Below are 144,179 nucleotides of genomic sequence, written 5' to 3' on the forward strand. Positions count from 1 at the left end.
TAAACATATTAGACTGTAGACGTATTCAGAGGGGTTTTGCAAACAAAACCAAACAAAACCCCTTTCACATTGTGAAAAGTAATTAAACAAATTCACCAAAAGAATATGGAAAAAAATAACAAAAAAGTAAGCTTTTACCTAATTGCAATTTTCAAATACCCTATAAAATTTGACGCTCCTTACATCAAATCCGTAAGCAACTGTTGAAAATGATAAGATCTGATAATAATGTACACCAAAAAAAGATATGATTTTTCAACATATTTAAGGAATGACTGTAATATTTTTTTCTATCTATGAAGAAATAACATAAAAAAATGTGGTGCACACTGAATAACCTGCGTAGCGGGATATTAAAAAGTGTGCACCATATGTTTGGTGGTATTTCGAATAGGCAGAACAAATATAACAGTAAGCACATATAATTTAATTCTAAATTCATCTTTAAAGAGTAAATCATTAAACACGTTGATAACGTCAACGTGACAAAATAATGTTCATGAGATGATACAAAAAAAAAATCAGCTAATCAGAAGACCTGTTACATCCAAAATTAAATCATTTAATAATCAGTAAATTTGGAAATAATAAATTTAAATCACTTGAGCAAAGTTATTTTTTTTACAATAAAGATAATACTCGTATCTACCTCTATACCATATTCCCCCTCTAAACACCCTTACCATTATCTGTCTCTCTAAACAACAATTTTCTCGTCTCTACTCCCTTGCCATTATCTGCCCCTCTTTATCCCACTCAACCTCGCCGGCCTCTTGTAATAAAGCACAGAAACCACAAAACCACCATATTAGCAAATCATTAAAACAGCTTCCTTCAATTCCTCTCTTCTCGCGAATGAGACCTCGGACTTTAGTTACAGCATAAAAATTAAGTCCAGGGACGTATAATGCCAGTGCACACATGACGCAACTTTCCCCAACTTTCTCTGCATTTTTGCCAAACACAAAACATGGTACGAAATAGGCAATGACACAAGTCCTGCAATCTTCAAAACAGCCAAAAAGTCCTTGTTTCCATTCACCCATATTTATTTCTCTTTCGCTAACTAACAGTAAAATTGGAATGATGACGTCGCCACGACTGACCAGCTCTTTTATATGGCCAAACAGGTAAAGGTCAGTGTTTCAAATGAGCAAACACTGGCTGGAATCGATGTCATATAGGCCAAACCAGTTGGTTTTTGATTTATTTAGTAATCATCAGGTATAGAAATAAGTACTTATATCAATATGATTTTATAATTCTGCATTTTTACCGTTGATCAGACTTTAACAACCTATTTTATTTCTCCAAATGTATTTTGGTCTTAATAAATGCTATTTCATTTCAATGGGGGTGAAACATTTTGGACAACAAAGAAGAATTATGATTGGAATGGCCTAGTTTGCTAATGCTTCATGACTAAAACCATGCAAATATTTATAAGCTCAATACGCTCAACAATGCCGTATTTGTCGTCTACTAATACTTTATAAAAACGATTATGAAATTTGTTTGAAAAAGGATCAATGAAGGTTAAATATTATCATATAGGATAGAAAATAACAATAGAAGGGTTTAAATTTACGCAATTAAGCACTAAATTTAATTTAGTGGGTCAAAAATCTAACACTTTGCATTGTTGAATTAGTCTGGACGTGATGATGTATTTAGACAATTGACGTATGTATATACAGTTGTAATTTCTAAGAGTATCATGAGTACATAATGACGTGACATGTCCATTAGCACGACAAGAAACACAACAACTAAACAGCACAAAGATAAGAACATACATAAATTACCGATAAAAGAGTACTCGCAGTTACTGATAAATAGCACAAATTTAAGCCAATTTAAAATAATAAATTAATCAAATCGTTTTCAGGGTGCCATTTTAACTCATCTGAATCAATTCAGATGGTTAATACAATTTTGTTTTATATAAATTACATATGCAAGTCTTTGCTACAGCAAATACCCCCCAAAAAGAAGCCCCATTTCCCCCATATATTTCGCATTTAAGAACACACTTTGTCGATCTGTTTTTTCTGTGTTTAGTTTGAAAATAGTTTCAAATGGAAAGTTTTACAGTACATTTAAAGAAATATGAATACTGACCTGTATCGGTATATCGAGTAAGCATCTGAAGATATACAAGTCTGAAACCTCGATACTGAGTAATATTCTGTAATTCGTAAAGCTTATTTAATACTAAATACCTTTCATTATTTTTTTGTTTAGTTTATTCCCTGGCCATTAATTGTCCCTCTTGATCCCATCCAACTTCTTGTGCCTCTTGTACCAATGCACAAATTCCACAACACCACCACATTATAAGATCATTGAAGCAGCTTCCCTCTATTCCCTTCTTTTCTCTTATAATTCCTCTGATTTTCGTGACAGCGTAGAAATTAAGGATAGGTACGAACAGAGCCAAGCCACACATAAGGCAGCTCTCCCCAACTCTCTCGGCATTTTTACCGAAAACATAACAGGGCACAAAATATGCGATAATGCTTGTTTTCAAATCATCGAAGCACCCAAACAAACCATGTTGCCACTCTCCCATTTTGTTCTGACTATAAGAAACGCTAAAGCACAATCTACACTGATACACGTACAGCTGTCTTATACGATGAAAATGGGGATGACGCCGTGTGTAAAACTATGTTAGACAATTGAACAAGCCTGGTCATTGGCTGATTATAAGTCAAGCTTAATTACATGACGTCGCCACGACTGACCAGCTCTTTTATATGGCCAAACAGGTAAAGGTCAGTGTTTCAAATGAGCACACACTGGCTGGAATCGATGTCATATAGGCCAAACCAGTTGGTTCTTGATTTATTTAGTAATCATCAGGTATAGAAATAAGTACTTATAATCAATATGATTTTATAATTCTGCATTTTTACCGTTGATCAGACTTTTATAACCTATTTTATTTCTCCAAATGTATTTTGGTCTTAATAAATGCTATTTCATTTCAATGGGGGTGAAACATTTTGGACAACAAAGTAGAATTATGATTGGAATGGCCTAGTTTGCTAATGCTACATGACTAAAACCATGCAAATATTTATAAGCTCAATACGTACAACAATGCCGTATTTGTCGTCTACTTATACTTTATAAAAACGATTATGAACTTTTTTTGAAAAAGGATCACTATATAACAATGAAGGATAAATATTAATCATGTAGGATAGAAAAATAACAATAGAAAGGTTTAAATTTACGAAATTAAGGACTAAATTTAATTTAGTGGGTCAAAAATCTAACACTTTGCATTGTTGAATTAATCTGGACGTGATGATGTATTTAGGCAAGTGACTTATGTATATACAGTTGTAATTTCTAAGAGTATCATGAGTACATAATGACGTGACATGTCCATTAGCACGACAAGAAACACAACAACTAAACAGCACAAAGATAAGAACATACATAAATTACCGATAAAAGAGTACTCGCAGTTACTGATAAATAGAACAAATTTAAGCCAATTTAAAATAATAAATTAATCAAATCGTTTTCAGGGTGCCATTTTAACTCATCTGAATCAATTCAGATGGTTAATACAATTTTATTTTATATAAATTACATATGCAAGTCTTTGCTACAGCGAATACCCCCCAAAAAGAAGCCCCATTTTCACCATATATTTCCCATTTGAGAACATCCTTTGTCGATCTGTTTTTTCTGTGTTTAGTTTGAAAATAGTTTCAAATGGAAAGTTTTACAGTACATTTAAAGAAATATGAATACTGACCTGTATCGGTATATCGAGTAAGCATCTAAAGATATACAAGTCTGAAACCTCGATACTGAGTAATATTCTGTAATTCGTAAAGCTTATTTAATACTAAATACCTTTCATAATTTTTTTGTTTAGTTTATTCCCTGGCCATTAATTGTCCCTCTTGATCCCATCCAACTTCTTGTGCCTCTTGTACCAATGCACAAATTCCACAACACCACCACATTATAAGATCATTGAAGCAGCTTCCCTCTATTCCCTTCTTTTCTCTTATAATTCCTCTGATTTTCGTGACAGCGTAGAAATTCAGGATAGGTACGAACAGAGCCAAGCCACACATAAGGCAGCTCTCCCCAACTCTCTCGGCATTTTTACCGAAAACATAACAGGGCACAAAATATGCGATAATACATGTTTTCAAATCATCGAAGCACCCAAACAAACCATGTTGCCACTCTCCCATTTTGTTCTGACTATAAGAAACGCTAAAGCACAATCTACACTGATACACGTACAGCTGTCTTATACGATGAAAATGGGGATGACGCCGTGTGTATAACTATGTTAGACAATTGAACAAACCCGGTCATTGGCTGATTATAAGTCAAGCTTAATTACATGTACATGTATATGTCAAATTTTAACTACATAATAGATCAACCATATTAAAACATCCGGTATAACCGGAGATGAAAGATTATTCTACCACATCATAATTGTAAATGGCATTTAAGGCTATTTTGAATAAACGTACACGACGAGTATAAGTTAGGGGAACAGCAAGCCAACTACACAAAGAACCAAGAAATCTAGAGATCAACGTCAGATAGTAGTCTATACAATATGATATACAAAGCCATGAGTCTTTAAAACAACAGATATGCCATCAAGACCAACCTCTCCTGACTCAAGATGAATATAAGTACATATATCTTTTGGTAACCTCTTAGTTCAAAGTGCTCTTGGCAGCTTGTAAGTGCAAAGTATTTTTGGTAACTTTTTTTCTCACGGTTAGGTTTATCTGCTGGCTGTACTTGATAGTCCCATATTAGACTCGATAGTCCCATGGTAAATATATATTACTATACGATTGAACACAATTTTATTAAAATAAAAAAAAACCTTTCCGAACCTAGTTTATAAATGTCGTTGGAAGTCTGGACATTTGTTTAAGTTAAAAAGAAAATGTTTGGTGCTTAAATAACACCAATAGACTAGAATAACGGTGAAGATAAATAACGAATAGAGAAAAATATGAATAAAGAAAATTATTTTAGATCGGTAGTTTGGGAAGTTCAACTATGTATTTGCAACCTTAATCTATGCAAAATAACATTATATTTATAAACGAACAAGAAATTTCCAAACAAAATGTATTATTTGAATTAATGTTAAAGAATAACACTGGCTATTTGTGGAATACTTGGAGATTGCTATTTGTACCAATATCGACTCAATGGTGGTAAAAACAAATGAAGTAAAACGATAATTCCGTTCCTGTATGTAACATTTTTTTTTCTAAAAACAATATTTATCGGATATGTTCGTATAAAACATGTAGTTGAGTGTTCCGTTTTCCAATTCGATAAAAAATATTGTTTATGTATTATGATTATGTTATATCTTTATCAATTGTGAGTTATTTTACTATCTCTTTATGATTGCTTTTTGGGGCATCGGATTACACCATTTTAAAAGCTGATTATAACAGTTTCTTTAAAGTTTGAAAAGATAACTTCTAAATCAATGATATTCGATATCCCCTGCCTACCCCTTCACCCCCCTCAAATTTTTTTTTACCTTCAACTACTTGATTAAATGATAGTTACAGATTGAGATATTTTCATGCGAACATTTGTATATATTATAGAAGTGAACAATCGGAGTAGGACACCGGCGAGAAGGTGAAGAAAACACATTTTGGATCCACCAGCTCCATAAAAAATTATACTTGGTCTTGATAAAAAAGAAGAGAACATACACAGGAAAAATAAAGAAGGGTTACATGTACCTATATATCTTCGTCCTTTATATCTTTGTAATATTGCCCAATGGATGTTGCAAACTTGAACAACAAATTTCTTAATCTTGAACTTTGTCCAAATTGTGAATTTATTTATCAGGCAGCAACATTAAATGTACACTGGGCCAAACCCGATTTCAACTGGATAGGTACACTATTTTCTGTGCTGTATTTTGTAATTAATTTGATTGTATAGCTCAAATTTTGGGCACCATGATTGGTTAAATTTTTTTTCTCTTTCTTACACCATTTCAATAATACATAAAATAAGTACTTTCTCTCAGTCAATACGTTATATAAGAACCTGTTAATAATATTTAACCGTGGACCTCATCCTTGGTCAATATAATATGAATAGGTCCAGAAAAAAAAGTATTAATCTCGTCAATTGATAAATATTGAATATATTTATGTTGACTTTTAATTGGCTGTTGTCCTTGACAACCCTGGGATAACGGTCCCGTGTGCAAGATATTTATATCCCAATAATCGCAATCGAGACGAAAACAGTCGGACCAAAAACCTTGGAAGCGAAAAATGATAATAAGGTTTAGCACAAATAAATGTATGTGTCATTTAGTCTTCGACTGCAAGTTGTATTTATTGCAATTATAAAATATCTTTTTATTTTAATATTTGTACTAGAGTTGACTGTAACAGTGTCCGCCAGGTGAAGAGCCAGCCGACAATTGTTTTTTTCTTTTCTTTACAAAATACCTTTTCAGCTGAATGCGCTCATACAGATAATAGAATTGTTTAAATACTTTGACCGATTTAAAAATAATCATACAACGAAATGGGATGTGGGGTTAATGCAAACATCACAGAAACCAAGTGACACAATATGCTTTTTTGTGTAATTGAACTGAATTCAATTGCTACTAGGGCCCGTATCCATAAAACCACTCAGGTTAAGAAATCCAATCGTATTAGTACAAAATTATCGTTTGACATGTAGATGAATCCGTCCATTCGAAACAAATCTTAACTTCAGTAGTTTTATGCATACGGGCCCAGACTGGTTTTCATTGGCTTCCTATAACATTTTCTACAAAGTATGTTGTTTTTATAGTAGCTAGATCAACGAGTTCAAATTGTCAGTCTTTAATCTCACATATACATATATATGTATTGTATGTTCTTGTTTTACATAAGGATTTCAGATAATCTTTGTATTTTTTTTTTAACTTCGTCGGAAAGACGCATACTAAAACAATAAATGGCCAAGAACTTGGGGATTATAACTAAAGAAACCATATAAAAGATATATAAATTATATTTCATAATAGCAAATCAACCTAAGATCAACGTTGGCTGAGGTAGTTAGAGCTTTAATTTCTAAACAAGTTTTATATCTGTCAACGAAGAATTTAAGAAAGTTTCAAAATGCCATAGCCAATCAATGAAGTTATATTCATATCAACTGCAATGCACATTTTCCCATTACTAATCATAATATGAAATGTTTTCAATTCTAAGAATTAGACAAAATGCCATAACCAATTAGACGGTATTTATAATGAATGTCTGAAATTGATTTATAGGCATTTACACGGAGCCGTTGTCGGTGCAATGTAAGATGTTATTGATGAGAGTCCTTCATTTTTATATTCTTTATTTTTTTATGTCTTAATTTTTCTCTATATTTTTTTATATCCTCCCCTATTTATTCTATATATTATAGCCATCCCTTATTCTCTTTTTCATTTTTGGCCTATTCTCTCAACTTTTCTTTCATGCCATTTATTCAAAATTCTGTACTTTTTGCCCTTCATTCTCGATTCTGTAAATCCCACAAAGACCCTCATGTAACACTAGACCCATTTTCTTTTCAATTAAATGTCTTTATAGATGTTAGGAAATATTAATATAGTTTGTATTATAACGAAAACGACTTAAAATTAAAACTGTTGTTAAAGTCAACAACAAAAATATCTTGTGGACATGAATGGAGTGCACGTATGTATCAAATGTCCATGAAATATCTACGAAATACTTAATAAATTTACTTTTCATCCTACTCCCTGTCCATTACTTGACCATGAAATGTCCATGAAATACTTAATAGATTTACCTTTCATCCTACTCCCTGGCCATTACTTGACCATCCTGCAGCGATCCAACCTCTTGGGCCTCTTGTATTATAGCACATAAACCACAGAACATATAGATCAACAGATCGTTACAACAGCTTCCTTCGATACCCTTCTGCTCTCTTATAAGTCCTCGGATTTTTGTCATAGCAAAAATGTTAAGACCGGGTACATACAAAGCCAAGGCACACATGACGCAACTTTCGCCAACCTTTTCGGCATTTTTACCAAAAACGTAACAAGGCACAAAATATGCTATTATGCAGGTTTTCATATCATCAAAACATCCAAAAAGACCATGTTGGAATTCGCCCATGATTAATTTTCGCTAGTCTTAGGGTTCTGAACTGATCTTGTAAAGCCTTCAAAACTAAGTGCACCTTGATAAAAAATTAAATCATATTGGTTTGTCTAAAACAAACATCAGAATTTGCATTGGATGTTGTCATTGGCGTATCGATGGAAGCTTAAATCTGATTCGCCAGAAGAAGCTATTCATGTTAAACAACCGGATCCAAACCATTATAATAGACATGTCATGGACAAATCACTGTACGTAATTTAATTAGGAATAATTAGCGATTTCCACAAGATAGAGAACCGTCATTTTAAATTAAGGTAGACTGTCGTGTTACAATCGAAAAGCAAATATTTCCCAGGTTTACACTTATCTCTTATATTTCTGAATGTTATGATTTCTTTTTTGATATTCTTTTTAATAAAGTCATGTCTTTTCTGGTAATAGAGAACCCTCATGTTAACTTAAGGTAGACTGTCGTGTTACAATCGAAAAGCAAATATTTCCCAGGTTTACACTTATCTCTTATATTTCTGAATGTTAATATTTCTTTTTTTATATCCTTTTTAATAAAGTCATGTCTTTTCTGGTTATAGAGAAACTTTCTCCTCGGTGTATATTCCACACGTCACCAATGAAAAACATTCAAACCAATCAATATTGCTTTCATATTGTAAAATAAGGTACAATTACAAAAACAAACTACCAGCAGAGAGGAGCCCTTTTCTGTCTTATTCCCCCACAATATTATTTGCCACTATATAGGCATTACCTACAAACTTGGCTATAAATCAATCAATCAATCAATCAATCAATCTTTTATTTCGTATTTGATTATTCCCCAAAATCAATCGAATTCTGATACACCACGAACATGTACAGTCACGTGCTCTTGTAGAATGTCGATTTCTATCCGGCGAAGCTTATATAACATCGTCAAGGAGAAAGTTTCTCTATAACCAGAAAAGACATGACTTTATTAAAAAGAATATAAAAAAACCAATGTGTTTCTTGAATGTGTAGAACACATCAACGAGGCAGCGACCAAACAAACAAATTGATAGACTTTTAAAATTGAGAAAGGAAATGGGGAATATGTCAAAGAGACAACAACCCGACCAAAGAGCAGATAACAGCCGAAGTCCACCTATGGGTCTTCAACGCAGCAAGAAAATCTCGCACAAGAGGCAGTTCTCAGCCGGTCCCCCAAATATCAAATAATAGAAGTCGACCTTATGCAATTCGACGTCAAACCGAGTACTACAACGTTACGATAAAGTTTCACAAGTTTTCATACAGGTAGTTTCTGACGTTATAAAATAAAACATGTCGCTTTCTGACAAAACTACGTTTTTTCAAAAAAATATTGTGGGGACATTTCTGATCGGATTTTAATGTACTAGGTACCAATAGAAGCAGAATTGCCACAGTTATATTTGTTTATTTGGATAGATTTTTGTTGTATAACGTTTTCAATTTTTGGTAATATAACCAGTCATTGTTTTTGTTCAAAAATTTCTTATGTATTTCAACGAAATTAAATTGTAAAAACTGTAACGTTTATACATGTTCATAACATGAGAAACAAAAGTTATGGTCGACAAAACTATGACAAATTAAACTAGTATACTTTAGACGATTCTGCGTCTTTTAACTCTGTACTGGTGAAAATCCAACATGATAATATATATGCCTTCCCTTTTTTTAGTGGGGTTTTATATGAAATTTGTAAAAAAAAAAAGATATACGGGGAAACCTTACAATTTTAATCTGATTAAATCGAGCCTTTAGCTAACGTATTCCATACATATAGGACAAAACTAGTATATTATTTCTGATAAGTTTAGTAAAAAATGACGATATAAATATCTTTCACGGAAACCGCTTTATCCGGTCCGACATGAACATTTTCAAATTATCTGATAAAAAAATTCTTCCTGAATCCAGTCCTTTTCTAAATAACATATTTCTCAACCTTAGTATCAGTTTTGGCTAACAGGAATACATTGTTTTGCTAAGGTATGTATTTCCTAATACGTTCTTCATATTGAACTATTTTTACGTTCACGATCTATTTTTACATTTTATACAAAGTGAAAGTAACACCAGTCTTAACATGCTTAAAAAAATAATTAATTTTGGCATGTTGAAAAAGAAATTTAGAAAGTCGGACGTAAACACTGTATCACAACTGGTTAAAATGTTGACAATTCTGCCAAATGCAATAGGTCAGAAGTTTATAATGAAAATGACGATGACGAACACAGCTTAAAGTGGTACAGATGGGGTAATTTCTTCACTAATTATTTCAAACCACCCAGAGGTATAGGAAAATTCAATCACTTCCGATTTACCAGAGTCGTATTTGCGAGAGAAACTCTTGATCAACCGGAGAAAAGACTGGCTTTGCTTAAGGAAAGCACAAACGTACCGGAGTTGCTCACTACACTTCCAGAAGTTATTCAGCCAGCAGGGCTGACAGAGAAGAGAATGCGTTATCTGTACAATGAAGTCCGTCCTTTTTTCCAGTATAATTTCCGTGACGAATTTTGTCCTCGTGCTTCAGAGGAGTAACATTTCACATGTACTGGTTACAGTTGGATTGAAAACTAGAGAATCATTTATGTTCTCATTGTAACAATCTTATAAAATAAATTAAATATTGTATACAAATGCATGCTTTCGTGGCTCTCTCTATAACGAGAAAAGGACCGATAAAGAATAAAATTAATGCACGATAATGCTAATTTCACGACGTTGTCGTGAGATTCTGAAGTTAAATATATGTAGCCTTCACAACTTTGAAATAGCGAAACTTTTAAAAGAAGAAAGCCAGAGTAAAACGGTTTTTGCATTCAAATTGTATGACTATAAGCAAAATTAATATGAACAAAACTCAAATTGAGATTTTTTTTGCATAAGGTCGATTTCTATCCGACGCGGCTCATATGATGAAAACCACTCATGACTAAAAGTTGCAATTTATTGATGTATAAGATTTTCATACATCTTGTGAGTATAAGCCAGAGGTGGATCTAGAGGGGCCCCAGGGGCCCAGGCCTCCCCTTTTCTGAAAAAAAAAATGATTGATTATATAGGGAATCACTAAAGCATAACTGGACCTCCTCTTAGGCAGTCAGTGGGCCCCCACTTATGAAAATTTCTGGATCCGCCACTGTAAGCCACCAGCCACCGATTAACACATATGTGTTTGTGGGATATTCCCCTTATAATTGACCTGATCTCCAACTTTAACATTTAAACTAAGCAAAAGTCAATATAATATGACCGATATTTTAAGGTCAAATGACCTCCATTGAAATGATTCTTTCCAACGATAAAACAAATACATAACAAATGCCTTTTGATTTATCATAAGTGGTTCCTTTTAACTGGCCTTATCATAAACTTTAACATGTTAGCTAAGTTTCGAAGTCAATAGAGCACGACTGATGGGGTTTGGTCAAATGATCTGCATTGCAATGATGCGTGCCAATAATAGAATAAATGCATGCTAAATATCATTGACCTACCGTTTGTTCTTATCACAAACTTTAATAATTGTTGAAACTGACGACGCCAGAAAACAGCACACCCCAAATTTGTCCCCACTTCATCGCCATGCAGAGGCGATACAAAAACAATTACTTGTAATTAAGTTTTGCTATTAAAATCTATACACATATTTGACTCAAATTCGCATATTTGATTTATAAGAGACTAAAATGTATACCCAAGTTATAAAAAAATCCAAAATAAACAATTTACAAGGCATGGGCTCGATATTATATGCCATCGTTTCGTGTGTATTTTAGTGTTGACTCCTTTTAATTTACTATTGAGTTGACTCCGGAGACTGCCGACGATCATATTAATAGCGATATAAACATAAATAAAGATATAAATGGATAGCGAATTCGTGCAATTGGATTTTTCTAGACCTGTTTAAAATTATATATCTCGTAGATAGTATACTTAAAATTTATATTCAGTTTGGTTATCTTTAAATTGTTAATCATTATCCAATCAGACAAAAAGTACGACATGATTAATAGAAGTGGACAGCCATTGAACAACTCGAAGTCGTGAGTGCGAACACGCGAAATCGCGAAAATGAAATGATTTCTCATGATATCGCATTTCGCGTTTTTGCCCATAAATATTTAAATTCACAACGTAAACTCGTTAAAAGTTATCTGGCTTTCATGCTATGTGAATTTTGGCTATCTTCTGTGTCTACTTATAATGTTGCAGTCAGAAATATACTTGTAAAATTTCAGTCGCCGATATTGGAATGGACGGTTTTCATGGTCGATTTACAGGCCTTACCATTATATGTCTACAAAGACACGCAGTAAATAAGTCAGTAGAGAGAATTCAAGATTCAATATTCAAAATTCTTATTTGCTAACATTACTTGTCTTGCAATGTCTCGCATATCTCAAGATTTAAATGGTTGTACGAGTCTTGTGCATGTAATCGAACATTGGCCAAAATTGAGAGGTAAGAGGACACTTACCTTAACAAAAGGTGACAGATCATCAATTATTTTTAATGGTTAAAGCAAATCATTTTACCACTTGAAATAAATCAAATATTTCATATAGGAGGATCTTGATGGTTGAGTCGTAATCATGGTAATTATCTATATTATTTATTCATGTTACTTGTTATGTCCATTATTTTTTATTTTTTTTTTATTTTTAAGCATTCCATTATTTTATTTCTTTTAGACTACATTTTTATGGATGCCACCCCCCCCCCCCCCCCCCCCCTTTCCCCCAGCTATTCTATATTTTTACCATTTATTCTCTAACCTGTTGACCTCATCATAACCTCTGAATAGGTCATGTCAATATCATGTCCTCGTGAATGTCTTACAGTGTTAGTATGTTCTATATTTAAAATGCTATCTAATAATATAACTCCTGCTCAGAATATAGTATCATCAAAATATTTGTTTTATAGAAATAAATTCATAATCCAACCTTAATTGTCACTAAACCTTAAATGGCACAAATTAAACGTCTAAGAAGATTTAGTTATAATTTCCTGGTTAAAACGTCTCCCAACCAAAGATGGGACTTTTTTTTAAATATAAAAACATTAAAATTCTTTTCAATATAATTTCGTCGTGTGAAAGTTTAGGTCACAATGTTTTAAAGTTATATGACCGCTATAGATTTATTTTTTCCAAATTTGCGGCTTTGATATTATTTCAATAAAGTTGCCGAGTACCTTTCTGAAATTAGTTGTGCGTATGCAATTATTTCGGGAATTTCCCACTATAAGAATCGCATGAAATTGTTTTATGAAATAGCCTGTATCAATATGTTTCGTAAAAAATAAACTATATTTCAATAATTGATGGAATAAGAATTTTTAAAACTAACAAAAATTGGAATCGCATCCTTCTGAAATTCAAATTGTTTCATGTTAAGCTATTTCGTACGAAATTTGGGCCACATTGTACCGATTCGCTGCGCTCGAATATCCGTTTCATGATCTATTAATGGATCCAAAAATGTTGAGTCATCCAGAAGTGTATGAATACACGAAGATCTATCATGAACGACAACTACTGATTTACAGATCTCTAGCCTGCATAGGTAACAGAATGATCGTGGTAAGGGTCAAGCAAGCGTAGGCAATTATCAGTCAAAATCTGGAACAGTGGTACGATGTACCAAATAAATATAACAAAAAAACTACAATCAAGTGAAAAAAAAATATACAAATGGACGCAAATCGGTATTAAGCGCAAAAACAAGTAGCGAATTATGAGTGTAAGTTTTTACGGGATATAAGACCATGATAATTAATATATGAACATTTATTTTAATACATTTTTAGTTGAACCCTTAAAATATTATACATTTTTTTAAATCTTAGTGAAAATTCAAATTTTCGCCTTCCAAAACCAATTTTAAGTATCTGGTTTGTATATTAGAAAACTGTGGGCGGGTACGTGTTTAATAGATACTTCCATTCAATTCGTTTTAAGCCGCCATTGTTAGCATGCTTTAAAGATAAGATACTTATATACAATTACAACAGTAATCTATTATAATCTCCAAAAATAACTGTATCTCTTAATATATAATTGTATATTCTTTCCTGTTTTATAAGTACGGCCAAATCCCTTATTAAGAGTGGCGGAAGGCACTTTAGCGCATTGACATTTAGTGTTCATAGTCTGAAAAAAATATAACGATTTACCTATTACATGAATATATACTTTTTTTTATTCTTAGCAGCTATAATATCACTCTTAAGACTTCAAAGAATTAATAAATAAAACACGTACAAATTGCAAATTTGCGGAATTGCCTTCCAGGCGTTTCAAACACTAACTAGATAACGACATTGACCGTTTTAACAATATTTTTGCTTCCAAGAGATTTTAACACTTATTAGGCAACAGGTTTCTCACCAAGGCTTTAAGGACACTAACTAGAAATCAATTTTGCCTTCAACCCTTTTAGACATGAACAAGACAGCGGTATTACAGCCAAGACTCTTAAACACTATCATCACCGCAATCATGCTACATCTTCTTATTTTATATTTACAATTATATACTGAACTTACTACTGTTATTCTCTGACCATGAGTTGTCCTTCTTTATCCCACTCGGTCTCTTGGGCCTCTTGTACCAAAGCACAAATACCACAGAACCACCAAAGAAGAAGATCGTTACAACAGCTCCCTTCGATACCTCTTTTTTCTCTAATCAATCCACGGACTTTTGTTACAGCATAGAGATTAAGACCAGGCACAAACAAAGCCAATGCACACATAATGCAACTTTCTCCAACCTTTTCGGCATTTTTACCATAAACATAACAGGGTACGAAATATGAAATGATGCAAGTTTTGATGTCATCAAAACATCCAAAAAGTCCATGTTGCCATTCACCCATTGTTAAATCCGAAACAACTAGCCACACAAAGATGCTATGTCCAGTACTGATTTGGGAATGAGAAAGCTGAAGAGAAATTAAAACTCATTTTACCATACATAAGATTATTTTGATTGGCTGAACCATTTTTCAATTTTACTTCTATTAGTTCATTTCTGTTTGTGAATAAATTTGAACAAAACCACGATTTTCAACAATCGAGCTAATTTTATGTAACAAAGAAAAGTTTGTTTAATTGTTGGCTTAATTTGTGTGTGTGATCAATTCTATGTATACCTATAAATCAGAAAGCTAATTATATCTTAATAAGTATGGCTATGCTAGCAATGAACAATGTAATGTATATAAGGTCACCTACATTTTCTGCTGTTTATATTTGAAATAAGAACACATTTTTTTCTTCAAAATAAATAATGTGAAAGAATTTATGGTTTGAATTTTACATATCATAATTTGAAAGAACCATCATCGTTAGCAGTTTAATAGTTTTATTTTGTCATGATTTTATCCTGATGGGAAAATGTACGTATATGTTTTTGTACAAATAGATTTGGCTAAGATAAGCACATTTCTTGACAAAATATGTCACTTTTGTTTTAATATACATGTTTCATCCGAAAACGAGAACGCTTCACACAAATGTATACACAATATATAAACAAATGAATAATAAGTATGTAACAATTCTGCTTCTAGTAATACCGAGTTGTTTGAAACTAAACCAACCATTTTAGTCAACAATCAGGGTTCATAGCGACCATTATTGGGTATTCAGCCTGTTTGATTTAACTATTCATAATTCTGGTTCTGAACACACATCAATGAAATCAGTACCACACATGGCCTGACCCGAGCTTGACTACGGAACCTTAAATGCTTAATGTATGATTAAAATTTTAACCGTTTTAATGTCAGCCAGAATGGCCATCAACCGGATGGCGTGTGCATGGTAGTCTTGTGAGTCATTCCCAATTTTGAAATGATTACTTTAGTAGAATAAGTGGGTGTAAATCTGAATACCAAAATATTAAAAATGTTAGAGAATCTTGATTATATTCTTCGTTCTACATAGCAAGATCGTCTACTTCTTTTTAATATTCTTCTTTATTGAATTTCGTTCAATATACATTGTTATTTGTTCTTATATTGTAGTTACAGCACTGTCCCAGGTTAGGGGAATGGTTGGCCGCCCGCAAACATGCTTATTCCAGTCATATTCTATTTATGCCTATCCTTAATCAAGAGCAGTATATTTAACATTGCCATAAAGCGCGGAGGTTTTGCTAGCCACAAAAACATGTTCAACCCACCATTTTCCTTAAAATGTCCTGTACCAAGTCAGGAATATGGCAGTTGTTATCTTATAGTTCGTTTCTATGAATGTTGTATCGGATTTTTTTTGTTGTTGTTGCACCTCTGTTGCACCTCTGTGTTCTGTCATTTCGTTGTTTTGCTCTTGTATTTGATGTGTTTCCCTCGGTTTTAGTTTGTAACCTGGTGTTGTTTTCCTCAATCGATTTATGACTTTTGAAAAGCGATATACTACTGTTGCCTTTATTTATTCAGTTTGTAGGTGTTTTGCTGTATATCATATTTGTTATCGTTTGTTTTGTACAAAATTGTGGGCATTGCTTTTCTCGTTTGAATTGTTTTACATTTGTCATTTCGGCACATTTTATAGCTGACTATGCGTGATGAGTTTTGCTCATTGATGAAGGCCGTAATATGACCGATAGTCGAAAACTTCAACAGTTTCTGATCTCTGTTGTTTCATTAGCAATCATACCGATTCTATCTCATTTTATATAAATATTAAGGCAAGCATAGGTTGTCATATGTTAAAAGAAATCTTACACCATTATAAAGAAAACCAATTTTTAATAATCAGCTGGAATTCCAATAGGTACTATTTTGCGCCTCGTAGACTTATTATTGCGTACAAGTGAAACAACATAAACATACAAACTTCAAAATCAGTAACAAACATACGAAGATAGCAATTACGTCTCCCATACAGTGACAACAGTGTTATCTTCCAAAAAAAAAAACCCAAAAGATCTGCTTCTCGTACGATATCTAGAATACCAGCTTTTTATAGATTGATTCAACTTGCATTTTATAAAGTAATATTTTCTCGACCAAAGACATAAATATAAATTTCAGCTTCAAACGAGGAAAAGTGTTGTGTAAAGTATGTACAAAATCTGTGTAGCAATTTACGTAGACAATTTTAGCATGTATTCACATTTATTCACATGTATTAGTACATTTCCTTTTTCACAATACAGTTTCAATACCTAAGCATTATATGTGTTCCATGACGAACTTCACGAGCTTCTTGGGCTAAGGCACATGGTGCACAGAATAATGTCAATATACAGTCGTCACTTCCGGTTCCATCTATATTCAATTGTTTGCGTATAAGATTGCGGACTTTACCGAACGCATACAAATTAAAAAACGGTATCAAGAGTAATATTCCACAAAATATGCAGTTACGTTTCACTGTTTCGGCTGTTTTCCCAAATATGTAACACGGACAGAAAAGTGTCAAAGCACAAATCTTCATATCCTCAAAACATCCAAACAGTTCATAGTTCCACGCCACCATTTCAAATTAATCAAGTTGATAATTTTGTCACAGAGATGTTAGTAAGTGAACTTTGAACAAGTATATCACAAGAATATATATTTACTCTGAAGACTTTTTATGAAACATGATTGCACTATTAAACGATACATGACATGACCAGAATAAATCATATATTGTCTTTATTATTAACCTTTGTTATACACTGGAAAATCACAAATTTATAGATCGTTACAATTGAAAACAAAAATAAAGTAATTACGAACTATGCATGCGTTTCATTGGGTTTGAAACAAATCTTTGAAGAATCCGTAATTTGACGAAAGTAAGCCAAGTAAAGACATATAAAATATATTCAACTGCAATGAAGACTGAATTATATAACGCCAAGATTGCCGAAGCATAACAAGTCTGGATGAATTCAACAGCGACAAAAGTTCATATATGTCTGACAGGGACAAACTGTAACAACAAAAAGACAGCAGGACAAGAGGTGGCCATAGAATTAGTCAGATCTGAACAACAAAGGAAGTCTATAATAACTCATTTTTCCCGCACTCTATAACAGACTGGAACTTTTGCCAGACACAGTACTGTAGAAGCTGCACCAAGACTTGCAGAGTTCAAGGAAAAAAGACCTTGGCTTGATAACCCTAAGTAGTTTCTAATATTTTTTTGAAAATTTAACATCAACGCATGGGTCAGGGAATCATTACCAATTAAAAAAAAGTCAAATCACAAAAATACTGAACTCCGAGGAAAATTTCAAACGGAAAGTCCCTAATCAAAATTAATGATCAAATCAAATGATAAAACACATCAAACGAATGAACAACAACTGTCATATTTCTGACTTGGTTCAGGCATTTTCAAATGTAGAAAATGGTGGATTGAACCTGGTTTTATAGCGCTAAACATCTCACTTGTATGACAGTCGCATCATAATATCAAAATATGGTTACAGCAGTCCTTACATGCCAGTAAATGCTGTCTACAACACTTATGAATATGAATAATTTTTTTTTATAACTTGAATGAAATGCATTGTTACACATTTATGCAATTCAAAATTGGTCGATCTGTTTCAGAAATAATTTGTTCTAACTAAAACCAGTGAGTAATGCTTACTAAGACAGCTCCAAAGTATCATCGTCTTCGCGTGTACGCTTTCAAATATATTTGTACTAGATGAAGGCAACAGAAGTATACCGCTGTTCGAAATTCATAAATCGATTGAGACAAAAACAAATCCGGGTAACCAAATACTGTTTGTCAACAATCAGATGCAAACGTTGGCTCTTGACAATAACGTTTACTTTTATTTAAAAAAAAACCATGTAAACGTTGATTTTCCTCTATAATTAAAGCTTATACTGTATATTAAATGACGAAAGATGCGTAAATAAACGAACGACCCAATGTTCAATATCTTCACATATTCCTTCACAATATTGTATGTGTTCACTTAATTGTTGATATTAGCATAAGAATTTAATATCGGGGCATAACGTGTCCTTCGTGTCTTACTTCACGTGCTTCTTGGGCTAAAGCGCATGGCCAACAGCACATTGCTTGTATACAGTCGTCACTTCCGGTTCCATCTATTCGTAGATGCTTTCGTATGAGAAAACGGACTTTTGCAAAAGCATATATATTTACAAACGGAATAAAAATTAACAATCCGCAAAGGATGCAGTTTTTATCTACTCTGTGTGCAGTTTTTCCAAATAAGTAGCATGGACAGAAAATTGTAAGAGCACATATATGTCCATCTTCACAACAGGAGTAAAGGTCATGTGTCCATTCGACCATTTCGTCAAATAGCAGTGCAAATAGTTATCAAAGGTACGAGGATTATAATTTAGTACGCCAGACGCGCGTTTCGTCTGCACAAGACTCATCAGTGACGCTCATATCAAAATATTTATAAAGCCAAACAAGTACGAAGTTGAAGAGCATTGAGGATCCAAAATCGCAAAAGCTTAATATGAAAGTCAATCCAAACAGTAATTACATTATTCTAATATTGATTGACCATTCAAGCAAATGCAAGACAATTGAAGAGATAGGTAATTTAAAACAATAGAAAGTAGAAAATATAATATGTACGTTTCTGTAAATACAATAGAATACATATAGTTTTTGATATAACAAAAACACTAAACTTAAAATATGAATACATATCATGGATCAAGGATTTGAATAGTTATTATATATTTCCTTGTAATTATAAACTAAATTACATTTTTACTCTGAAAAGTATTATGACAAACTAGATCACAAATAAAAACTTTGTTTTCAAAGATACTCAAGGTGAAATGATAAGTTGTTTATGACCAACGAATCGAAAAATAATTACACATTATTTGAATTCTTCACGACCATCTTGTTTTGTATGCACTCCAATTTAAATTACTTGGAACATAAGGACTTTAGGTGCGAAACGTACATGAAATTATATTTTCATACAATTTACATTATTTCTTATAAATTAGACCATTTTTAAACTTAAAACGTTCAACATTAATCTCAGTAATGTAGGTGTTAATTTTGATTATTGAAAAAATTACCCTGGTCAATTGAAAATAAACCTTCTTCCAGTATGCGATCATCATCAACTGGTTGACTATCCTGTCACATTACCGGTATTGAACTGAGCATATCAAAATGTTTGAACTTTATAAACACCAACTTAGTGCAATTTATAAACAAGTGCAGTTCAGTTTAATGACGGAGCTGAGCTTTGAAAGATTCATTACTCTGAGCAGAAATAGTACAGTGACGCAAAGGTGTCTCACTCACTGATCGTCCTATAATACAATTTACAGTAGTTTTGTTTGATGCAATTCTGAATACTTTTTCGTTGTTATTTCTAAAAGCCGTGCATTTGATGTCGATTTGGAATTCTAAGACTTGTTCTGACGCTTATACATCATTAATAAGCGGCGTTACCCATTCATGTAGGGTAGTCCATTTGAGATGTTCAAGCATGTTACTTATTGATGGAGTGTTGTGACGACTGTTTATAACAAACCTTGCCACCTTTTTTAGAACAATCTCTGTGGATGTCATTTAATTGGTATTGGACCCATACTGCGCTAATATATTCCAATTTACAGTCGACAAGGGACATGTTTGCTTTTTTTTCGTTTACATTCCTTTGCGTAAAACATAATGGTATCATAATCATGACAACATAGAGCGTTTATGTGTTTTTATCCTATTTTATATATAATGAAGTGAAATATTCAAGATTATGGCCATATAATGTGTAATTGTACTTAGATTGAGTCGCTTCTTGGGATTGGCAAGTACATTACATTTATTAGGATAGAACTTCGTGCACAATGTTGACTACCATTTAGTATGTTTATGAAGGCCCCTTGGCTGGTTTACTACATGTGCATCTGATAAGATTGCGACACAAGTAATAGAGCCATCATCAAACAGTCACCGGTTAATTGAATCATTGGGGTGTGTCGTTAACATAAAACAAAACTAGGCAAGATCATAAAAAAGATTTTCGTGGTACACCGGACTCTACAGGTATGGAAGTTGGTGTTTCACCCTCCAACCTCTTGACTGTTTAGCATCGCTAAGGAAGTTGTGAATTCATTAATTTGTTTCACTCGTTATCACGTCATGTTGCAGTTATATCGGCTATAATCAAATTTAATAAATATATATACCGTAAAGAAGACCCTTATAAGTATCTGATTGTTTCCCGGTCTAAATTGTGAGTTACAACATTGATGAATTATATCAGTCGTGATCCACATGATAATGCTATTTGAAGCCCATGTTTAAGTTGAAACAAAGCTGTGTGTTTATGTATCCTGTACCAATTATCCATGCTATATAGGTTATAGAAACTAATCTATAATTTCAGGGATCGTATTTCGACCTTTTCTTGTACACTGAACAGATGTTTCCTTATTTTCAAATACTTATAAGCTTGTTTGATATAAGCATCAGCATATAGTTGTGAGAATTGTTGCTCTACTGATTTAATACAAATTTACGACTCACAAGGATTATTTCAAATGTCCCATCTGCCTTATTTAGATGTTGGTTTTAATAGTTTGTTAATGTCGTTTTCTTTTATATTGATGTCCAAGATGTTTCATAGTTTCAATAATGTTACACTGTTTTTGATTTTTTTTCGTTTGTTGTGTTGGTTTTGTCTGAAATTGTCCGTATAATCACTTTTTCTGTTGGGTATCAATGTAAAGTTCCGTTTGATTTTAATTGAGGGGTAGTATTCTGTCGAAGTATTCTCAGTAAACTTTCTTGATTTCTCTATGTAATAAACGCTTAATGCCTTATATTTGTCTTCATTCCTTCATTTGAATTTACAGATTTTTAAATCTTGTATACCATCAATCCCTGTTTCATGTAAGACGTTTGATGTCAGTTGTGATCTAAGGGTACCATAATTTTTTCTAGCTGTCTTTTTATAGGTTAACAGTAAAATAAAAATAAAATACTGAACAATTCAAAACTGAAAGTCCCTAATCAAATTGCAAAATCAAAAGCTCAAACACACCAAACGATAGAAAACAACTGTCATATTCCTGGATAACAACTGTTATATATCTGGTTTGGTACATGCATTTCTTTCATGTGTAGATAATGGGGGATTAAACCTGGTTTTATAGCTGGTACTATGATGACCGATTATGTCAAATTCGAGTTTAGAGTAATCTTATTTCAACCAATATATTTTATCGATTTAAGTTCTAATAAATCATAACACTTGATGGATATTACTTTTCTCATTTTCCAAAAGTTAAGTTGAAAAAATCTCATACAATTTTTGTAAAATGTTTTACTAATTTTCAGTGGAATTAAAAGATTATCATAATTGTGTCGTCACTGAAACTGTGCAAGATGTATGTTCTTTACCAAACATTAAATTTATATTATTATTATAAGGAACAGCTCTGCATAGTCTTTGGTAAGTCTTTAGTTTTTTATGTTGTGGCTTGCCACGTTGTCAATTGATTTTTCGATCCCTTTTGGTATCTTTCCCCCCTCCTAAATGTAAAGGAATCAACGAAATGTCTGTACCAAGTCAGGAATATGACAGTTATTTTCTATTCGTTTGATGTGTTTGTTATTCTACTTGTTTAACTTTTACTTTGTCCATAATTGTACTAATAGATTCATTTTCTAAACACTTCAATGGGAACAAACTGTGCCCCTCTACTCGCCGACTTGTTTCTTTATTATTATGAGGCTGACTTCATGCAGGAACTTCTTAGGAAGAAAGACAAGAAGTTAGCAATATCCTTTAACTCTACTTTCCGCTATATAGATGATGTTCTTTCACTAAACAATTCAAAATTTGGTGACTATGTGGAACGCATCTATCCAATCGAACTAGAGATAAAGGATACTACAAATACAATTAAGTCGGCTTCATATCTTGACTTACATCTAGAAATTGACAATAAGGGTCGGTTGAAAACAAAACTTTACGACAAAAGAGATGATTTCAGCTTTCCAATTGTGAACTTTCCATTTCTAAGTAGCAACATTCCAGCAGCACCTGCATACGGGGTATATATCTCCCAATTGATACGATATTCCCGTGCTTGCATTTCCTATCATGATTTTCTTGATAGAGGTTTGCTGCTCACAAGGAAGCTATTAAACCAAGAGTTCCAAATAGTGAAGTTGAAATCATCCCTTCGTAAATTTTACGGACGCCATCACGAGTTGGTTGACCGTTATGGAATAACCGTTTCACAAATGATATCGGATATGTTCCTTACGTCGTAACTACAATCCCCTTCCCTTTCATGAATATGACCTACCGAATTAGACTATTTACCGGATTTGTAATCACATAAGCAACACGACGGGTGCCACATGTGGAGCAGGATCTGCTTACCCTTCCGGAGCACCTGAGATCACCCCTAGTTTTTGGTGGGGTTCGTGTTGTTTATTCTTTAGTTTTCTATGTTGTGTCGTGTGTACTATTGTTTTTCTGTTTGTCTTTTTCATTTTTAGCCATGGAGTTGTCAGTTTGTTTTAGATTTATGAGTTTGACTGTCCCTTTGGTATCTTTCGTCCCTCTTTTCTTGCTGCAGCTTTTTTTTTAAATTTGTTTATTAATACACATGCAATTTATTTTGTAAAATTAAAATGAATTATACTAGTATTTTATTAAAAAAAAACCATCTTAATATAGGCATGGACAAGATCAATAGAATGCTCACTCACATACATAGGTAGAGAAGATTGAACGAAATAATTGTAACTACAGTTAGCTAGTCAGTGATAATTAAAATTCAAATACACACGCACAATATCTACCCGAAAATGATTGAGGTCATTTCAAAACACTTGTTTGACAAGATCAGTTTAAAAAGAAGGGGACAAGGACCATGACTCACATGGTGCATTATGTCAGCTTTGCTGAAAAGCAAAAACTTTGCACACAGTGCATGCAATTTGCATGCTCATGAATTTAATATACTACGGTTATGTCTATTGTATTTAGCTAACCATCCAAATGATTACACACTTACTTTAAACAGATTAACTAATAAATCTAGTAAAAGATGTAGATGCTGTGAAATATTATTATTAGGATTCTAGACTGAGGTTGCACATATTCGTTCTATTGGTCGGCATGCATTTTAGATTCAATCAATGTTTAGAGGTGCTGAGGAGGGGAAAGTGAAATTGCGATATTACTTTATGAACTTTAAAAAAACATTGCACTATATTCAACAAAGAAAAATAATGATAGTCATTATGTTGAGCTAATCCCTTTTTCTATGGTTGTGGGTACAACAGATAGAGAGTCACACAGTGAACTTCTTCCTACAATTGTGGATTTTAGATACCTTGACAAATATGAAAATACACCGATACAAATAACACCACTGTTAAAGACAGGATCTTATGAATGTTTCACTCTCTCTGCGCTCACAAACACAGACATAGAAGATAGATAAAATAGTAAAGCTAACTGGCCAGATATTATGTGGCTTCAATTATTGAACGTTTTGCAATCCTGTAAACTCCTGTATGTGAACATGCACGAGCATATCGTATCAATTTAGATTTGTAAACACCATACGACGGAGCAGAGGGTATGTTACCGCTGAGATTGATATTTGGAATGTTGAAATTGTTCCGTTTGTCTTAGATTTTAGTGCGAAGTCGTCCATATGTGTCCATATTGAGAAAAGATTAGGTATGAAGCAGTCCTTCTTGTATCAGTAGTATTCTTAATTTCAAGTTCACTGGGATATATGAGATACAAGTACTGACTGAAATATGGATTATTCAGTGATAGGACATCATCAATAGTTCTCAGAGTAAAATTAAAAAATTTTGCTATGTGCTTTTTCTTGTCTTTTAGAAGGTTCTGGATGAATTCTGCTTTATACGAGTACAAAAACAGGTCGGTCGGAAGGGATGTACAATTATTACCCATTTGAATATCGACTGCCTGTTGAAATATCAATCCTCCATATTAAACAAATATATTGCCGATTGAAAAGTCCAGCATTTTTGTAATATCATTGCCACTGTACTGTATATTCTGATAGAATCGGTGTGGTTCTTCACAAAATAAGAATGATTATAAACCCAAAACAAGAAATCAATATCTAAGATTCCAATATTTTATAGATATAGCCAAGTCAGGAAGATAGCCATTGTTATATTATTGTTCGTTTCTGTGTGTGTTGCATTTTAACGTTGAGTCGTTTGTGTTTTCTCTTATTTTTGAGAAATTGAGATAAGACGTGGCACGGTACTTGTCTATCCCAAATTCATGTATTTGGTTTTCATGTTATATTTGTTATTCTCGTGGTGTTTTGTCTGATGCTTGGTCCGTTTCTGTGTGTGTTACGTTTCGGTGTTATGTCGTTGTTCTCCTCTTATATTTAATGCGTTTCCCTCGGTTTTAGTTTGTTACCCCGATTTTGTTTTTTGTCCATGGATTTATGAGTTTTGAACAGCGGTATACTACTGTTGCCTTTATTTATAGGAAAATGTTCTATTTAAGGAGATGGTGAAGTCGATCTTTCAATTGAGCATGGGGAATAGTAGTGTAAAGCGTAGAAAATCAAAGGTCTGCAATGTTGCTGCAATATTGCAGAGATTGTGATCCAAGATTTAGCAATAGATCTTTAGAATTTTTGTGAATCCACATGTGATTGAGAGGGCCACTGGTTGAATATATAACCTCACAATAGTTTTGAAGGCCATCTTTTACTGTAGAAAGAATAGTGATCAGTACTTTAAAAAGATGTTTATTCGAACATCTTGATGATCCAACTATGTTTAGTTAATTATACGGAATTTTGTGAAGTTTTGGTATTCAGTATTAAGATGATAGATTTGTGATTTTGTAAAATTTCGTCCTATATAGGTAGTATTACCAGTTGTGTTGTTTTTTCCAAACTATAATAATTTTTACATACGAAGACAGTATTATTGGGGGCTTTATCTGCTGGAACAAAGACATTTTGTCATGCAAAGGAGATAAAGCATCCACAACATGCGGGTTTTTGGATGGGTGAGATACCCTTGTGCTCATAGTACATCGTAGTTTCTGAATGCGCTTTTGAATGCATGATTGAATGGCATTTATCCAATTTAGACAAAGTGTCTAGGTCTGGTTCATCTGGATCGTGCTTTAGTCACTTTCTAGCATAGTCCTCAACTGCATCCATCAGTTACCAAAAGTTCTATTTCTAGTTGATGGGCTGCGGAACTCTATGTTTTGGTCATTTGGCTAACACCCTCTTAGTTGTTTATTGGTTACGATTTCAAGGTGACTAGTAGAAACATGACAAACTGGACTATAATTGTATTTTGACAATGCCCATTAGCAACCAAGAGGTTTAGATTTCACATCTTTGAGGTTAAAGACCTCTAAAACCCTCTTGTGGTTGAAAATATTGTATCAATAGACGACTTGGGGAAAGTATATAAAATAACAGATGTAGCTTTATTTTTTAACATATCAGGTATAGTTCTTTGTACAGATTTTTGGTATATTTTAGGTCTAGATTTTTGGCAATAATTAGATACAGATTTTTGCTGGAAATTATTGCTAATATTGATATCATCTAAACATTTATTGGCGTATTTTACTTTACGTTTTCTCTCATATTTGCAAGCAATTGTTACGGTCTACGGTTAGTAATGTCCGTGATTACTGCAACTTATCTATTCAAAACAGTATTAGAATCAATAGCGGAAGTATTTTTGGCCTCTTGAAATAGTAAATAAAATTTAGATAATGGAATTGAGTTTTATTTAGTTCTAATATGGTGATATTATAAGTTATTTACGTTCATATCCGTAGATATGGATATTTTAACACCCTGAAGTACCCCAGTACACCATGAGGCGTAGCCGAAGGGTGTACAGGGTACTGAAGGGTGTTAAAATATCCATATCTACGGATATGAACGTAGATAACGAATTTATCCCCGGTCTTAGTCCGAATCGGGCGAGTTTTATGGAAATTCGGGTACAAATTGTAACGCGAAAAGAACGTTTTTTTCATTATCTAAAAAAGTTTTATTGAAATTTGGAAATTTTACATATTTTTTACGGGGTGTAGAGTACTACCTATGGTAGAACCCTACAGGTAGTCAAATATAAGACGTTTTTAATACGGAGACAGAGAAACTGGATTGAGTCAAATTTGGCGCTCAATGTTGTGAGCGTTACGCCATAGATGGTGTGACGTCAACGTAGGTAATTTGCATAGCTAGGTCAGTAGTCCAATTCCTTGAAAATGTGGCAGTTAAGTGATGCATTTAATGAATTGAGTGTAAATGATCGGCATAATAGGACAAAATCATTAATGAATTAAATATTTAATTACAAACATCATGGATAATCTACAGAATTCAATATTTCACAAGGAGCAATCATGGAACTAAGGAAAACTTGCGTGAAGTTCCCCGGGATAATGGTTAGCAACGTCCGGGGATATGGGATAGCAACACCCAGGGGCTATGGGTTTTGTAAAGAGGTGCGTTAACCAATCAAAATCCTAGATATATACTAAGCCGGGGATAATAACCTCTTTTAACCTTTGGTCTAAATTCAGTTGAAGCTGATAAATCTATACAAAAAGTTAACCTAATTAACATTTTTCTGTATAAGGAAGAAGGAAATATGTGCTTTCACATGAAGTGAGAAATGAACTGAATATGTGTCTTCATAGCTTGATGTATTGTGTGTGTGAATAAAAATAAACAAATCATTGTAATTTATTGCCTCATTTACTTCCTTCAACTGCTCAAATATTTTGGCACAAATGTAATTGTAAAATATAACATTATTTGACTATACATGTACATGAAGAAATGATAATTATGATTATTAACAACATGAACTATAGGTAATGTTTATAGCATACATGAAAATACAGTTAATACAAATCTTAAAAGTAACAGAATATGATAATTACTAATAATGTCCTTAGACACAGGGTAGTTAATCTAAAACTCAAAATAAAATTTTAATTTTGTGGATGAAGAGGTGTATTCTAACTTTTGGATAGCATTGATAAACACATGCTTTCACATCTAATGCTATAAACAAGGAATTATTTGAATCTGGAATAATTTGAATTATGGAAAATTGATAAGAAATGCATTAGAAAACTGGCCCAAGCAATACATGCATGCTAAGGGGAGTTTATTAGTTCATACTGAAATATCAGTGAAAGTACAATTAACCTTAGCCATGGCTTATACTCTTTATTTACTTGGGTTAGTTTTCATAGTAAGAATACTAACTCTGGTATGGTACCTGTGGCTTAATTATATGTTTAAGTCTTACAAATATTGAATAATTATTTTGTACTTTCTAATAGAGTTATAGTAGAGGTATTACAACATACAAACAATTTGAATAAAGGAAGATTGAGGTGAACAATATAAAACACTGACCTAACATGACTAGGATACCAAAAACAGATCTACAGGTCATTCATTTTATGGCTTTACTCATAGATAATTGTACACAAAAACAAACTGCAAGTGCTAAATCATCCAGTTACCAAAGGTTTTACTTGGCAAAAGATTCTGACTTAATACATGTATAGGCAGATGTACTGGGGTCATAAACTATTATCATGATATCAACCACATCCTTATTATTTGAATCTAAGAAAGAAAAATCAAAGAGAAAAATCATGATAAAATAAAATTAAAAAGTGCAATTATGTTTATTAGTTGAAGATTTGAAGCTGTCGTCTTAATATATGGTTGTTCAAATGGCAATAAAGAGATAATGAAGGTGAAAATGAGAAATGTAGAACTGAAACAGAAACAGAAAGTCTATCCTGAAGAAGATTCACAACACTTACAAATAAATCACAAACAATATGAAAGAGTTATCTTTGTAAAAATCTTTTAAAATTCACTTCATTACTAAAGAGTTCTCCTCAGAAATTTCTTACATCATCCTGGTAAACAGGAAATTGTGAAAAACCATCTTGTTTCCAGAAATCATAGCGTCATATCCATACTTCTATGAAAACTTATTTCAGACAGCATCATATCCTAGCAATATAGCATCACATTACCATGATGCTAGATTGACCTTGGGATAACACTGTTATAATTATTTTAAAGAGAAGAAATAAATTAGAATATATTATTGTTGAATTTGAAATCATATAAAACATAAAATATACTATTCTTAACAGATAAACAACTGTTATGTAAATAAAAAAACATATTTCATCATTTTGTAATATAGCACCTTTTTATCACTTATTTTCACTATGGATACTACTGAAAATTCTGGAAAAAATATATATTCTATCAGGACTAGTCTTAAAAAAATACCCCACCTATAAAAGGGAGATAAAAAGTTTCATTTACTTTTCTTTTTATAACTATCTAATGTAATTGCTACACAAATATCAAAAAGAAGAGATACAAGGTATAAGTCAATAAGACAAAATCACAAATAAAACAAATAACTGAAGCATGTGTAGTCTTATATTTTAAAATTGGAAACTCACACAATTATAAGGAGTTTAAGGAGGTAGACCTAGGTCAAGGGAAATAACTCTTAAAATCATCAGTACGTTTTTGTCAACCATTTCCAAAAATATATTCTAAGCTTCTAGGTTACATAGATTATTTTCAATCTGTTTCAGGTAAATGCTTAAAATACATTGATGAACTTGACTTTTACAAACGCTTAACTGATTTAAAGAGTTATCTCCCTGAACCAAGGTCTACCCCCTTAAGACCAATTAATACAAATGCTAATTTATCTCAATGAACAAGACTTTTTTAAACTAAAAAGATACTTTTCTTCTAATTTCTCACTACAAAAGGCTTATAACATAAATGTGTAGGTTTATGAAATCTTTTGATAGGATTATTCAAATTTAAATATTTTGCTATTATCTTTATAATGCTTTAGCTTATGACTGAACATAGATTTAGAATATTTAATTTAAACATTGCTAAGTTATCAAATCAAATCAAAATCTAAAACAGGAGTAAACTAGAGGCTCTCAAGAGCCTGTATCGCTCACCTGATTCTACTTGGGTTTTTGAAATCATATGAAAAAATATAAAATTTGGCTAAAAGTGACAACACAACCTCATTGATAAGGAAAGGAACATGTTTAATTTCATTCAAAAGTCCCCCACTGGCGGCCATCTTGGATGGCGGATCGGCTACAAAGTAACAACACTTGGTCAGCACCCCATAAGGAACATTCATGCCATGTTTGGTTTTATTCCATTCAGTGGTTCTCTAAAAGAAGTCATTTGTATGCATTTCCCATAGGGTCCTATGTTAAACTAAGTCCCCTGCTGGTGGCCATCTTGGATGATGGATCTGCTACAAAGTAACAACACTTGGTCAGCACCTCATAAGGAACATTCATGCAATGTTTAGTTTTATTCCATTCAGTGGTTCTCTAAAAGAAGTCATTTGTATGCATTTCAAATAGGGTCCTATGTTAAACTAAGTCCCTGCTGGCGGCCATCTTGGATAATGGATCGGCTACAAAGTAACAACACTTGGTCAGCACCACATTAGGAACATTTATGCCATGTTTGATTTCATTCCATTCAGTGGTTCTCTAAAAGAAGTCATTTGTATGCATTTCCCATAGGGTCCTATGTTAAACTAAGTCCCATGCTGGCGGCCATCTTGGATGATGGATGGGATACAAAGAAACAACACATGGTCAGCACGGCATAAGGAACATTCATGCAATGTTTGGTTTCATTCCATTCAGTTGTTCTCTAAAAGAAGTCATTTGTATGCATTTCCCATAGGGTCCTATGTTAAACTAAGTCCCCCGCTGGCGTCCATCTTCGATAATGGATCGGCTACAAAGTAACAACATTTGGTAAGCACCACATTAGGAACATTCATGCCATGTTTGATTTCATTCCATTCAGTGGTTCTCTAAAAGAAGTCATTTGTATGCATTTCCCATAGGGTCCTATGTTAAACTAAGTCCCCCGCTGGCGGCCATCTTGGATGATGGATTGGCTACAAAGTAACAACACTTGGTCAGCACTCCATAAGGAACATTCATGCTATGTTTGGTTTCATTCCATTTAGTGGTTCTCTAGAAGAAGTCATTTGTATGCATTTCCCATAGGGTCCTATGTTAAACTAAGTCCCCCGCTGGCGGCCATCTTGGATGATGGATCTGCTACAAAGTAACAACACTTGGTCAGCACCCCATAAGGAACATTCATGCTATGTTTGGTTTCATTCCATTTAGTGGTTCTCTAGAAGAAGTCATTTGTATGCATTTCCCATAGGGTCCTATGTTAAACTAAGTCCCCCGCTGGCGGCCATCTTGGATGATGGATCTGCTACAAAGTAACAACACTTGGTCAGCACCCCATAAGGAACATTCATGCTATGTTTGGTTTTATTCCATTCAGTGGTTCTCTAAAAGAAGTCATTTGTATGCATTTCCCATAGGGTCCTATGTTAAACTAAGTTCCCGGCTGGCGGCCATCTTGGATGATGGATCGGCAACAAAGTAACAACACTTGGTCAGCACCTCATAAGGAACATTCATGCCATGTTTGGTTTCATTCCATTCAGTGGTTCTCTAGAGGAAGTCATTTGTATGCATTTCCCATAGGGTCCTATGTTAAACTAAGTCCCCCGCTGGGGGCCATCTTGGATGATGGATCGGCAACAAAGTAACAACACTTGGTCAGCACCTCATAAGGAACATTCATGCCATGTTTGGTTTCATTCAATTCAGTGGTTCTCTAAAAGAAGTCATTTGCATGCATTTCCCATAGGGTCCTATGTTAAACTAAGTCCCCTGCTGGCGGCCATCTTGGATGATGGATCGGCTACAAAGTAACAACACTTGGTCAGCACCCCATAAGGAACATTCATGCTATGTTTGGTTTTATTCCATTCAGTGGTTCTCTAAAAGAAGTCATTTGTATGCATTTCCCATAGGGTCCTATGTTAAACTAAGTCCCCGGCTAGCAGCCATCTTGGATGATGGATCGGCAACAAAGTAACAACACTTGGTCAGTACCTCATAAGGAACATTCATGCCATGTTTGGTTTCATTCCATTCAGTGGTTCTCTAGAGGAAGTCATTTGTATGCATTTCCCATAGGGTCCTATGTTAAACTAAGTCCCCGGCTAGCAGCCATCTTGGATGATGGATCGGCAACAAAGTAACAACACTTGGTCAGTACCTCATAAGGAACATTCATGCCATGTTTGGTTTCATTCCATTCAGTGGTTCTCTAAAAGAAGTCATTTGTATGCATTTCCCATAGGGTCCTATGTTAAACTAAGTCCCCCGCTGGCGGCCATCTTGGATGATGGATCGGCTACAAAGTAACAACACTTGGTCAGCACCTCATAAGGAACATTCATGCCATGTTTGGTTCCATTCCATTCAGTGGTTCTCTAGAAGAAGTTCAAAATGTAAATTGTTAACGACGACGACGACGACGGACGACGACGGACGACGGACGCCAAGTGGTGAGAAAAGCTCACTTGGCCCTTTGGGCCAGGTGAGCTAATAATTATTAGGTAAAATGTAAATATCTTAACAGAATAAGGGAGACTATGTTCCTTTATTAGCTGTAGATAACATACAAGTCTACCTCTCCTCAAAACACATGGACGCACAGGACAGCATGAGATCTATTCCCCTAATATTATCGATACTCAAAAAAAACATATTTGTTAAAAGACTTCAATTGTAAATGAATTTATGCTAATTTTCAGTTAAATACATTTTGTTCCTTCAACAGTTTTTAAATTTTAAATACAGAAATGACTAGTTGTTTATAACTTTTACCCAGAATGCAATTGCAAGAAAGTGATGGAAATAAAATATGAAATATTGTAAAAATACTTCCTCAAATACACAAAATATTGCACAATATATGAATTTTATACAAAAATTAAAATCAATCAATAATACATATTTTGCCATTTTCATAGATAATGAATAAATGGTATACAAAAAAACAATTTCAATTTTACAATAAGGACTATTTTTAGCTAGCTGTGAACTCTTTACTGTGATTAACTTTATACTTTTAACAACAAAACAATTCCTAAAGGGAAGTCAAGTCAATCAGTTCAGTTCAGTTCAGTTTCTTGTATATTCCTCCATTAATTGTGGAGCACTACCCAAAGGGTACAGTTTTAGCAACTATGTACACCTTAAAACATAAGGAAACAATTAATTATATACAGATAAAATACAGTGTACAGTCAATACAGTTTGTTATTGTTAATTTTTTTTCATTTTTATTCATTAAATAAAATCTCAAAAATATAATTTGATACTATCCCAAGGGAAAATTTAAGCTAAAAAATTGAGAATTGTAAACATTTATGATGATTTGTTTGTTCTTTGGTGATTTAATAGTCACAATGCATATTTGTAATCATAAAACTGATAATATGCTGGGTAAATAGAACTGCATTCTAGTTTTCAATTCAAACCTGATCTGAACCTCCATGTATAATGTGCATTTTCTTAAAAATTACTATCATGAATTTATGATACAGAGATAAGTCTCACTGTTAAGGGATGACCATTTTACTATATTCAATCTTCACATAGGACTGTGGACATGAAAAGAAGGTGGTTGTACTATTAATCTATTATATTCTTTACAAATAATGACATAATGAATGATATAGAATTTAAATAATGAAATAATTGAAAAAAGATATTTGTGTGATTCTCTTAATAATGCTTTAATATATTTATGTGTGATGATCTTAATAATGCTGGATGTATATCACAATGATAAAAAATGGCACATTTAAGTTTAGTTTCTAATATAGCTAGTTATATGGTAATTGAATATCACATAATATGGTCAGTAGTGGAAGATTGACAATAAGTGAATACTTTCTGATTTGAGTATTCTAATTTGTCAAAAGGGAGATAATTCATACTTTTTTAAATACATGATTACAATATATAATTTGTTGAAGAAATTATCATTATTAAAATACAGTCATACACCCCTAAAAGTCATGGAAGTAATCTTAATAAAAGAGGGGCAATGTTTTTATAACAATAGTTAATAAGAAAATAAATAAAAGTTTGCACTAGTCAATATAAGTTTTTAAAACTAATAGATGGTCTGTTTAGGATCTTTTAGATTCAAACAAATATTACAAGCAATAAACACGTTGCTAAACTTTAACTCATATTATGATATGTGATATGAAAACAAAAATTAACATTTTTAATTATATGATTGACCAAAATATGTCATGAGTAATAAGAATGTATGTGTACAAAATTCATAACACAACATCCATCAATTTCATATTTCCTATGGAATTTCTTAAAAATCACGTAATAAATGAAACACTGTAGTAAAATATATATGCTAATGACTAGCTTTTCAATGCTGGAGTAAATTCTGGATTTTTAATAATGCTATTAATGGACAAACATTAATTACAAATGCAAATGAGATACTGGACTTTTTTACTGGTACATTTCCAATTGTTCTATTTTTGCTTAGTTTTTTCTTGCAGGTTTAAACTTCCCAGTTGGATCTTCTATGTAGTACTTGTTCCAAACGTCTTTATGCTGTGAGACACGCCCCCATGGCTTAAATCTTCCATTCCAATGTAGTAACTTGGCCATTCCTATAAACTGTTTTGTGTAACTTGTTCCTGATGTCCAGCCTAAAATAGTACAAATATTAATGACAGTGAAAAAATATATCCAAGTCATCCATTTTGCTAGGAAAAAAGGAAAATGACAATGATTTCAATTTAGTGGACCTCATTGTTTTATGCAAGAGATTTATCATGGTGAAATGTCGTTGATTTAGGTGGGGTTTTCTGAGCAATAGGCATACATTCTAAGGCATAGAGGAAAACTATATAAACCTTCTTTTGTTATGATAGGACATTTTTTTTAGGTACTTTATTTGTTCATCTTTAGTTACATGATATATAGATATAGGAAGATGTGGTATGAGTGCCATTGAGACAACTCTGCACCCAAGTCACAATTTATAACAGTAAACCATTATAGGTCAAGGTACGGTTTTCAACACGGAGCCTTGGCTCACACCAAACAGCAAGCTATAATTTTCTTTTTATTAATTTGAAGAATGTAATTGAATAACTGAATTATGGTTGATGATTTTTTTTCAGAATTTCCCTCTTACCTAGATATCTAACATGCCATCCTGGATCTATGTTGGTATATTTCTTATAAAAGACCCCTCTTACCTAGATATCTAACATGCCACCCTGGATCTATATTGGTATATTTCTTATAAAAGACCCCTTACCCAGATATCTAACATGCCACCCTGGATCTATGTTGGTATATTTCTTATAAAAAAACCTCTTACCAAGATATCTAACATGCCATCCTGGATCTATGTTGGTATATTTCTTATAAAAGACCCCTCTTACCTAGATATCTAACATGCCATCCTGGATCTATGTTGGTATATTTCTTATAAAAGACCCCTCTTACCTAGATATCTGACATGCCATCCAGGATCTATATTGGTATATTTCTTATAAAAGACCCCTCTTACCTAGATATCTAACATGCCATCCAGGATCTATGTTGGTATATTTCTTATAAAAGACCCCTCTTACCAAGATATCTAACATGCCACCCTGGATCTATGTTGGTATATTTCTTATAAAAGACCCCTCTCACCTAGATATCTAACATGCCACCCTAGATCTATTTTGGTTTATTTCTTATAAAAGACCCCTCTTACCTAGATATCTGACATGCCACCCTGGATCTATGTTGGTATATTTCTTATAAAAGACGCCTCTTACCTAGATATCTAACATGCCACCCTGGATCTATGTTGGTATATTTCTTATAAAAGACAATCATCATAGGAGGTTGGGAACCTCCCCCTCCTCTCTCATTCCCATATATTTCCTCTCTGAAAAATAAAACAAAATTCTACAAATAAGTGTTCTCAAATTTCTATTTATTAATTGTTGTTTTTCATCACATTTAGGCTTCTAACTAAAAATTTAATTATTCTATTTAGTTGTAACTGAGAACAACGTAGTGAAAAATGTGATGGATGGATAAATCAAGGGGATAGAAATGAAACCCCCAGTCCTAGAGTGGGTGTATAAAAAACATCATATCAAAGAATGCTTATCATCAATCAAGGTAGGCTTCAGCTACTTCAATATTAACCTACTACATCAACAAAAATGAAAACAAGAAATGGTCTAGAAAGCCTGACTTAGCACAGGGAACAAATACACTGTGATAAACCAGTGTAGGTTGCCACAGCTGCCATAACATTTTTTTATTGACCAAACACAGTAAAATTTTATGAACCTTTTCCATATTATTGTTTTGAAAAAAGTTATAAAATGAAAATTTTAAGCCCATTTATCTTGAAGAAAATCAATAGATACTCACTTTGTATTTAATTCCATCCAATGTTGTAATTGATTTGTGATATTATATTTCCTCCAGAGGTCAAGGTCAGCTATAAATACACCAGTATTAAAGGCACACTCTGTTGGGTCAATCTTCATTTCTTTGATGTTCTTACTTTTAAAGTCAATATAATCTGCATAATTATTCTAAAACAAAAATATCATAAATTATAAAGTATATCTAAATATTGTACAATATATATAGGATGAACTAATAAAAAGAAAACATTTAATGGTATACCACAGGATTTTTCTGATGTATACCATATAGCTGAGAGTTGGAATAAATGGCTAAAAAAAAATTATAAGAGTAACCATCTAATGCAGAGGTCTCTTAAAGATCATTTTAGGAAATTTTCTATTTAATGTTGTTTGTCTGAAAAAGTATGTCTTGTAATTTAGAAAAAAAATATTTGCAAATGTTGCTTGCTTGTAACATTCAAGCTCACAAGGTCACAGACAAACAATAAGCCATGTTGCCTTTCCCCAACTTATTATGATATTGAATGAATCAATAGCTACCTTCAACAATGTAATATTGTCTTTTTTTTTATTTTACTTTTTTTGTAATTCTTACAATTGGATGACTATCTAACAAGTTGTTGATGGAGGATCCCTATTTTCTATTTCAGAAAATGAAGGTCCTTATGCCCCTCAGACGACGAGGACAGATATTATCCCTACAATTCAAACCAATATTTGTTCGTTTATGAATTTTGAAATTATAAGAAAATAAGGTTTAAACTCCCTCTGGTAAAGTTGGCCATAGATGGATTTGGCTATTTTCAGGTCCTTTATGGTTTTTATAGAATCTTTGCTTTTAAATATTTGGTTTTGATTGATTGATTGATTGTTGGTTGCTTAACGTCCAGTGGTATTTGGTTTAGAGCATTCCTGATGAAAGAAAACCTGAAAAGAGCTTCTGAAACATAAAATTTTTAACATGTTGCTTCATTTGTAGTTCAGTTTAACCTCACTATTTACCTTCATTAGAGTAAGCCTCCTAGAAGCACTGCTACATTCACTGGAGAAACCAACAGCATGTCCTGGTGATAGATCCATGTCATATAATTCTTTTATATCACCTGTCAAAACACCAATACTGATTAGATCAGAAATATGCAATTAATAGAAGTAAACAAAGCTGACAATTTTTAAGCAAATTTTACTCTGGTTTCAAGAAATGCAAGCACAGAAATGTGATAACTCAATTTCCCAATTTGTTTTGCAAGGTTCAATATTAATGAAGCAGATACTTATCTGTGTCTAGTTTTTCACATGTTGAAGTAAGGTACCTTTTTGGATCAAGCTGTAAATTTTGAAAATTAAAATAATGTCAATTTGTTTCTTTTTTGATCAATTAAGGTAGCACAATACAAAGATTTTGTCACTCCCAATCAGATCACTTTAAACTGATGTAATTCATTTCATCCTTCTTTATATTTTATAAATGAGGTACCAAAAGAAAGAAGAAAGATTAATCTTGACCTCCAAAACTGTGTCTCAGATTTCCAAAAACATCAAAAGAACAAATTTTATACCCAATTGAATTTAGTGGTCTCTTATGAATTGATGTTGCAAACTTCATTGAAGATTTATGAGAGAATGAAATACAATAGGAAAAATCTGAGGCACAGTTTTGGAGGTCAAACTGTGTTGTGCAAGAATCTATAAAATATTTTGGGATGCTATGAATAATAAAGAAGCTAAATTCATTCAAATATAGACATCACAATATGGCAACTAATTACATAACAATTAATGATGTAATAATTATGTCATAATGAAATTATCACAACTTGAAAGATTAATCCTTCTTTTCTCTTTTGGTACCTCATTTATAAAATTTAAAGAAAGATGAGTGGAATTACATCAGTTTTAAGATGTCTGATTAAGGATGAAAAATCTTTGTATTGTGCTACCTTAAATTCTAAAGCACCAATTTTTTTTTGTTTCATTAGAAATGATGAAAATCATCTTAATTTTTTATATCAATACCTTTTTTGAAAGTAAATTCCTGTAAAATGCTAGATTCGTGTGATACAATTTTTGCTGATTTCCTAGCTAAAGGTAAACCACAAATTTAAACATTCAACAAAGAACAATTTTTATGCAAATTTTGTCAAACCCACAAGTTTAAAATATCCATGAAAACTGGTACCCACAAAAATAAATGAATTCAAGGTAATAGCCAAATAAAATTTGTAAAACCTACCTTGTACTATACTATCATCATCTATGAAGAGTACTCTACCCTTTATATCAGGGAACAGTTTTGGTAGGTAATACCTGGCATAATTCAGCTGAAATTCAGAAAACAAATGTTACTTTCTCTTTGTTTAGGTAGGTAATACCTGGCATATTTTTTTTCGTTCTCCATTTATACTGTATATATATATACCTTACTACCAAATTATTTTTATTTACCTGTGTACATTATTTTATTTAGTGGCATTTTGTTCAAGGAAATGGTTGATTTTCTAAAAAAAAATTTAACATTGCACCCCTTGTTTTATATTTACATTGTGTCATAGATCAAATTTATTCGTTCAGTGAATGTTCACTTGTGTAATGTCTTTTGATTGAATTAAGCCATTCCAATTGATATTTTAGTGTGTTGTTCTATGTTGTGATGTTACACTATTGGTTCAGTTAAGGGTGAATGTAAAACCTATACGTTTAAATCCGCTGCATTTGTATGCACCTGTCCTTAGTCAGAAACCTGATGTTCAGTAGTTGTTAAAATAAAATTGAGAAAGGAAATGAGGAAAGTGTCAAAGCGACAACAACCCTACCATAGAGCAGACAACAGCCGAAGGCCACCAATGGGTCTTCATGTAGCGAGAAACTCGCGCACCCGTAGGCGTCCTTCAGCTGGCCCCTTAAAAAATATGTATACTAGTACAGGGATAATGGACGTCATACTAAACTCTGAATCATACACAAGAAACTAAATTAAAAATCATACAAGACTAACAAAGGCCAGAGGCTCCTGACTTGGGACAGGCGCAAAATTGCGGCGTGGTTAAACATGTTTATGAGATCTCAACCCTCCCCCTATACCTCTAGCCAATGTAGAAAAGTTCACGCATAACAATATGCACATAAAAATTCAGTTCAAGAGAAGTCAGAGTCCGATGTCAGATGATGTAACAAAAGAAAATAAATAAAATGACAACAATATTTAAATAACTAGAGGCTCTAAAGAGCCTGTGTCGCTCACCTTGGTCTATGTGCATATTAAACAAAGGACACAGATGGATTCATGACAAAATTGTGTTTTGCTGATAGTGATGTGTTTGTAGATCTTACTTTACTGAACATTCTTGGTACTTAGAATTTTCTCTATCTGTAATAAACTTGGACCATTAGATACAGTGAAAAATATTTTGTAAAAATTTACAAAAATTTAACAAATTAGTGAAAATTGTTAAAATTTGAATAAAATGGGCAACAACTCCTTAAGGGGTCAACTGACGATTTTGGTCATGTTGACTTATTTCTAGATCTTACTTAGCTGAACATTATTGCTGTTTACAAGTTATCTCTATCTATAACAATATTCAAGATAATAACCAAAAACAGCAAAATTTCCTTAAAATTACTAATTCAGGGGCAGCAACCCAACAACAGGTTATCCGATTTATCTGAAAATTTCAGGGCAGATAGATCGTGACCTGTTACACAATTTTACCCCTTGTCAGATTTGCTCTAAATGCTTTGGTTTTTGAGTTATAAGCCCAAAACTGCATTTTACCCCTATGTTCTATTTTTAGCCATGGCGGCCATCTTGGATGATTGGCCGGGTCACCGGACACATTTTTTAAACAAGATACCCCAATGATGATTTTGGCCAAGTTTGGTGTAATTTGGCCAAGTAGTTTCAGAGGAGAAGATGTAAAAGATTACTAAGATTTACGAAAAATGGTTAAAAATTGACTATTAAGGGCAATAACTCCTAAAGGGGTCAACTGACCATTTCGGTCATGTTGACTTATTTGTAAATCTTTTTTTGCTGAACATTATTGCTGTTTACAGTTTATCTCTATCTATAATAATATTCAAGATAATAACCAAAAACAGCAAAATTTCATTAAAATTACTTATTCTGGGGCAGCAACCCAAAACCGGGTTGTCCAATTCATCTGAAAATTTCAGGGCAGGTAGATCTTGACCTGATAAACAAATTTACCTCATGTCAGATTTACTCTAAATGCTTTGGTTTTTGAGTTTTAAGCCAAAAACTGCATTTTACCCAAGGTTCTATTTTTAGCCATGGCGGCCATCTTGATTGGATGGCTGGGTCACTGGACACATTTTTCAAACTACATACCCCAAAGATGGTTGTGGCCAAGTTTGGATTGATTTGGTTAAGTAGTTTCAGAGGAGAAGATTTTTGTAAAAGATTACTAAGATTTACGAAAAATGGTTAAAAATTGACTATAAAGGGCAATAACTCCTAAAGGGGTCAACTGACCATTTCGGTCATGTTGACTTATTTGTAAATATTACTTTGCTGAACATTATTGCTGTAAACAGTTTATCTCTATCTATAAAAATATTCAAGATAATAACCAAAAACAGCAAAATTTCCTTAAAATTACTAATTCAGGGGCAGCAACCCAACAACAGGTTATCCGATTTATCTGAAAATTTCAGGGCAGATAGATCTTGACCTGTTACACAAGTTTACCCCCTGTCAGATTTGCTCTTAATGCTTTGGTTTTTGAGTTATAAGCCAAAAACTGCATTTTACCCCTATGTTCTATTTTTAGCCATGCGGCCATCTTGATTGGATGGCTGGGTCACTGGACACATTTTTCAAACTACATACCCCAAAGATGGTTGTGGCCAAGTTTGGATTGATTTGGTCAAGTAGTTTCAGAGGAGAAGATTTTTGTAAAAGATTACTAAGATTTACGAAAAATGGTTAAAAATTGACTATAAAGGGCAATAACTCCTAAAGGGGTCAACTGACCATTTCGGTCATGTTGACTTATTTTTAAATATTACTTTGCTGAACATTATTGCTGTTAACAGTTTATCTCTATCTATAATAATATTCAAGATAATAACCAAAAACAGCAAAATTTCCTTAAAATTACTAATTCAGGGGCAGCAACCCAACAACAGGTTATCCGATTTATCTGAAAATTTCAGGGCAGATAGATCTTGACCTGTTACACAAGTTTACCCCCTGTCAGATTTGCTCTAAATGCTTTGGTTTTTGAGTTATAAGCCAAAAACTGCATTTTACCCCTATGTTCTATTTTTAGCCATGCGGCCATCTTGGATGGTTGGCCGGGTCACCGGACACATTTTTTAAACTAGATACCCAAATGATGATTTTGGCCAAGTAGTTTCAGAGGAGAAGATTTTTGTAAAAGTTAACGACGCCGGACGACAGACGACGGACGACGGACGCCAAGTGATGGGAAAAGCTCACTTGGCCCTTTGGGCCAGGTGAGCTAAAAACAGACTACTAGCAGTTAACTGACATGCCAGCTCCAGACTTCAATTAAACTGATTGAAAGATTATGTCTTCATCATATTAATATCAGGCATAATCCCTCCCGTTAGGGGTTTAGTATCATACTATCATAAAATATATGAGAAGAACATAACCTGTGTCATGCCAACAACTATTTTTTAAATAAATGTGTTTAGTTCTGATGCAAAGACCCTATAAGTGAATCAATATTAAAGTCAAAATATGTTTGTTTATGTGGTTCATAAGTGTTTCTTGTTTCACGTTTTTTTATATAGAATAGACCATTGGTTTTCCCGTTTGAATAGTTTTACACTAGTCATTTTTGGGGCCCTTTATAGCCTGCTGTTCGGTGTGAGCCAAGGCTCTGTGTTGAAGATCTTACTTCGACCTATAATGGTTTTTCTTTTAGAAAAAGTGACTTGGTTGGAGAGTTGTCTCATTGGCACTCATACCACATCTTTTTATATCTATATAATTCAGCTGAAATAACTAAACAAATGTTATAAAGAAGAGCATCTTGAAGTATTAGTAGGTTGTGCAAAATGCTTGAATCCAATTGAATTTTAGTGTAACTTCATAAAATTTAGATATACATGTATGTCTGTGGGTTTCACATTGCTGTCACTTCATGAACTTAGACTGACTGAAAATTGTAAATTTACTGTCCAACAGTAGGCAGCTACCGGTATATAGTGTTTCTGCAATTTTCCAAACCAAATTAACTTGATAATATACATTTAAACTTTATCCAAACAAACATTTGATAGTGGCAATCCAAAGTTATATGATATACATAATAATACAGTAAGAGTTGTCTCATTCAGGAGACATTAAGCGATAGAATTTGCTAAAATACAATGAGAGAATTGCTTTCCAGTGATCTAAAATTTAGCTGGGGGTTACAGACATTATTTTTCAAAAAAAAATCAAAACAATACAAAATTGTCCTATCAAATTCATAATAATTATCTGCCCTTGGTTTTAAAAGGATTTTACTCAAAATTTTAATTAGACTTTAAAACACTATACTTTTGGTGCTTTAATCTTTGAATTTTAAGTTTGAGATATTTTTTGTTGTATATTGAATGACACTTCGTGATGACATGATAAGAAAGGTAAGACAACAGCAAATATTCCATGCATAATAAAATCTTACAGGTTTAGCTAGATCCTGACGTCCACCACGAACTTTGATCTTTCCTTTCACCCAATTTTCAGGAAATACTTTGATTTGGTAATGAATATCTTTCAGCTTAGTTGTTTCTATCCATATCCTGTATTAAAGATGCATAATAAAATTATAGTTTAACAGTTTGATCGTTGACAACACATTTTTAACTGTTCATCCATTTCTGACCATACCTTTATAAGTCATGTACATGTGTACTACAAATTTCAACATGATTTTATATGATGTTGATATCTGAACACATGAAGATTTTAATGTCAAACCAGAATGGACAATGGACATATGACAGATGGAAACTTTAGAACATCAATATACTACCAATATCTTTTTTATTTTACATGTACAATACTGTGAATTCATTATTATAATTATTATTCATGGGATACCAATTTTTGTGAGTATGGGTTGATCACAAATCTAAATGTTCTCTGAAGAACGTACACATTTTTAAAGGCTCGTATGCAGATTTTGGGAAAACAACAATATATATATAAAATATCCACAAAAACACATTTTTTTCATAATCCACCAAAATTGGTTCATGAAAATAAATCAATCCACAGTACAAGTGTATGTATCTACAATGTATATATGGTATGAAACATACATGTCTTCTACCTACTGAAATATAAAGCATTATACAAATCATTTAAACCGTTCAATTACTGTTGATGTCTAATAGCATCCCTACAAAAATATATGCTTTCTGCATCAGGCCAGACTAACAAAATTTTAAAGCAATGTTTAATTTTAACAAAGCCACCTTTAGACCTATAATAATTTAATTTTGTGTGACCCAACATGTGCATGATCAATCCTGAACAGTTTTCAAAACAAATTAAACCATCAAATTATTCACCTCAAATGATCTTGACTTTCAGCATCCACTACTAAATGGAAGAAAACATGGTGTTTGGTGTTGCTATAGATACTGTTGATCAGGGCAATCATTCCACCAATGGTATTCTTATCTGATGTTATACACACATGGACAGCATCTTTGTGTAAACTAGAATTACTTTTGTAGTCATCAGCCTCTTGTCGATAAATACCTATAAGTAAATGGTTATTTAAGTGAGATATAACCAGTGTTCTCAACAGGGCCTTTTAGCATCATAGTAATGTGATGCTATATTTCTGGATGTGATGGTATTTGAATTGATTTTCTCATAGATTGTGTTATGGATGTGATGCTATAATTTTTAGTAACATGAAGGTACTTCAAATTTCTGTTTTTACCAGAATGCTATATGAAATATCTGGGGAGAACAATGTATAACTCTGAAAAAAATAATAATGATTTATATATTATCATTTTGTTATTGTACACTTTTCAGTTCAATAAATAGCAATTTCAATGTTAGGACATATAGAGTCTATATGGGTTTATTTTTTTCCAAATGTCAATGCAAAACAAAAACTAAAATGAAGAATAGTAAGATATACAATATACCTGTAATAAAACATACATCCATAGATACATGTAGACTGATATCAATATTTGTTCATCAGTTTAATTTGAACTTTTAACTTTCCAAATGAAATGATTAGTTATTATATATATATATATATATATATACAATTATATCTGACTAGATGTGCCTATAATTGCTTACATTCACTTCATTTGAACTGTGGTGGATAGTTGTCTCATTGGCATTCATACCATATCTCCTTTATTCCTTATTTTTATTATATATTTCAAATCAGTCTAGATCTGTAATAAAAATAAGTGTGGAGAAAATGTATGAAACAATTCTTTGTTATGACAAATTCATACATAAATATTTCTTACCTTTATCAATATTTCTTCTGGATTTCAAATGAGGTAACAGTTCAGGGAACCAAATGACCACCATAAATCCTAACCATACACATACAGTCAATAGGATAACTGAAAAACAAAAATCTACTTAGATTTATTAACAGGCATATCATTCACCACTTAAGAGTACCAAATAACCATGATACTGTAGATTCATTATTATTTGTTGGATACCAATTTTCCTGGACTTTGTAATAATTGAAGTGAACTGTATTGATTGATATGGACAATAGACATGATAGATGGATATTAGATACATAACAATAATTGGTGATATAAACTGTGTACCTGAGTGTACAATATCATGTGTAACTCAACTGTTTGTTAATTTTATCATCTTCTGCAGGGACAAAAAAAGTGCACTGCAAAATCAAGCTAAGTTTAAAATTTTCCCAAACATACAATGCATTTTAATTTTATTTATCTAGGGCATTCTATTCCTTAAAACTTTGCCGGATGGTTTGTCTTCCTCGAGAGTTAATTTTGAGGTGAAAACCCTGCCGTTATAGCCAAGGGTAAGGGTTCCACATGAACTTTATACCGCGGTCACAATAGGCCATGATGGCACTACGATCTCTGAAAAAATGGAAAATTTGACAATCGTGTAGATTGATGTAAGGTGATGGTACCGTCATGGTGAGGTCTTCATGATTGTGATGAGCGAGGCCAACTATGAACATGTTCAAAACAATTGTGGTACAGATGTGGCAAATTTAGGTCTACTAGTATAAGCGTAGCAATAGCACAGTTAGGGCATGGAAAGATCGCAAAGTTCGCTGTACCATCAGAGTGAAAGCATGATTCTAGTCCTAGATATTGCGCTACTATCTCACAGCGCCATTCCGACATTGTAAAACCTCACTACAACCATTACGTTCTCCACCCCACTTGCTACCAACATGGCATCTACTACAACTATACCACATTTATACTACTAGTAAGCTGTTCAAGACCATAAAACGATTCTAGCACGCTCGTCCAGTGTTCTCCTCAGATATTTCATTTAGCATCCTGGTAAACGAGAAATTGAAATACCATCTTGTTTCTTAAAATATACATCAGATCCTAAACAAATCCTTGACTCATCTAAAGAAAATATTTTTCAGAGGCCTTTTTTAATTTTTTTTACTGTACACCTTAAGTTATTCGGGCTTAAGCTTTTACATTTGTAGCGGGGTTGCTTCCCCTCAGTACAGGTAGAACATATAAAGCCAGTCTTAATCAACTGAGCTAGCGAATCGATTCTTTGGCTCAGTGGGTTAACATTGACTGTCTAGCAGGCGACCCGGGTTCGAATCCCGGTGGTGACGATATAAATTTGTAGAGTAGATACGTGCTCTCCAGTTACACATTATTATAAAAATCATAAACATTTATGAATTACAATTAATATATATGGACCATAATTTGCTATTGGGCTCGTTTCCTATAACGATAGAAAAGTGATGAAAATGTGTATTACTGTAAGAAAAGTTGTAACTACATCTAAAGATGCCTTTATTTTTATCAACATACAAGTGTATGCTACTCTTCCCTAGAAAAAAAATTGAAATTAACAAATTTCAAAGATTATACGACCGTATTTTTGTGTCGTTTCTCACGTTACTTTTCGCTTCCGAAGTGCATAACACTGACTGATTTATAGATAATCGTCACCGGCAAATTCGTAACTTTTACTTTCAAATAATAAAGAACATCGACCAATAAGAATAGTCAGAAGAAAATGCTGAGAACTATAAGTATTTCTGTAGCAGGTGTAAGAACACTAGCGTTACTTTGGTTTCCTATTTCGTAACGCAAATTTTAGATGATGTAATCTGCTTTGTTGTAATAGAATTCTTTATAACAATATGCAAATATGAACTCTCGCGAGATGTTCAAACAGGTAAATCAGAGATGATTTACATTCTAGATTTGTTCTTCGTAATAATTAAGTTAGAAAATGACGTTATCGTTATGCGTTACATTTCACACGAAACAGAAGTCCAGTTATTTCCTTTTTTTTTATTAAAATTGTTTTTGTTGTTAAGTTCTAATCATTTCCGGTCATACGTGAAACATGTGACTAACATGTGATCAAGCCCTTACGACCGGATATATGAAATACTAGGTCTAAACATTGTTTTTGTTTCTAACGGGATGTTAGCAAACATAACCTGTAGACTTGTTTCGTCTTGTTTAAAAAAGGAAAATACAATTTTCAAAGAGATTGTGTCGGGGGTCTATTATTTTTCCTATGTGCATAATGTTACATACGGTCTTGTGTGAAAATAAATGCCCAATGACTTGACAAAATCGATTTCAGATTTGACAGACGTTATAACACACTTCGTTTCCGGTTAACGATGTAAAGGGTCCTTGGAAAATTCAATCGACATTACGTCTCTTATCATTGTGCCGATGCTCGTTGGATTGATTTTGCTTCAGCAGTAAATATTACTGGATATTTTAGGTGAATAAAGATAATTTAATAAAAAATTCATGTTAATATACCGTTACACTTGGAATGTACACAGTTGGTATCTTTGTCACAATTTTTAATTTTATTTTTTTTATTCATGTTCTGCAAACACTTTTCAGAAATGCAATAAACTTGTCAAAGGAGAAGTAAACTTTTACCATGCATGACTTGAAAGGAAGTACTTTATTGATTTTAGCCCACTAAAGTAGGTTAAAATGTGGAAACCATGTAGATGGTGTACAGGTCACAAATATCACATGGTGCCTATTTTAAAGATTTTAATTACAAGTTAAAAGTTTATTCCTTTACTGGATTTAAAGAATTTTACATTTCCAATGATTTGGAATAAATTGTATATAACTGGAATTTCAAAACCAAATATAAATACATTTTTTTGGCTAAAACATCAAGATACAACGATTATGGTATCCTGTATCAATGAAGAAAATATGGAAATTTCTGAATAAATTGTACTAATTGTTTTCAAAACAAGCACATATTTTAATAGGAGTTGTATAATACTGTTACATTTAAGATGGATTTTAAGAAAAAGTATACTGTTCAGATTATTTTAAGCAGATTTTGCAATCAAATAAAACTAAAAAAATGCTTTCGGTTTCTTATGGTTTCCTGTCGCGTTTAAAAAAAACTTTAATTTAAGGGGGTACAGAACACCTAAGATAAGATAACTCTTACTCATAGTCCGATTCATTGCTACGTTTTAAAATTAAATCATCTGCAATATGCAAGCTTTTGAAAGATTGGTTTCCTGTCACGTAAACAGTGAATCAAAATGTATTAATTTTTTCTTGAAAAACTCAATTGTTCCATTAATACTATTCTAACACCAACACAGAGGATTGGGAAGATAAGTGGCAAATGAGCTTCAATGCAAAAAAAATGCATTGTAATTAGAATACAACCTAAGAACCGTCCTGTAATACCAACTAATTACAAATTACACGGACACACACTGGACACTGTTGAAGCTAGTAAATACCTAGGAGTTACTATCAGCAATAATCTAACCTGGGACAGACACATCGACAACATAGAGGGAAAAGGAAACAAAACACTAGGCTTCATACGACGTAACCTAAAAGATTGCACTAAACCGGTCAAAGCAGCAGCATATTCAACAATAGTAAGACCTTCAGTTGAGTATGCTAGCACAGTATGGGACCCTACGAAACAGGCTAAAATAAAAGCAATCGAGCAGGTACAGAAAAGAGCAGCTAGATTTGTTAACAACAACTACACAGACCGCACACCTGGCTGTGTAACAAAAATGGTAACATCTTTAAAATGGGAAAGCCTCGAAGACCGCAGGAAACAAAATAGGCTATGCATGCTATTCAAAATCCAACATGATCTGATAGACATAGATAGGCACCAATATCTAACACCAAACGATAGCCGGACCAGAGGTAAAAACCGCTTCTTCCAAGAAAGGGCCACAACAGACGCCTTCGGACAATCATTTTTTCCAAGGACCATTAGAGACTGGAACCAACTGCCAACATCCGCAACATCAGCTGACACAGTTGATGGATTCAGAGCTGCCCTAAAGGCATGCTCTGCTAAAATTTAGACAGTAACATCCTGTACATAGTTTTAATTGTATATATATAGAGAACGTTTTATCCTGTAAATAGCCAAGAGAAAACTTTCTGTGTTGTCCGACATTGCGTTAGTTTTGCGGGACCTCATACATTCAAGATTTGAATTCGGTTCCTTACCTGGAAGAAGAAGAAGAAGAACCCACAGAATAAAAGTTAAAGTTTAGAACTTATAAAAAAGGATACAAAAAGAAACCAAAGGCCGAATACCAAATTATGGTCCATATATCTTTATTTTTATTCCTTAAAAATATATTTTTTTGGCCGGATAGACTTTACATATGGGACGGAACGACGTGGGGCGGGATCGACGTGGGTCGGATCGACTTGGGCCGGATCGACGTGGGGCCGGATCGACCCGAAAGCGAAATTAACTAAGGCAAACAATATCACTGAGATCTGCTTGCTGCAAATTGTATCCCAGTCTAAATAGATTGCAGATTTACCTTTCTTCGTGGAACAGAGTGCCATATTTGTGTAAAACAGTGATTGCAGCACACACTTTTGGATTACACTCTATAGAAAAATATTGACACGTACTAAACTACTGGAGGCTGACATCTTGAAAATGCCCGTATGTAAATAATGAATTAAGGGGAAACTACTCCACCAAGCACGTGTTGTCTAAAATGAACCTTTACATTGAGGGAGCAAAAGTCTTAAATGCTGTAAAGCAAAAGAAATCATCTGTTAAAACTCTAGTTTATTCGAGCCAATATGATGTAATGTCACTTTAAAGTAGCTTCTTTTTCTATATATATAATATTTTGTATGTTCTCTCCTCAAAATTGTATATTGCATTATAACAGAGACATGGGTTGCACTAATGACAGGACGATTGCCCGGATAGTGACAGGACGGTTGACCGGACTAGATATAAATAGTCATAACTATTTTGTTATTGGGTAGATTTGTTTAATATTTGTAGACCTTAAAGATATTAAAATATTTTTTATGAAAATCTAATAAAAAAAGTGAAAAAAATATTTTTGAGTAAATAAAGTTGACCGGACGGTATTCACACTCGCCGTTATACACTATACATATATTCAACTTCTCGACAACATGTGTTAATATCTCTTTTGTTTTACAATATTTGTCCAAGAAATGCAGGAACCTGTGAGATTTATAAATAAATTATACGAAAATATAAACTTTATAGTAAAAAAAAAAGTTTTTTTTGCTGAAAAAGTTGACCGGATGGTATTCACGTTCGCCGATATATGCTTTAAATATATTGAAATGATCAACACAAGTGTTAATATCTTTTTTGTTTTACAATATTCGTCCATGAAATTCAGGAATCTATGAGATTAATAAATATAACATACGAAAATATAAACTTCATGATAAACAAAAATGTTTTTCTGCCAAAAAAATTGACCGGACAGTGTTCACATTCGCCGATGTACGCGTTAATTATATTGATCTTATAAAATAAAAGTGTTAATATCTTATTTGTTTTACAATATTTTTACACAAAACTAAGAAATCTACGAGATCAATAAATACTTGATATGAAAATATAATTTTTATAGTAAATAAGAATGTTTTTCTTCAAAAAAAGTTGACCGGACGGAATTCACATTCGCCGATATATATATCGCCAAAATTGGTGGTCTCACTTTAATTTAATCCATGTCAGCTATCTAGTTTTATCTACAAAAAGTTAATTCAATTACAGGTATTTGATGTCTAAGGTGTGAAAACTTAAATGACATGATTATTGGCTTGATTGGTGATAACGACAGGTGGCAAAATTAGATAGTAATCCAATTAAATAATAAATATTTTAAATATCAGGTCCTTTCGTGTGCTGGTGAACTTACTCAAGTCAACATGTTGGGTTCAAAGTTTTTATTATAAATATAAAGTATATATTTTTGTATAATATATTTATTAATCTCACAGATTCCTTAATTTCATCAAGCATGGAGAGATATTTAACATGTGTCGATCAGCTCAATATATTTAAAGCATCAATATCATCAAATGTGAATTCCGTCCGGTCAACTTATTTTGAGGAAAAACATTTTTTTTTACTATAAAAAATATAAATTCGTATAACATATTTATAAACCTCAAAAATTCCTTAATTTCATTGACAAATATGGAAAAATAAAAGAGATATTAACACTTGTTGTCGATCATTTCAATATATTTAAAGCATATATATATCGGCGAATGTGAATTCCGTCCGGTCAACTTTTTTTGAAGAAAAACATTCTTATTTACTATAAAAATTATATTTTCATATCAAGTATTTATTGATCTCGTAGATTTCTTAGTTTTGTGTAAAAATATTGTAAAACAAATAAGATATTAACACTTTTTTTTTATAAGATCAATATAATTAACGCGTACATCGGCGAATGTGAACACTGTTCGGTCAACTTTTTTTGGCAGAAAAACATTTTTGTTTATCATGAAGTTTATATTTTCGTATGTTATATTTATTAATCTCATAGATTCCTGAATTTCATGGACGAATATTGTAAAACAAAAAAGATATTAACACTTGTGTTGATCATTTCAATATATTTAAAGCATATATCAGCGAACGTGAATACCGTCCGGTCATTTTTTTCAGCAGAAAAAACCTTTTTTTTACTATAAATTTATATTGTCGTATCCAATATTCATTATTCTCACAGATTCCTGAATTTTATGGAAAAATATTGTAAAACAAAAGAGATATTAACACTTGTTGTCGAGGAGTTGAATATATGTATAGCGTATAACGGCGAGTGTGAATACCGTCCGGTCAACTTTATTTACTCAAAAATATTGTTTTTCACTTTTTTTATTAGATTTTCATCCTGTCACTATCCGGGCAATCGTCCTGTCATTAGTGCTTCCCCAGAGACATATATATATGTGTATATATGTCTCTGATTATAACAATGTAAAAATGCACTAACTATGCCATCTCAGTGTCTAAGTCACTTGTTTTCTACTCATGGGAATTACGTAATATATAGCATGTATAAGGATAGTAGATCTTCCCATGGATAGAAAGTGCCTGTGGTAGGAAGGCGTTCCAGAAAAAAAGCCTTGCCAGACGCCATTATTATTTGGACTAATTGAGGAGTGAATACTTAATGCCCAACATGATATAGAAGAAGAGCCATTCCCATATAATAAGGGAGGCACCACATTTTAAAATATAACTTTGAACAAATATCTGATGAGCCATTTAATCATTTGAGTTTGGGATACACTGCTCTAAGGTCATGCAAAAAAGATAATTGCCTAAATTGGTTTCCCCCAAACCCTGTTGGGGCTGTTTTTACAGGTAACAATAACACAACAACTCATGCCTTTGCCAACTAGTGCCCTATCTTTATAAGTCCAAATAATTATGACATCTTTGATACTAATCATTAGTGGATAATAGACCTACTAAAATAGAATTGAGTTTGTTGAGCTATGAAAGAAACGTAGAGGATACAAATGTATATAGAAACAACAAAATTATTACAAATACAGACTTCGAACATCTGTTTAATCAGACTTGTATACATGTATATCATGAAAAATATCAAATGTACAACTTAAACATGACAAAAAAAACGAGCAAAAAAACTTGTACCATAGTTTGTTTAATTTTCCATTGAAAAAGTGTGAGGGTATCTACACATACACCACAGTTCCATATCAACCCTCTGATTGGTTTACCAGAAGATTTAAAATGGTCATGTGGGGTATGTGAGATACCTCACACTTTTAGCCAGAACCTACAATGTAACATTTTCTTTCCTGTAATATTTTTCAACTCTAAATTTTTACTAAAACTATAGTGTTGAGTAGTTGTCTCATTGGCAAATACCCCATATCCTTTCTTTTTCTTAGAAAAAGTACAAAAATGAATTTTAATAACTGTATTATTAATTTTAATAAAATGTGAAACTAGAAGCAAAATATTAAATACTCTAATCCTCGAGAATGGCACACTGGTAATTTCACTACAAAAAAAAATGCATAAATTCCATTATGCATAATTTCACTACTAAAAAGGATGGAATTCCAATGAATATATTCCTTTGAATAAAATACACCACATAATCCTCAAATACTGAAATAATCACAAATATATTTAACTTCCACTATTAAAATTGAACACACATCCAGTGAACAAACTTCCAACGCCTTCTGCTGCACTTTTTGATGTTTCTTGATTTTCCGTGCGATTTTGAATTTCTGTGTTGTCTTCATGTTTAATTTTCTTACACATGCTTTCACTCGGTTCAAGGATGTTTGAGGTATCCTTTAACATCTCACTGGAAGCCCTTTTATATTTTCTAACACTCTCCACTGGCCTATGGCCTGTCCTGTTCATTATTTCTTGTTCTGGGACTCCTGCCTGGACACCTGGTATAATGGTGTGGCACATGTCCTTTTACCAGATTAGTGAAATACCCATCTATTCCAGCTTCTGCACACATGGTTTTCATGATATTAGACAATTTGTTGACCCCTACTGACTGTTCACCAAACTTAATACTTCCTTTATCTAGCGGTCTCCTATAAAAAGCTGTTCCATTTAAATCACGTACAATATTAAAATATTGTTCATATATCTTAAATAGTACTGGATTTTGTAGATAGTGTTTTAAGTTTTTGGCACTCAAGTTCCGCTGATTGAGTCCACCTGAAAAAATGAAGTATAATTGACATTGAGTGACAATTAAATCATACACTGAACAAAACTGAGTTACATGTATTAATGAAATAGATAAGATAAGATATTTTATTTGTTTAAAATCCAAAATAACAGTGAAATATGAAACAGTTTTATATTGCTTGAATTAGGTAAAACGTAATAAGCATACACGCTACGCAAGATATGAATATACCTGCCGTCTTTACAGTGAATTTGCATAAATGAATCGCCTGTTGAAGCGCGGACCTCAACGAAGACACCCGTATTTTCTGAAAATCGTCACTCATGTGACAAAATTACACAAACGAACGAATTGAAATACACAAGAAAGAAAAATACTTAATAATTTAAGAAAAAATAAACTGACCTTTGTACGTTTAGTTGGCTCTGCCCTTGAATAATATATAGCTTCCCGTCTGATCCTTTCCCAGTTCGAACTGATCCACGGACAGATTCCTATGCTCATCTACACCTCTGAGCCCAAATGTTAGATCGTCTTTACTGTTGTCCCATTGGGGAATTACATTCAAAAAGTCAATGTCACTTATCTCCATTTTTGCAGCCATTTCAGACGACTGAAACGCGCAAACTGATAATGCAGCGGGAAAGGCACTTTTCATCACGTGATATCAGTTAATTGTGACGTCTAATGAACTTTGGCACAAGTCATTTACCAAATTAAAAATTTGATTGGGTATGTGTAGATACACCATAGGATGAACTAAATTTCACTCGAAAGCAAAGCTTTCTCGTGAAATTTAGCCCCTCCTATGGTGTATCTACACATACCCAACACTTTTTAATTTGGTAACTATAACATACTTTTACAATATCGTATGGCAATACATGTATTTGGATTGTTGAAGCGTGAGATGAAGTTTTATATATATCATATTTATCTTCGAGGGTTTAAACTAATGCATTCATCACTTCAAAATCAAAGACTTAATGCTGCATTGGGGAAAAACACATGCTTAATTTTTTTTTATCATTAGATCAATTACAAAATGAAAATAACAAATAAATTTAATTTTCAATATAACCAAATAGCCTTATATAGTACACATGAAGTAAATTTTATATTTTTAGAACAAGAAGCAGTTGCTAGCTTTGGTTTGTGAGACATTGAGATATGGCAGCTACCTATCAGATATAGCAGACAAAGTAGACCTACTGAAGACGGAGCATCTACTGAAATATGACAACAGTTTAGCAGAGGCATTACTATTTGATTTCCTGATCGGTAAAAAAGGACTGGTTAGAGCAGGAAGACTTAAGGTAATCTTTGGTAATCTTTATGAGAAATAGTAAAACATCTAGTGTGGTTCTTTATTTCTGTTGGTATTAGTAACTGTCATTTATACAGCACCAATACTAAGTATAAAATTTCCATAGGGACTGTGGCTGGAAAACTTTTATCATAATGATTAACATGATTAAAAGATATGCAGAGGTGGATGAAGGCAGTGAAGGGAGCGGCAAGCCCTAACCACATAATTATTTTAAATAGACTGACAAACATGGGCAAACATGAGAAGACTTACAGAAATATAATTTACCTTTAAAGTTTTTGTAAGTTTAGATAGATTTTTCTAATTTTTTTTCAGTCAAGAATATTTTTATTTTTCTGTTTGAATTATGAATATATTTGACCACAATACTATTATGTTTCAAATACCTAAATGTTTTGTTCCTGTTCTGTAGTACATGTAAAAATAGTTCAGATGATAGGTATTTATGATACATTTCAGCAAACAATGACTAGACACAAGACAGATATACAGAAAGCATACCAGAAGATATGTGAAGAAGCTGGTGTAACTAGTTTGTCTGAAGTCATGGATGAACAAGGTTTGTACATTTAATATCGAAATGAGGCTGTTTTTTCAAACATATACATTTATGTATATAAAAGAAGATGTATGGTTGCCAATGAGACAACACTTGCAACAGACCAAATGAAACAGAAATTACATCTGTAGGTCACTGTACAGCTGTCAACAAAGAGCAAAGCTCATACTGCATAGTAGCTATAAAATGCCTGGAAATCACAAATGTAAACATTTGAATGAGAAAACTAACAGCCTAATTAATGTACAAAAAACATCTGTAGGTCACCCTACAGCTGTCAACAATGAGCAAAGCGCTAGCTCATACTGCATAGTAGCTATAAAATACCCGGAAATCACAAATGTAAACATTTGAACGAGAAAACTAACAGCCTAATTAACATGATTAATGTACAAAAAAAAAACAAATATGTAAAACAGCAACAAATGACGTTGAACATTTGAATTCCAGGCTCCTGACTGAAGACAGGCACTTACGTACAGAATGTTCATCTTGGGAATTGTTAACTTTATTTTCTATTAATGGCTTTGGAATAATCTCAATCACTTTTGCACCTTATGTCAAATGATAATAAAAAACCTGGGACATCAATATGAATAAATGAACCTGTTAGCTATACATCAAATTGAGAATGGAAATGGGGAATGTGTCAAAGAGACAACAACCTGACCATAGAGAAGACAACAGAAGAAGGTCACCAACAGGTCTTCAATGCAGCGAGAAATTCCTGCACCCGGAGGCGTCCTTCAGCTGGCCCCTAAACAAATATATATACTAGTTCAGTGTACTGAACGCCATACTAAACTCCAAATTGTACACAAGAAACTAAAATTAAAAATGATACAAGACTAACAAAGGCAAGAGGCTCCTGACTTGGGACACGCGTAAAAAAAAATCAATTTTAGAATTGATCAGTGATATATTTGTTTATTTTGGAAATTTGGAGTAGAAAGTTTGTTTTTGATAGCCTTAATGCATGAAATGTATTAAGATAATTTGAAATTAAGAAATATTATTTGAATGACCTTTTTATATTGATGATTGTTTACAGACATAGCATTGCCAAGGTATGTAAGAGTAAACCTGATCAAGACAACAGTAGAGGCAGTTATATCAGCACTAGAATCAGAATGGGAATATGTGGTCTCACCAGCAACCAACATGAAAAGGTAGGATTATAGAATCTAAATAAATGTGAATCAAATGAAGTTTATTACATTTTAGTATGTCTATGAATAAAATTGAGAATGGAAATGGGGAATGTGTCAAAGAGACAACAACCCGACCAAATAAAAAACAACAGCAGAGGGTCACCAACAGGTCTTCAATGTAGCGAGAAATTCTCGCACCCGGAGGCGTCCTTCAGCTGGCCCCTAAACAAATATATACTAGTCCAGTGATAATGAACGCCATACTAATTTCCAAATTGTACACAAGAAACTAAAATAAAAATAATACAAGACTAACAAAGGCCAGAGGCTCCTGACTTGGGACAGGCGCAGAAATGCGGCAGGGTTAAACATGTTTGTGAGATCTCAACCCTCCCCTATACCTCTAACCAATGTAGAAAAGTAAACGCATAACAATACGCACATTAAAATTCAGTTCAAGAGAAATCCGAGTCTGATGTCAGAAGATGTAACCAAAGAAAATAAACAAAATGACAATAATACATAAATAACAACAGACTACTAGCAGTTAACTGACATGCCAGCTCCAGACTTCAATTAAACTGACTGAAAGATTATGATTTCATCATATGAACATCAGGCACAATCCTTCCCGTTAGGGGTTTAGTATCATACCATCATAACATATATGAGAAGAACATAACCCGTGTCATGCCAACAACTGTTTTTAGAATAAATGTGTTTAGTTCCGATGCAAAGACCTTATCAGTGACTCAATATTAACGCCAAAATATGCAATCTTTAATGACTTGACAACAGTATCGTAATTATATCCCTTCTTAATAAGTCTATTCAAAGGTTTTGTAAGTTTCTGAGGTGAATACTGACACCTTTGTGCTTTATAAAGAATATTTCCATAAAAAATTGGATGTGAAATACCTGAATGTATTAGAAGTCTGCATGTTGAGCTATATTTACGAATGATGTCTTTATACCGATGATAAAATTTAGTAAATGTTTTGACTAGTTTGTGATATTGAAAACCCTGGTGTAATAATTTTAGTCTTATCTCATTAGAAAATTATATTTCTTAATACTTCAAAATTATAGATTAATGTGTGAATTCATTATAATGATTCATTGAATCCTGGCAAAAATGCTAATTCTAATAAATGTTGTCGCTAAACGTTATGAAGGAAAATAACAACTGAAACTATGCATGCAAGTTTTTATTGTTGAAAAACTGATACTGTCACATTTTCACATCTGACAACAAAAGCATGGCTATGATTTCTGAATTTAGGATATCCATTGGTGGTGGTGGCTGGTGGACATTTAGCATAAATCAAAATAAACATGTGTTTTCAGGTTTAGAAAAGCTATAAAAGAGTTTGAGAAGCACCATTTTACAAGAGATCTCCATTTACCTGATGTTTTGGTCTTTCCACCTGGGACAGATTTTCATGACCATGAACTAATGTTAAAGGGGGAGATAATTCTGCAAGATAAGGTGAGAATTATGAAATAAAGTAATGGACTGATATTATTGGTTGATTTCTAATCTTGAGAAAAGTGAAAACAAAGTATGTAGTAAATGATTTGTTGCATTTTCTGAACTAAAAGGCTTTAGGAAAACCTTGGCCACAGCAAACATTCTAAAATACACTGTAAGTGAACGGTGTCTTAAGTTAATATTGAATCCCTAGACAAATTCATTTTCTGGAACAGGAATGGCTGCCAAGTAAATTATGATCAGACAAATATTAATTAAGGAAAAATTGGAAAAATACTGAGGTTACAAGACAACTAATGCATTATCAAGTGGTCATTAGTTCATAATGTATTTTGACCTGATTTTGAAAAATCCATTAATATTGTAAGTCCATCTTGGATTGCACAATCACAGGCCTCAATCGGTCTAATTCCTAGCCCAAATCTGCAAATTTTGAGACAGAATTGCAATTTATTGGTTAGAGTGTTTATTTATTTCAAGAAAACTTAGTGATTTATTGCATAATCTAAAATGTTTAAACAAAAGATATGCTATAAATACCATTCTTAGTATATTTTGATTCTTGTCAGAGATTTGCTGTGCTTAAAACCTGATGTTTCTTCTATTTTGCTATGGGAAACACATGCATTAATTCAAGAATGAAACTGTTTTAATCCACTAATTAATAATATGCCTGTTATAGCCAGGGATATTGAGTCTTACAACTTTTTTTAATTTTATTTTTTATTCCTGTTTATATTTTCTATGAATAGGCAAGTTGTTTTCCTGCCCACATCTTAAACCCTACTAAAGGAAGTGTTGTTATTGACTGTTGTGCTGCACCTGGCAACAAGACAAGCCATGTGGCTAGTTTAATGAAAAACCATGGGTAAGTAATTATAAATTTCCAGACATGATTCACTGCAAGTTAAAAAAACTAATTCATATTTTTACATCATAATGGTATAAAGATCTTAAAAAATGTAATACAAACCCCTATTAAAATGAGCAATGACCATGAGATTAATGAATTATTATGAAAAACTTGTTGATATTGTTGTGAATGAGATTTTTATTACCTCATTCATTAGGCTCAAAATTTTTGAAATTGAACTCTGCTTGTCAGGTGCACTGGACTCCATTTAATTGTCTAGGTTTGTCAGTTTCAGGGACTAAACTTAAAAGGTCGCCCAGTTGCCCAATACAATCAGATTATTGGCTGGGCAAATATATTTATCTTCCTGATCGCCCAGCTGGTGACAAATAATATTTTGCATTGAATCCCATATCTATCCTTTCCCCCACGATATAAACAAAAAAATGGGCGTATAAATACTGTTACCAAACAAAAACCTAATTGTCTTATTAAAGTGGGAATATAGAACGGTGTATTTCTGGAAACCTGTACCAGGTCATTTCAATAACCAAAACCCAGTCGGACAACTAAGTTTTTGATGCGATGTCATGATTTGACACATGTGTACACCTTCTCTAAACACTCTTCCTTAAAGCTAAGATTAATTCATTATTTTTAAGTGTTTTAGTTGGGCTTTTGAAACTGAATTGCTGCAAAGATACATCATAGTTGTTAAGGGAGTTATTACAAGTCCGTTTTTGACAAAAACCTGTTCCTAGTCTGTGAAATATGTTCCACTAGTTAAACAGGTTATTTTATATACTGAACATTTGTCATCAATGAGTTTAAAGTTATCATTCAAGTGCATTATAAAAATAAGTATAATATATTGATAATATAATAAATGAAAAATGTAAATCATCCAATAAGAATCTTATGGACTTTAGCAAATGTTCAAGTTAATTATAAACATAAAAAATATCAAAATGACATTTTGAGCCAGAAAAGAGTAGGATAAGAAAAATCTTTCAGAAAAAATTAAAGTCAAAGATGAACATGAACATATAAACTAATTTGAAAAGGACAAAATAACTGATTAATGATTCCAAAAGACATGAAGAAACCAAAGACACACTCTTTTGAAACTGTTCCATGACACATGTATGACTAGAAATAGGGCCATGACAGTGAACAGGAACCAAGGAGGAATACCACATAAAACATAGATACAAATTATGATAAATTACCATCGCTTTATCATGTTTATCCTGTAGAACTTTACAGTCATGCCTACAATTGCACATGTATCCCATGCCAGCACACTCAGTACAGCATTTACATGTAGCTTGCTTTATAATTTAAGTGTAACAAGAAAATGTTTGGCTGTGCAATATGTTGCAAAAGTACTTGTTTCAGTGAAAATAGGTTTGAGAAGAACTTATTCATTGATTTTCTTTGAAATATGTACATATTGGTCTTAAACTAATATCACAGGAACTTATTTAAAACTTTTGATTTTAACTGGAACAAAATTCATGGAGCTATGATATATGTTCCGGAACTTATTTCATATTTGGTCAAAAAATTAGTTCCGGAACAAATTTTACAGTGCTGGAACATATTTTCTGTGATATAAGTTCTGGCGGAACATATTTCCTATGAAATTTGTTCCAGCAGAACAAATGTCACGCCGGAACATATTTTTTGTTACATAAACACAACTTGTTCTTCAATGAAAAAACGAAATGCAAAATCTCATAAATAAATATCATAATATCTAGTATGATAACCAATCTTCTATGAAAAGTAATTGAATAATATTTTTAATCAACTCTTTTTAGAGGATGGCTTGGATTTGAAATAATATTTAATGATTTATGGAAACAGCCATATTGTCAACAGGAAGTTCTAATTGAAGGGAAACAATTTTGGGGGGAAATCTTTAAATATTAGTTCTGTCAAATCTTATGGTATATTTCTGATGGCAATAATTCAAATATTATGAAGTTATCATGGTTTTCATGCATTATCTTTTTCAGACTCAAATATTACATAAAGGATTTCATAAAAAGGCTTTATTAGTATATGAAAAGTATATTTAAAGTTTTATTTTATTGATAAAAAAAATAGGTTGGGCCCCAAAATATTTCAGGGCCCAGCTGGCCCTTGGAGAAAAAGAGTTTAAGTTTAGTCCCTGAGTTTCCTACCAAAAGGAGGTGGTTTCCTCCTGGCACTCTGGCTAACTCCGACAATTAAAACTGGCTACCGCAAAATAACTCAAAAATGGTGTTGAAACACCAACAATCAGTCAATCAGATCAGAATATAATCTTTTTACAAAAAAAAAAAGAAGAAATCATACAACTAAATAAACAAACTATACCTTGGTATGAAACTTGTGTTTCTGTTCTTTTGAAGAAATACATATTTACTTTAGAGCTGAATGCTTAAAGCTTTAAAAACTGCATTCTATAGACCACTTTCAAGTTATGTCCTTCACCAGATAAACTCCTCAATTATTGCATTCCTTTGTGACGTCATTTACCAGACAATGTGGATTGCCTGTATCCATGCACTATCAAAGTTGGGCAAGAGTCTTCATAATCATCATTATGCAGGATAAACAAAAAATATTATTATATTTCCGTAGGTACTTAATCATGATTCCTTAATGATAGCAGTGCTAATACTCCATTTTCAGAAAACGAAATCTGTAACAAACATAAACTTTTAGCCACCGCTTTACAAGCAGAGCCAAATACAATGAAAGTCCCAACTATGTATTGGCTTCCGAAGCTACACAAAACCCCTTACAAATATAGATTTATTTCGTCTTCAAGCCATTGTTCAACTACTAAATTGTCTATTCTTCTTACCAGCACACTTGGTACAATTAAAAACCTGATAATAAATTGTTCAAATAAGGCCTTCGAAAATAGTGGAATAAATTACTTTTGGAGTGTCAAGAACTCGTTGGAAGTACTTGATAAATTGCATGCTTATATTGGTGATTTTGAATCTGTTCAAAGTTTTGATTTTTCTACCCTGTATACCACATTGCCTCACATTCTCATTAAGAAAAAATTCACACACCTAATTAAATGGGCATTCAAAAAATCAGAATGTGAATATATATGTTCAAACTCTTTTAGGTCATTATACGACCGCAAATTTTGAAAAAATTTTCGTCGTATATTGCTATCACGTTGGCGTCGGCGTCGTCGTCGTCCGAATACTTTTAGTTTTCGCACTCTAACTTTAGTAAAAGTGAATAGAAATCTATGAAATTTTAACACAAGGTTTATGACCATAAAAGGAAGGTTGGTATTGATTTTGGGAGTTTTGGTCCCAACATTTTAGGAATTAGGGGCCATAAAGGGCCCAAATAAGCATTTTCTTGGTTTTCGCACCATAACTTTAGTTTAAGTTAATAGAAATCTATGAAATTTTGACACAAGGTTTATGACCACAAAAGAAAGATTGGGATTGATTTTGGGAGTTATGGTTTCAATAGTTTAGGAATAAGGGGCCAATAAAGGGCCCAAATAAGCATTTTTCTTGGTTTTTGCACAATAACTTTAGTTTAAGTAAATAGAAATCTATGAAATTTAAACACAATGTTTATGACCACAAAAGGAAGGTTGGTATTGATTTTGGGAGTTTAGGACCCAACAGTTTAGGAATTAGGGGCAAAAAAGGGACCCAAATAAGCATTTTTCTTGGTTTTCGCACCATAACGTTAGTATAAGTAAATACAAATCTATGAAATTTAAACACAAGGCTTATGACCATAAAAGGAAGGTTGGTATTGATTTTGGGAGTTTTGGTCCCAACAGTTTAGGAAAAAGGGGCCCAAAGGGTCCAAAATTAAACTTTGTTTGATTTCATTAAAATTGAATAATTGGGGTTCTTTGATATGCCGAATCTAACTGTATATGTAGATTCTCAACTTTTGGTCCCGTTTTCAAATTGGTCTACATTAAGGTCCAAAGGGTCCAAAATTAAACTTAGTTTGATTTTGACAAAAAATGAATCGGTTGGGTTCTTTGATATGTTGAATCTAAAAATGTACTTAGATTCTTGATTATTGAAGTTTTTTGGTCCAGTTTTCAAATTGGTCTACATTAAGGTCCAAAGGGTCCAAAATTAAACTTTGTTTGATTTCATCAAAAATTGAATCCTTGGGGTTCTTTGATATGCCAAATCTAACTGTGTATGTAGATTCTTCATTTTTGGTCCTGTTTTCAAATTTCAAATTCTACATTAAAGTCCAAAGGGTCCAAAATTAAACTAAGTTTGATTTTAACAAAAATTGAATTCTTGGGCCTCTTTGATATGCTGAATCTAAACATGTACTTAGATTTTTGATTATGGGCCCAGTTTTCAAGTTGGTCCAAATCAGGATCTAAAATTATTATATTAAGTATTGTGCAATAGCAAGTCTTTTCAATTGCACAGTATTGTGCAATGGCAAGAAATATCTAATTGCACAATATTGTGAAATAGCAAATTTTTTTTTAATTAGAGTTATCTTTCTTTGTCCAGAATAGTAAGCAAGAAATATCCTATTGCACAATATTGTGCAATAGCAAGAATTTTTTTTAATTGGAGTTATCTTTCTTTGTCCAGAATCAACTTAAATCTTTGTTATATACAATATACAATGTATATACACTTTTTACTACCAACTGATAAATTTAAATAATCTTTACCATTCAGTGATAACAAGCAGTTTTTTTACATCTTAATATTTTATGATGTATTTAAATGAGTAGTTATTGTTGCAAACTCCATTAGAAATTTGAATTGATATCAGTTTTGAAAAAGGGAAACGGGGATGTGAAAAAAAAGGGGGGGGGTTAAATTTTTCTCATTTCAGATTTCATAAATAAAAAGAAAATTTCTTCAAACATTTTTTTGAGAGGATTAATATTCAACAGCATAGTGAATTGCTCAAAGGCAAAAAAAAACCTTTTAAGTTCATTAGACCACATTCATTCTGTGTCAGAAACCTATGCTGTGTCAACTATTTAATTTTAGATTTAAAAAGTTTGAAGAAGAAATCTTTAATTGATTTGTAAAATCTTGGCATTTGTTTTGTGTAAAAAAAACCCATGTAATGTCAAAAATTTAATCACAATCCAAATTCAGAGCTGTATCATGCTTGAATGTTTTGTCCATACTTGCCCCAACTGTTCAGGGTTCGACCTCTGCGGTCGTATAAAGCTGCGCCCTGCGGAGCACCTGGTTTTTTAGTAGCAATAAACAAAAAAACTATGTTAATTGGACATGCTTTGATACTATATATGCCCTTGAATTTTTACTAGATAACATTTTTGTTCGCTTTGGAGATTCCGTATATCGTCAGATTATCGGAATTCCAATGGGGACTAACTGTGCACCACTTATTGCGGACCTGTTTTTGTATTGTTATGAGTTACAATTTATGACAAAAATAAGCAAAGACCCATCGAAACAACATCTGATAAACAAATTTAATAATACTTTTAGATATTTGGATGATATTTTGGCTCTCAATAATGACGACTTCAGTATGTATATTAATGAAATTTATCCTGTTGAACTTACTTTAAATAAAGCTAATACTAACAATGACCACTGCCCTTTTCTCGATCTTGATATCTATATCACTAATGGAAAGCTGAATACTAAAATTTATGATAAAAGGGATGATTTTTCATTTCCTATCGTTAATTATCCGTTTTTAGATGGTGACGTTCCCTTGTCACCATCTTACTGTGTTTATATATCTCAACATGTACGATTCGCTCGTGTATGTAACAATGTTTTCGATTTTAACGAGAGAAATTTATGTATTACTGAAAAATTATTACACCAGGGTTTTCGATATCACAAACTAGTCAAAACATTTACTAAATTTTATCATCGGTATAAAGACATCATTCGTAAATATAGCTCAACATGCAGACTTCTAATACGTTCAGGTATTTCACATCCAATTTTTTATGGTAATATTCTTTATAAAGCACAAAGGTGTCAGTATTCACCTCAGAAACTTACAAAACCTTTGAATAGACTTATTAAGAAGGGATATAATTACGATACTGTTGTCAAGTCATTAAAGATTGCATATTTTGGCGTTAATATTGAGTCACTGATAAGGTCTTTGCATCGGAACTAAACACATTTATTCTAAAAACAGTTGTTGGCATGACACGGGTTATGTTCTTCTCATATGTTATGATGGTATGATACTAAACCCCTAACGGGAAGGATTGTGCCTGATGTTCATATGATGAAATCATAATCTTTCAGTCAGTTTAATTGAAGTCTGGAGCTGGCATGTCAGTTAACTGCTAGTAGTCTGTTGTTATTTATGTATTATTGTCGTTTTGTTTATTTTCTTTGGTTACATCTTCTGACATCAGACTCGGATTTCTCTTGAACTGAATTTTAATGTGCGTATTGTTATGCGTTTACTTTACTACATTGGTTAGAGGTATAGGGGGAGGGTTGAGATCTCACAAACATGTTTAACCCCGCCGCATTTTTGCGCCTGTCCCAAGTCAGGAGCCTCTGGGCTTTGTTAGTCTTGTTTTATTTTAATTTTAGTTTCTTGTGTACAATTTGGAAATTAGTATGGCGTTCATTATCACTGGACTAGTATATATTTGTTTAGGGGCCAGCTGAAGGACGCCTCCGGGTGCGGGAATTTCTCGCTACATTGAAGACCTGTTGGTGACCCTCTGCTGTTGTTTTTTATTTGGTCGGGTTGTTGTCTCTTTGACACATTCCCCATTTCCATTCTCAATTTTAACTATAAGAATTTGATTTGCTGCATAATTTGTGCAAAAAGACATCATATTTTTCAAAGCACTCACTCAACATTGGAAGGAAGTGATGATGCCTCTAAACATACTAAATGCACGAATGATGTTCAATGAAACCAAAGTTTTTGACAGAAATGCATCAAACTCAAAAGTTGTCTATTCCAAAATTAACATAAATTGTAAATGATATTATAACAGAACCTTGTGGTATAGGTTTAAGCCAATTGAAAAACACAGATTATATTAGAGACCTGCAGTCACTTGATAAAATATTAAAAAGATCAAGGTTAACAATCCATTTTGGTACTTCAGACAAATTTGCATTTTCTAAGCTTTCTCATCAATGGTTTATTTTTACAGAACGATATTTGCATTTGACAAAGATGGAAGAAGAATGGCCACACTCCAGGAACTAACATCACTTGCTGGGGTAACCTGTGTCACCACGAGGTGTCAGGACTTTCTAAGAGTCAATCCTGATGATGAAAAGTACCAAGATGTTGAATACATTCTAGTTGATCCTTCTTGTAGCGGTTCAGGTAAATAACTTTTGATTTAAATGTCTCAATTTAGAAGAAAGAAAAAACCAACATGTTAACATAAGTTATAGGGATATTAATAGCCCCATGCATCATTGATGAGCTTATTTATTTTAGACCTGATCACCATCATTTTGAAGTCTCCTTGTTAGCAGTTTCTTTTTAGGTCCCCACTGTAGCGGAGGGGCCATTAAGTTTTACCCTTGTCCGCCTTTACGTACATCTCAAATTTCAATTCTCCAACTTTAGATTGTCTCAACCAAATATTATGAAACTTATACCTAATGCCTATTACCACAAAATACTGATCAAGTCTGCATTTTGGTGTTGTCACTGTTAACATTTTAGAGTTATGCCCTGTACAAATGGAAAACTTCCTGAATTTTTGGTTTCTGTTCTCTAACTTAAGTTCATGCCTCAACCAAATAATATGAAACTTATACACAATGATTATTACCACAAAACACAGATCAAGTTTAATTTTTGGAGGTGTCACTGTCACTTTTATTGAACTCTAGAGATATGCTCCTTGACAATGGAAAAATTGCTGAATTTTTCGTTCCCGTTTTCTAACTTCAGTTTGTCTCAATTAAATGTTATGAAACTTATACAAATTAGTTATTACCACAAAACTCAGATCAAGTACAAATTTGAGAAACATCACTATTACCGTTTTTTCAATTATGTCCCTTTATAACTTTATACAACAGACAAGCATTGGCATCATCTGTCCCATGGACACATTCCCAATTTATATGTCTATGCTTTTTCAAATTTTTATAAAGGTTTCTAAACCACAGCTAATGAGTTCAACATGTTCAATATTCTGAAAATAATTGAAAATAATGAGCATGGTTTTGGGAGGCTAGGGGTGATGATTAAACTATATCCATTGTTTTCACCATGCAGGCACCATCATTTCTTGCCAGATTCTTTTCAAATTCAGAAAGGTGTCCATTGATTAAACCAATGATGCTGTAAATAATCAGAAATATCTTAATCAGGGCTATATTGCTCAGAGATGACTTGTAATTATCACCAATTTAAATCTTCTTGCCATGTTAGTTTCTTTTCATAAAGCTACTAAAATTGAGAATAGAAATGGGGAATTTGTCAAAGAGACAACAACCTGACCAAAGAGCAGAAAACAACCGAGGTCACCAAGTGGTCTTCAACAGAGTAAAAAAACTAAGCTGGCTCTGTGGGCCATATGTGCTATCTCTATTACTTGGGAGTTTGACATCATTGTTATGGTGATTGTATGTCATCTTTGTTGTCTGTTCCTTCATTTATAAACTACAAAAAAATATAGTGGATTCATTATTCTTTGTTGGATATCAATTATGTTGATTTCATTGGTACAAGTGAACCTCTAATTTAAATGTTCAATGACGTACAAATTTGCTATTGGGTTGTATGCAGACTTTGGCATAACCATGAAATCAAATATCCACTGGAAGATACAAGCTTTCCTCCATCAATCAACGAAAAAATTGGTACCCATGAAAATAAATAAATCCCTATGTATTCCTCTGAAACCATGTGCACTGGGCCAATTTCGACCTAATTTGGACTGAATGATCTTCATGATATTTAATTATATTTTTTTTTTTTTTTAGGAATAGTCAGCAGAATGAATAAGTTCACAGATGATGATGACTCTTCTGCTGCTGATCGTTTAGAGAGCCTTTCAAATTTTCAGGCACTCATTTTGGAACAAGCCATGAAGTTCCCAAATGTTAAAACAATCGTTTATTCAACTTGTTCAATACATTCCCAAGAAAATGAAGAAGTTGTTGAAAACGTTTACGAAAAATACCAAGAAATGTTTGATTTATGTAACATCATGCCCGATTGGCCGATTCGAGGGATAGAAGGCTATGAGCACTCAGATCATTTTCTAAGAATGACACCAGAAGTTTCCCTAACAAATGGATTCTTTGTTGCTTGTTTTAAAAGAAAAGAAAATGTCAAATCTAACGGAGAAGACGATGTGGATTTAAATGAGGAGGACGCTGACATGACATCTAAAGCTATAAAGTCAAAGAAACACAAAAAGTCCAAATTACAAGAAGAGGAATCCGATGAGCAAGATGATGAGGATGATGAAATTGTCAGTTTGAAGAAGAAAAAGAAAAAGAAGAAACATAAGAAAAAAGAAGAAGAATGTGATTCGGATAAAAGCTGCAATGAGCCAATTGTTAGTAAAGAGACAGAAGAACTATCATCTACTAAAAAACATAAAAAATCTAAACATAAGAAAAATAATCATACAGATGAAGATAAAATTGATAATGATACAAACATTGGTGCAGAAGTAGAAAATGACACTCATCTTTGTGAAGATGTTGAAAGTGTGAAAAAAGTTAAAAAGCATAAAAGAAAACATGAGGTAGACAATGAGAACAATACAGCAGATAATGATTGTCATCTTCCATCTAAAAAGCACAAAAAGCACAAACATAAAAATAAAAATGATTCATAAGATTAATATAGTTGTTTATTTCATATTGATGATTTTGCAGGCATAGTTCTGGAACAGGGAAATTTTGAAAGTTTGTGCATATTCTTAATCTAATTATTTCAAGACCTACATGTACAATATGAAGTAGTCTGTAAAAGGGTGCCGATTTGCAATATAGCGGTATAAAATAAGTAGATAAGGTATGATTGTTGATGATACAACTATCCACCAGAGACCAAATGATCAATCTATTAAAATATTGATCTCTGATTTCTTTATATTACTCATATGTAGTATAACAAAATCAGAGGTCAATATTTTAATTAGATTGCCAAATGAAGTAGATTTTAGAAACATACATTTGTTTGCCTGATAACCTTCAGCAATTAGCAAAATCCACACCACATAGCAAGCTTTAAAAGATGCTGACATAACAAAATGAAAGAAAAAATTCAAATCAGAAAACCAATGAATGGCATCAATTATGTACAAAACAATTAGCAATGAAAAACAAATATGATATACCATAAAAAACTATATTAAGGTAGCACTACAGTCAAAATTTTCTGACTCCAATCAACAGTCTTTAAAGATTAATTTCTACAAAACTACTCAATGGATTTTTAAAATCTTTAACCCATTTTAAAGCTAAAATATAACTCTTTCTTAATCTATATATAACTTTATTTTTGGTTTGATTAATTTCAAAATATAGCTCATTAATTACCCAAAAAGTGGTCTTCCAACTTGGATGAAAATGGCACATTCATGTCAAATGATAGTAAAAATTTGTTTTCATCCCTTTAATCAACCATAAACAATCAACAAAACCGTGTTTTAGATTTTTGATAAAAGCCTCCAGTAAGAAGATATATTGATTTAACTGCTGGGTTCCAAACCTCATTTCACCTTTCATCTTTGAAGACCTATAAATTCATTTAGAAACAAATTATCCAAAAACTGGGACAGGGTATTGTAGAAAATACACCCTTTAATCATATATATCAAAGTCAGGCCAAAGGGGTAATCGTTAAGTTTCTATTTTCATTTTTTCCTTACAATTCTCATGAAAAATTGTTCTGAGAAATGACCTAAAAACTGAATTTCCCCCTTAGAACCCCTATAAAGAAAATATAAATACAAAAATTCCACTGGGAACACCCCAGGAGTATCCTTATACCATTACTATAACAATAGAACCACACACTTTGTGTCTTTGATGCTCTAATGCTGTATATTTTGCATTATATAAGAACTGTCCAACACTAACTTGGCATTTGGCGGAAGTTTGACGTCACAGATTTGACCAACATCTGTGATGTAGTAATTAAGTATAGCCAAAGCTCCACCTCTTTCCAGACAGTCTAAGATAAGAGAATAAAATGATTGACCAGCTGCATATAATCAATGTTTAACATCATTATTCTCTATATAACTTTCATTTGAATTTAAAAAAAAGAAATAAACTGTCTGAAATAAGCTAGAACATTAAAAGTGTGCATCAAAAAATATGTTCATAAAAAGATCAAGAGTTAGACCACACTCTTCTTGAAAATCCACTTTCCCACATGTTTTTTTTTAATTTAATGGCACTGACAAATTACACATAAACTGAAAATTAGTTAAAATGCATAAAACTGTATTTAAATTAATAAGACCAAAAAGAAGACATTTATACAGACAGTCAGAGGCTTTCAAAAATACTTTCCCACTCTTTCCCATAGTACCATATTAATTTTATTTAATTTTTTGTAGATTTTTTCCTTTTAGATTTTTTCTTTCTCTTTGTTCACTTCCATGTTATATAAATTATTTTTGTTGCAAAGCAATAAGATAAGACTACAATATTTATCTTGTGGTCAGGGATTAACAGCTGGACACTGGTATCAACAGATGAATGACATATTAGCCCCTCCCAAATGCCTATATATTTAGATTAATTACCATGTGCTTTTATTTACATAAGTTTATTATCAATTTACTCCCTGTTGTGATATGAGAATGACTTTGGGATTTTTACAAACTCTGCAGAATAAGTCTTACTTCAAAATTATGTGATAAAAAAAATATCTGCAAAAAATCATCGTTAGACTGTAGTGCTACCTTAAACCACTGAATGTGTTTAATATTCAAAATACATTGATTTGGATTTTATTTTTTCCGTCCAAATCATTGAAAGGGGGCAATAGGGGGTCCGTTAACATGTTAACAACACCTCGATTTTGACAAAAAACAGTTAACGAAAAATGCAAAAATGCTGATAACAGTTAACACAGTGGGTTGAAAACAGTTAACAGTTTAAATTTATCTCAGATAACAGTTAACAACACCTTAAAAAAGGCCAAAACAGGTTAACATAAAAAGGTTTCCCCCCCTCATTGAATGTAATGAATATTTTAACATGGACCATAATAAGGATCCCAATTTGAACTGATGTGTATCACCACTGTATGACTAATTTAGAAAATGTTGATCTTTTTTGACAAAGAACCAGTTGAAACCATTATGTTACACAAGAATTTTTTATAAGCTAGTTCTGACTGGGTTCATCATTAACCACCAACAAAGGAATTATACAGTAGATAAAGCCTTTAAGTCATTGGAAATATGCAAAAAGTAGGAGTTCTTTTAAGAACTGCTAAATTTTCATCAAAACAGGAAATGTTTGGAAAATGTGCCATGTTAACATTTTCACTGGCTATTATTTAAGAGAGAAGAAGTCTTTCATGTTACTATTTTCATATACATGTAGTTTATATTTTCTATAACATAGTTGCCTCAAATTGATGAACATATAGTCAAGAGTCGGATTTAGGGGCTTTTGAGAAAAGAATTTGGTTGATTATATAAGGAATCACTGAAGCGTGACGGGGGCGGCACCTCTTAGACATCCAGTGGTAGTGTTTTATTTTACAAATGAAACTTGCCCAATGAAACAACATGCCTTGAAGACTGAACCATATTTTGGTTGTCTTTTATCTTTCTTCTTGGCATTTTAGTGTATTTTGCCGCTTGGAACGATGTCCCCAACTTTTTGGTTCAGATACCCTATACGCGTTATTGAAACTATTATAATCTAGCCTACCCATACTAGCTACAATTATTGGTAAAGGTAATGAGAGGGAGAATTATTTTTAAGTTGTGGTCAAGGCAGAGGGTGGCAAGCCGGGATTGGAGCTAACAATTAAACAACTCTTTGAAGTAATGTTAAAAGGTATGAGGCAGTATGCCAACAAGTTCGGCATTAAAGTTCAATGTCCTATATATAACAGTGAAAAAAGCTTGTATACAGTGTATAATCATAAAATTTGAGATTTCTTAAAATCGAACTTCTAAAGAAAATAGGTGTCAAGTGTCGACAGTTTACTTGGAATCCCCAAGACAGCATCAACAAAAATAAGTCTATATGATGTAAAGGAATTCCTTAGCGATTAAGGAACTGAGCTGTATTTTTTAAAAATTAACGATTACTATAGAGATAACTTGGAGCTGGGTCTTCTCTCAATCTACTGGATATCTAAACACGATCCTCCTTCACAGGCACATGTGCCTGTGCTCTCCTTGGAAGAAATGCCGGGTCTGCCAATTTGTATTAATGAGACATGTTTCTGGTAGGCTTATGAAAATATTGATCTTGTTCCTTTTGTCATGTACATATGTTTAAGAAGAAGAATAGTTAAAAGTACACTAGCATTAACATTTGACTTCATGTTCTTAACGTTCCAAATACGACAGCTTTCTCTAGATTCAGTATAGCTACAATCTACAAAACATATACCATTAAATAAATGATATCTTTTCACTGAATTATTCATACTATGGTGCAAATTCCTAATTGTAGTAGAGACGTTTAGTTGAATAATGATTTTATAGAAAAATAGCACATTAGCAATTGGAATCAATCAAAGATTTGCAAAGGATGCAAATCCTTGAATCAATGTAGTACAAATGTATTAATACAAGATAACAAAGGGAGTGGATGGACCTGGTCATCACATAATCCGAATTACAGCCAATTTCAATGAGTGTGTAGGGAAAGGAGGAATCCTAGGTTAGCTTGCTTGGTAGCTGAACCATGAATCATTATAAGGTTTGGTAAACTACCCTTTTTAAGAGTAGACTCATCCGACAGATAACCAATCTATCTGTCTGTAGGATTAGACTACTTCTAAAGGAGGATAGTATACCAACCTTATAATGACTTCGCGGTTCAGCTATAAACAAGCCAGCTAACCAACGATCCTACCTTTCCCTACACTCTCAATGCAATTGGCTGTAACTCAGTTTATCTGTTTTTTTCTCTAACAAAATTCAGTATACGTATAATACATATGTGTCTTTGATAAGATTGTTTATGTCTAATGGTCATGTCATCAGACACCGCATGGAAAAGCATAATGCTGACCTATGTCCGAACGAAACCACCAAGGTAGTCCTGGCTTCACCTTATGCAATTTAATACAAACAACTTTATAATTGCTGCCGCAACGTCCCTAGAGTTAGCTGTCAAAAAATATAGTTCTGTTTCATGCCTCCATCAGATGCTGATCCAGAAATTTTGATAATTGTGGGCCCAATGACTGCCTCAGAGGAGGGCCGCTCCGGTCACGCTTCAGTGATTCCCTATATGATCAACCAAATCCCCCCCTTTTTTCTGTCATACCTACCATAATTACACTTGGTAAAACAATGAATTTATGGATCTTTTGGTTAAACCCGTTGAAGTCCGTCAACTTTTGATTGAATTAGATATAAGAAGTATGAGTGCCAATGAGACGATTCTCCATTCAAGTAAAAATTTGTAAAAGTTAACTACTATAGGTCAAAGCACTGCTTTAAAATATATATCGAGTAAGTTTTAATTATTTTTCAAAATAAAACTATTTTGCCTATTAACTCTTTTTTTTCTCTCTGAGACAAGAGCATGCAGAATAATGTTTCCAGTCAGCCTAGTCAGCTAACAACGGGTCAACAATGATTGAATGGTATATTTTTTCTTACAAATTGTTACCATGTGAGGTTTTGCATTACATGTATTATAATTGATAAATGTAGTATTTGATAAAAAAAAATCATCATTGTTACAGTAAGCTACATATTTTGGGCAAATGAATATAACACAGTTTTCAAGTCAGGGATATAACAGTTGTTGTCCATTCGTTTGTTGTGTTGATTTTGCCATTTTATTAACAGGACTTTCCGTTTTGAATTTTCCTCGGAGTTATGTATTTTTGTGATTTTATATATTGTGCCATTTCGTTGCGGTCAGTTTTGATTGGTAGCGGAAGCCGAAATGCCCGAAGAGAACCACAAACATTCGATAGGAAAACTGACAATCAACCTAGTCAATTAATTGGAGTCGAGCGCACCGGCCACGTGCAGGATTTATATAATTTAGCACTTCAAGTATTTAAGGTTCAGGTGGACCCTTTGGCTAAAATGGCTGCATTTCACCTCAAAATTTACTCTAAGTATACAGACAAACCTGTGCATCTGAAAAAAAATTAAGGAATAGCATACCCTAGATAACTAAAATTCAAATGCATTGTATGATTCAGAAAATTCATTACTTAACTGGATTTTGCACTGCAGTTTTTTCGTCCCTGTAGAACAGTTGAGGTTTGCTTGATTTGGTCCACTCCGGTACACAGTTTAAATAACCAAATATTGTCAGGTATCTTTTGTCCATGTCAAAACAAAACAGCCAGGGTCAGGTCTAGTTAAGGGCGTAGTGGGCGTACGCCCCCCTCTTTTTTCGAAAAGAAAAAAAAACAATACATCGTTATCTATTGAATAAGGCTATTTTTCATATACATTGTGTTGTTCAAAGAAACAAGGGGTGGTGTTCTCGAAGCTATCTTAGGATTAGGACGTGTCCTAAGACCGTCTTATGACAAGTCTTTGTTCTAAGTCGTGTTCTCGAAGCTCTCTTAACTTAGGACATATCACATTTTTCGTCCTAACTTTAGGACACCTAATTAGGTGTCTTAAGATCATCATATCTTCATCCTAACTTTTTGCATGCTTTTTTCTTAATTTTTTACGTGAACATGAAATGAAACGCACCATCGGTTATTAACTCGTATACACTCGGAAATTGTGCATGATTTTAAACTTTTTACTTCGTATTTTACGATACGATGACACTACGAATTCATTATTCTCATTTCAATACAAATTGTTTTCCAGTTTAAATCACGATCCTTTGTGATATTATTTTATAATTACATTTGAAATCATGCATTTTATTAAATACATGTTATTACAAAATTCCGTAAACCATTTTATCATATGATTTCGTCTTTAACTAATTAGAATTTCGCACATAGGATATGTTTAGGACATCTTAACATAAGATGTGTCTGAGATAGCTTCGAGACACAACTTAAGAGTGTTCTAAGTCGATCCTAAAATTGGTCTTATCTATGACTTAGGGCGAATCTTAGGATACTTTCGAGAACACCACCCCAGAACCTAATCTAAATTAGAGAGGTATTTATTAGTCTGGCTTCTTCCGGCATATTTTAAGGCTAAATTGTTGAAACCCAGGAGCTTCTGAGTTTCTCCATAGACCCTCTACCAGGGCAACCGTAATTACGCCTCCCGTTCATAAAATCCTGCCCTTGGACTATAATTGAAATGTTTACTTTAGTAACGCCTTAAATATACCGTAGGACTAGGAATTTCTCGTTATTGGTCTTCTGCTGTTTAAAATTCTTAGTATTTATTGAGTATAGTTTCTAGTCATGCATCAGTGATTATATTTATTGTAAGACTTTGTCATAGGATTTAAGGTCCACCTTGTCATGGCTCAGTGAGTTTTGATAGATTGGTTTTAACTCTCTAGGTTTTACTAGTTTGTGTTATGAAGACTGTGTTCTGTATGATAATTGGTTAATTAAGTCATATGTCTATTTTGGAGGGAAATTCCATTGTTTGGATACATTTATTTTGAACTGAAAAGTGTTATGTTGTTCTATGATATAATTTGTATTCATATTTGGTGGACAGCTTAATTTAATTTATAAAAACATAAGGTAAGTTTTATCAACTTTTAATATATTGATACTGGGATCTCTAGAAACATGCAAATGTTGCTAAGAGTTGTATATATAGCATCAGAGACATAGAGACATATATACACATGTGCATATATGTATCTGTCTCTGATAGCAGAGGCCCCTCATGGGGGGGTCCTAGTAATCACATAATCACCATTTTTTTGCCAATATAACCACATAATCATTAAATATTTGCTTATCTTTAGTAATCAAATAATCATAAACTAAAAATACAGTCCTAGGTAATCAAATAATCATGAAATATTTGGCTTAATAATCAAATAATCATTAAAAAAACGGCCAAGTAATCACATAATCAAAAACCCCATGAGGGCCCTCATAGCATATACATATACATGTAGCAGCCATATTTAAACTATTTCTAAATCTGATTACTTAATTTAATGGAAGTCTTAAATGTTTGCACAGATTTCCTATAATTGTGTTATAGAAGTCTCATGTTGGAACAAGAGAGAAAATGTATTTTTTGAAGTCAGAATGATTGTAAAATTGAAAATGGAAATGGGGAATGTGTCAAAGAGACAACAACCCAACCTCAGAGCAGACAAAAGCCGAAGGCCACCAATGGGTCTTCAAGGCAGCAAGAAACTCCTGCACCTGGAGGAGTCCTTCAGCTTGCCCCAAAACAAATAAGTTAGTACACTGGTTCAGTGACAATGGACGTCATACCAAACTTCGCATTATAAACAAAAAACTAAAATTAACTGGACTTAGTTTTTCTGTCGGGAAACATTACATTCACTCTGTGGTTAAAGTTTTTAAAATTTTAATAACTTTCTTAAACTCTACTGGATTTGAACCAAACTTGGACATGCTTGTTTATGATCATAAGATTGTATCCAGAAGTAAATTTTGTAAAATCAAAATTCAATTTATTCCGTATTTTACACTTAAAATAGACTCTGTTTTTCTGCCAGGAAACAATACATTCACTCTGAGGTTAAAGTTTTTAAAATTTTAATAATTTACTTTCTTATACTATCATGGATTTGCAACACTTCACTTGGACAGAAGCTTCGTTTATGATCAAAAGCTAGTATCTAGAAGGATTTTTTTTCTTCCAGTTAACATTACATACAGTCTGCTGTTAAAGTTTTTAAAACATTTATTAGATTCATAACTATCCTGGATTTTTACCAAACATGGACAGAAGCTTCTCTCAATCAAAATATAGTATCAAGAGGAATATTTTTATAGATACTTTTCTTCATTTTTATTGTCTGATTAACAGCAAAAGTAGGCGAGACGCTTGGTTCAGCTGAACCCTTACACATTTTTGATAAGCACTGTTAAAGTCGCAATGTTGCTCCCATTGACTCAATGTAAAAAAATTTAAAAAAAATCCCTATGTACCTACATGACCTACCTTTTTTGTACAGTTAAGCTGCATTATGCGAGCACCCTAGATTTGTGTTCTACCCAATAAATGCTGAAAATATACGTGCCATTGTTATTATCTAGCTGGCTTCTATGTTAATATACATAACTAATTAAACGTTTTTTAATACTTTTAATTCTGGATTACAAAAAATATGTACAGAAAAAAAACTGTGCTTTTGGCTAAGATGAACAATTGTATGAAATATTTAATCGCCGAAAATCTCTAAAGACAAGTAGTTTAGATTTTCAAAATGGCAAAAGTCGTAGTAATATAATTGTTTGTCGTAAATACGTAGTACAACGTCAGTAGTCTATCAATAAGTTCAACTGTTCATGCTGTTGGCGGCAATTTCAAATTAGAAGACGAAATTTTCGTATCGTTTCAATTTGTAGCCACAGTAAGCTAACTTCTTAAGAGCTTTATATTTTATACTATATGCAATAGGTTTACTATATTTGGTATATGGAATGATTGTAAGGTGTACATGTCTAGCTGGCAGATGTCATCTGACTTCTACCTCATTTTCATGGTTCAGTGGTCAAAATTTAGTTTTTGAGTTTTGGTCTTTTTTTCTTATTCTATATGTAATAGGTCAACTATATTTGATGTATGGAAATATTTTATGATCTATATGTCAGTCTCACAATTTTTATTTGACCTTGACCCCATTTTCACGGTTCATTGTTCATTGTTAATTAAGTTCTTGTGTTTTGGTCTGTTTTTCTTAATCTATGAGCGATAGGTCAACTGTATTTGTTGTATGGAAGAATTGTTATCTATTCATGTCTGTCTGGCATTGTCCATCTGACCTGGACCTCATTTTCATATGGTTCATTGGTATATGTTTAGTTTTCTTCGTTAATGTTAAGTTTATATGACAGTTGTAATAAAGCTTTATATTTAGGACTATCAAATGAATATCAATGATTAATAAAGAAGGCGAGACATTTCAGCGTGTGCACTATTTTTAACCTTTTTCAGCTGGACCAAATCACTCCTTTACTTTAAAATCTATGACCCAATTTTTTTTTACAGTGCCATTTCATCCCCCTACTTGCTATGTGAGGCATAAAACATAGAGAAATAAATTTGGAAGGTAACACACTGTCCACACTAGGGACTATATTCGCGGACAACGAAAATCAAAGGGCAATCAATAACTGGTCTTGGACCATTACACAGCGTTTGGTGTGAACACAGCTTATGTCAGATTTTCCTTGTTAGTAAGACAGATAAGACAAACTGTTTTGAATTTTCATTCCTATTTTAAAACATCCTATTAAACTAAAAGGTCACTCTGATTCAAACAAAACATTCTCTGAAACTGACAAGATGCCTGATTCTTTATTGACAACACATTTTTAGCTCACAGGAGCCCAATGGCCCCATGTGAGCTTATGCAATCACTTGGCGTCCGTCGTCGTCGTCGTCCGTCGTCTGTCGTCGTAATTCAATAATTGAAACATCTTCTCCTCTGAAACTACTGGGCCAAATACCTTCAAACTGTAACTAAATGTTCCTTAGGGTATCTAGTTTATAGATTTTATCCAAAGTTATGATCCATCAACAAACATGGCCGCCATGGCTAAAAATAGAACATAGGGGTCAAATGCAGTTTTTGGCTTATATCTCAAAAGCTAAAGCTTTGAGCAAATCTGACACGGGGTTTAATTGTTCAATAGGTGAAAAACTATCAGCTCTGAAATTTTCTAACGAATCGAACAACCCATTGTTTGGTTACTGCCACTGAATTGGTAGTTCTAACGAAATTTTGCAGTTTTTTGTCGAGCCTGCAACTTTTGTTGCAGAAAGCTCGACATAGGGATAGTGATCCGGCGGCTACGGCGGCTACGGCGGCGGCGGTGTTAGCTCACGGTGGAAGACCTGGATGCTTCATACTTTGTATATAGATGCCTCATGTTACGAAGTCTCCGTCAGTTACATGTCCAATGTCCTTGACCTCATTTTCATGGTTCAGTGACCACTTGAAAAAAAAGTTCAGATTTTTTGTAATGTTGAATTCTCTCTTATTATTAGTAATAGGATAACTATATTTGGTATGTGCGTACCTTGCAAGGTCTTCATGCCCGTCAGACAGTTTTCACTTGACCTCGACCTCATTTCATGGCTCAGTGAATAAGGTTAAGTTTTGGTGGTCAAGTCCATATCTCAGATACTATAAGCAATAGGGCTAGTATATTCGGTGTATGGAAGGACTGTAAGGTGTACATGTCTAGCGGACAGATGTCATCTGACCTTGACCTCATTTTCATGGTTCAGTGGTCAAAGTTAAGTTTTTCAGTTTTGGTCTTTTTATCTGATACTATACGCCATAGGTCAACTATATTTAGTGTATGGAAATATTTTATGATTTATATATTAGTCGCGCAGGTTTTATTTGACCTTGACCTCATTTTCACGGTTCATTGCTCAGTGTTAAGTTTTTGTGTTTTGGTCTATTTTTCTTAAACTATAAGTATTAGGTCAACTATATTTGTTTTATGGAAGCATTGTTAGCTGTACATGTCAGCCTGGCATGGTTCATCTGACCTTGACCTCATTTTCATGGTTCATTGGTCTTTGTTTAGTTATCTTGGTTAATATAACGTTTATGTGACAGTTGTAATAAAGCTTTATACTTAGGACTATCAACATAATATCAATGATTTGTAAAGAAGGCGAGACATTTCAGTGTGTGCACTCTTGTTGTTATTATTTTGAATATCATTATAAATAGATATAAATTGTAAACAGCAATAATGTTCAGCAAAGTAAGATCTACAAAAAAGTTAAAGTGACTGTCTTGAAAGACAATTTTACACAATTTGTTCATCAAGTTTGCTAACATTTAAAAAAATCTTCTCCTCTAAAATACAGGTGAGCCATTCAGGCTCTTGAGAGCCTCTTGTTTACGTTTGGAGGATGTATGTGGCAACAAACAATCAACATTCACATGCGAGCCAACTGTGCACCTCTTTTTGTTAACTTATAGATGCTTATCCTTCTTCAACTTGTTTTAGATGCTTATCCTTCTCTTGAACTGAATTTTAATGTGCGTATTGTTATGCGTTTACTTTTCTACATTGGCTAGAGGTATAGGGGGAGTGTTGAGATCCCATAAACTTGTTTAATCCCACCGCATTTTTGCGCCTGTCCCAAGTCAGGAGACTCTGGTCTTTGTTAGTCTTGTATTAATATTTTTAATTTTAGTTTCATGTGTACAATTTGGAGTTTAGTATGGCGTTCATTATCACTGAACTGGTATATATATTTGTTTGGGGGCCAGCTGAAGGACGCCTCCGGGTGCGGGAATTTCTCGCTGAATTGAAGACCTGTTTGTGACCTTCTGCTGTTGTTTGTTCTATGGTCAGGTTGTTGTCTCTTTGACACACTCCCCATTTCCATTCTCAATTTTATTGTTCCAATTCTCATATAAGGCTTACTTCATACAGGGTCTTCCTAGGAAGAACGAAAACAAGCTAGCATTATCCTTTAACTTCACTTTCCGCCTCAAAGATGATTTCAACTCACAGAATAATTCAAGTTTGGTGACTGTTGAATGCATCTATCTCATTAAACTTGAAATAAAGGATACAACACATTCAGTTCAGTCTGTCACATATCATGACTAACATCTAGAAATTGACAATGAGGGTTTGTTGAGAACAAAACTTTATATCAAAAGAGATCATTTCGGCTTCCCAAATTGTGAAATTTCTGTTTCTATTTAGCAACATTCTTGTAGCGCCAATCAATGCCTGCATATGGAGTATATTATATTGATTATAGTTGATACAATATTCCAAGGCTTGAGTTTCTTATCATGATTTTCTTGATAGAAGGGTAAACTTGCTGCTCACAAGGAAGCTATTAAAACATGTAACAAGAGTTCCAAGTAGTGAAGTTGAAAACATGTTTGGTACCACCTTGAGAGACTTTTCCAATCTTGTAACAAACAGGGAATCATACTTTTAGACAAAACTATCCCTTGGTTAAAGTTTTAACAGATGTCTTGAAGCAAGGTTATATCTAAATTTCGGCTGTTGTCTGCTCTTTGTCGGGTTGATATCTCTTTGATACATGCCCAATTTCCATTCTCAATTTTATTCAATCTAAATTCTTTAACCAATGATTAAACAAAGTGTGAGATTTAGCCATAGGATTAAAAGAAAATAACATTGGATTACATTTTACAAAAAAAATAATAATATGGCAGACATTAATCAACGACAATCATGTTCATTTACCAATTTAAATATTCAACTGAACTTTGCATATATGAATGTTTTGTTTTAGGATGATTTAAGTCCAATCATAAACAAAACTTAAATCTTGTTTTTATTTTTCAGTATGTATAGGCAGAAGTTCAGGACAAGTTATTGTTTGAAGAGGAATCACAGCAGCAAAGAGTTACATTTAAATAGATGGTCTTAGTACAGCACTGAATCATGTGACAATAATTCATAATTGATTGTTATTGCAAAGAGTGGATGTATCTGACTAGCATTTGTATGACATTTATCATATGAAGACTTACAAGGCAAAGAATCAGATGTTACAAACAAATGTGTGTGCATTTAAAGACCTGAATATCTTAATTTTACTTTCTTCTTGTGATTTGAAGAGAATTTGTTTTAGATGCTAACTTCTGATTATGTATGAAATGAAGAATGTTCTCAATACTTTTTATAGATATATAATTGTAACCTTTAATCTATTAAAGAAAAAAACAAAAATGTTAGAAAAAGTTTTTTTTTTTCATGACACTTATTACATAATACTTATATACTGATTCTTGATGGTTGTGCTTAGTGACATTCCACAAAAATAGACCTTTGGATAGATATATATATCCTTTCTTTATCTTTATTTCATAGTTTCTATAATATGTTTTTGTATGACACACTCTTCAACTTTGTACATGTTTGGCTTTATCAATATTTCGATTTGAGCGTCACTGATGAGTCTCATGTAGACGAAACGCGCGTCTGGCGTACTAAATTATAATCCTGGTACTTTTGATAACTATTGTATATGTGTTCATAGATTGATTTACTGGAGTTAATGCCACACTTGTTTCATTTGTTTAGTTTTAAGGAAGTCATAAATATTGTTTAAGATCAGGAGTTTCTCTGACAATTAATTATTCTAAAGAATTAACTGAGAAACTCTATTATGTACATATTTTCCATTTCCGTTCTCAAATTCAAGTATTGTATGAAGTGTAACTAAATTTGTAATCAACACAAAAAACCTACAGTTGTCCGCTCAGCCAATAAGGAGTTGTGATAGAATTTACCAATGAGACACTACTATCTATAAAGACCACGGATCAAAGATAAAAAATTAATTATCAAGGATTTCAATACAAAAGAAAGTTCACCATATAACTTTGGAATACCATTAATACTATAAGTTATGATAGTTTACTGTTAAAGACTGTTTTGACATCTTCCTATATTTCTGGTTGAGCTGTATTGTTGAGTTTCTGTCACACTGTTTACCATATGGCCACAACTTTCCCCATACATTCAAAAACCTTTAAGAATAAAATTGAGAATGGAAATTGGGAATGTGTCAAAGAGACAATAACCCGACCAACGAGCAGCAAACAGCAGAAGGCCACCAATGGATCTTCCACCAATTCGCCCAACCATCAGAGGCGTGCTTCAGTGGGCCCCGAAACAAAATTATGTACTAGTTCAGTGATAATGGACTGGTTAGTAAAACTTTACTATTATAGGACCAAGAAAAAAACTTAGATATTATTATACTAATATTATTGAATTGCTTCAGTTGTTACATTAAAAAATTATTTTCAGTGACTGACATGAAAAACATGGTAAGCATTGGATACTTGTGAATACATATGGGAAGTTAAGTCGCCTTCTGTGTTTGGGGTTCACAGTTACTATACCTCCCATTTAGGTATAGTAACGTCCCCTACCATATGTACCACAATGCATCCACAAATTGAGAGTGAGGAGGCTCAGTTTGACCGAGAAAAAAAAATAAAAAAATTCAATCCATGTCGCACCATATGTACCAAGTAACTGTTTTTGCAAGTTTTAAATGGGGATAATTAACTGTTTTTATAAAATTTTTGAATGGGGATGTTTATTTGTTTTGTCAAGTTTTTTGAATGGGGATGATTAATTAAGTTTTTAAATGGGAATGTTTGACTGTGTTGTCAAGTTTTTAAAGGGAATATTTAACTGTTTTTGTAAAAAAAAAAAATGGGGATGTTTAACTGTTTTTGTAAAGATTTCAAACGGGGATTTTTAACTGTTTTTGTGATTTTTTTTTTAAATGGGGGAGTTAAACTGTTTTTGTAACGTTTTTCAATGGGGATGTTTAATTGTTTTTGTAAAGTCTTTTAAATGGGGATGTTTAACTGTTTTTGTCAAGTTTTAAAAGGGGATGTTTATTTGTTTTGTAAAGTTTTTAAAATAGTTAACTGATTTTGTAAAGTTTATCAAAGGGGATTTTTTAACTTGATGTTTTAATGAGAATGTTTAACTGTTTGTTGTAAAGTTTTTAAATGGGGATGTTTAACTGTTTTGTCAAGTTTTTAAATTGGAATGTTTAACTATTTTTGTAAAAAAAAAAAAATGGGGATATTTAACTGTTTTTGTAAAGATTTTAAATGGGGATGTTTAACAGTTTTGTAAAGTTTTTCAAGGGGATGTTTAACTGTTTTGTAAAGTTTATCGAGGGGATGTTTAACTGTTTTTGTGATTATGTTTAGATGGGGAGAGTTTAACTGTTTTTGTAAAGTTTTTCCATGGGGATGTTTAATTGTTTTTGTAAAGTTTTTTAAATGGGGATGTTTAACTGTTTTGTAAAGTTTTTAAAATGGTTAACTGTTTTTGTAAAGTTTATCAAAGGAGATTTTTTAACTTGATGTTTTAATGAGAATGTTTAACTGTATTTTGTAAAGTTTTTAAATGGGGATGTTTTACTGTTTTGCCAAGTTTTTTTAATCGGAATGTTTAACTGTTTTTGTAAAAAAACATAAATGGGGATGTTTTACTGTTTTTGTAAAGATTTTAAATGGGGATGTTTAACTGTTTTGTAAAGATTTAAATGGGGATGTTTAATTGTTTTGTAAAGGTTTTCAAGGGGATGTTTAACTGTTTTGTAAAGTTTTTCAAGGTGATGTTTAACTGTTTTTGTGATTTTTTAAATGGGGATGTTTAATCGTTTTTGTAAAGTTTTTGAATGGGGATGTTTAATTGTTTTGTAAAGTTTTTTAAATGGGGATGTTTAACTGTTTTTGTCAAGTTTTAAAGGAGATGTTTATTTGTTTTGTAAAGCTTTTAAAATGGGGATGTGTAACTGTTTTTGTAAAGTTTTTCAAAGGGGATGTTTAATTTGATGTTTTAATGAGGATGTTTAACTGTTTTTATAAAGTTTTTAAATGGGGAAGTTAAACTGTTTTTGTAAAGTTTTTAAATGGGGAAGTTTAACTGTTTTTGTGATTTTTTTAAATGGGGATGCTTAACTGTTTTTATAAAGTTTTTAGATTAAAATGTTTAATCGTTTTTGTAAAAAAAAGGGGATCAAAAATGTAAATGGGATATTTTACTTTTCATCAACATTTTAATTACCATTTTTATTCTTGAAAAACAATTAACAACTTGGCTGGATACCTAATGCCAAAGTCAAAACAGAGACTTGAAACTGGTATGTCGAAAGGAAGAGGCAGGTGTCTTACATTTGGTATATGGAAAGGAAGAGGCAGGTGTCTTACAGTTGGTATATGGAAAGGAAGAGGCAGGTGTCTTACAGTTGGTATATGGAAAAAAAGAGGCAGGTGTCGTACAGTTGGTACATGGAAAGGAAGAGGCAGGTGTCTTACAGTTGGTATATGGAAAGGAAGAGGCAGGTGTTTTACAGTTGGTATATGGAAAAAAAGAGGCAGGTGTCGTACAGTTGGTACATGGAAAGGAAGAGGCAGGTGTCTTACAGTTGGTATATGGAAAGGAAGAGGCAGGTGTCTTACAGTTGGTATATGGAAAGGAAGAGGCAGGTGTCTTACAGTTGGTACATCGAAAGGAAGAAGCATGTGTTTTACAGTTGGTATATGGAAAGGAAGAGGCATGTGTCTTACAGTTGGTATATGGAAAGGAAGAGGCAGGTGTTTTACAGTTGGTATATGGAAAAAAAGAGGCAGGTGTCGTACAGTTGGTACATGGAAAGGAAGAGGCAGGTGTCTTACAGTTGGTACATCGAAAGGAAGAAGCATGTGTTTTACAGTTGGTATATGGAAAGGAAGAGGCAGGTGTCTTACAGTTGGTACATCGAAAGGAAGAGGCAGGTGTCTTACAGTTGGTATATGGAAAGGAAGAGGCATGTGTTTTACAGTTGGTATATGGAAAGGAAGAGGCATGTGTTTTACATTTGGTATCTGGAAAGGAAGAGGCAGGTGTCTTACAGTTGGTATATGGAAAGGAAGAGGCAGGTGTTTTACAGTTGGTACATCGAAAGGAAGAGGCAGGTGTCTTACAGTTGGTATATGGAAAGGAAGAGGCAGGTGTCTTACAGTTGGTATATCGAAAGGAAGAGGCAGGTGTTTTACAGTTGGTATATGGAAAGGAAGAGGCAGGTGTTTTACAGTTGGTATATGGAAAGGAAGAGGCAGGTGTCTTACAGTTGGTATATGGAAAGGAAGAGGCAGGTGTCTTACAGTTGGTATATGGAAAGGAAGAGGCAGGTGTCTTACAGTTGGTATATGGAAAGGAAGAGGCAGGTGTCTTACAGTTGGTATATGGAAAGGAAGAGGCAGGTGTCTTACAGTTGGTATATGGAAAGGAAGAGGCAGGTGTCTTACAGTTGGTACATCGAAAGGAAGAGGCAGGTGTCTTACAGTTGGTATATGGAAAGGAAGAGGCAGGTGTCTTACAGTTGGTACATCGAAAGGAAGAGGCAGGTGTCTTACAGTTGGTACATCGAAAGGAAGAGGCAGGTGTTTTACAGTTGGTACATCGAAAGGAAGAGGCAGGTGTTTTACAGTTGGTACAACGAAAGGAAGAGGCAGGTGTCTTACAGTTGGTATATGGAAAGGAAGAGGCAGGTGTCTTACAGTTGGTATATCGAAAGGAAGAGGCAGGTGTTTTACAGTTGGTATATGGAAAGGAAGAGGCAGGTGTCTTACAGTTGGTATATGGAAAGGAAGAGGCAGGTGTTTTACAGTTGGTACATCGAAAGGAAGAGGCAGGTGTTTTACAGTTGGTACATCGAAAGGAAGAGGCAGGTGTTTTACAGTTGGTATATCGAAAGGAAGAGGCAGGTGTTTTACAGTTGGTACATCGAAAGGAAGAGGCAGGTGTTTTACAGTTGGTACATCGAAAGGAAGAGGCAGGTGTTTTACAGTTGGTACATCGAAAGGAAGAGGCAGGTGTTTTACAGTTGGTACATCGAAAGGAAGAGGCAGGTGTTTTACAGTTGGTATATGGAAAGGAAGAGGCAGGTGTTTTACAGTTGGTATATGGAAAGGAAGAGGCAGGTGTCTTACAGTTGGTATATGGAAAGGAAGAGGCAGGTGTCTTACAGTTGGTATATGGAAAGGAAGAGGCAGGTGTTTTACAGTTGGTATATGGAAAGGAAGAGGCAGGTGTCTTACAGTTGGTATATGGAAAGGAAGAGGCATGTGTTTTACAGTTGGTATATGGAAAAAAAGAGGCAGGTGTCGTACAGTTGGTACATGGAAAGGAAGAGGCAGGTGTCTTACAGTTGGTATATGGAAAGGAAGATGCAGGTGTTTTACAGTTGGTACATCGAAAGGAAGAGGCAGGTGTCTTACATTTGGTATCTGGAAAGGAAGAGGCAGGTGTCTTACAGTTGGTATATGGAAAGGAAGAGGCAGGTGTCTTACAGTTGGTATATGGAAAGGAAGAGGCAGGTGTCTTACAGTTGGTATATGGAAAGGAAGAGGCAGGTGTTTTACAGTTGGTACATCGAAAGGAAGAGGCAGGTGTCTTACAGTTGGTATATGGAAAGGAAGAGGCAGGTGTCTTACAGTTGGTATATGGAAAGGAAGAGGCATGTGTTTTACAGTTGGTACATCGAAAGGAAGAGGCAGGTGTCTTACAGTTGGTACATGGAAAGGAAGAGGCATGTGTTTTACAGTTGGTACATCGAAAGGAAGAGGCAGGTGTCTTACAGTTGGTATATGGAAAGGAAGAGGCAGGTGTTTTACAGTTGGTATATGGAAAAAAAGAGGCAGGTGTCTTACAGTTGGTATATGGAAAGGAAGAGGCAGGTGTCTTACAGTTGGTATATGGAAAGGAAGAGGCATGTGTTTTACAGTTGGTACATCGAAAGGAAGAGGCAGGTGTCTTACAGTTGGTATATGGAAAGGAAGAGGCAGGTGTCTTACAGTTGGTATATGGAAAGGAAGAGGCAGGTGTCTTACAGTTGGTACATCGAAAGGAAGAGGCATGTGTTTTACAGTTGGTATATCGAAAGGAAGAGGCAGGTGTCTTACAGTTGGTATATGGAAAGGAAGAGGCAGGTGTTTTACAGTTGGTACATCGAAAGGAAGAGGCAGGTGTCTTACAGTTGGTATATGGAAAGGAAGAGGCAGGTGTCTTACAGTTGGTATATGGAAAGGAAGAGGAAGGTGTCTTACAGTTGGTATATGGAAAGGAAGAGGCAGGTGTCTTACAGTTGGTACATCGAAAGGAAGAGGCATTTGTCTTACAGTTGGTATATGGAAAGGAAGAGGCAGGTGTTTTACAGTTGGTACATCGAAAGGAAGAGGCAGGTGTCTTACAGTTGGTATATGGAAAGGAAGAGGCATGTGTTTTACAGTTGGTACATCGAAAGGAAGAGGCAGGTGTTTTACAGTTGGTACATCGAAAGGAAGAGGCAGGTGTCTTACAGTTGGTACATCGAAAGGAAGAGGCAGGTGTCTTACAGTTGGTACATCGAAAGGAAGAGGCAGGTGTTTTACAGTTGGTACATCGAAAGGAAGAGGCAGGTGTCTTACAGTTGGTACATCGAAAGGAAGAGGCAGGTGTCTTACAGTTGGTACATCGAAAGGAAGAGGCAGGTGTCTTACAGTTGGTACATCGAAAGGAAGAGGCAGGTGTCTTACAGTTGGTACATCGAAAGGAAGAGGCAGGTGTTTTACAGTTGGTACATCGAAAGGAAGAGGCAGGTGTCTTACAGTTGGTACATCGAAAGGAAGAGGCAGGTGTCTTACAGTTGGTATATGGAAAGGAAGAGGCATGTGTTTTACAGTTGGTATATGGAAAGGAAGAGGCATGTGTTTTACAGTTGGTACATCGAAAGGAAGAGGCAGGTGTCTTACAGTTGGTATATGGAAAGGAAGAGGCAGGTGTCTTACAGTTGGTATATGGAAAGGAAGAGGCAGGTTTCTTACAGTTGGTATATGGAAAGGAAGAGGCAGGTGTCTTACAGTTGGTATATGGAAAGGAAGAGGCAGGTGTTTTACAGTTGGTACATCGAAAGGAAGAGGCAGGTGTCTTACAGTTGGTATATGGAAAGGAAGAGGCATGTGTTTTACAGTTGGTACATCGAAAGGAAGAGGCAGGTGTCTTACAGTTGGTATATGGAAAGGAAGAGGCAGGTGTCTTACAGTTGGTATATGGAAAGGAATAGGCATGTGTTTTACAGTTGGTACATCGAAAGGAAGAGGCAGGTGTCTTACAGTTGGTATATGGAAAGGAAGAGGCAGGTGTCTTACAGTTGGTATATGGAAAGGAAGAGGCATGTGTTTTACAGTTGGTATATGGAAAGGAAGAGGCAGGTGTCTTACAGTTGGTATATGGAAAGGAAGAGGCATGTGTCTTACAGTTGGTACATGGAAAGGAAGAGGCAGGTGTCTTACAGTTGGTATATGGAAAGGAAGAGGCAGGTGTTTTACAGTTGGTACATCGAAAGGAAGAGGCAGGTGTCTTACAGTTGGTATATGGAAAGGAAGAGGCAGGTGTCTTACAGTTGGTATATGGAAAGGAAGAGGCATGTGTTTTACAGTTGGTATATGGAAAGGAAGAGGCATGTGTTTTACAGTTGGTATATGGAAAGGAAGAGGCAGGTGTCTTACAGTTGATCCATCGAAAGGAAGAGGCAGGTGTCTTACAGTTGATCCATCGAAAGGAAGAGGCAGGTGTCTTACAGTTGGTATATGGAAAGGAAGAGGCAGGTGTCTTACAGTTGGTACATGGAAAGGAAGAGGCAGGTGTCTTACAGTTGGTATATGGAAAGGAAGAGGCAGGTGTTTTACAGTTGGTACATCGAAAGGAAGAGGCAGGTGTCTTACAGTTGGTATATGGAAAGGAAGAGGCAGGTGTCTTACAGTTGGTATATGGAAAGGAAGAGGCATGTGTTTTACAGTTGGTACATCGAAAGGAAGAGGCAGGTGTCTTACAGTTGGTATATGGAAAGGAAGAGGCAGGTGTCTTACAGTTGGTATATGGAAAGGAAGAGGCATGTGTTTTACAGTTGGTATATGGAAAGGAAGAGGCAGGTGTCTTACAGTTGGTACATGGAAAGGAAGAGGCAGGTGTTTTACAGTTGGTACATCGAAAGGAAGAGGCATGTGTTTTACAGTTGGTATATGGAAAGGAAGAGGCAGGTGTTTTACAGTTGGTATATGGAAAGGAAGAGGCAGGTGTCTTACAGTTGGTATATGGAAAGGAAGAGGCAGGTGTCTTACAGTTGGTACATCGAAAGGAAGAGGCATGTGTTTTACAGTTGGTATATGGAAAGGAAGAGGCAGGTGTTTTACAGTTGGTATATGGAAAGGAAGAGGCAGGTGTCTTACAGTTGGTATATGGAAAGGAAGAGGCAGGTGTCTTACAGTTGGTATATGGAAAGGAAGAGGCAGGTGTCTTACAGTTGGTATATGGAAAGGAAGAGGCATGTGTTTTACAGTTGGTACATCGAAAGGAAGAGGCAGGTGTCTTACAGTTGGTATCTGGAAAGGAAGAGGCAGGTGTTTTACAGTTGGTACATCGAAAGGAAGAGGCAGGTGTCTTACAGTTGGTATATGGAAAGGAAGAGGCATGTGTTTTACAGTTGGTACATCGAAAGGAAGAGGCAGGTGTCTTACAGTTGGTATATGGAAAGGAAGAGGCAGGTGTCTTACAGTTGGTATATGGAAAGGAAGAGGCAGGTGTCTTACAGTTGGTATATGGAAAGGAAGAGGCATGTGTTTTACAGTTGGTACATCGAAAGGAAGAGGCAGGTGTCTTACAGTTGGTATATGGAAAGGAAGAGGCATGTGTTTTACAGTTGGTATATGGAAAGGAAGAGGCAGGTGTCTTACAGTTGGTATATGGAAAGGAAGAGGCATGTGTTTTACAGTTGGTACATCGAAAGGAAGAGGCAGGTGTCTTACAGTTGGTATATGGAAAGGAAGAGGCAGGTGTCTTACAGTTGGTATATGGAAAGGAAGAGGCAGGTGTCTTACAGTTGGTATATGGAAAGGAAGAGGCAGGTGTCTTACAGTTGGTATATGGAAAGGAAGAGGCATGTGTTTTACAGTTGGTACATCGAAAGGAAGAGGCAGGTGTCTTACAGTTGGTATATGGAAAGGAAGAGGCAGGTGTCTTACAGCTGGTATATGGAAAGGAAGAGGCATGTGTTTTACAGTTGGTATATGGAAAGGAAGAGGCAGGTGTCTTACAGTTGGTATATGGAAAGGAAGAGGCATGTGTTTTACAGTTGGTATATGGAAAGGAAGAGGCATGTGTTTTACATTTGGTACATGGAAAGGAAGAGGCAGGTGTCTTACAGTTGGTATATGGAAAGGAAGAGGCAGGTGTCTTACAGTTGGTATATGGAAAGGAAGAGGCATGTGTTTTACAGTTGGTATATGGAAAGGAAGAGGCAGGTGTCTTACAGTTGGTATATGGAAAGGAAGAGGCAGGTGTCTTACAGTTGGTATATGGAAAGGAAGAGGCAGGTGTCTTACAGTTGGTATATGGAAAGGAAGAGGCATGTGTTTTACAGTTGGTACATCGAAAGGAAGAGGCAGGTGTCTTACAGTTGGTATATGGAAAGGAAGAGGCAGGTGTCTTACAGCTGGTATATGGAAAGGAAGAGGCAGGTGTCTTACAGTTGGTATATGGAAAGGAAGAGGCATGTGTTTTACAGTTGGTATATGGAAAGGAAGAGGCATGTGTTTTACATTTGGTATATGGAAAGGAAGAGGCAGGTGTCTTACAGTTGGTATATGGAAAGGAAGAGGCAGGTGTTTTACAGTTGGTACATCGAAAGGAAGAGGCAGGTGTCTTACAGTTGGTATATGGAAAGGAAGAGGCCTGTGTTTTACAGTTGGTATATGGAAAGGAAGAGGCAGGTGTCTTACAGTTGGTACATCGAAAGGAAGAGGCATTTGTCTTACAGTCGCCATTTACCTTAATCTACAGACCCCTTTAGTCCAGATAATCCACAGCTCCGCTGGCTAGTACAAGCAAACAGGTTAGTTAATAAAATCTTATAACATCAGACATTTTTAAAACTTTATTTTACATTTTGAATTTTACCTATTTTGATTTTTTTTATAATTTTCTTACACTATCCTGGATTATGAAAATGTAATTATAAGATTTGAATGCTTATATTTTTTATGCCCCACCTACGATAGTAGAGGGGCATTATGTTTTCTGGTCTGTGCCTCCGTTCGTCCGTACGCTTCAGGTTAAAGTTTTTGGTCAAGGTAGTTTTTGAAGAAGTTGAAGTCCAATCAACTTGAAACTTAGTACACTTGTTCCCCATGATATGATCTTTCTAATTTTAATACCAAATTAAAGTTTTGACCCCAATTTCACGGTCCACTGAACATAGAAAATGATAGTGCGAGTGGGGCATTCGTGTACTATGGACACATTCTTGTTTTAATTTCAAGTGTTTCCTTACTTCATTTAAAATACATACATATGCTTTTGTTAACACTTCCACCCAAATGAAATTATTTAAGGAACCATTATATCTTCTCAGTTATTGTATAGCCTGAAATGAAAGTTGCAGTATGTGTCTCAAAGACATAGGTTTTACCATCCGGTGGCGTTGAAAGCTTTTTATTTCAGTAGGTAGAAAATCTGGATGCTTCATATCTCATATGCAAATTAAAGTTTTTGTGTGCCCTATGTCCAATGTCCTTGATATCATGTCATGTGAAATTGTCACTAGTATTATATATGAGAAATAGGATAACCATATTTGCTATATGGGTTCCTTGCAACGTCTACATGTCCGTCAGATAAGATTCACCTGACCTCAACCTTATTTCATGGATCAGTGATCAATTTTAAAGATAAGTGATTATAGGTCCCTTTCTCAAATACTATTACCAGTAGGTCAACTATATTTGGTGTTTTGAATGACTGTAATGGGTACATTTCAGTCTGTCAGGTTTCATCTGACCTTGATATCATGTTCATGGTTCATTGGTTAATGTAAAGTTGTGTTTTTAAGTATTATTATCATCTGGACAACTGAATTTGGCATGCTGAATGATTGTAAGGTGTATAAGTCTATCTGTCAGGTATCAATTGACTTTGACCTCATTTTCATAGAGCATTGGTCAATGTTAAGTATTGTGTTTAAGTCTTTTTTCAAGTACTTTATTAAAGAAATATGTCAACTATATTTGGTGTATAGTATGGTTTAAATGTGTATATCACTGTCAGGTGTCATCTCACAATGACCTCATTTTATGGTTCATTGGTCAATGAAAGTTTTTTTGGGGTTTGTTTTTCAATAATCATAAGCAAATGTTCAATTACTAGTATATGTTGTGTATAAAAAATATTGGAAGGTGTATATATATATATATATGTCTGTCTGATAGCATTTATAGTTAAACCTTTGTCTTTATGACATTGAACCTAAAATCAATGGTCAGTAAACTAGCCGAGACATTTCAGCCTGTTCAATCTTGTTTTTAAGTAAGGCACATCCTGAGTTAGAAATGGTCATTCTATTTTTTGTCTAGTTATTAGTGAAATTCCAAGACAACTTTTGGTTAGACTGATAGCAAATTTAGGTCCCCTCAGTTAGGTAGATTGTAAACGAAACTATTCCTTGAAATACCAGAACAGGAAAAGAAACAAATGTTACACCATTATTCATTTGAAAACTGAAGAGTATTTTTGTTTGTCATGTTTCACCACTGTCTGTACAGATCATAACACTTGATTTTACTTCTTTAGGTTGCTCTTCCTAAAGCGAGTATCAGGATGCCCTTCCATAGAAAAGGTAACCTGTAGAAAAAATATATTCTCCAAGGTCAAAAGTCGGTAATACGAAAATAGTCTATTGGATAATTGTTTGTACAGTACTAAATTACAATCAACACAAGGTTGTAAACTAATAATCAAAATCATCTACTGTATTCATAACATGGTCATAAAAATTTGGACTGTCAATATGATGACCACCATCTTTGTTTGAAGGATGAGTTTATTTTGATGATGCATATTATTTTATTGTACATCAAAAATATAGAAATTGGACTTTTTTTTTCTCTGTTAATTGTCAGAGTTTAGATAATGCTAGGAAATTTGTTACCATAAAAGATTTAGATGATATTCATTCCAAGGTCACATATACTAGAAAGCACATTTAACGAAGGAAAACTTACCAATCACAAATACATTCCAAAGTGGACCAAGTCTACCCTTATCCTTTTTTACTACACTTTTTCAAAACACAACATTAGCAAAAGTGAGATGAAGGAGAGGCAGTTTGGACCTATGTTTTATGATGGTAAGTATTCAGCTGTGCAAAAGACATTGGATAGTACTGATCTAGAAAACAGCGGGTATATAAACTTGTTAAAATTGGAGAATTCACTTTTACTATGGCCATATGAGTTTTGAACCTACAATTTTAACAAAAGATTTCTATAGGCAGATCCTATTTTTAAAGACAGATCCAATGGAACTGAAGTTCTGATCATTGTTAAGGAATATGGGCAAACCTACCCCCTGAAATTTGATTGCAGATTCATAGCTAATTTCCTTTTCCCTTCACCACTGGATTTTTTTGCCATTGACGATTTTGGGATCAGCGGTTTTCTAGACTAGAAGATGATCTATGATTCTTCATTTGGAAGGTATTAGACTGATAATGTGCAATATAACCTTGTTCACAACATCAGTATCCTGGACATCAACTTTCACAGACTCAAGGATGCTCTACCCTCTTCCACTTCACCACTTTGGTTTTCTGTCATGTGACGAAGCTAATTGGGTTCAGCTGTCCCCTTGACTAGAATATTGTCTATGGTCCTTCATATTGAAGGCATTAGACTGATAGTGTGAGATATAACCTTCCTCACACCATCAGTATCCTGGACATCAATCTTCAAAGACTGGGATGCTCTACCCTCTTCCACTTAGGTTTAAGCCATGTGATGAAGCAGAAGGTTTGGGTTAGCTGTCCTCTTGACTAGAAGATTGTCTAGGATCCTTCATATGGAAGACATATGACTGATAGTGTGCAATATAACCATACTCACACCATCAGTATCCTGGACACCAATCTTTCATGTCTGTCTTATTGACTAGAAGATTGTCTAGGATCCTTCTAATTGAAAGCATAAGACTGATAGTGTGCAATATAACCATACTCGCACCATCAGTATCCTGAACATCATCGTCCATGTCTGTCCCCTTGACTAAAAGATTATCTAGGATTCTCCATATGGAAGGCATAAGACTGATAGTGTGCAATATAACCTTCCTCACACCATCAGTATCATGCACATCAACCTTCACAGACACAGAGATGCTTTACCTTCTTCCACTTCAACACTTTGGTTTTTGCCATGTGATGAAGCAGAAGATTAGGTTAGCTGTCCCCTTGTCTTGAAGATTGTCTAGGATCCTTCACATAGAAGGCACAAGACTGATAGTGTGCGATATAACCATCCTCACACCATCAGTATCCTTGACACCAATCTTTCATGTCTGTCCTTTTGACTAGAAGATTGTCTAGGATCCTTCTAATGGAAGTCATTATACTGATTATATGAGATATAACCATCCTCACACCATCAGTATCCTGGACACGAACCTATACAGACTGGGATGCTCTACCCCCTTCCACTTCACCACTTTGGTTTTCTCCCATGTGATGATGCAGAGGTTAGCTGTCCCCTTGACTTGACGATTGTCGAGGATCCTTCATATTGAAGGCATTAGACTGATAGTGTGTGATATAACCTTCCTCACACCATCAGTATCCTGGACATCAACCTTCAAAGACTAGGATGCTCTACCCTCTTCCACTTCACCACTTGAGGTTTTTGCCATGTGATGAAGCAGAAGATTTGGGTAAGCTGTCACGTTGACTTAAAGATTGTCTAGGCTCCTTCATATGGAAGGCATAAGACTGATAGTGTGCGATATAACCATACTCACACCACCAGTATCCTGGACACCAATCTTTCATGTCTGTCCTCTTGACTAAAAAATGTCTAGGATTCTTCGTAAGAAAGGCTTTAGACTGATAGTGTGAGATATAACCTTCCTCACACCATCAGTATCCTGGACATCAACCTTCACAGACTCAGGGATGCTTTACTCTTCCTTCCACTTCAACACTATGTTTTTTTGCCATGTGATGAAGCAGAAATTTTTGGTTAGCTGTCCCCTTGACTTGAAGATTGTCCAGGATCCTTCATATGGAAGGCATAAGACTGGTAGTGTGCAATATAACCATACTCACACCATCAGTATCCTGGACACCAATCCTTCACAGACTGGGATGCTCTACCCTCTTCCACTTCAACACTTTGGTTTTTAGCCATGCATGTGATATATGAAGCAGAAGATTTATGTTAGCTGTCCCCTTGATTAGAAGATTGTCTAGAATCCTTCATATGGAAGGCACAAGACTGTTAGTGTGTGATATAACCATCCTCACACCATCAGTATCCTGGACATCAACCTCTACAGACTGGGATGCTCTACCCTCTTCCACTTCACCACTTTGGTTTTTTGCCATGTGATGAAGCAGCAGATTTGTGTTAGCTGTCCCCTTGACTTGAATATTGTCTAGGATCCTTCATATGGAAGGCATAAGATTGGTAGTGTGTGATATAACCATACTCACACCATCAGTATCCTGAACACCAATCTTTCATGTCTGTCCTCTTGACTAGAAGATTGTCTATGATCCTTCATAAAGAAGGCATAATACTGATAGTGTGAGATATAACCTTCCTCACACCATCAGTATCCTGGACATCAACCTTCACAGACTCAGGGATGCTCTACCCTCTTCCACTTCACCACTTTGGGTTTTTGCCATGTGATGAAGCAGAAGATTAGGATTAGCTGTCCCCTTGACTAGAAGATTGTCTAGGATCCTTCATATGAAGGCTATAGACTGATAGTGTGAGATATAACCATCCTCACACCATCAGTATCCTGAATATCATCTTCCAAATCTATCATTCACCACCACTATGGTTTTCTGCAATGGGATGAAGCAGAAGGTTTGGGTTCAGCATTCCTCTCTAGGAGAATATTTTCTAGGATCTTTCATTTGGAAGGTATACGACTGATAGTGTGAGATATAACAGGCTCTTTTTCCCATTTTACAACTTTGATTCAGTTGGTGCCTGAAGCTACAATTCCATTGGATCTGTCTATCAAAATTAATCAAGCAGGAACACTTTTGTTAAGAAAGTAGGTTGACTTTCTCATATGGGCATAGAAAAAGTGAAGCCTCCATTTAAGCTGGTTTTTATCCCACTGTTTTCTGGTTTGACATTTTTTAGTTTTTTTATGACCATTGTTCAGGAATAAAATTTTATATATACCTCAAAAGAGAAGTTTTAGTTTAATGGAAGATAACTGTTAAAGCATAATGAAAAAAAATGAGGTTAAAATTAAAATTAAAATATTTCTTTAGAAAACTAAATTTTAGGCTGTTGATTTAATATATTTGTGTTAATTTTAATTCTCTTTTAGGTTCTTCCAGCGGTTAAGTTTTAATGGATTTGGAGTAAGACTTGGTGGTCTAATACTTAGCTAATAATCAGGTAGGTTTATAATTCCACATTTTATATTCATTTATGGAAAGTGTTCAAACTCTAAAGTTGTTAAATGTTGGTTTTTTTTTTTTTACATTTTTATGACTTAAAATTGGTATGGGAGTCTAGAATAAAAATGATAGAATTTGTTCATACTTAGCCAAAACATAGTATATATTGATATATGTTAAAAAATATACTAAAAATGATAGGTCACGGCACATTTTGTCAAGCTACAGATTGTGACAAAATGACACAGTTTGTATGGATTATACAGGAAAAAACACAATTTTGTGATTAGAAACTAATCAAATTGATAGAATTGTAAAATAAATTAGGAAAAAAAAAGCTTTTAGACAATGCTTTGAGAATATCAAAAGAAAAGATAGAGTCACTACGTTTTTTCAGACTAAAATACAAAATAGGAAAATTCAATGTAGATTCCTTTAGAAAATGCACTGTTTTAGAGTTACCTCCCCTTAAAATGCCAATTTAAAAACATTTAAATATCTGCATTCCTGCATCTAATTTTGCTAATTTGATAGAAAATCTGGACCTTAGGTTCTCTGTTTTTTTTACAATCGAAGATGACAAAAGACACCCATACCACCTTTAAATTACAATTGTTCCTCAATCCATGGAAATTGTTACAAAAAAAAAAAAAACGACTGTTCATCAATCCATTGAAATTGTTCCCCACCAAAAATGTCCGATTCCGCAATAATATATTTACAATACAGTGTTCCAATACTGATTATTTTTAAACAATTTTGAATGACTTATCATCTTACTTTTCAGGCCAGCATTTATTATAATTTGTCAGTATAGATTGATGTTTAGAATGGCCATTCAAGCCGATTTTTTAAGGTAAGAATGAGTATTGTAATACTATCACCTTGTGAATGCAACTCCTGGCACCATTTGACAGACAGTCCTCAAACTTGATTGGATTGTTTGCCATCTTGTGTAGTTGATCACCATTTTGATCCAACCATTTTTTCCAGGAATTTAACCATATTTGTCTATTGTACCACAATTACACATTGTGGTACCACAATTGATTTCCTCACTTATACAGCGCAGGGGACGTTTCACCACTGCATAGCAATCTTGTTTTTATTTCAGAATTATTTTGTGACTATAGATGTTTTTATATAGATTACAATTGATTACATAGATGTTATGTGTTGTGTTGTTGGGATGTTGTCACATTGATATGTTCCTCCTTTTACCTTGATGTTTTATAAATCCCCTATTTCTATACAATGTACCTGAATATACCAACAGTGGTATTTTAAACAATTTTGATTGACCAAGACAATTCATATTCCAGGGTACAGCAAAACAGCTGATCTTTGAAATAAGGATTTATGTTGGAAGTGGCCAATGAGACATTGACTTTTAAGGTAAGAAAGAGCTGTCACAAAGATTTATAAACTTTTTGTGTTTAAAGATCATGTACAAGCACATAATTATTATTATCTTCTTACAGTTCAACGTTTTTTGAAAGGATGTGTCAAGAAGGCAAAATAGATTATTTTAGGAACTTTATTTTGTTAGCTTTAAGAGTATTTGATGAAAACTTAACCTTTTATTGTTATTCTCAATTTAAATTTCTGAAATAAAAACAATAAAAAAATAGGATGATACTGCTTATCAAAATTCAGAAATCAATTGGAAAAAAAAACAAATCCTGATTACAACATCAACACATCAACAAAGGGACAACAGAAACACTGAAAACAAACAACAACATACATAGAAACGGACTATTTGATAACAACTGCCATAATCCTGACTTGGTACTGGACAATTTAAGAAATAATTTTGGGTGGAACCTGGTGTTATGGCTAACCAAATTTCCCGCTTATGTAATATGCCATAAAAGTTGAAAGTGTCTTAATTCTTTTTCAGCCTACCATTACCAAGATTACTGTGGCTGCATATAAAAGAATTGTGATTGATTTTTTGTATTCTCTTAATGATGACATACAGTTACACTACCGTGATATGTTGTCATTCAAAGGACACAGCTTTCAATCAAGTTCATCACAACATTGTGCTAGCACTTGATAACAAATGTCGTGCTATTCTTGTAATAATAGACCTATCTGCTGCATTTGAAGTTATTGACCAGCTGATTCTGATTGAACATATTGAATACTCCTACAGAATATCTGATAATGACCTTCCATTGACAAGATGTTACTGAAGCAACAGAACATAACTTATATCCAATAAATATTAATAATGATGATATGCAGCTACATTTTGGTGTACAAAGCTCTGTATTAGGATTGTAAATGTACTGTATGGTTTTTTAAACCTATTGATGAAATTTGCAGAAGTCACAATATGAACTAATATTCTTATGGTGTATCTTGAATGATCAAAAGACTAGAGACCGATTTGACAGACATAATTGCATAGATGAGTTCAATTTAGAAATGTGCTTACAGTTAGTAAATCAGGAAAAACCGACCATATTGATTTTGCAGAATGAACAGAAGTTTGAAACTTTTAAGTAGAAAGAGAAAACTTATCTAATATTGCCTAACATGATTCTATTAATGTCTGAATTCGTATAGTTTTTATATGTATTTTCATACAGTTGTAATGGTTATTCATTTATGTAGTTTTATTGTTTCATCCTTGTTATTTTATCTAATGTGCAATATTTTAGTTTGTTAATTGATAAGATTATTGGTTATCTTATATTGTTGTGTAAACCGCTTAGAGTATTTTTGGTTCGCTAATGCCTGTCATAGAAATTGTATAATCTATAATACTAAAATTACGAGGTCCAATTTGTCAGCCGTCATCGGGTGAAAACGACTAATCAAAGAATTCAACTCTATATATAACTAATATAGGACAATGGTGTTGATTAAAAATTACACGACTCCAGACCCTTTTGTTTTCCACATAATTAATATTGCCAATAATTAACAAGTTCCGGGTCGAATCCGATACCGATACCAATAGTATATTCACCTGTTAGCTATTACCTTATCTGTACGTTCCGCATTTGACAGGCGCACCACCAAACGGTGTATTTATGATTTTGCTATATACACGGGTCATAATCAAAGGGTTGACACTACCAAATTCAATCATTGTCAAATTGTTCCCTATTGTAGTTTTATTCAGCAATCAGCAAGACTTTCTAAGATAACTTATATAGGACAATGCTGTTGATTAAAAAAATACTCCATTCCTGGATAGCCAGGACCTTTTGTTTTCCAAATAATTAATATTACCAATAATTGATAAGTTCCAGGTCGACGGGTTCAAACAGAAAGATTTGAAAGCAGAGAAAACTTTGTATCTTATAATCGACATGACTTTATCAGATGACAATACTAATTACTAAAATAAGGCTTAGGCATAGTTATATACTTTAATTCAGTCACGGACCCGCGATATCACGGGTGTGTACTTGTATTAATAATTTTTTCAGTAACAGTAAAAAATGTAGCTGGGTCAGAATAGGGCAATTTTGTCAGAAGTTCCTACTCTTTGGGTTTTCCCTATGACACAGGGGGAAAAAATTGCCCTATATATCAATTATTTGTTTTTACTCAGAATTCTTCAATAGCTCATAAAAAATACATCACTATAATCTAAGCAGAATCTACATTTCTTTTTTGACGATTTGAGACCCAAATAATTCCAATGCAAATATAAGGTAAAAGTCCAAGTCCCTTTTCCTGTCATTTAAAAAAAATCAAATATCTTTACAATGTCACCATCAGGATAAATTATAAATAGGGAGTGAAGGCAGATATTAAAGTTAACTGGATCAAGAATGTTAAATAAAATATGTTTTTTGTAAATTTGGACGACATTTTACTTGCAATTATGTACCATTTACTAGGCTGGATGTAGTACAGACTTGCTTACCGTACCATTTCAATACTGAAGAAGTACGTTTGTCTGAGCGAAGCCAATTGGAAGTACGTACCTCTTAGTGAAGCTAATTGGGAGCACATACCCTCTGTCTTGTTGCGAAGCTGATTGGAAGCAGTACATATTTACCTCTGTCTGCTAAATCTAAATAGAAGCAGTACCCCTGGCCCGATTAGAAGCATGTAACTCTGAGGGAAGCCAATTGGAAGCATGTACCTCTGCAAAATTTGATTAACACTATTCAACAAATTTTATTTTACATTCTTTTTAAAGTTTACTTTCATACCTTCTTTCATTTTTTATTTATAATTATTCCCCCTGTTAACATTGTGAAGTACAAATTATCACTTCACCATTTTGTATCCTTATTTAGATCTTATTTTGATGAAGGTGCCGTAGAAATTAAAACATGCCAATATCGTTTAATTACTTCAACAATCCCTGGAGTATTGTTATAAGGGCTTTAGAATTATCATAAATGAATCTTTTATAGACTTCTCAAATAAAAAAAACCCTGATTAATATTGTTTTGCTGATTATTTATTTTACTGGGAATTTCACTTTATGTAACTTTAAATGTAAAATACAATAAGTACATTTTTTTATTCTATTGTTAAAAGTGAAGGTAGAATCATTGGTTCTTTGAGGGGTTTCGGTGGCTGCATGGTCTTATTATTCTAACAACTATATAGATTTGAAAAGAAACATAAGGTACTTAAGGTGGTACCAAACACCTTGATTAAAGTTAATTTGGCTCGATTAATTTTCATAAAATTTAAAAAAAATATTTACTTCGACCCATTGACAAAAATATCATATTTTCAAACAACTTGAGCCACACACTTTTTAGAAAAAAATCATTGGATATGCTTAATATTGACTAATCAATACAACGTGAATAAAAACCTTTAGCTGCTTTTACAGAGTTATCTCCCTGTAGTGGTAGGTACCACCTACATATGGGGAACCAAATAGTATGAAATAGTTCATTTATCATAACAAACATAATGTTAAAAGATTTGTTTAATTGATGCATGAGCTCTGTATCTGTCAAAAAAACTTATTGAAATTTGCATGTTTTTATTGTATTTAGCTGAAAATCAATCTGTATGTAAATTATATCATCATAAAAAGAACCCTGAGATGTAAGTTTGTGAACAAATATATCTTTTTTCCTTTGTTTTAACACTAAGTAATCATATTTTTTCATCTATTTCCTATATTGCCATTATTGTGTTGAAGCTTATGATACATATCGATAATGTGATAAGCAAGGATAAAAAAGGGGAATAATCCATTACAATAAACACATAGTGTTTGTTAAAACAATCTTAAATTTTGAGAAACATCTTGCTGAGATTGTAATACAAATTCATATATATGTTATAGACTATTACAAATATATTACCAGTGTCAAATTTGAGGAAGAAAACTGAGTATTTGTTAGAAATTTTCTTTTTGTGCATTTTGTGCAAGGATTGTTATGAAAATTTATATACAGGTATGAGGCCACACCAATTTGATTCCTTGTTCGACAGACCCGCCTGCACCTATTTTTTTCAAAACAGATTTTTTTTTTTTTTTTTTATATTACCGCTTCCCGCATCCGGAATTGTAATCATGTCCATTTCCCGCATCGTTTTTTTGTAAATATTATAGAAAGATATCAACATTTGTCTTTAAAATTACAGTCTAAACTGTATATATAACGATTTTAAACATAAAAGCACCCCACCACACTGTGTAAATATCTGTGAGAATATTTGTTTCAACATAAAACCTATTTATCCAAAGCTGGAGTGCTCCTATTATAAATTTATAACCGCGGAAATACCTGTAAAGAACAAAAAATTGTTTTTTTCCCCCTAACTTATATTCCCTATCAAAATATGTTCGCTGTTAGAATAAAGTACAAAGAACTTCTGAAGGATTTGCCTTCAACTGCAATTATATTGTATGCTGGCGAAACAAAACTATCTATAGCTGCTGCATGTTTATGCACCTGTCCTGATTGATCCAGGGGCCTGTCGTTCAGCATTTATCGGTTGTTGATGTTGTTCATTGGTATTTTCCCCGTTTGGATATACAAATTAGATCGTTGGTTTCGAATTGTGTACGCTATAATTTTGGGGTCCTTTATAGCTTGCTGTTTGGTCTGTATCAAAGCCCTTTGTAAAAGGCCGTACTCTGACCTGTGTTTGTTATTATCAGGTTGAGAACAACCCTCCCTCAGACAAGGGGCCATTTTACTGATGTAGAAAAGAAAATAGAAATACCAAGGATTTGTATAGTTCTTCTATACAAAACCTTTGAAAACTTAGAATTTTGTACTCAAAAAGAGGAGAGTTACATCATATTTTAAACAACTTTTTCTAAAAGAGGGATCCACTTATTTTTGAATAATATTAACATGATTAAACTGTTAAAGTAAATGTGTTAATTTTTAACATGGTTATAGTCCAGGAATATTACAAAATTCTTGGACAAGTTTTGACCATTTAATACCAGATAGATATATTGTTCTTTGAGAAAATATGAGCCCTTTTGTACAAACAAATATATTATAACTTATATTGATCCCTCTTAAAACATGTTACAAAGGGATATTTATAACATTAAGGGGTTGCACCCACACTGATTCTGACTTGGATGGAGAATTGTCTCATTGTCAGTCACACATACATAGATCAGATTTAATTATTTCTTGGTGAACAGGGAAAAAATACTTTAGAAATTAAAGAAATGTCAAAGTACAAGTGATAAACAAGTTTTAATATTGTCAAAACCTACTATTTTATGTTTGCAAACAAAATTATAATCGCTCGCCTTTACTTTTCAAGGTTCGCCTCAAAAATTTGCAAATTAAATATTTTTTTATTAAAATTTTCAAATCGCTCGCTCGCCCCAAATTTTGGAGTCCTAAAATCCGTAGAACAAGAAATTAAATTGGTGTGGCCTGAGCTGCTATTCCAAATTGATTTGCTATGTCAAAAATGTAATGAAACTATATAAAATGTATTTACTAAGATAAAATCGTATGTATGTTTTTCTAGTGTCAAAATTCATGAAACTTGAAACCCTATTAAGGATGCAGTCATGTCAGGTTTAGGATTTTTCATCAGATAATTATTGTTTGGACTTCTATGGTTTCTTCCCTTGATACAGTGTAAAATGCTTTTGCACTATTCACCCACTTCTCTTTTCATTTATATGCACTTCAAAAGCTCTTAAAAGTTCATTTACCAAAGTCTACACAGATTCTAGATTTATTTTCTTCAGATTTAAGACCCAAAAAATGCCAATACTAATTAGAAGGTAAAAGTCTGAATCAGCCATGCATTCCCACCACGTTTTTTATTAGATATCAAATATCTGGAAAATGAGTTCCATAACCTATCAGTATTTTTAGCTTATTGTGTTCCTTTAATTCTTCTCTCTGTTGTATAGTATCAGTTATAAATGTTTGATTTTTAAATTTCACCTGACTACATCCTTAAATGAATTGCTTAATTTGTTTGTATTAAAATAGAAATGTAAATATATGCCTCACACAAAAATGTGCAAGCTAAGCACAAGTTTTCTTGGTTGTTTTTTGTAACCAGACTGCATGAATATGTGCGCTAGTATCCAGCAAATAAGAATTATAATGAATAAACAAAACTGTCATTAATTTTCTTATGATACCCCACCCATTATTGGGATCTGTATCTTCCTGATTTCATTGAAAGAAATTTAATTTCTTTTATTTTAATAAAAACATTGTGGAGGCAGATTGTGTCATTTAGGTATTTTGAAAAATGGTGCCAAAGTTTCCCTCAGTTCAAGGAATAGCAAGAAAAAAGTTTCTGTTAACATATTATTTAAAATATATAAGGTAATTTTTGAATAATTATAGACTTTTTTGAATACTGTCCAAGCATTAGGTTTCCAACTTTTTTCCACGAGTACACTCGTTTTAGTTGGTTTTTCCTGACGGGTGTTATTGTCAATGATAGCGATTTTGCCATTTTTCTCTCTCTCTAACAATGTACAAGAATTTCTCATTTATAATTGCTATGATTTTATTTATGCTTATGCTTATGAGTTCTATTAATGTATATTGTTTTAATTATGATTAAAGTTTATTTTGATTTTTTGATAAATGAGAATATCCACTTTATAAATTTAAATTACATAGATAAAATAACATATATACTCAACCCAATTTCACACATTCAGGTAAATAAGCTAGGATCCTTTTTAAAACAGTCTATTGAACTGAGGACAGGGGACTCCTTAAAATATTTACTTTTATTGTGTATATTAATGATCTTGTTGTTATTTTTATTTTCATTTTGTCACAACTATAAATATGTAGTTTTATGACAATAAAGATTTGATTTGATTAAAATCCAGTGCCCTTCAAGCTGTCTGAGTTATTGGTAAAAATAGATTGTTTGTATTGTTTAAGCCTTTATATTTTAGGGAAAGGAGTTAAGGTAATATGCATTGACTAGAAATGTTTGGAATTTTTAGACCTTCCTTTTGTCCATTTACCATGTTTACATCAAACATTAAAGACTTCTTCTCATTTGATGTATTTTCTTACTAAAGTGACAAATTTTAATCTTTTTTTCAAAACAATGAAGGAAAAACCAAATATGTTACATATCAACAAAAGGCAACCACTGAATTACCATGATTACAAGCTTCTGACTTGGGACAGGCACATATAAAAAGGCTTAACTCATCAGATGGCAACAAATAGAAATACATATAGCAAAAACATAGAGTGGACATGGTCGAGTAGTTGTACATCCCAACATCAAAGTCACAATGAAATGGCCCAAAAACGGGGCTAAAAAGTGGCGTTAAATCATCAACAATCAATCAATTCCAACACAAAAAAGTCATTAAGTACAGATCTGAGAGTACTCGCAGTAACTGACAGCTAGTTCAAAGCCAATAACAACTAAAACAAAAATCATGCATCTAAGACTTAAAATATATTGAGTATGTTGTGTCATGAGGTTACTGCCTTAGGATATATATCCCACTACTCCTTTTATTAGTTCACCTGTCCCAAAGGGCCTAGTGAGCTTTTCTCATCACTTGGCGTCCGTCGTCCGTAAACTTTTACAAAAAATTCTCCTCTGAAACTACTGGGCCTTTAACCGAACTTAGCTACAATCATCATTGGGGTATCTAGTTTAAAAAATGTGTCCGATGACCCGGCCAACCAACCAAGATGGCCGTCATGGCTAAAAATAGAACATAGGGGTAAAATGTAGATTTTGGCTAATATCTCTAAAACAAAAGCATTTAGAGTAAATCTGACATGGGGGTAAATATGTTTATCAGGTCAAGATCTATCTGCCCTGCAATTTTCAGACAAATCGGACAACTATTTGTTGGGTTGCTGCCCCCAAATTAGTAAATTTAAGAACATTTTGCAGTTATTGGTTATTATCTTGAATAATATAATAGATAGAGATAATCTGTAAACAGCAATAATGTTCAGCAAAGTAACATCTACAAATTAGTCAACATGACCAAAATTGTCATTTTACCCATTTATAGGAGTTATTGCCCTTTGTAGGCTACTTTTGACTATTTTTTCTAAAATTTTAGTAATAATTAATCTTTTTAAAAAAAATCTTCTCTGAAACTACTTCGACAAATTTAACCAAACTTGGCCACCATCATCTTAAGGATATGTAGTTTTAAAAATGTGTCCAATGACCTCGTCCACGAACGAACATGGCTGACATGACTAACAATAGAACACATGGGTATTATGCATTTTTTGGCTAATATCTCTGAATTCAAAGTATTTAGAGCAAATCTCCTTTATTTATTTTTTTATAATGAATTTTCTTTATTGTAACAAGGATTTGTATAGTAAGATAACTATACAAATCCTTGATTGTAACAAATAGACGAGCACAACATGTATGAACAAAGGTATACAGAATGGCATTTTCACACAAAGGAAGTATCAAATAATAAAACAACAATTGAATATATATGATGGTGCAATAATTGGTTGAAAATAAATAAATATCTTATAACATTGAAATCTTATGTGTTCTTGCAATATACATAAGTGGTGTTTCAATCAAATTTTAACATTTATTATTTATTCTGTGATAGGGACCCAGGGACTCCAGTATTTGTTATATTCCTCTACAGTACAGAGAGTATTTTTTTCTAAGTTTAAGTGTTCCTTTAAATAGTTTTGTAAAGCATTTAAATTTGGCAAAATGTCTTGTAGTTTTGTTCGGTAAATATAGTATTTTGAAAATAGAAATATCTTGTTTTGAACAAAATTCAATTTAACATTTTCTTAGATACCAAATAAAATAATCATGATATTCAAAGACAGTTCAATATTTGTCATTATTTTCAAAAATCCAGATGTTTAGTGCATGCCAGAGACTGGCGACCATCGGACAGCTCCAAAATAAATGTTCTATGGTCTCTGGTCCTTCTTCACAAAATGTACATATGTTGTTACTATTTATTTTCATCTTGTAAAGTAGTGAATTAGTTCCCAAAATTCTATGGATAATTCTATATTGGAACCAGCAAAGCTTATTGCTTTTAGTATATTTTGTACACGAAGTTTGATTTTTTTTCCAGTTAATACCAGTCATATTAAGAAGGATCAAACTGGTTAACTAAATTATAATCCTGGTACCTTTGATAACTATTTGTTCCAGATAGATAAATAGGCGAAAATTGTCGATTAATATATGAAATTCTACATTTTACTGAAGAAAATAATATTCCAGGAATTCTCTTGCTGATTGATTTTGAGAAGGCATTCGATTCTATATCTTAGTCAATTCTTTATGATACATTAAGATATTTTAATGTTCGTGAATCCGTTATATCATGGCCGGGTTAAAACCTTCTATAACAATATAACAGCTGCTGTGACACAAAACTGTTGTCTGTCAGAATTCTTCACTATAGAGAGAGGCTGTAGACAGGGAGATCTTTTATTTACTTATATTTTCTTGCTATGTGCAGAAAAATTAGGCATTTTGGTAAGAAATAGTAAGGAGATATATTACTATAGATGATACAGAATTTGTACTTTCTCAATATACAGATGATACATCATTGATATTAGATGGCTCGCCAGAATCGCTCGATGCATCTCTCCGTGTTCTCCAATTGTATGCTGAAATCTCGGGACTTAAGGTTAATATAGAAAAAAAACAGTGTCATTTGGATAGGTAAAGCAAAAAACATAGCCAGGATCATATTTGTGTAAACTTGTGGGGATTGAAATGGGGCTCCAGTACATTTAAGCTGCTTGGAATTACGTTTTCAGTCGACCTAGATAGAATGATTATTTAAATTATAGGCCAGTTTTAGATAATATAGACAGCACTTTGACAAAAATGGTAAAAACAGTATCTCACCCCCTTTGGAAGGATTACTATTTTAAAAACTTTGTGCATTTTGTGCAAGGATTGTTATGAAAATTTATATACAGGTATGAGCTGCTATTCCAAATTGATTTGCTATGTCAAAAATGTAATGAAACTATATAAAATGTATTTACTAAGATAAAATCTTATGTATGTTTTTCTAGTGTCAAAATTCATGAAACTTGAAACCCTATCAAGGATGCAGTCATATGTCAGGTTTAGGAATTTTTGTCAGATAATTATTGTTTGGACTTATATGCACTTCAAAAACTCATAAACGTTCATTTACCAAAGTCACAGATTCTAGATTTCTTTTCTTCAGATTTAAGACCCAAAGAATGCCAATACTAATTAGAAGGTAAAAGTCTGAATCAGCCATGCATTCCCACCATGTTTTAAGTATTAGATATCAAATATCTGGAAAATGAGTTCCATAACCTATCAGTATTTTTAGCTTATTGTGTTCCTTTAATTCTTCTCTCTGTTGTATAGTATCAGTTATAAATGTTAGAATTTTAAATTTCACCTGACTACATCCTTAAATGAATTGCTTAATTTGTTTGTATTAAAATAGAAATGTAAATATATGCCTCACACAAAAATGTGCAAGCTAAGCACTATTTTTCTTGGTTGTTTTTTTGTAACCAGACTGCATGAATATGTGCGCTAGTATCCAGCAAATAAGAATTATAATGAATAAACAAAACTGTCATTAATTTTCTTATGATACCCCACCCATTATTGGGATCTGTATCTTCCTGATTTCATTGAAAGAAAATTTAATTTCTTTTATTTTAATAAAAACATTGTGGAGGCAGATTGTGTCATTTAGGTATTTTGAATAATGGTGCCAAAGTTTCCCTCAGTTCAAGGAATAGCAAGAAAAAAGTTTCTGTTTACATATTATTTAAAATATATAAGGTAATTTTTGAATAATTATAGACTTTTTTGAATACTGTCCAAGCATTAGGTTTCCAACTTTTTTCCACGAGTTCACTCGTTTTAGTTGGTTTTTCCTGACGGGTGTTATTGTCAATGATAGCGATTTTGCCATTTTTCTCTCTCTCTAACAATGTACAAGAATTTCTCATTTATAATTGCTATGATTTTATTAATGCTTATGCTTATGAGTTCTATTAATGTATATTGTTTTAATTATGATTAAAGTTTATTTTGATTTTTTGATAAATGAGAATATCCACTTTATAAATTTAAATTACATAGATAAAATAACATATATCCTCAACCCAATTTCACACATTCAGGTAAATAAGCTAGGATCCTTTTTAAAACAGTCTATTGAACTGAGGACAGTGGACTCTTAAAATATTTACTTTTATTGTGTATATTAATGATCTTCTTGTTATTTTTATTTTCATTTTGTTATGTTGTGTCACAACTATAAATATGTAGTTTTATGACAATAAAGATTTGATTTGATTTGATTAAAATCCAGTGCCCTTCAAGCTGTCTGAGTTATTGGCAATATAAATATATTGTTTGTTTTGTTTAAGCCTATATATTTTAGGGAAAGACGTTAAGGTAATATGCATTGACTAGAAATGTTTGGAATGTTTAGACCTTCCTTTTGTCCATTTACCATGTTTACATCAAACATTAAAGACTTCTTCTCATTTGATGTATTTTCTTACTAAAGTGACAAATTTTATCCTTTTTTCAAAACAATGAAGGAAAAACCAAATATGTTACATATCAACAAAAAGCAACCACTGAATTACCATGATTACAGGCTTCTGACTTGGGACAGGCACATATAAAAAGGCTGAACTCATCAGATGGCAACAAATAGAAATACATATAGCAAAAACATAGAGTGGACATGGTCGAGTAGTTGTACATCCCAACATCAAAGTCACAATGAAATGGCCCAAAAACGGGGCTAAAAAGTGGCGTTAAATCATCAACAATCAATCAATTCCAACATAGAAAAGTCATTAAGTACAGATCTGAGAGTACTCACAGTTACTGACAACTAGTTTAAAGCCAATAACAACTAAAACAAAAATCATGCATCCAAGACTTAAAATATATTGAGTATGTTGTGTTATAAGGTTACTGCCTAATGATATATATCCTACTACTCCTTTTATTAGTTCACCTGGCCCAAAGGGCCTAGTGAGCTTTTATCATCACTTGGCGTCCGTCGTACGGCGTCCGGCGTCCATCGTCCGTAAACTTTCACAAAAATCTTCTCCTCTGAAACTACTGGGCCTTTAACCAAACTTGGCTACAATCATCATTGGGGTATCTAGTTTAAAAAATGTGTCCGATGACCCGGCCAACCAACCAAGATGGTCGTCATTGCTAAAAATAGAACATAGGGGTAAAATGTAGATTTTGGCTAATATCTCTGAAACAAAAGCATTTAGAGTAAATCTGACATGGGGGTAAATATGTTTATCAGGTCAAGATCTATCTGCCCTGCAATTTTCAGACAAATCGGACAACTCTTTGTTGGGTTGCTGCCCCCAAATTAGTAAATTTCAGAACATTTTGCAGTTATTGGTTATTATCTTGAATAATATAATAGATAGAGATAATCTGTAAACAGCAATAATGTTCAGCAAAGTAACATCTACAAATTAGTCAACATGACCAAAATTGTCATTTTACCCATTTATAGGAGTTATTGCCCTTTGTAGGCTACTTTTGACTATTTTTTCTAAAATTTTAGTAATTATTAATCTTTTTAAAAAATCTTCTCCTCTGAAACTACTTCGACAAATTTAACCAAACTTGGCAACCATCATCTTAAGGATATGTAGTTTTAAAAATGTGTCCAATTACCTCGTCCACGAACGAACATGGCTGACATGACTAACAATAGAACACATAGGTATTATGCATTTTTTGGCTTATATCTCTGAATTCAAAGTATTTATAGCAAATCTCCTTTATTAATTTTTTTTTATAATGAATTTTCTTTATTGTAACAAATAGACTAGCACAACAGGTATGAACAAAAGTATACAGAATGGCATTTTCACACAAAGGAAGTATCAAATAATAAAACAACAATTGAATATATATCATGGTGCAATAATAGGTTGAAAATAAATAAATATCTTATAACATTGAAATCTTATGTGTTCTTGCAATATACATAAGTGATGTTTCAATAAAATTTTAACATTTATTATTTATTCTGGGATAGGGATCCAGGGACTCCAGTATTTGTTATATTCCTCTACAGAGAGTATTTTTTTCTAAGTTCAAGTGTTCCTTTAAATAGTTTTTTAAAACATATAAATTTGGTAAAATTTATTGTAGTTTTGTTCGGTAAATATAGTATTTTGAAAATAGAAATATCTTGTTTTTAACAAAATTCAATTTAACATTTTCGTAGATACCAAATAAAATAATCATGATATTCAAAGGCAGTTCAATATTTGTCATTTCAAAAATCCAGATGTTTAGTGCATACCAGAGACTGCCGACCATCGGACAGCTCTAAAATAAATGTTCTATGGTCTCTGGTCCTTCTTCACAAAATGTACATATGTTGTTACTATTTATTTTCATCTTGTAAAGTAGTGAATTAGTTCCCAAAATTCTATTGATAATTCTATATTTTAACCAGCTTAGTGCTTTTAGTATATTTTGTACACGAAGTGTGTATTTTTCCCCCAGTTAATACCAGCCATATTAAGAAGGATCAAACTGGTTTTGTTCCAGGTAGATATATAGGCGAAAATTGTCGATTAATATGTGATATTCTACATTTTACTGAAGAAAATAATATTCCAGGAATTCTCTTGCTGATTGATTTTGAGAAGGCATTCGATTCCATATCTTGGTCATTTCTTTATGATACATTAAGATATTTTAATGTTGGTGAATCCGTTATATCCTGGGTTAAAACCTTTTATAACAATATAACAGCTGCTGTGACACAAAACTGTTGTCTGTCAGAATTCTTCACTATAGAGAGAGACTGTAGACAGGGATATCTTTTATCCAATTATATTGTCTTGCTATGTGCAGAAATATTAGGCATTTTGGTAAGAAATAGTAAGGAGATATATTACTATAGATGATACAGAATTTGTACTTTCTCAATATGCAGATGATACATCATTGATATTAGATGGCTCGCCAGAATTGCTCGATGCATCTCTTCGTGTTCTCCAATTGTATGCTGAAATCTCGGGACTTAAGGTTCCACTAAAGTCAAAATATAGGACACTTCATAAACATCTAAACTTTGCCTGTATTTTTCAACCTATAATGAATAAAGTCATAAACTATGAAAACATATGTTCATTTAAACATACTTTACATATACACACTGTGTAAATTGTAAATAAACTTGAAATTGTTATGTTGTGGCCAAACCGGTTCTTGGGGTGAACACTAAATTTTCAAAAAAATCTGCAGGCCTGCAAGACGACTTAATTTGCTTAAAATTGGTATGGATGCATACTGTAACATGTAATGCAGGGCAAGCCATTGTTGATTTTTCACATACATATGTTTTAATGGCATATTTGTCTAATTTCTGTATTGTACCTTCCATATTCGTTCACTTAGATACATGAAATTAACTGAAACTCGAAAATCAATACCTTTTATAAAAAATCAACAATGGCTTGCCCTGCATTACATGTAATATTATTCGTCCATACCAAATTTAAGCAAATTAAGTCGTCTTGCAGGCCTGCAGATTTTTTTGAAAATTTTGTGTTCACCCCAAGAACCGGTTTGGCCACAACATAACAATTTCAAGTTTATTTACAATTTACACAGTGTGTATATGTAAAGTATGTTTTAATGAACATATGTTTTCATAGTTTATGACTTTATTCATTATAGGTTGAAAAATACAGGCAAAGTTTAGATGTTTATGAAGTGTCCTATATTTTGACTTTAGTGGAACCTTAAAAACCAAGTGTTATTTGGATAGGTAAAGCAAAAAACATAGCCAGGATCAAATTTGTGTAAAGTGGGGATTGAAAGTAGGCACTTAAAGTTAACCATCGAGAGACGTTAACCACCGAGAGTCGGTTTTTAGACCCGCCCAGTGCACCTAAGCACGCCTACTTTTGGAGCTCTTTAGTATGAAGATAAGAAAAATATACGAAATTACGGAACTGTATACCCTGTTTTATCCTTGTTGTTGGTGTTTCTTGCGCATGCGCACAAAGCATAATGATAGTTACGGTTACTGACTCAGGAACCTTGTATATTATATACGTTTAATAAACTGGATCCTTGTTGTGTTCAGTTATCGATACACTACGATGGAATTACGGACCAGTTTAACATAAACATGGTAAATAGATAGACAGCTGATAATCATAATTGATTAAGAAATAACCTGGAAGAAGAAATGAGTTAACTATTGATTACAACAGAGACGAGAATGCAATCGTGTTTGTTCTGCTAAAAAAAGCAGGAACATTGGAGTTTATGGTTAGATTTTAAATATTTATTGTCTCCAAACTGGGTAAATTTGATATAGTAACAACCCCCCCCCCCCCCCCCTTTTTTTTTTTAAATAACTCGAGAACCACACATCTCGCTCGCTTAACAAAGTAACAATAAGAAATAATTATTGTTAGTTTCAATAATAATTAATCATCAAAACTTATCCCCTCCCCGACATCAAAGGAAGTTAAATGTATTATCCCAAAATTAGACCAAATTATTATGATATAAGGACGTCTTGACAGGCTATTATTTTATTTTGTTTTGTTGGGTTTTTTTTTGCTTTGACGTCTTCCTCCTGTATGAAAAAAACATAATAGACCCCCCCCCCTTTTTTCCCATAATATAGCTTTTTAAGAAGTCATAATTATTTGGACTACCCCTGAATATATTTCAGACAGACTCTTCTCTAAAAAAATGTAAACATGATTTGAGAGAAATCTTTGGAATAGTTTTTTAAATGATTTAATAATTATGTCATGTACAAATGTATATAATTGACATTAACATAGTTATAAACTGAGACTACTAGTATAACACATAGTGTTATAGTAGTCTCAGCTATAAACTTTCCATTGTATTGACCAATATGACTAACTCATATGCTCTTTCCCATAAATGTCACAATATCAATATATTACAGTAAAACTGATAGTTTGATGACATTGTTTAAGACTATTGACCTCAGGTCAGCCTAAACTGAGTTTAAAACTGTAATTTATTCATTAAAACAGTTCAAGACATGTACAAATGTACCTTCTGAAATGTGAAATTAAACCTAAGGCATAACATATTATAACATAACATTTATTTAACGCATCAATGTAAAAATATCGGAAATTGATGAGACTGTCATTAAAGTGAGAGGGTTAGCGCTATAGAACCAGGTTTAATCCACCATTTTCTACATTTGAAAATGCCTGTACCAAGTCAGGAATATGACAGTTCTTGTCCATTCGTTTTTGATGCGTTTTGTTTGATTTTGCCATGTGATTATGGACTTTCCCAATTGATCTTCCTCTAAGTTCAGTATTTTTGTGATTTTACTTTATACTTAGTGTGCAGGAAGTGCCACCAAATAAATACTGATTTGTAAAATTAGATGATGATATTTGTGAAGTCAAAGATATTATAGCTAGTTATAACTGGTTTTAGATATAAATCTGAGTAAAAGGTTGATTTATATGTGCTCTTTCATGTTTAGATTATAATTTAAATTTAATCTTTTGAAGTTTTTTTTATAATATTAAGACATTAAAATCACAATTATTTATTTATACACAAAAAAATAATTTTTGTCCTTTTTTAGTTGAATGACTGTACACAAACATTATACACACATAATTTTGATAATTCTGTAATGTTTTTTTTTTCTATAGCCCCAGAATGTGACAAAAGACTTATTAATCCAGATTTACAAAAAATAGAAATAGTTCAGCTACCATAAGACTGCTATGACAAAAATTTTGCAGTTTCCAGAATTTGAGGTAGAGTATAGTTAGGAATAGTTTGATTATGCAGATGCTTAGTTTGCCATAAACAATATGCCCTTGATACAAAAGCAGAGGAAACAAAAAAGTATGAAAATAGTTGAAAAAAGTAATCATTATTACCTAGTCATATACTGTAAATAGAAAAAGAGAAAAGCACTGGTTATGATTTGGTATTTTTAATAGCATTATCATTTGTCCATAACTTGGAATATATACTGGATTGAGCTTGACATTTATTTAATATCATTGACACATGGTTGCAAGAAATGAAAGATGGTAATTTAAACCTAGCAATTTTATTAAGATTTAAAAAAAAAAAGCTTTTGATTTGGTAGAATATGACTTTCTTTGTTTAAAGCTTGACATGTATGGATTTAGTGAGACTACTGATAGTTTTTTTAAGTCGTACCTGAATAACAAAAGGTATACATTTGTAATGTTAACTCTGAACAACAACATGTAAAATTTGGTGTTCCCCAATGTTCTATACCTTGTCCTCTATTGTTTGTGCTATTTATAAATGACCTTCCCTTATGCATTAAAAATTGTGAAACAGACCTATATCGTTGTATATGCTGATGACACCACTATTCATAAATCAGGGGGAAACATCTAGAAAATATAAATGATGATGTTCAAGAAGATTTATACAGGGTTGAAGAGTGGTGTAAAATGAATAACATGTTCATAGATGCAAATGAAACAAAATGTTTGATTACTGGAACAAAGCAGAAACTATTCAGACTTTTCAACCAAACTTGATAATAAATTAAAGTATTACAAAATTCTTCATGTGAAAAAATATTAGTTTCAAAATTGACAGCCCACTAAGTAACTGGAGAAATCAAATTGACCAAGGTTGTGCTAATATATCATCCAGAATATACCATCTTTCTTAAATACATTTTTTTTTATATAACTGCAAGAAAACATAATACAATGGGTGTTCTGCCCCTTATTGACTACTGTTGTATTATTTGGGATGAATGTAAAAATTGAGGGATAACAAGAATTTTAAAAATCCAAAAAAAGGGCAGCATGATAAATTCTAGATGCAGATCCATTATCCCTTTTGGTATATAGGAGCACTATATTCTATGTTAACCTCCGCCAGTAGGTATAAACAAATACTGTTGATAGACGGTATATAGGAGCACTATATTGTATGTTAACTACCGACAGTAGGTATAGACAAATACTGTTGATAGACGGTATATAGGAGCACTATATTGTATGTTAACCACCGACGATAGGTATAGACAAATACTGTTGATAGATGGTATATAGGAGCACTATATTGTATGTTAACTACCGACGGTAGGTATAGACAAATACTGTTGATAGACAGTATATAGGAGCACTATATTATATGTTAACTACCGACAGTAGGTATAGACACATACTGTTGATACACGGTATATAGGAGCACTATATTGTATGTTAACTACCGACGGTAGGTATAGACAAATACTGTTGATACACGGTATATATAAGCACTATATTGTATGTTAACTACCGACGGTAGGTATAGACAAATACTGTTGATAGACGGCATATAGGAGCACTATATTGTATGTTAACCACCGACGGTAGGTATAGACAAATACTGGTGATAGACGGTATATAGGAGCACTATATTGTATGTTAACCACTGACGGTAGGTATAGACAAACACTGTTGATAGACGGTATATAGGAGCACTATATTGTATGTTAATTACCGACGGTAGGTATAGACAAATACTGTTGATAGACGGTATTTAGGAGCACTATATTGTATGTTAACTACCGACAGTAGGTATAGACAAATACTGTTGATAGACGGTATATGGGAGCACTATGTTGTATGTTAACCACCGACGGTAGGTATAGACAAATACTGTTGATAGACGGTATATACATTGTATGAGCACTATATTGTATGTTAACCACCGACGGTAGGTATAGACAAATACTGTTGATAGACGGTATATATAGAAGCACTATATTGTATGTTAACTACCGACAGTAGGTATAGACAAATACTGTTGATAGACGATATATAGGAGCATTATATTGTATGTTAACCACCGACGGTAGGTATAGACATATACTGTTGATAGATGGTATATAGGAGCACTATATTGTATGTTAGCTACCGACAGTAGGTATAGACAAATACTGTTGATAGACGGTTTATGGGAGCACTATATTTTATGTTAACCACCGACGGTAGGTATAGACAAGTTTTGTTGATAGACGGTATATAGGAGCACTATATTGTATGTTAACCACCGACGGTAGTTATAGACAAATACTGTTGATAGACGGTATATAGGAGCACTATATTGTATGTTTACTACCGACGGTAGGTATAGACAAATACTGTTGATAGACGGTTTATGGGAGCACTATATTGTATGTAAACCACCGACGGTAGGTATAGACAAATACTGTTGATAGACGGTTTATAGGAGCACTATATTGTATGTTAACCACCGACGGTAGGTATAGACAAATACTGTTGATAGACGGTATATAGAAGCACTATATTGTATGTTAACTACCGACGGTAGGTATAGACAAATACTGTTGATAGACGGTTTATGGGAGCACTATATTGTATGTTAACCACCGACAGTAGGTATAGACACATACTGTTGATACACGGTATATATGAGCACTTTATTGTATGTTAACTACCGACGGTAGGTATAGACAAATACTGTTGATAAACGGCATATAGGAGCACTATATTGTATGTTAACCACCGACGGTAGGTAAATGTAAAGACAAACACTGGTGATAGACGGTATATAGGAGCAACTACCGACAGTAGGTATAGACAGATGCTGTTGATAGACGGTATCAAAGAGCACTATATTGTATGTTAACCAGCGACGGTAGGTATAGACAAATACTGTTGATAGATGGTATATAGGAGCACCAAATTGTATCTTAACTACCGACGGTAGGTATAGACAAATACTGTTGATAGACAGTATATAGGAGCACTATATTGTATGTTAACTACCGACAGTAGGTATAGACAAATACTGTTGATACACGGTATATAGGAGCACTATATTGTATACTAACTACCGACGGTAGGTATAGACACATACTGTTGATACACGGTATATAGGAGCACTATATTGTATGTTAACTACCGACGGTAGGTATAGACAAATACTGTTGATACACGGTATATATGAGCACTATAGTGTGTGTTAACTACCGACGGTAGGTATAGACAAATACTGTTGATAGACGGTATTTAGGAGCACTATATTGTATGTTAACTACCGACAGTAGGTATAGACAAATACTGTTGATAGGCGGTATATGGGAGGACTATGTTGTATGTAAACCACCGACGGTAGGTATAGACAAATACTGTTGATAGACGGTATATACATTGTAGGAGCACGATATTGTATGTTAACCACCGACGGTAGGTATATACACATACTGTTGATAGACGGTATATAGTAGCACTATATTGTATGTTAACTACCGACAGTAGGTATAGACAAATACTGTTGATAGACGGTATATAGGAGCATTATATTGTATGTTAACCACCGACGGTAGGTATAGACATATACTGTTGGTACATGGTATATAGGATCACTATATTGTATGTTAACTACCGACAGTAGGTATAGACAAATACTGTTGATAGACGGTATATAGGAGCATTATATTGTATGTAACCACCGACGGTAGGTATAGACATATGCTGTTAATAGATGGTATAAAGGAGCACTATATTGTATGTTAACCACCGATGGTAGGTATAGACAAATACTGTTGATAGATGGTATACAGGAGCACTATATTGTATGTTAACTACCGACGGTAGGTATAGACAAATACTGTTGATAGACAGTATATAGGAGCACTATATTGTATGTTAAATACCGACAGTAGGTATAGACAAATACTGTTGATAGACGGTTGATGGGAGCACTATATTGTATGTTAACCACCGACGGTAGGTATAGATATATACTGTTGATAGACGGTATATAGGAGCACTTTATTGTATGTTAACTACCGACAGTAGGTATAGACAAATACTGTTGATAGACGGTATATAGGAGCACTATATTGTATGTTAACAACCGACGGTAAGTATAGACAAATACTGTTGATAGATGGTATATGGGAGCACTATGTTGTATGTTAACCACCGACGGTAGGTATAGATAAATACTGTTGATAGACGGTATATACATTGTAGGAGCACTATATTGTATGTTAACCACCGACGGTAGGTATAGACAAATACTGTTGATAGACGGTATATAGAAGCACTATATTGTATGTTAACTACCGACAGTAGGTATAGACAAATACTGTTGATAGACGATATATAGGAGCATTATATTGTATGTTAACCACCGACGGTAGGTATAGACATATACTGTTGATAGATGGTATATAGGAGCACTATATTGTATGTTAGCTACCGACAGTAGGTATAGACAAATACTGTTGATAGACGGTTTATGGGAGCACTATATTTTATGTTAACCACCGACGGTAGGTATAGACAAGTTTTGTTGATAGACGGTATATAGGAGCACTATATTGTATGTTAACCACCGACGGTAGTTATAGACAAATACTGTTGATAGACGGTATATAGGAGCACTATATTGTATGTTAACTACCGACGGTAGGTATAGACAAATACTGTTGATAGACGGTTTATGGGAGCACTATATTGTATGTAAACCACCGACGGTAGGTATAGACAAATACTGTTGATAGACGGTTTATAGGAGCACTATATTGTATGTTAACCACCGACGGTAGGTATAGACAAATACTGTTGATAGACGGTATATAGAAGCACTATATTATATGTTAACTACCGACGGTAGGTATAGACAAATACTGTTGATAGACGGTTTATGGGAGCACTATATTGTATGTTAACCACCGACAGTAGGTATAGACACATACTGTTGATACACGGTATATATGAGCACTTTATTGTATGTTAACTACCGACGGTAGGTATAGACAAATACTGTTGATAAACGGCATATAGGAGCACTATATTGTATGTTAACCACCGACGGTAGGTAAATGTATAGACAAACACTGGTGATAGACGGTATATAGGAGCAACTACCGACAGTAGGTATAGACAGATGCTGTTGATAGACGGTATCAAAGAGCACTATATTGTATGTTAACCAGCGACGGTAGGTATAGACAAATACTGTTGATAGACGGTATATAGAAGCACTATATTGTATGTTAACTACCGACAGTAGGTATAGACAAATACTGTTGATAGACGGTTGATGGGAGCACTATATTGTATGTTAACCACCGACGATAGGTATAGACATATACTGTTGATAGACGGTATATAGGAGCACTTTATTGTATGTTAACTACCGACAGTAGGTATAGACAAATACTGTTGATAGACGGTATATAGGAGCACTATATTGTATGTTAACAACCGACGGTAAGTATAGACAAATACTGTTGATAGATGGTATATAGGAGCACCAAATTGTATCTTAACTACCGACGGTAGGTATAGACAAATACTGTTGATACACGGTATATATGAGCACTATAGTGTGTGTTAACTACCGACGGTAGGTATAGACAAATACTGTTGATAGACGGTATTTAGGAGCACTATATTGTATGTTAACTACCGACAGTAGGTATAGACAAATACTGTTGATAGGCGGTATATGGGAGGACTATGTTGTATGTAAACCACCGACGGTAGGTATAGACAAATACTGTTGATAGACGGTATATACATTGTAGGAGCACGATATTGTATGTTAACCACCGACGGTAGGTATATACACATACTGTTGATAGACGGTATATAGAAGCACTATATTGTATGTTAACTACCGACAGTAGGTATAGACAAATACTGTTGATAGACGGTATATAGGAGCATTATATTGTATGTTAACCACCGACGGTAGGTATAGACATATACTGTTGGTACATGGTATATAGGAGCACTATATTGTATGTTAACTACCGACAGTAGGTATAGACAAATACTGTTGATAGACGGTATATAGGAGCATTATATTGTATGTAACCACCGACGGTAGGTGTAGACATATGCTGTTGATAGATGGTATAAAGGAGCACTATATTGTATGTTAACCACCGATGGTAGGTATAGACAAATACTGTTGATAGATGGTATACAGGAGCACTATATTGTATGTTAACTACCGACGGTAGGTATAGACAAATACTGTTGATAGACAGTATATAGGAGCACTATATTGTATGTTAAATACCGACAGTAGGTATAGACAAATACTGTTGATAGACGGTTGATGGGAGCACTATATTGTATGTTAACCACCGACGGTAGGTATAGATATATACTGTTGATAGACGGTATATAGGAGAACTTTATTGTATGTTAACTACCGACAGTAGGTATAGACAAATACTGTTGATAGACGGTATATAGGAGCACTATATTGTATGTTAACAACCGACGGTAAGTATAGACAAATACTGTTGATAGATGGTATATGGGAGCACTATGTTGTATGTTAACCACCGACGGTAGGTATAGACAAATACTGTTGATAGACGGTATATACATTGTAGGAGCACTATATTGTATGTTAACCACCGACGGTAGGTATAGACAAATACTGTTGATAGACGGTATATAGAAGCACTATATTGTATGTTAACTACCGACAGTAGGTATAGACAAATACTGTTGATAGACGATATATAGGAGCATTATATTGTATGTTAACCACCGACGGTAGGTATAGACATATACTGTTGATAGATGGTATATAGGAGATAGATGGTATATAGGAGCACTATATTGTATGTTAGCTACCGACAGTAGGTATAGACAAATACTGTTGATAGACGGTTTATGGGAGCACTATATTGTATGTTAACCACCGACGGTAGGTATAGACAAGTTTTGTTGATAGACGGTATATAGGAGCACTATATTGTATGTTAACCACCGACGGTAGTTATAGACAAATACTGTTGATAGACGGTATATAGGAGCACTATATTGTATGTTAACTACCGACGGTAGGTATAGACAAATACTGTTGATAGACGGTTTATGGGAGCACTATATTGTATGTAAACCACCGACGGTAGGTATAGACAAATACTGTTGATAGACGGTATATAGGAGCACTATATTGTATGTTAACCACCGACGGTAGGTATAGACAAATACTGTTGATAGACGGTATATAGAAGCACTATATTGTATGTTAACTACCGACGGTAGGTATAGACAAATACTGTTGATAGACGGTTTATGGGAGCACTATATTGTATGTTAACCACCGACAGTAGGTAAAGACACATACTGTTGATACACGGTATATATGAGCACTTTATTGTATGTTAACTACCGACGGTAGGTATAGACAAATACTGTTGATAAACGGCATATAGGAGCACTATATTGTATGTTAACTACCGACGGTAGGTATAGACAAATACTGTTGATAGACGGTTTATGGGAGCACTATATTGTATGTAAACCACCGACGGTAGGTATAGACAAATACTGTTGATAGACGGTATATAGGAGCACTATATTGTATGTTAACCACCGACGGTAGGTATAGACAAATACTGTTGATAGACGGTATATAGAAGCACTATATTGTATGTTAACTACCGACGGTAGGTATAGACAAATACTGTTGATAGACGGTTTATGGGAGCACTATATTGTATGTTAACCAACGACAGTAGGTATAGACACATACTGTTGATACACGGTATATATGAGCACTTTATTGTATGTTAACTACCGACGGTAGGTATAGACAAATACTGTTGATAAACGGCATATAGGAGCACTATAATTATTGTATGTTAACCACCGACGGTAGGTATAGACAAACACTGGTGATAGACGGTATATAGGAGCAACTACCGACAGTAGGTATAGACAGATGCTGTTGATAGACGGTATCAAAGAGCACTATATTGTATGTTAACCAGCGACGGTAGGTATAGACAAATACTGTTGATAGACGGTATATAGAAGCACTATATTGTATGTTAACTACCGACAGTAGGTATAGACAAATACTGTTGATAGACGGTTGATGGGAGCACTATATTGTATGTTAACCACCGACGGTAGGTATAGACATATACTGTTGATAGACGGTATATAGGAGCACTTTATTGTATGTTAACTACCGACAGTAGGTATAGACAAATACTGTTGATAGACGGTATATAGGAGCACTATATTGTATGTTAACAACCGACGGTAAGTATAGACAAATACTGTTGATAGATGGTATATAGGAGCACCAAATTGTATCTTAACTACCGACGGTAGGTATAGACAAATACTGTTGATAGACAGTATATAGGAGCACTATATTGTATGTTAACTACCGACAGTAGGTATAGACAAATACTGTTGATACACGGTATGTAGGAGCACTATATTGTATACTAACTACCGACGGTAGGTATAGACACATACTGTTGATACACGGTATATAGGAGCACTATATTGTATGTTAACTACCGACGGTAGGTATAGACAAATACTGTTGATACACGGTATATATGAGCACTATAGTGTGTGTTAACTACCGACGGTAGGTATAGACAAATACTGTTGATAGACGGTATTTAGGAGCACTATATTGTATGTTAACTACCGACAGTAGGTATAGACAAATACTGTTGATAGGCGGTATATGGGAGGACTATGTTGTATGTAAACCACCGACGGTAGGTATAGACAAATACTGTTGATAGACGGTATATACATTGTACGAGCACGATATTGTATGTTAACCACCGACGATAGGTATATACACATACTGTTGATAGACGGTATATAGAAGCACTATATTGTATGTTAACTACCGACAGTAGGTATAGACAAATACTGTTGATAGACGGTTGATGGGAGTATTATATTGTATGTTAACCACCGATGGTAGGTATAGACATATACTGTTGGTACATGGTATATAGGAGCACTATATTGTATGTTAACCACCGACGGTAGGTATAGACAAATACTGTTTATAGACGGTATATAGGAGCACTTTATTGCATGTTTACCACCGACGGTAGGTATAGACAAATACTGTTGATGGACGGTGCAAAGGAGTACTATATCGTATGTTAACCACTGACGGTAGGTATAGACAAATACTGTTGATAGACGGTATATAGGAGGACTGTATTGTATGTTAACCACCGACGGTAGGTATAGACAAATACTGTTGATATACGGTATATAGGAGTATTGTATTTTATGTCAAACATCGACGATAGGTATGGACAAAATCCGACAAATACTGTATACAGACAGTGTATAGAAGTACTGTATTGTATGATAAACACTGACGGTTGGTATGGACAATTTCTGTATCATGCATCAATTGTAAATAAAAGTATCATGTGAGTGACACAGGCTCATTGAAGCCTCTAGTTTTGATATTATTAATGTGGAGATCTGGTCTAATTTATCATTTTCTCTATTACATGCATGATAACTGCAACAATTGAATTGAAATAAAAGTGATAATATTTCTGTTGTAGGTTATCAAGATTTAGTGTTTCCATACAAGTGACAAAGATTGAACAACAAAAACATCTCAAACTTTACAGGACAGAGTAGACTTTTTTCACTGTGCTTAGTTTTGTCTTTATGTCTAAATTATGATACCTTTGAAAAAAACAATAAAATATGGAATAACATTTATTTCTATCTTATAAAGTGGAGTGAAGAAATAAGGGGTCATTGAAAACATAAGAATATATTGCTATCATATATGCAGATCAGCAGCCCATACATTTGCTATAGCACATAAATATGGGACCAATAATTTCAAGTTGCCTTTTAAAAAAGACCTTATAATATTAATGTTATGCGAGATACCACCAAAGACCACTAGGTGTTGATCAAATGATATTGTAAATAAGAGGGTTGTCCAAAATATTTCCAACAGCTGTTTGATATACACAACTTTATCAAACCACAATGGTAAAAAAACAGTTTTGGTCAGTCTTAAAAGAAGCAAATATAATTTAGAAAAAGTGCAAGCTGTTGATAAAAACTACAAATAACTGCCAGTCCTAAATGTGGGTGGAGATTACCATTTAGCACAAATGAGTTTCTGGACTAAAGAAAGTAATTTCAGCACAAACCGATTATACCCTTTCAAAAACTATGTGTAGTCCCTTTTATAAAAGTGGCAGATTATCTTTCTATCTAGAGTATCTATGACAACTAACTGCTGCTCCTACATGTCCTAGTGACGTTAGTCTTTGGTTTTTGAAAAGATTGGATATATTGTCACAATTCTTTTCTAAGGAACCGGTCTGATAAACAGGAAGTAGCCAGATTAGCTACTAAATATATGAACACTGAAATATAGTCACTTAAAATTCCCATGGCTGTGTACATGTTCAGATACGAACTATGAAAATTTTGTTTATATCTTTAGAAAAGTAAAATCAAGTATGTATGTCTTTAGTTTTGTCAAATTGCTGGCTTGTTTTGTCCTGTTATTAGGTAACAGTACTGATACAATACTGTAAAAATACGGAGATGTGGTATGATTGCCAATGAGACGCCTACATGTATCCACTCAAGTTCAAATAAAGTGGATGTAAGCAGTTATATGCAACCATACAGCCTTCAACAATGAGAAAAATCATATCAAATAGACCCTTGTAAATAGGTGTTGATCAAATGATATTGTAAATAAGAGGGTTGTATATTTCATGACGGTATAATACTAAACCCCTAACAGGAGGGATTGTGCCTGATATTCATATGATGAAGACATAATCTTTCAATCAGTTTAATTAAGGTCTGGTTCTGGCATGTCAATAACTGCCAGGGTTAGGTTATTTATGTATTATTGTCATTTTGTTTATTTTCTTTTGTTTCATATTCTGACATCGGACTCGGACTTCTCTTAAACTGAGTTTTACTGTGCGTATTGTTTCGCGTTTGTTTTTTCTACATTGGCTACAGGTATAGGGGAGGGTTGAGATCTCAAAAACATGTTTAATCCCGCCGCAATTTTGCGCCTGTCCCAAGTTAGGAGCCTCTGACCTTTGTTAGTCTTGTATGATTTATAATTTTAGTTTCTTGTGTATAATTCGGAGCATAGTATGACGTCCATCATCACTGAACTAGTATACATATTTGTATAGGGGCCAGCTGACGGACACCTCCGTGTGCGGGAGTTTCTCGCTATATTGAAGATCTATCGGTGGCCTTCGGCTGTTGTCTGCTCTATGGTCGGGTTGTTGTCTCCTTGACACATTCCCCATTTCCATACTCAATTTTATAGTATGATTTACATCTGCAATAATCACGAAACAATCAGAGACAAGTTTGGGTCTAAATCTGTATGTCCCACATAATCAAATTGACAGAAGAGAGAGGCGAAAGATACTAAAGGCTTATTCAAACACATAAGTCAGTAATAAACTGACAAAACCACGGCAAAAAAAAGAGAAAGATTAAAAAACAAACAACAGAATGCAAAACACAACAAAGAACATCACAGACTGAACAAAACGAACCTCGCCAAAAAACTTGTGTGACCAAAATTTTATGACTAATTTATCTCAGCCTTACATTATTTAGCAGACCCTTTATTATACCAAACCAAACAAAGTTCTTTATGGTACAATGTTTTTGATCCATCGGTCTGTCAGTCCTGTTCTCGTTATTGCAACTCCTCTGAAACCACATAACAGAGTTTTATAAATCTTTGTAGATAATGAGGAAATTATGAAATTATCAATTCATTGATTTCCTATATACTCCTACAACAGTTTGTCATAAAATCTGTCTAAAGACCACAACAGAGTTTCATGAATTTTTTAGATAGTTAGGACATGCTATGTAAATGTGCATATTGGCAGAAAATCATGATTAATTTTTTTATGCCCCACCTACGATAGTAAATAGGCATTAGTTTTCCGGTCTATGCGTCTGCTCCTTCGTCCGTTTTCTCGCTTCAGGTTAAATGTTTTGGTCAAGGTAGTTTTTGTTGAAAGTCAGGTTCAATAAACTTGAAACTTAGTACATATGTTTCCAATAATATGTTTTTTTCTAAGCTTAATGCCAAAGAAGGTTTTTTTCCCTATTTCACGGTCCAATGAACAAAGAAAATGATAGGGCAAGTGGGGAACGGTGTACGATGGACACATTCTTGTTTTTGTCGAGCCTGCGACAGCGTTAGTTCACTTCTTAAAAGCTTTATATTTTAGACGGCGAACGACCTGGATGCTCCATACTTTAAATACAGATGCCTTAAGTTTGGAAGTTTCCGTCTGTCACATGTCCATTGTCCTTGAACTCATTTTGATGGTTCAGTGACTACTTGAAAAAAAGTTAAAAGTTTTTGTAATTTCTCTCATATTATGGGTAACTATGTTTAGTATTTGCGTACCTTGGTCAGCATGCCCATCAGACAGTTTTCACTTGACCTCGCCATCATTTCATGGATCAATGAAAAGGGTTAAGTTTTTGGTGGTCAAGTCTATATCTCAGATATTATATGAAATATGTCTTGTATATTTGGTGTATGGAAGGATTGTAAGGTGTACATGTCCAACTGGCAGGTGTCATCTGATCTTGACCTCATTTCCTTGGTTCAATGGTCAAAGTTAAGCTTTTGAGTTTTGTTCGTTTTTTCTAATACTATATGCAATAGGTCAACTTTATTTGGTGTCTGGAAATATCTTATGATGTCAGCCTCGCAAGTCTCATTTGACCTTGACCTCATTTTCGAGGTTCATTGTTCAGTGTTTAGTTTTTGTGCCAAGTGTCATCTGACCTTGACCTGATTTGTATTGAATGATTGTAAGGTGTAAATGTATTCCTCATTTTGGTCATATGACCTTGATCTCATTTTCTTTGGTCATGTTATTAATAAGTTTATGTGATAATTGTAGTAAAACTTTATATTTAGGTCTATCAACATAAATAAGGCGAGAAATTTCAACGTGTGTACTCTTGTTAGGAATTAGGAACTATGCCTTCTGAACTTAGAATTTCGGCCTAAATATACTTCTGCATATCTTCTGAAATTACACAACAGAATTTCATGCGTGTTTGAACTAAATAATCTGTTGAAATTTTGTTTGCTTAGTGACAATGTCGGGCTGTGAAGTATGTGAGCGTGCTCACAAAGGTTCTTTGATTACACACAGTCAATGCATTGTCTGTGCTTCCCAGATACAGTCTGTATGCATTTTCTTTGTTGTAAATTAAATTAAGTTTATGTATTGTACGTCGTTCTTAGTCTTTATACATTGTTTATATGCTTTGACTATGAGTCTAAGATACTTCTATTGTCGGTATATCTTACATTTAGTCGGTTAACACTGTCTATGGATCAGAGACACAGTATGTATGCATTGTAAGTTGTTCCAAGTTGAAATAAAAGTCTGTATGTTTTGCCTGTTACTGCAAGATAAAGTGTGTGCACTGCCTGTGGCTCTTATATACAGTATGTATGCATTTTCTGTATGCTTTATCTATGGGTCTAATTTTTAGATACAGTCTGTATACAAACTGTATCTCTGACCCATATACAGTGTCCAAAAAAACTCTGTTTTAAGATCTCTAACCCATATACAGTGTGAAAATGATCTTTGGTTCTAAGATGCATTTTGTTTGATTGGCTGAATGCTTAGTATATATTGGTTTCGATATATGGTCTGTATGTATTGTATGGATCTTATATATTTGTATTTTTTTCCATCTGATGAGTAAGCCTTTTTCAACTGATTTTTATAGTTCGTTCTTATGTTGTACTGTTACACCAAAGTCCCAAGTTTTTGGAGGTTTGGGATCCCGCTAACATGTTTAACCCCGCCACATTCTGTATGTATGTGCCTGTCCCAAGTTAGGAGACTGTAATTCAGTGGTTGTCGTTTGTTTATATGTTACATATTTGTTTTTCGTTCATTTTTTGTATATAAATTAGGTCGTTAGTTTTTTCTTTTAAATTGTTTCACAATGTCATTTTGGGACTTGTTATACAGTCGGGGCACTTAGCGAACTCCATAATATTATGGAATTCCGTAATTTTTGTGGAAAATTAAAGTTGTCTCCCTTTGACTAACAGGCTAAATTTAAGATGGGAGATAACTATATTTTGAAAGTGATTCTCTAAAAAAAAAACAAGGGAGACAAATGAAATCTATTTATTGTTTTCTTAACTACAATGGAAAAAAATATATAATAACATGAAGGGATGTTACCTCGGTGAAGAGTACTCGCTCGGTAAAACATTTACAAAATGGAAACACAAAATTATATCCATTTTATGTATTGTGGGTCTTTCATTGTTTTATATATGATCATATATATGTAAACTGTATATTATGTATAATGTTTTAAGCCATTGGCTCATACTGAGGGCTCATATGGGCGTAAAGTGCTTTTCAATAAAGAATTTAAGGACTTATAAACGTAAAACCCTCAACATTATAACAATGGACTAGATAATATGAATTATATACCATATAAATCATAATTAAAAGCTTATTTAATACATGACATACATGTTCTTATTTTATTATGTAAACTGACAATTATCTAATCCAGTAATAAAGTGATATCTATAGAAAAATTATTACTCAAACAACAGTATTAAGGGACCGTAAAAAACACATTTTTAAAATATTCAACAAAGGGGTGATGTTTGAACTAACTGATGATCACTGATGACTTTAATAATTTTCTGAGGATCGACATAAGGTGCATTGAATTTGTCTGATCTAAAAGTAGTATCTTGACAACTGTGCCTGGGATGAGGCTAATTCTCAACTTAATTTGTAACTAACAGTCCTGCTGATGAAAATATATGCTCTGACGGTATAAATGGAGAGGGAATGACTTAGATTAGCTTAAAGTGTAATATTTTGAAAACTGATCTTGTTCATGGCATACCTCTGTTTGGGAGAATTTTAAATGAGAGCTAAGCGGAAATATTCGATTCATATTTTAATTATCGAAAAATATTAGATAGTATAATTGCAGGACATAAATACAACTATTGACAAATTGTTGATGCAATCACATTGACGTATGCGTATCTGTTTCCATATGTGTGCTATAAATACATTATAATCTGCAGAGATATATAAACTGTGTAATTATAAATCGTCTAAGCTACAAAATATTGTGTTTTATCAATGAAGTGAAATACGATACTAATACATCTGTGTACTGTAAGCTACAGTAACAAGGTATTTGATTTTTAATGGCTCAAGTGCAACAGGAAACCTCATTATAACTAATGATAGTTCAACGATTAGACATTTCTCTTAAGCTAGAGGTCACATTGGTACGCTGATCCCTCAAATTGCACTTGCCACTTTAATATATAATATTTTGTGATAAAAGTTTAGAGATTTATAATCGCCAACTTTGAAAACAGACAACGCATCATAATACACAAGCGTAGATATTAGTTATAAATTATTATTTTTGTTTTAACTTTAATTGTTAATATGCTTCTGAAGGAAAACAAACTAATCGACGACACAAAATAAAATAAAACTAAATTAATCATTTGAAAAAGTCTATATAATAGAAAAACACTCGCAACAAATTTATGAGTTTGTTTGAATGTTAAATTCGTTTGATTTTTTTTTCGTATGTTCTAACTTTCACGGACTTCAACGTGAAAGGTTGCTGGAATTTAAATTAAATTTATAATCAATGCTAAAAGCTTGTGAAATACTAGAACTCTTTTCTTCTCGCGTTTGTTTGAATTATATGACTAATGTTATGGCATATTCAACTAAACTGGGAAGCAGCACTGTATTTTGTTTACGTGCTAATGTACATGTAGATTTAAATAGTCAACAAAACTTAATATGACTCCGCGAGCACCACAGTCTTTCCTCTGACATATAATACAGGGGCGGATCTAGCCATATTAAAAGCTTTAAGGGGGGTCCCAACTCAGGACAAAAAAGGGGGGGTCCAACTATATGTTCCCATTCAAATGCATTGATCGGCCAAAAAGAGGAGGGTTCAAACACTCGGACCCCCTCCCCCTGGATCCGCTAATGTAATAGTTCTTATTAATTGCCTCGAAAAATATCACTCATACGAAAGATGTCTATGCCAGCACGAAACTGACGGGTCGGTTTGAACATGACATGACACATTTAATTATATTGCAATACATGTATTGTAATCTTTCTTTTAACATAAGCAGTATTGTTCATATGTTCAATTAATTTATTAAACTTTTCTAGGAGTTTTTGCTTAATTTCATTCTAATAATACGGTAGAGAATTAATATTTCATGCAGGAAAAAAATGAGTAACAAGTCGACCTTCAATATTATTGCATTCATCACACAAAAGAACTACAAACAAGCTGTCCCAAGTCAGGATCATGTAATTCAGTGGTTGTCGTTTGTTGATGTATTACATATTTGTTTTTCGTTCATTTTTGTACGTAATTTAGGTTTGCATTGTTTTATATTTGTCATTTCGGAACCTATTATAGCTGACTATGTGGTATGGGTTTTGCTCATTGTTGAAGACCGTACGGTGACCTATAATTGTTAGTTTCTATGTCATTTGGTCTCTTGTGGAGAGTTGTCTCATTGGCAATCATACAACATATTTTTTATAAGATAAAGTTTAGTTCATGATTTCTGAAATCTTTCAACATCAAGAATCACTTACACAGTGAAAATTGTTTTTCTTGAACTTGAGGTGAGTGATATTTTCCCCATATCGAAGTCCTAACTAATATTTCATGTCGAGTTTTTAGCATTGCATACTGAAAGAGGAAAAAAGGAATATTGCAGCTAGACAAAGTCTTTCAATTTTATTTATTCATTCATTGTCTGCACTGTAATGAAAGATTCGAATTACCTCTATTTTCACTACTGTTCCGGAATATTGTGCGAGTTAAAACAACACAAAAAAACGCCAGTTTAATAATAACAGGAGGCTCAAAATAGCCTGTGTTGCTCATCTTGGTCTATATCATATTAGACAAAGACACACTTCAACATTGTAGACGAGAAAAGTATTATTAAATGACAAAGACAGATATGTTGTTTTTTTTTTATCTTATATTGGCGGTCATTAAAGTCTGTTCAGTTTCTCTCATTTATATCTTATTTAGGACTAAATGCGTACGTTTCAGAGATATAAATCAAACACTGCATCCCCGCTTATTTACTATTTAGCCATTCTGTCATCTTGGTTGATGTTTGGTCAATGGATACATTTTTTTGAACTAGATACCCTAGGGATTGTTTATGCAAAGTTTGTTTTAATTTGGACAAGTAGTTTCAGAGGAGAATTTTTTGGCAAAGGATTACCGAAATGTAAGACAAATTGTGGGAAATTAACTGTAAAAGGCAATAACTACTTTTTGTAGACCTTGTTTTGCTGAAAAAGTTTGCTGTCATCAGTTTTTCTTCATGCATGGTAATATTCAGGATGATAGCCAAAAACTGCAAAATTTTCTTTCAACTATCAGTTCAAGGGGAAACAACACAACAACGGGTTGTCTACTGCATTGGCAGATAACTTTTGACTGAACGAACATAAGATTTGCTATAAATGCTTTAGTTTCAGAGATTTATACGCTAAAAACTGCATTTTACCCCGATGTTCTGTTTTTAGCGATGACTGCCATCTCGGTGCACAAGCGTGGTCATATGCATCGGAATGAAATTTTATCTACATACCCTAATAATGATTTAGGCCGAAATTGGTTTTATTTGGCCCAGTAGATTCAGAGTGGAATATCTTTGTAAAAGCTATCAGACGACAACGACGGACGAAGGACGACAATTGACGAGAAAAGTTTAATAAATAATCGCACTTTGTCACTTTTGGCCTGGTTAGCTTAAAAGGAGATATTGGCAATTTGTAAATTTTATATACACAGTTATACATATTTTCTTGGAATGAAAAAAAAAACAAACTAATCATAATGCATCTCGTTTGAATTGTTTTATCATTTGTAATTTCGGGGCCTTTCATATAGCAGACTATGCTGCACGAATTTTACTCATAGTTGAAAGTCGTATCATGACCTTTATAGATATAAGGAGATAACATATGATTGCCAATGAGACAACTCTCCATTAAAGTCATAATTTTTAAAGATAAACCATTGAAGGTCAAAGTACAGTCTTATATGTACCATTTACTAGTTTTCTGGATCTTGAGTTGATTAAGAGAGCATGAAACTAAAAAGACTCAATGTGTCAGTGGCAACTCAGGTGCGGATCCAGAGGGGGGAGGGGGTCCGGGGGTTTGTTGGACGAACAATGCATTTGAATGGGGACATGTAATTGGACCCCCCCCCTTTTTTGTCCTGGGTTAGGACCCCCTCCCCCTTTTTTAAAATGGCTGGATCCGCCCCTGCAACTATTTGATACCCTTTGATAATTTGATTCACTTCATGTCAAACCACCTTTTAAAAAGTCACACTTACAATTTTGTAAATATACACGTGGCTTAAGCATAGTTTCATCAAATTTATACCGTTGGTTTTCCCGTTTGAATGGTTTTATACTAGTAATTTTGGAGCCCTTTATAGCTTGTTGATCGATGTGAGCCAAGGCTCCGTGTTGAAGGCCGTACATTGACCTATAATGGTTTACTTTTTTTTTAAATTGTTATTTGGATGGAGAGTTGTCTCATTGGCACTGCACACCACATCTTCCTATATCTAAGAGCTGGTCTTGAGAGACTTCCCCTGGAACTACATATTAAATTTCAATCTATATTGTATGGTATACGTTTATATTCTCATGCCATTTATCCTCTTGTAAAGGAATCATTTTTTTTGTCTCAAAGCTTAGACTCTGTGCGAATTTATTCTTCAGTTGGTTCTCATTTGTAAAACATGTATCAGAAGAAACTGGTATGGATTTAGACACTTTCAAGAAATATTCCTCTCATAAGATAAATAAAACTATTAGAGAACAAATAAAATTAAAATTGAAGGATTTTTATGAAAAGAGAGTAAATGATAAGATATGAAGGATAACAGCAAACTCACTATTTATAATCTTGTAAGACTAAATAATACAAATGAAAAATATTTAACTTACTCAAAATTTTAATTTAGAAAACTAATAACAAAACTAGAATAAGAGATCATAATTTATTAATAGAAAAAGGAAGATATCTTAGAAATGTAGAATGCCAATATATATAGAAGAAAGATTCATTTCTTTTCTATTTTGTAATAGTAACAGTAATAATAGAAAAGTGTCTTTTTATTTAAAACCCAATCCAAGATCACACATTCAGGTAAATATAACAGGTGTTTTCGTCTTTCCTGTTATTTTTAGATTTCGGAGATAAAGCCACTGGCTAAAATCAAAACAGCTATAAGTTAAGCTTTACGATGTTTTATATTATATAACTTCCTCAATAGTGCAAAAGAATTACAATGAAAGTTCAATGGTAATGTTCCAAAAAGACAGAATAGATAGTTATTTCAGTAAATGGTCAATACTAAATATACAATGTATACATGTATCAATGTAAATGCACGGCATCTCTTCAGCTTGCCCGCTGTTATTTTATGAACAAGTCACACTAGACCACGATCGCACCACGCTCAGCACGATCTAAAAAGTATTCAGATCGTGTTGAGGTCGCGGTATGGGCGGCATGAAAATGTAAATTTTGGATGAGTTTACGATGCTACTACGACCTCATTACTTTTCTACAACGATTCCGCCAAGAGTATACCCCGTTTTCACCACGCTTGTTCTGCGACCTCACTACGATAATCACGATCTTGCTACGCTCATCACGTTCTTACTACGATTATATCACACTTTATCCGATTAAAAAACGATCTTAGCACGTTTCTTCTGCGATTAAAGAACGATTTTATCACGATCATTCTACGATCTTACCATGTTCATATGGCGATTTTACTACGCTCTCGATAATATAATAACGTCAATATCATGTTGTCGGAGTCAATATAAATACTGTTCCATTCCTCCTTATTTTCATTTATACGTAAAATTCTCGATAACAACACAGACAGGCCACCAAAATCTACAATATTTTGTATTTGTGCATGATATGGATAGAGGTAGAGTCAGTGGGGCCTCTGATACGAATCCTGATCCAGATGAGATGTCGGATTAACCTATCACAACGTATATTGCTGATCTATCAAGATCAAATGAAGATATTTTATTGAACAATTAATAGTGGGATGATACAAATGTGTCAAGCATGGCTGAGCTGTTGGAGACTAGCGACATTAGGTCCAAATTATATACAGACGAATAAAACCTGGAGAGCTTTTACATGCTTTATTTGACAATGAGAATGAGCCCGAGCATGGCTATAAGTAAAAATGGTCGTAATATGAACGTAGTAAGGTCGTAAGACGTGCGTGATTAGGACGGCATGAGCGTGCTAGAATCGTTCTATGATCTTTAAAGCGGGGTTTACACAGGGCGATTATTGCTCCCATTTGAGATCAGACTGCGTTTAGACTCGAAAAGTTAAAAAGTCGGATTACTATCCTCAATGATATGGAATGTCCTGTTATTGCCTGAACGCTGTAGTATACGTTCGTAACACTCGGACTCCTACGGATCGGAGAGTTTGGACAAGCACCCCGACAGTAAGGTGCGTCCCTTAACATTCGGGAAGTCTCAATCAATTTTGTCTAGTCGAATTACAATCGTTATTATGTCGTGACAAATTCTCTAGTATCGCGATGATCAAAATCGTAACATTGATCTGTGACTAAGAATTTCATTATCCCAGGAATTGATCACCTTAGCCGTATTTGGCACAACTTTTTGGAATTGTTGGTCCTCAATGCTCTTCTTCTTTGTACTTGTTTGGCTTAATAACTATTTTGGAACTTAACGTCACTGATCAGTCTTATGTAGACGAAACGCGCGTCTGCCTTAAAAAACTATAATCCTTGTGTCTTTGATAACTATTTTCTGGACAGTGTCATGTGGAACGGGCATGATCTAGAAAGATTTACCATTGCTGTTTTTTTGCCGATTGAGTCCAGATTGCATCCCGAATGCGAACAGTCCAAGATACGAATGAGTCCAGCATGCCGTCTTATGACGGCAATTGATATATGAGGTTTGAAAATTTTCAAAACTTTGTACTACAATGACGCACTGGGTCAGTTTATTAAGCGTGCTAGTTCACAAGGCAAATATAGAAAAAAGAAGAAATGGTATGATTGCCAATGCATCAACTCTTCACAAACGACCAAAAATGGCACAGAAATTAATAACTATAGGTCAACATACCGCAAAGTCAGCTATAAAAGACCCCAAAATGATAATATAAAACAATTTAAACGAGAAAAATAACGTCCTAATTTATATACCAAAAAATGAACGAAAAACAAATATGTAACAGAAACAAACGACAGCCACTGAATTACAGGCTCCAGATTTGGGAGAGACACATACATACTGGATGTGGCGGGGTCAAACATGTTTGCGTGATCGCAACCCACTCCCTTACATGAAACAGTGGTGTAATAGTACAACATAAGAACGATCTATAAAAATCAGTTGAAAGTCTTAACTCGACAGATGATTAAAGATACAAATACTACATGAAATTACACGTGGACGTGTCCGGGTACTTGTACATCCCAAACAAAACCAAATAGACACTAAGTACAAATATGAGAGTACTCACAGTAAGCCTAATAAACTCATCGTAGATACAAGGATTTAAATTTTGTATTTGAGCCAGACGCGCGTTTCGTCTACAAAAGGCTCTTCAGTGACGATCGAATAAAGTTCGAAATTGCAGAGTTTCTACTCGAATACATTATTCTGACTCCTGGCAGACAAGATTTTCTTTTACACCTGTCAAGCAGCAAATACTGATTTTAAATTTATATGTTTGATCAGGCACAAGTCTTAATCCACGACCTTTTTCCCCCAAAAAAATCTATAACTTTCAGAATAAATCATGGTAGAGCTAAACAATTAATTTTTTGTGAGAGATGCATTCATCTGTTTACTTTTCTGTTGTTTGTTTTGTAGGTGTTTTGTTACTCAGTATTTAATGTTGTTTTGTGTACTCTTTGTCTTTTTGTAGTTTTGCAACATTTCAGTACTAGGGTTTATTTCCGTTGGGCAGCCTCTTTGTGGGTGTGTTACATGCGATACGTTTTTCGTGGAGTTTTGCAACATTCAGACATTTGAATGTGTCCCTGTCGAGCTGACACAATCACAATAGCCGCCTTTCGAACGTGTCTTAAAATATTCTTGTGTTACCTATTCTAAGATCGGTTCCGGACTTCTTTTTACTTTGCATATTGCTGTGTGTTTGTTGATTCCACAAAGGATAGATGTATACATGGGGGGAGGGGGGGTAAGATTTCACTAAACAAGTTATATATAAATTGAGGTCTAGCAGGACGGCAACAGTGCAGGCGATTGGGTGTCCCGGCGAGGGAAGAACAAAAAATTTGCGAAAGCAAGTTTACAGATCTAACATTGTTGGGTTGATGTTAAGACGAGTTTTATATATATAATTATATATATTTATACGAGTCTAAATTGAAAACTACGTTCAAACCTATGATTGCGTTGGATAAAAACCGCAATTATTATACTCGTGCATGTAAACCAAATTTCGTTGTAGAAGGGTATAAAAACAGCACAAACAACATTTTCCAAAAGACCAAAATAGTGAAAAAGTATATTTAAACAAAACGCATTTGACTAACAGGTCGAACAACTGATATTCTTTAACCCTGCTGACTGCCATTATATATATACATGCCGCATTTGTGCGGCTATTCTAAGTCGGGATTCTCTGGCCTATGTTAGTTTAGTATGGGTTTTTTTTACTACTTATTTTGGTTCCTTTATATGTTTCGGAGATATTTTTTTTTTTATTAAATTTCATATTTGCTGAACTTGGATACAAACATACTGTTTAGATGCAAGCAAAACCTCACTTGTGGGATTTCCTCACTGTGTCGAACAATTGGTGGCCCTGTGCTGTTTTCTGCTCTTTGGACGGGTTACTGTCTCTTTGACACATTCCCAATTTTCATTCCCAATTTTAAGTTCTAAAGTTTCCAATGAGAATAATGTCATGCTTTATACTATTCTAATATTGATAGACATTATATTTGTCAATATCTAAATGGTCAGAGTCAGAATTATTTCACAACAATTAAAATTGTGATGTTTAAACTCCATACAGTTGCATAAAGGACCTACATGTTGTACTTATGATTTATCTGTTCTTGTCTTGAACATGTTCGAAATATTTGTGACTGGACGTAAAGACAATAACAATCAATTACAGCGAATCAGTTAAAAGTAATATGTAGTAATATAATAATGTTTTAGAAAAAAAATGTATAAAGCTAGTTCTTTATACAGCCTCACCCTACACCTGGCTACACTAGTATTATAATACTAAAATGAAACTCGCATTTTATCATTTTATAACGTCCAACACATCGTTTCTTCTTTATATAGCGGATAAATATTTCGACAGGAAATCTCAATTGTTGACAGTTTAGTTGGAGCGTTTGTCTGAGATTTATTATCGGAACTCCCAGCCTGTTTATTTTAATTAGCAACAAGCCTAACTTTAACATTCCTATCTTGTTTGATAATCACATTTGATTGTTTCAACAACGCGCCTTTTTCTATCTGCGGTAAATATTGGTGAACTTTGATATATATTTTCAAGGTTGTATAAAATATGTTGTTTTAAAATGCTACACAATAAATTTGCAATGAAACCTAACATAACGTATACTTGAGAGGCGGATCCAGCCATTTAAAAAAAGGGGGGTCCAACATATGTCCCAATTCAAATGCAATAATAGTTAAGAAAAAAAAGGGAGGTTCAGCCCCTAGAACCTCACCCACCTCCACTCCGGAATCCCCAAACTGTAGTAAAATTTTAATTTACAAATCTACAAAAGTTACTTGCATGAAAATTGTTTTCCATTTTGTTTATCAAACATGAGGAAGTCATAAAATTGAGAAAGGAAATGGGGAATTTGTCAAAGAGACAACTACCCGACCATAGAAAAGACAACAGCAGAAGGTCACCAACATGTCTTCAACGTAGCGAGAAATTCCCGCACCTGGTCCTTGTCCTGGTCCCTATTAAATAAATATATACTAGTTCAGTGATAATGAACACCATACTAAACTCCAAATTGTACACAAGAAACTAAAATTAAAAATAATACAAGACTAACAAAGGCCAGAGGCAGCTGACTTGGGACAGGCGCAAAAATGTGGCGGGGGTAAACATGTTTATGTTTATAACATACATGTATGTACATGTTTATATAAAATCTGCTATTTTCGGTCGTTAAATTATTTATAAAAAATACGTTTGGCGTTACAGAAAAGAGGGATGATTCCTACTTTGAATTTTCTTAACCCCTATACGAAAATCCGTCAAATCATTTTCACCAGAATATCACATCTTTTACCTCTTCTCTTCATCCAGTTCCTAATCCCTTGACCCCAACTGCCCGCCCGCTAACCCCCGCTTCCCTTCCCATGTTCCTTTATCTCTGTCCGTCTCTCAGGAAATAACGGGTTATGTGGGATCGCTTCATTTTTAAGTGATACATGTATGTGTTTACAATAAATATGTGTCTTTTAAAAGGTGTGTGGGTTCCATAGATAATTATTTACCAAACTGTAACTTGTACAATGTAAATGTGTTCTTAGTGTAATATTTCTATGTTCCCCTAACAGAACACTTCAATGGTGAAAATTGGCATATTTCACTTGAAGACCATTTAATATAAAATCCTCAAAGAAACATTGTATTCAATGTTAAGTTGATGTGTTTTCCTATATGCAAATTTATATATGTTCCTCCCAATATTGTTTCGCTAAATAATAATTTTATTAGGTGTTCCACATGGAATATTTCACTAAATGATGTATTTGTAATTCTTGTTTGATATTTTTTATTCATCTTGTTTTTGGTAATCAGTTTTTCTATTTATATAGTATACATATATATAGGAAGATGTGGCATGTGCTAGTGCCAATGAGACAACTCTCTATCCAAGTATCAATTTATAAAAGTAAACCATTATAGGTCAAGGTACGACCTTCAACACGGAGCCTTAGCTAACACCGGACAACAAGCTATAAAGTGTCTTAAAAATTAACTAGTGTTAAACCATATACAAACAGGAACGGTCTTGTTGTTTTTTTTTTGGGGTGGGTGGGGGGGATTGACAGTCAAATGATAAAATCTGAGTCAAAACGTAGCAGATCTTTAGCCGTGTTTTTATTTACTTGATGTATAGTCAACCCATTGTCCTTTAAACTATCGATTTTCTAGACGAAAAGGAAATATTAAAAAAAAATTGTCACTCTCTCGGCCATGTGATAGAGTAAATTAACACCCTCGTATCAGCCATCAAAATATTGCATTTTCATATGAAGTATAATTCATTTTTTGTCGTTCACCAATTAAACCATAAGTCAGGCTGTTTGTCAACTTGTTTGTATTGTTTTACCTATCATTTCGAGTCTTTGTAACTGATTTTGCAGTTTGGTATTTTATTTTATTAGTGAAGGTCGTACGGTGACCTTAAGTTGGTAATTTTTGTGTCACTTGGTCTGTTGTGAAAAATTGACTCATTGATTACAATATCACATCTTTCTTTAAATTATGTTAATTACGCGAGCAAAAATTTAATGCATTACACGACGGTTCCCCAATGAATAGCCTTCATCTATAGATAATTATATATATGGTTAGGAATCTGATATGCTACTGTGTAACAGTAATTGTAATATTTTCAAAAGTACACAAAGTCATCATGGTCACATGCAGTTGTGATAATACTAATTTGATTGAAAACCTAATACATATTTTTCTTAAAAAAATTACAAGTTGAGAAAATTTAAATAAAAGATGATCTAGTCTTAAGGTGGTATTAGTGTCTTCCTCCATCTTGGATTGTAAAAAACAGAGAACCAAAGATCTAGATTTTCCATCAAGATAGCAAAATTTGATGCAGGAATGCAGATATTTAATGTGAATTTTCATTTATAAGAGCCAATTTATAAGAATAGAACTTATAAATATTAATATTATTGCAAATGTTAACTATTTTGGCTTGTTTTTAGGTTTTTTTAATTGGCATTTTAGGGGGAGGCATCTCTAAAACAGTGCATTTTCTGAAGGATTCATGGAATTTTCCTATTTTGTATTTTAGACGGAAAAAAGTACGGTGACCCTATCTTTTCTTTTGATATTCTCAAAGCAGTGTCTGAAATCTATATGTTCCTGAAGTATTTAATAATTCTATCATTTTGTTTAGTTTCTAATCACAAACGAGTGTTTTTTCCTGTATAATCCATACAAAATGTGTCATTTTGTCCCGTCCTGTAGCTTGAGAAAATGCGCGTTGACTTATCATTTTTATTATATTTTTCGACATGTATCAATAGATACTACGTTTTGGCAAAGTAACGAACAAATTCTATCATTTTTATTTAGACTCCCATACCACCCTTAGTATTTTCTAGACTGATTTAACTCATTTCTATACAATAGTTAGTACAATCAGGGAGAATCCATGAAATGTGAAAAGGGAGTGTAAATCCCAAAAAGGCAATTCATACTGGCGAGAGGAGCTAGGTGAAGGACTACTTTATCCTTTAGATACATATAACTGTGAGAACCATACTATTTTCTGTCTATTTCGATGAAAGGAGGGGGTGAACATCTTGCACACGCCCTATCATAGATCGCCACTGGCAATGACAAGACGCGATTCTTTTATGATTAAGTGGTAAAGTTGTTAAAAAAAACCTTAAAACATCAATTCTTAAATTTCTACACAAATATATTTGAACAAAAATTTGAAAAAATAAATAAAAAAAGTAAATTGTATTTATATAAAAGTTTAAAGCAAAATTTAGAAATGGAAAACTACTTAAACTGTAAATCTTTTGAAAAGAGAAGTAACATAACAAAAATGAGAATTAGCGATCATAATTTAATGATAGAAAAAGGCAGACATTTAAAAATACCTAGAGAAAAAAGACTATGCACATCCTGTAATACAATGGAGGATGAAGCCCATTTTATTTTATACTGCAAAAAAATTGCTAAACTAAGAGAGAACTTTATAGGAAATGTAATTAAACATATGCCAGATTTTATGTCCTGGCAAGAAAATGAAAAAAATACATATCTTCTTTGTCCATCAACCTCAAAAGAAGTAGAAAGCTTAGGGTCCTATTTTAAACAGGCATTAGAACTGAGGACAGGGGACTCTTGATTTATTTATAAAATATATATTTATATATCATATAGATAGATTGTTTTGCTTTTTTGCTGTTTTTGTTTTCATGGTTTTGTTTGTTAAATGTATTTTGTGTATGTTTATATTATTTGTCACAAACTTATTGTTCAGAGTTTATATGACAATAAATATTTGAATTGAATTGGTAAAAGATATGACATGGGTATAATCTGTTCTAATCTTCATAAGTAGAGTTTGAATATTGATTATATTTTTTTTAGTAAGACTAGACATCGTGGTTTCGTCCTTGAATCAAAGTACCTAGTATGCTTATTTTTAGACTGGACTTTAAGTACACGTATTGACGACTAATAAACCCATGCTGATCTTAAGGTGCACAGTTATCTTTGATTTCAAAACCTTTCTGTTTGAACCCGTCTTTGTTTTCTTGATACATTACACTTACAATAAACGAAATTTAACTTTTCAACTTATTAACCAAAATCGAGTGATGTTATGGTGGGAGAGGACTGACATGTAAGAATGGTGTACCAAAGATTAACATAGATATAAAATAACTACTGGAAGAAGTCCATAATTAATAATAAATTACGTCTTGTGTGCATAGAGGAGCTTTGATACTACAGTTTATAAAAAAAAATATTACATGTAATTAGTCACTTGATATAAACAAGCTTCAATCGATTTATATATACTAGTCAACAAAGGAAACGATTTGATTGGACTCCAGTGGCAAATAGTTCATGAATGGTTCCGGACGAACACAAGAAACAATACAAGGCAATGTATATCATTAAATTGAATACACTGTAATAAGGAAAATAATAGGCCAATTGGTCCTATATTTACAAAGTGTTATGTTCTTATTAAAACTATTGAAGACAAATACGCGATTTCTGTTGTTGCAATAATTGATATTTCAAAAATCTTATTTTCACCAAAAAAATTCATGAATCGATTTTGAACTGAAAACTTCCAACTTAATCAAAGTACTGAAGTACTAAACATCGGATGACTCAAGTTCTTGTGGATGGTCAAAAGCAGATGTCACAGAAAAAGATCACAGTCACCTCTGTACATTTGC

At 33.5% G+C, this 144,179-nt stretch overlaps 3 protein-coding genes and 2 long non-coding RNA genes across 7 annotated transcripts in view; 3 read left to right on the forward strand and 2 right to left on the reverse strand.

The window, feature by feature from the left end:
• LOC139502272 (uncharacterized) overlaps positions 1-669 on the reverse strand; it is a 12,329-nt gene extending 11,660 nt beyond the window's left edge. Inside the window, exon 1 of the long non-coding RNA XR_011658770.1 lies at positions 1-669. This exon is cut by the window's left edge and continues 2,874 nt beyond it. This is a non-coding gene — a long non-coding RNA (uncharacterized lncRNA).
• Positions 670-33,708: 33,039 nt separating this feature from the next.
• LOC139499890 (glycosyltransferase 8 domain-containing protein 1-like) lies at positions 33,709-49,798 on the reverse strand. Of its 2 annotated transcripts, none has more exons than XM_071288520.1 (9): positions 49,670-49,798; positions 45,114-45,227; positions 44,178-44,370; positions 43,286-43,403; positions 38,854-38,941; positions 37,623-37,723; positions 36,619-36,785; positions 36,009-36,121; positions 33,709-34,880 (listed from the first exon to the last, which is right to left on the reverse strand). In XM_071288520.1, the coding sequence occupies exons 1-9, from the start codon at positions 49,692-49,694 to the stop codon at positions 34,711-34,713; spliced, it is 1,089 nt and encodes a 362-aa protein (XP_071144621.1). In that variant the 5' UTR covers positions 49,695-49,798; the 3' UTR covers positions 33,709-34,710. The 2 variants fall into 2 exon arrangements, with proteins under 2 accessions (XP_071144621.1, XP_071144622.1); XM_071288521.1 differs by having other exon boundaries at positions 45,114-45,212; positions 49,670-49,792.
• Positions 49,677-69,056, forward strand: LOC139499889 (28S rRNA (cytosine-C(5))-methyltransferase-like). 2 transcript variants are annotated; one of them, XM_071288519.1, is made up of 8 exons: positions 49,677-49,797; positions 54,976-55,164; positions 55,638-55,737; positions 56,789-56,906; positions 58,236-58,377; positions 59,133-59,248; positions 66,387-66,565; positions 68,185-69,056. In XM_071288519.1, exons 1-8 carry the CDS (start codon positions 49,792-49,794, stop codon positions 69,048-69,050), a joined length of 1,716 nt encoding a protein of 571 aa, XP_071144620.1. In that variant the 5' UTR covers positions 49,677-49,791; the 3' UTR covers positions 69,051-69,056. The 2 variants fall into 2 exon arrangements, with proteins under 2 accessions (XP_071144620.1, XP_071144619.1); XM_071288518.1 differs by lacking the exon at positions 49,677-49,797 and adding an exon at positions 49,810-49,945.
• A 14,396-nt stretch (positions 69,057-83,452) lies between these two features.
• LOC139500385 (uncharacterized) lies at positions 83,453-96,483 on the forward strand. The gene is made up of 9 exons (XM_071289126.1): positions 83,453-83,484; positions 85,157-85,970; positions 87,156-87,374; positions 87,855-88,022; positions 89,496-89,678; positions 89,964-90,254; positions 91,188-91,298; positions 91,620-91,726; positions 96,333-96,483. The coding sequence occupies exons 1-9, from the start codon at positions 83,453-83,455 to the stop codon at positions 96,481-96,483; spliced, it is 2,076 nt and encodes a 691-aa protein (XP_071145227.1).
• A 17,540-nt stretch (positions 96,484-114,023) lies between these two features.
• On the forward strand, positions 114,024-125,517 carry LOC139501435 (uncharacterized). Its single transcript, XR_011658564.1, has 3 exons — positions 114,024-114,275; positions 115,670-115,777; positions 125,359-125,517. It is a non-coding gene; the product is annotated as an uncharacterized lncRNA (long non-coding RNA).
• The last annotated feature ends 18,662 nt before the right edge of the window (positions 125,518-144,179 follow it).

Source organism: Mytilus edulis, chromosome 13 (assembly GCF_963676685.1).
Source record: "Mytilus edulis chromosome 13, xbMytEdul2.2, whole genome shotgun sequence".
NCBI classification, from domain to species: Eukaryota; Metazoa; Mollusca; class Bivalvia; order Mytilida; family Mytilidae; genus Mytilus; species Mytilus edulis.

Excerpts from the sequence above, each read along its gene's own strand:
- LOC139499890 (XM_071288520.1), bottom strand. The coding sequence starts at position 49,694 with ATGGCACTCTGTTCCACGAAGAAAG. Across the intron at positions 44,371-45,113 it reads CAGAAGAAATATTGATAAAG|GTATTTATCGACAAGAGGCT; the intron begins GTAAGAAATATT and ends ATTTACTTATAG. Across the intron at positions 37,724-38,853 it reads TGATGATAGTATAGTACAAG|GTGATATAAAAGAATTATAT; the intron begins GTAGGTTTTACA and ends GTGTTTTGACAG.
- LOC139499889 (XM_071288518.1), top strand. The coding sequence starts at position 49,853 with ATGAACCTTTACATTGAGGGAGCAAAAGTCTTAAATGCTGTAAAGCAA. Across the intron at positions 49,946-54,975 it reads TTTATTCGAGCCAATATGAT|AACAAGAAGCAGTTGCTAGC; the intron begins GTAATGTCACTT and ends TTATATTTTTAG. Across the intron at positions 58,378-59,132 it reads AGATAATTCTGCAAGATAAG|GCAAGTTGTTTTCCTGCCCA; the intron begins GTGAGAATTATG and ends TTCTATGAATAG.
- LOC139500385 (XM_071289126.1), top strand. The coding sequence starts at position 83,453 with ATGCATCCACAAATTGAGAGTGAGGAGGCTCA. Across the intron at positions 83,485-85,156 it reads ATTGAGAGTGAGGAGGCTCA|TCAAAACAGAGACTTGAAAC; the intron begins GTTTGACCGAGA and ends CTAATGCCAAAG. Across the intron at positions 90,255-91,187 it reads AGGCAGGTGTTTTACAGTTG|TTGGTATATGGAAAGGAAGA; the intron begins GTATATGGAAAG and ends TGTGTTTTACAG.